This window comes from Muscardinus avellanarius (assembly GCF_963383645.1).
Source record: "Muscardinus avellanarius genome assembly, chromosome: 2".
Classification (NCBI taxonomy): Eukaryota; Metazoa; Chordata; class Mammalia; order Rodentia; family Gliridae; genus Muscardinus; species Muscardinus avellanarius.
The window spans coordinates 6,411,824-6,553,044 of NC_137787.1; the positions used below are offsets into that span (position 1 = coordinate 6,411,824).

The 141,221-nt window shown below is 43.6% G+C and overlaps 2 protein-coding genes across 2 annotated transcripts; both read right to left on the reverse strand.

The window, feature by feature from the left end:
• Window positions 1–5,660: 5,660 nt before the first annotated feature.
• On the reverse strand, window positions 5,661–84,955 carry TRPM8 (transient receptor potential cation channel subfamily M member 8; the record flags this gene model as incomplete). Its single annotated transcript, XM_080690125.1, has 24 exons — window positions 5,661–5,711; window positions 11,601–11,634; window positions 12,633–12,732; window positions 16,788–16,978; window positions 29,896–30,073; window positions 32,337–32,508; window positions 33,419–33,560; window positions 35,177–35,268; window positions 45,815–46,031; window positions 46,772–46,884; window positions 49,306–49,451; window positions 51,166–51,295; window positions 52,184–52,279; window positions 53,842–54,132; window positions 57,357–57,475; window positions 58,065–58,167; window positions 62,258–62,455; window positions 64,648–64,715; window positions 65,752–65,926; window positions 69,172–69,344; window positions 74,628–74,805; window positions 75,773–75,929; window positions 80,462–80,535; window positions 84,839–84,955. 24 exons carry the CDS (start codon window positions 84,953–84,955, stop codon window positions 5,661–5,663), a joined length of 3,315 nt encoding a protein of 1,104 aa, XP_080546251.1.
• A 25,553-nt stretch (window positions 84,956–110,508) lies between these two features.
• Window positions 110,509–111,985, reverse strand: LOC308258608 (glycylpeptide N-tetradecanoyltransferase 1-like; the record flags this gene model as incomplete). The annotated part of the gene is made up of 3 exons (XM_080689295.1): window positions 110,509–111,103; window positions 111,402–111,726; window positions 111,856–111,985. The coding sequence occupies 3 exons, from the start codon at window positions 111,983–111,985 to the stop codon at window positions 110,509–110,511; spliced, it is 1,050 nt and encodes a 349-aa protein (XP_080545421.1).
• Between the last annotated feature and the right edge of the window lie 29,236 nt (window positions 111,986–141,221).

Here is a 141,221-nt window from a genome sequence, read left to right on the forward strand (position 1 = left end):
GAATCAACACCACAGGGGGCTTTCTGGGCCCACATGCCATCGGGATGTTCTTGTCATCTGCCGGAGCCATCAGCACATGTAACTGCAGGAACTAAATCTCTTTAGAAAGGACTCTTACTCAGCTAAGAAATTTTATTATTTTTATCACTCCCAATAGAATAGCAAAGGCAACATGTAATGGTTCCTCCTTTATACAATTCATTAACACATTCATTTAAACCAAACTGAAGGGGTCTCTGGTTGTGCACAAGCACACAGGACATGTTCTGTGGTGTTGGGGGGATGTAGCACCTTTGATTGGAGGAATATTCAATGCATGTGCTATAGTCACGAGCTACTCTAGACAAATGACTTTGCATGAGCAAGAATCACGTAAAGAAACCATGTAGAAGCATCCAGCAGAGAGGGTGAATTGTACACTCTCGACAGTTCCCCACCTAAAACCAGGGAATTCTGAGTATTGTCTAAATCTTCTTCTACTGAGGATCAGTGAAAGCGTATCTTTCGTTAGTGATTCTAAGAGCACAGAGGCCTAATTAAGCCAACAGGAACATGGTCAGTGGAAAAATGAGACCATGGGCGAACTTACTAAAGAGGGGGTGTCATCAAATAGACTGTGCTAACTCCTGTCTTCTGGGGAGTCTTAGGTCTGATTTGCTGATTTGATTCAAATGCCCCACCTGAACTGAGGGTAAGAACTTGAAGACCCGTCTTTCTGCAGTCTGATGTGTTGCTATAGACTCTATTTTTCCCAACCAGTGTGGAGAGGGTGTGGTCTTCCTGCTGGTGGTTTCAGAAATGGCAGGTATCTTGGTTGCCATGGTGAAATGGAAGTGACATTCTCTCACTAACTGAGAACTGTGAACTTTCTATTCACTGGCCATTTTTCTCATTTAAATTTTGTCCCATCTTCTCACTGCACCTGAAACCAGACACCGATGGACCGTGTCAAGTCAGAGTCCCTTTGAGGCCACCTTTTGGGTTCAGTGAAAAGGCATCTTTAACTTGCTCCCTGCAACACATTATGAACAGAGGGGTGTGAAGAGTCATGTTAATGGCTGCCCAGACAAAGTGGAAATACACTTTTTTGGTTGATGTGCTTTTGTCGTTTTTGTAATTAGATGTTCATTTAATAGCTTTGTGCCAAGATTCCCTCATTCAGCCACTGAGTTTATAGCCTATTCAAACCTGAAAAACTAATCAAGAGCAGAGAATATGCCATCCACATTTCTAACGCTTCTCTTTTGAGCTCAGATACCGCCACATCCGGAGAAGTCTAGGAGCAGGAGTGCTCAGTCGGATGATACCTCCAACTCTATGCCAGCACCTTTGCCTTCCAAAGTACTTAAATAAGCGTATTAGCATCTTTCTAAGCTAAGGATTAAATACAATATTTTCATAGTTGTAGTTTTATGTGTCTCATAACTCATGCTCAACTTAACAATTCCTATTTGCTGTACATGTAGGAAAAGCCTTGTAACTGACTTGATAATCAGCAGATATTCCTTGGAATCTATGCCTTGGGAAATTTTCCCAGGTGTAGAGAAAAGAAAAGGATTCACGCACCAAAGATGTTTGTTCATCCCGAGGGCGAATGGACACACCCTTCAATAATCAACATTACCGAAATCGCTACAGGTTGACTATATAATACAATTCTTGATATAATGCTAAAGAATACCATGGATACAGAGAAAACATCCTTGATAACACATTAAGTGAAAAAGCTTATACAAAACTGCGTATGCAGTATGATATTATGAAAAATTTGAAGAGAGAAATAAAACATGCACAGGAAAAAAATAAACCTGGAAAAAGCCCTAGAAATGTGAGCGGGGTTATCTTTAGGTAGGGAGGGGGCCTATGTATGGCTTTCCTATATCTCTAGGTAATATTCATTTTTTTTATAGTGTCCATGTATTTTTAAGTGGGAAAAATAAGAAGACAACGAGGAACACCCAATAACAGCAAGTCAGTCGTGCCTCTCAAGTTCCACTGCAGTGCTGGGAGTGGGGTGATGATGGGGGCTCCTGCAAGGCTGTGAAGGAAGGTCTCTGCTCCAGCCCCTCCCTTGACAGGTGAGCAAGAGAAATAAACAGTGCACATTTTAGTATCTGGCCTGGCTTGAGATTTTTAACAATATGCCAACAAATTAGTCACATAATACAAAAAGAAGAAGTAGGTAGAAAATTGATTGGATAAAGGCAAAATAGTAATATAGGGGTGAGAGCACAACCAGGTTCTATGTGTATGAAAGAGGCTCTTCTGTTAGACACATGAGTCAAAAGTAAGAAAGTTGAAGGGAAAAGGAAGTCGTGAAAACACACTTAGCCACCAGTACTAGGCACTGAGACGCAAGAAGTACCCTTAGGGAGAAGCACACTATTGGAAATGTTCTTCTTCTTCATCCATCTTCGTCTGCAAACAACCACACACTTCATTCTCAGATTTCAGTACACTGGGATGACTAGAAACCATCCGCGTTATACCCAGGGACCTGAAAATTCTCATTGAGTAGCAAACAGCAAAACTTTCCCTCGGTTTTCCATGAATCTCGCAATTCAGAGGACCGATAGGACCTGGGAAAACAAAATGAATCCGGTTAAGACTGGATCTCACATTTCCCTTCTCACGCAGAACCTGCTTTGTCTCAAAGTATCCTGGGAATTTACTGAGAATAGGTCCAAGTATCGCAAAAGTATCTTGTCATATCCTTAAGAAGTTCACTGAAAATCCAGTTTTATAGGCAACCAGCTACAGGCGGCTAGAACGTTCCTCTCCCAGCGCGTCCTGACGCAGCCTTCTCTAGATGGGCATGAGTAATCGCCTCACCCAGGTAGTGTCAAGGGAAGGTAATATCAAGCTCAGGTGTGAGCTGGCTCCCAGGTAGGACAGGAGCTGACCCTGGGGCAGGCCTTTACCAGTTCCTCCAACATCCCCGAGCCAGCCTTTGACCTAGTTACGTGGAATAGAACAGGAAAGAGAAAGTTGAGAGGTGTGTGTGTGTGTGTGTGTGTGTGTGTGTGTGTGTGTGTGTTGCTGGAGATGGAACCCAGAGACATTCTGTCTCTGAACTACACATCCATCCAGCCCCCCCCTTTTTTTGAAGTATCTCTGAAAATGTTCTTCTCTGAAACATGTGTGTTCAGACCAGCTTGCCAGTGTGAACTGTGTGAGAGTGGAATGATCCAGGGTAAACTCATTCAGTCTAGTTTAAGATCCAGAAGTCTCTGGGTACTTTATTGTCTCAGTGGTTTCTGCATAAATCAAGTGAACTAATAGAAAGTTAAAGATCAGAGTAAGTTATCAACCTGCAGTTTTATAATAACTCCCAAAGAAACGTCTTCCGACTCTGTCACTTTCTGAAGGCAAGTGCTGCAAATACAAGAATCCGTGGATGGTTCTGTAGGGACAAAGAATTCTCCCACGGTCCCTGGGAGGCTCTCACTCCTTAAGTGCAAAGGTAGGGGAAAGTAAATGGTGGGCTCAACCACAGTGTAAGAGAGAGATACATACACATACACAAATACCTGTGTATTCCATCCCATGCAACTAGGTCAAAGGCTGACTCAGGGATGCTAAAGACCTGTCCCCAGGGTCAGCTCCTGCTCTCTGGACAGGAGCCAGCTCACACCCACCCGACTTCACATTCCCTTCCCTTGACACTACCCGGGAGAGATGACAACCCCACCCCTCTAGAGAAAGAAGCATCAGTATGCACTGGACGAGTAATATTCTAACAGCCGGTAGCAGGTTGCCTGTAAAATCGAATTTTCAGCAAAATATTTAAGGATATGACAAATAGAGAATACTAAAAATATTATTTATTCATTAAAAAATCAAAACATAGCTGGGTATGGTGGCGCACGCTTGTAATCCCAGTACTTGGGAGGCTGAGACAGGAGGATCACACAGGTTCAAAGCCAGCCTCAGCTCCTGAGTGAGACCCTGTATCCAAATAAAAAATATAAAATAGGTCTGGGAGTATAGCCCGGAGGTAGAAAGCCCCTGAGTTCCACCTGCAGTACCACCAAAAACAAAACAAAACAAAAATCTCCCATACCACACACACACGCACACACAGCAGGGAAGTAACATCCTTCTCCCAGCTCATCACTGTTCACCAGTTCGCTCTCAGTACATTAGCGAAGGCCTAGGGTGGAGCAAAGGGCGGGGCCAGGAAGGAAGCCAGTCTATTCGCCCGCGTACATGTGAAAAAGAACAGGACAGGAGAAGCTCAGAGCTTCCAGAGGTGGATGTGCAGGTTTCAACATGAAACTTTTTTGATTGTTGTAACTCGAATTGCCATTTAATTTTTTATCACTTTGTTTTATCTATGTTCCTGATTGGTTTTTTCTTTCAGTTCATAAATTAAGCAAAATAGCAAGCTTTTCAAAATCAAATTATAATTTCCGATATTTACTATTGCTTTTACTAAACACCATTGTGACACCATTGTGAAATAGCTGCAAAACTTTCTTCCTAATTATGCAAGACTTATATTGTTTCTCCTCCTCCTCCTCTTCTTCTTCTTCTTCTTCTTATAGTGCTGGGGTTTGAACCCAGGACCTTGTGTATGCCAGGCAAGCCTTCTGCCCCTGAGCTACCCTCTCCCAGCCCCCAAGGCTTACATTCCTGAACACATCTGGGAGCTGTACTTGCCTTTCAGATTGCATCAGATATGCATCCATCTTTCTCTACCAAAGTCCTCCACGATCGAGGGCTTTGAAATGTGATCTCTAGCTGTCAGACATCAAGGACAAGAGATGAGTGACCAGAAAATCAAAGAAGCCTGGTGTGCTGTGCTTTTCCCCATAGCACGGGCACTCCGCGTGGAAATGCTGAGTGCTTAATGCACAGTCAATGGCATAAGGGGCAACTGTAGCTCAGTGAATAGAAGTGGAAGGGAGGGAGGGAGGGAGGAAGGAGAGGAAGAGGGAAAGAGGGAATCGTGTTTTCATTCCTTGCCATTTCTTTCTCTAGCCCAATGGAATGTCCTTGCTTTTTTTTTTCCCCAGCACTCCCACGTCTCTACAACATCTTTAACATTCGGTTTCAGGATCTGCACAGGTATTGGGGAAACATAATTAAAGTAAATGGTAAACTCCTGCGGCAAAGCCTGGAGGAAAATTGTGCCTGTTCATTGAACTGTGTTTTCACTGTGCACACGAGCTGTAGGTAAAAACCTCAGATGCCTCGCTGAAACATTTTTGGCTAGTAAAAAGTGATCCGCATGCATTTGTATAGGCCGTAGCAACAAGCATAATAATCAAATGGGAGAATAAAGTATATTTTTAGGTGTTGATATCCTTGCTATAATGTTAAAGAAGAAAGAAAATAGTAAGTCCTAGAAGAGTATGACCTGGTTCTAATTTATGTCAAATAGCTGAATAGGTTGCAAGTGCTTTCAAAAGGCTCTGAAAGCTACTTATGGCCTGTAGCTAGGAGTGTGGAGGGAATGTGGTAAGGGGCTTCCATCTCTACACCCCTAAATATTTCTTTTTTTTGCACAATGAATTTTCAAATATGATACCATATAAAATGAGAAAATTATGATTTTGAATACTCTTAAAACGTACATTTTCAGAGCAAAATAAAAAGCCATTCAAACAACTCACCTTAAAATAATTAGATTTTTCTCCATGAGATTTCTTGCCATTTTATTTGATTTTATTGGCAATTTCTTTCAGGAGACCCTTGAGATCATTAAGCTTGGAAAGGAGGAAAAAAAGAAAACTGGTCTAAGAATAAATTTCCCAACATTCGATTTTAAATGATGCTCATTGGCTTTTCCATGAGAACAGACATACATTAAATAGCAAAACAGCACATCTGGGAAAGGACAGACCAAAACTGGGTGGGAACGTTCAGGATGCTTAGTGCTTATTTTCTGAAATTATATCATTAGTAATTAGTAAACCCATTAATATTAGCTTTAATAAAATGTAAGTCATTAGTGTTTCCCACTTAAAAATCACAGACCTCAATGTCAGAGGCATAATATATAAAAATAATTATATATAGTGCTATACTAAAAAAATAAGAGAGTAAGAAAGTTATGCTTCATAAAGGGATGATACCAACAGAAATAATACGATATAGCCTGGCGTGATGGTGCACACATGTAATCCCAGTACTTGGGAGTCTGAGACAGGAGGATTGTGGGTTTGCAGAGAGCCTCAGCTACTTAGTGGGGCCCTCTGCAACTCAGTGAGACCTTGTTTCAAAATAAAGAATAAAAATGGAGCTGGGGGTGTCGCTCAGAGGTAGATTGCCCCTGGGTTTAATTCTTACTACAACAATAAATAAATAAATAAATAAATAAATAAATAAATAAATAGTATGATATGATACTAGTAACTCAAGTGTTTTAAATGAAAGTTTTCCCCATAAACACACACACACACACACACACACACACACACACACACACACACACACTATATGTATTAATTAAAATAAAATTTAAATAAAATGTATAAAAATTATTACTGATGCATGCATGCTTTACAAGTTTATTCCTGGAGATTCATGAATCCATTTTAAATAGCATGTCATATTGATATATTTGATAAAAGTTCATGGATATAATGTAATTTCTGTATAACTGGTTTCTAATGTTCAAGTTGTCTTTATTTCCACTTATAACCTCTTGCTTTAACTGAATGGCTACCTAAATTAGTGAGACATAATAAAACCCCTAGTAACAGGATAAGGTCAGTTGTGAATAACCTGGTTTGCTGGTATAATGAGATAGACAAATTCTTTATTCCCTACAGGAGATTTTATTAAAAGTAAATTGACTTTAATAAACTGTTTAAAGTAGAACTTAAGACTCCAAGGGCAATGAAATAGAAAAAAAATAACAATGAAAAAGTCAACAAAACTCAGTTACTTTTGCTTTTATTTCTGTTTCTTAAAGATAGATAAAGTTAAGAACCCTGAGCTAGACTAAGGGTTCCTGTGAGGAACCAGAGTCTACCTGCGCCAGGTTCCCACCCTACCTCCAGGCCAGAAAGATCACAAAGTCAGACTCCCAGCCCCAGACTGCTGGCTAGGCAGGCATAAACTGTTCAGGGGTTAGACTAGAGCCACAGGCGTCTGACAGTGTAAGCAAGTTCCCTGCATGAGGGACCCACTGGTCACAGGTCAGACAACTATGCCTGTGGCCAGTACCAGATAAAACAAGTTTTCCATGAAAGGCACGCTGTGGACATGGCTCCCTTCCATGCTCTGCTGGTCCAGGCTGCTAGCCCCTTGGGCACCAGAACCTCGGCTTAGCAGGGAGCTCTCCACATACATGCACCTTCCAAGACTAAATCCAGAAGTAGTACAAAGTCTGAACAAAGCAATAACAAACAAGGAGACTGAATTAGTATAAAAAAATCTTCTAATAAAGAAAAGCCCAGGAACAGATTGCTTCCTTGGTGAACTCTACCAAACATTCAAGGAAGAATAAACACCAATCCTTCTTAAACTCTTCCAAAAATAGGAGAAAGAACACTTCCAAGCTTCTCTTATAAGGCTGACATCACTCTGGTATCAAAGCCAGAGAAAGACAACAAAAGAAAACTGCAAGCCAATATCCCCGGTGGATAGAAAACTCACACTGAATTCAAGAGCACATTAAAAAATCATACACCACAACCCCTAGAATGTGAGGATAATGCAACATATAAAAATCAATCGATTTGATTAATACATCAACAGAATCAAGGCAGAAACACATGCTTAGCTGAATAAATGCAGAAAAAGTAGCTGACAGATCTCAACATTCTTTCATGATAAAAACTCAGCAAAATGGAGGGAGTTCACCGTGACCTAATGAAGGCCATATATGAAAAAATAAGTACCATATTTAATGGGGAGCACTAAAGCTTTTCTTCTAAGATTTGAAATAAGACAAGGATGCCCACTTTCACCACCACTATTCAAAATAGGATTGGAAATACTAGCCAGAGTAATCAGGCAAGAAAAAATTTAAAAGGCACCCAAATCTATTTGTAGATGACCTTACGTGTTTACAGCCCCAAATACTCCACCGAAATAATAAATGAATCTGGTAAAATTTCAGCATGCAAAATCAACCTACAAAAATAAGTGGCATTTTTATCCATCAACAATACGTTGTTCAAAAGGGAAATTAAGAAGATAATCTCATTTACATTAGCAACAAAAGGGATGGCTAGAGAAAATATGGTGCATAGGTACGCTGGGAAACTATTCAGTGAGGCAAGATGGCGCAAGGAAGGGCGGGTTTCCTTTCTGCTCTCTGATCGGTGTTCTATTTTCTTTTGCCCTGAAGCCTTGTACCTATCGTGTTATTCCTCTGCCGGGAGTATTTTCTGGCTTTGTAGAACGCTGTTTTTAAGGCAGTGGAGGTCGGATGTCAGCAGGACTGGTATGTGCTGCTTCTCTGTTACCATCTTCCAGGACATTATGCTAAGTGAGATTAGTGAGTCACAAAAAATAAGAAATCGGATGCTCTCCCTAATATGCGGAAGCTAGGGAGAAAAGGGGTCATAGGAGGAACTCTAGACAAAGAAGGGGATCCTATAGATGAGCAAATATGGCGACCTAACCGAGGGGATGGGAGGGGGAAGAGGGAAACTCTCTAATGCACATGATGTACTTTAACAAACTTTGATCAATGTCAGTCACCAAGCCAAACATGAGAAGAAGGGAGGGAGAGGGAATGGGGTGGGAACTGGGTAAGGGCTAACTGGGTGATGTGTGCATGTATGCCTCCACCATCTTGTATTCCCATTAAGATGTATGACTACAATGCACCAATAAAATGTTTTTTTTAAAAAAAACTAGTCAGCCTTTAAAACAGGAAGAAAATCCTGCCACTTGCCACAGCACAGCTGGAGCTGGAGCTGGCACTGGACTGGAGCTGGAGGACGCTATGCTGAGTGGGCTAAGCAAGGCATGAGATTCGCCCTGCATGATGGAACAGCGGCTGCCTGGGGTGGGGGAGGAGGAAATGGATGCTGCTCACAGGGTACGAAGTCTCAGCTACGCAGGATGAATAGGTCCTGGAGCTCTACTATGACAACACAATGCAATTGGCGACATAGTTCACAGTGCCCATGACATCTGCTAAGAGGAGAGATCTTTAATTAAGCCTCACCACCACACAACACCCAAATGGCGACTATGTCAAGAGGACAGACATGTTAATTAGCTGGACTGGACTCTGATGATCCTTCTACATTTTCACATACATCAAACTTTATAGCTTAAATATATATAATTTCTATGTCAATGATATCTCAATGAAGCTATTTAAAAATGAAGTTAATTAATTAATTTGTGGCACTAGGGACTGAACTCAGGGGCATTCTACCTCAAAACAACACCCAATCTTATTTTACTTTTTTCTGTGGTGCTGGGAATGGGACCCAGGGGTATTCTACCTGAGCTACACCCCCAGCCCTAGTGTTTATTCTTTATTTTAAAACAGGGTCTCACTGAGTTGCAAAGAGCCTCACTAAGTAGCTGAGGCTGTCCACAAACCCAGATCCTCCTGTCTCAGGCTCCCAAATGCTAGAATTACAAGCGTGCACCACCACGCTCGGCTAACCCTGTTTTACTTTTTTATTCTGAAACAGGGTCTCACTAAGTTACCATATACTGGCCTTGAACCTTCAATGCTCCTGTCTCAGCCTCCCGAGTACTGAGATTACAGGTGTTGCCACCATGCCCGACTCTGAAGTTAATTTTAAAAGAAAAAAAAGTCTCTGAAAGCTTGCTCAAGAAACAAAAGATAGAGATGATCCTTGAAATGCTATGAAATGGAAAGAAAGGAGAAGATGTGTTGCACAGGTGGGGAGACAGAGGAGTAAATACATTTTCAAGGAGCCATGAGAAGGGGGAGAGAGGCCCTGAGACGGCTTGGGTGACACAGAAGGCGCTGTGCTGTGCTGTTGAGGTTTTCAAGCCAGCCGACTCCATTCTACCAACACCTACAAAGTGCACAGGATAGATGGTTTCTCGGGAAAACTATGAGGGGGCTGAGCCCTCAGCCAAGTGGGTGCATAGGGCATGGATTGCAAACACTCCTGTGAGGTGTCTGGGAGTGTTAGGTCCTTAGCTTGCATGTGTGTGGGGACAGCTTTCAGCCATGAGTTCCATTCTCAATGACTCCCTCGGCCTCCACCTCTACAAGCCCACTGCTCAGATCCGCCATCACCACTTACTGTCCCTACCCTGACCTCACCGGTCAGAGGTCCAGTTCCATAAGTGACTCAAGTCCTCAAGAGTCTGGCCAGCTTGTCCAGTGTCTGCAGTTCCCTTGACTCTCCTGCCCCTTGGCCAAGTGGGTTGTGCAGGAGGCCCAGGCTCCCACCACGCTCCTTCTAACACCCTCTTGCCATTCTCTGTGTGTCCCAAAGAAGGGTCAGGACCAAGGTGTGGCATGGGGACGCTGTAGCACAATCCCTAAGTTGGCTTTCCATCAGCTCCCTCCTAAGCCATACTACCTGAATCCACAAGGAAAAACAAAACAACTACAATGATCCCTTCCGCAGACTGATGAAACCCTTCCAATATGGCTGCTCCGACCATTCAGACAGACTTTGGAGAAATGCACTAGGCATGGCTTTCCTGGGTGTTAAGTACTCCTGTCTGGGGCCACTCTACCATGGGTGGTTTGTCAGAGGTAATGGAAAATAAAATTGCAACTCAGACCCTGAGTAGTTCCAATGTATGCAGCAGGGGAAGGGAACAAGAATAAACTTGAAGGAAGAGAAGGGCCACACTGGGAGGGGCAGGAAGCCCTAGGCATCAGGGTGATGCAAGGGAGCCGGAAAGACAAGTTCATGAAAACACAGCCTCAAGGTTTGAAAAGGTGACACAAATAACCAGACATGTGAACGGGTAAATTCTTGTCTGAGAGCTTGGTAAAGGCACCCTTTGTTCCTCCACAAACATTCACTGAGACCCTACTATGGACAAGTTGCTGAGTGCTAGAGAATCTATCAAGCCAGATGGGAAAATGTCTAGCCTTAAATGTCCCCATCCAAGATGCCATTCTCAAAAGACCATGACAAAACAACAAATATCATCTCCTCTTCAAAACCTAACAGACATCTAGCACTTACGAGTTGACTCTAATTTCTGCTGCACCGGGTCATCATTTTCGGCTACCCACTTGTGTCTAGCATTTAGATGTGTGTAAAGCCCTCCAAGTTAGGTAGATAAGAAATTAGACAGGCATCTAAGGCTTGCCTAGAAGCTCCCGGGCTCCTTCCAGCTCTTGTGAGCTTTTCTGCTATTTCCCTGTAATTGCAAACATCTTCGCCTACATTCACAGCAGAGAAAAAGAGAGATGGAAAGGATTTTAGAGACCATGAAAGTGGCACTTTGGAACTTTTCCCCATGTGGGCTGGGAACATGAGAGGCAATTCCAGGGTCCTAGCCTCCAACGCTTCAGAGTGATTAAAGAAAGCTGAGCATGGAGCAGAGTCATATCTACTTTTTTTTTTTTTTAACAACTAATTCTTTTGGTTTTCTAACCATAAACACTTGTCTCTAATTGAAAGCAGAAGAATCTTTAAGATTTTTTTTAACTTTCTAAACAACATGTAGAGTCATACCTTGGTATCCAGTTGTTTAAATCGATGCCTCATTCTGCAAAGAAATTAAAAAGAAAAAAGAAAATGAGTGAGAGAGAAAAAGAGACTGAGAAAGGAATCTTTGGCTCCAATTAGTCTTTTAAGAGGCAGAAAACAAATTGTTTTCATTTTTCAGCTCAATCAAGGGTCAGCTGCATTTACCCTTCTGATTTTCTTCCTAATGCCCCTTTGAAGCAGAGTTCCTTCTTGCCCTCACTAGAAGGTTGGTGATTAAGCACTGCCTCTGCCCAGGGTGTGTTGGAAGACGGCTCGTAAGGTCTGTCCCCCAGCCCCATACACAGGATCTCAACCTCCAGGAACATGGCACGGCTTTGTTGTTCAGCAAGAAAGAGTTTCCCAAAGTCCCTTTCAGTAGCTGTGTGGGACTTAATAAAGGGATTAGTTGTGCTTATATTTATTCATACTTCATTAAAGTAAATCTGAGATATGTTTTGAACCCTAGGTAAAAATGACAGCTGTTGTTGACAAATGATAACCTTTGCACCAGGAAAAGCACGCTTCTATAGACTCTATTATATACTACTGTGACTTCTCTGTTTCTATTAGATGGTTTTAGGAACCACTTGTGCATTCATAGCAACTCCATGCAATTCAAAGATGGTGTTTAGGAGTTTTCAGGGATAGCTTATAACAGATCAACTAAACTTGAATCTCTGCGCTTCTGACTACAGAGATAAACAGGCTTGTGGCCCTGCAAGATAATGTCAATTGACCCTGACTGCAGGTCTTCCTGAGACCAGGATGTGCATCCCTTTACTCTACGACCCAAATACCTCTTTTCCCCCAGGGACCTCTGAAGCACAATCAGGAAGGGAATGTGGGATTTTCCTCTTCTTGAAAGGCATTTGTCATCTTCAGTTGCCTGGGTAATATCTTTGTGGGGATACCGCTATACGACAGAGCTTTACAGAGCATGCACAGATAAGCTGCTTACATTCCTCCAACTTATTATGCAAGGGGACTTTGGGACGCAGAAATAAGAGACTGACATACTCCTCTGAGGTGTCATTGGCTTTCGTGTTGATCTTGACAAGGTAATTTTCCTTCATGACACCCTCCCACGCCAAAGTCTCGTTGTCCTCATTTTTGAAACCTTGAATAATGAGAGGAGAAAAACATTCCAATTGTTAACATTTGCTGCTTACTTCCTAAAACATCTGTTCGGCATTTTGTGAAACTCTGGAACTAAGAGAATTAGATCCACCCTGCACCGGCTGAGCTGACTAACGCTACTTACTAGTGACAGCAGCAGAGCGATGGAATATTAATGCATTTGTAGGTAACGAGAGACCTGGGGCTACCTGCATGAAATAAGAATGCAATCTGCATTCTAAAGTACCGTCTCTGTGTTTTGTGACTTAGCAAAATCCACTAATGAATGTGGTTCTCACATCTGAGAAGCACTCCTCTTCCATTTTGATGACATAAAATTGCTACACCATTAAGAAGGATAATTACTCGTGGTTGGCCAACTCTCGACCTTAAACCAGGGTAGAACTTCTGGAGGAGAGAAAATAAAGCTGGTGACATTGTTCCTGTTCTCCTGAAATGTGTGGCCCGGGTGTGAATCTCAAAGAAAATTCTTCCCTCTGTCACTTCATCTAAGCCAGGGTTCATTGTAAAATTGGGCTTGGACATGTTTTGGTAAGATTCTTAGTTCAATTTCTTATAGTGCCTGAGCCTTTCAGATGGCAGGCAAGCAGAAAAAGACAGACCATCTTGTCACCTAGGTTTAAGGTCTCGATGCCGTGGACATCAAACCTCCTCGTGAACTCATGGGGACGTGTGTGTTGGTGCAAGTGGCTGCTGAAACAGATTTATGTGGTTTCTACTTTTTGCTTACCGTTTAATGTATTCATTCTCATGTTAGAGTTAAGAATTATAAATATCTTCCTGGATTTAAAAATGACGGGAGAAGGGTTAAAGATAGAACCAATATGTAAGTGGCCAAATTTAAGCAAGTCTCATATAGCAAGTTCATTTTTAAACGGTGGTTACTCACGTTGCAAAATAATTCTAAACCAAAATTTTTTCAGTTATATTTTTCCTAGAAAAAGTCGTTTCCAATGTCTTTTTTTTTCAACCAAAATACATATAGAAGCCCAAAAGGAGTCCTTGAAAATGAACACAGAAAGGACTGAAGCTCCCAAACACAAATGGGAAGTGAACAGGAATGACAAATATCTATGAAAAACATGACCAAACTCCATAACAGTCAAGGAAATGCTAGTTGACACGAGGAGAGAGAATCCACCGATCACACTGGGAAATCAGCAGGGTTGGAAATACTGATGGGAGTGTGTGTTGGCAAGGATGGGGAAACGGGCTACCCACACGATGGGAAAAATCTGACTATTATTACAGCCTTTGGAGTAATGAGGAGGGAAAGGTGGGGAGGAGGGGACAGGTAACAAAGACTTAAAAATATGCATATTCTTCAGAAATTTCTTTTCTAAAAATGGCTCAAAGGAAAAAATATTGATATATTGAAAGTTCTTTATCATAACATCATATGCTAATATGAGTACAAACAACAAGGGGGTGGTGAAATTAACTCTGGTATATCCATAGGCTGAAATATTCCAGTTAAAATCACTATAACATCGATTTTTTAAAATTATGGATATTGAAAAGGTTTACAACGTATTGTTTGCTAAATGAACAAACTAGGTTATGAATATGAATGTATAGTACAATCTAATTATTACACACCCACACAAAAATAATAAAATAATGCCAGAGTGCTGACGGTATTTATCTCCGGATGGCGGGTAACAATTTGCCCTTGAACTCAATTTGTGTTTTTATGCATTTTACAAATGCTATGTAATGAATATGAATTGCTTTCTGAATCACGAATCACAGAAAATATGTTTTATAAAAATACAATTACTGGGTAGCATAGAATTCATTTCTTGAAGATGTTTCAAAACAAGTACCCAAGGTGAAAGTTTAGATTCTGCTTTTCTGAAAATATCTTGAGTTTTCCTCTAAAGAAAGGCAATTTCAAAATTAAACTCATGACTTCCCCGTTAGCTAGAGGCAAACACATAGTATATGTAAGGATGAACTGCCAGCTAGAGGCTCTGGCCACGGTGGGATGCGATCGTTTCTGGAATTAGTAATCTTCAGAAATGGGCAGGCACACCCAGCAGCCTGGGAGTCTCCAGGTAGCAAGCTGGTCCTGCACCCCCCTCCCATTACGGCACTATCCTTGGGTGGGGAGGAGCCTGACCTTCTGTGAATTCTCCTTACCTCTATTTCTTTGTTCTTTCCTGAAAACAAGAAGGGCTAGAAGAGGGAAATGACAACGGTGCACACTGTTTCTGAAATCGCTGTGTGACAGATTGCCACGTCCCTGGGGGCTCATCGGGGAGGCCGGTCCAGAGTAACCCCGTTCATTTCTGACCCATCATTTTGCTTCCTTGAACCGAACCTCCTTGCCACTCCCTGACCAAATGGGAGGTTTTGTTTCATTCCCATTTTATCTTTCTATCCTGCTTAAACATTAAATTCATAGATGGGAAATTCTGTCTTGTTTTCTCAACCCCATCCTGAATTTGGAGGGCTTACCTGTCTTTTTTTTTTTTTTTTTTTTTTTTTTTGTACTAGGACGGACCCAGGGGCATCCTACCTCCAGGCTATACTCCCAGTCCTTTTTTTATTCTTTGTTTTGAAACAGGGTCTCACTGAGTTGCAAAGGGCCTCACTAAGGAGCTGAGGCTGTCCTCGAACCTGCGATCCTCCTGTCTTAGTGTGCGGCAGCACACTCAGCTTCGATCTGTCTTACACGCAGTGATCCCACTGTCCTGGGCTGAGTGTGGTGGATCTCTGGAGAATAGACCTCTATCCCATGCGGCCCTTCTGTTCACCAACGCCCAACCTGAATCTCAGTACTGACAGGTGACTCAGGGCAATTCATTTCACACTAAGTATTAGACATGGCCTTTTTTACACTGAATCAAAAATCATCCTCACCACAACTTTTATCTATTTCTTTTTTCATTCAGAAAAATATATGTAAAAATATAAAATTTGTTAGCCTTCCTAAGACATTTGTTGGTCCCACCAGTCATCGCCCAGGTCCTACAGACTTCATCTGTGACACCGCTTCCAGACAGAACTAAAGGTTATCCTGGAAGTGTCATCAAGGGCCTCTGCTATTTAGGTGTGGTCTTAGGAATGCTCAGATTCCAATTCTAAACTTTCCACTTCCATTCCTGATTTCCAATTGATTATTTTAATTAGAAATGACTTACTACCCAAGGCAAAATCACAGGAATAAAGGCAGCAATTCACTCAATTGCTGAAACACTTTCTTCAGTGAAAGCAATGGCACTGGTGAAATAATGACATGCCAAACGTGACATTTAATGTCGTGAAATAATGCTCTTAAAGGAGCCGACTATGAGGATTCTTAAAACTGTGACATAAGCCCAGAGTCATCGGTACATTTACATTCTAAAAGCCAGAGAGTCGAGGTCAGAGTGGCACTGTGGGAAGGTTGTGAGGGGACCCAGACCACTGGGAGCACGGTCTTAAAAGGGATGATGGGAATCCAGTCTCTGAATCACTTTCTGATTTCTGGCTCAAATTTTAAGTGATTTATTTTCTTGCCCACGTACTCCCTGTCAGTCCAGTGCCTTCACCAGGCTCAAAACAATGGGGCCACCCAGGCTAAAACCTCCAGAACAGTGAGCTAAATAAATATTTTTTCTTTATAAATTAATCGCCTCAGCTATTTCATTATAGTTATGGAAAGTTGACTAGTACAAGCAACCAGAAAAGTCATGCAATTTGCTGAAACCTGAACATCTCCCAGAAAATAAACTTGCAATAGAAAGCAAAACTGAAGCCAAGATTTGAAACCACCCCATGAATTCTGCTAGTTCAGTGAACTCTTTGCATGATCATTATGTTCATTCAAAAGCCCAAATAAGGCTATCCAGCAGATTGACAGGTCTTTCTCAATCTACTCTTTCTCTCAAGTAATTTATTGGTAGGTCTGATGCCTGATCTTTAGAGATGTACAGATGTGAACAGTGAACCGACTATGGATAATTCCCTCCTGCTAGGATACGGGCCACACCTGCTTCCTTGAAATCAATCACTGCTTTTCAACCCCGCACCCATGAGCGAGCCACTCACAGCAGGCGGACGATTCCATGTTTTTTGCCTTGCAGCAGCACTTGAAACACTTCTTCACCACCATGTAGAAGTAGGCGAAGACAACGAAAGGGAAGGGGATATTGAGGCGGCTGCAGTACTCCTGCACCAGGAAGTACCTCTGGAACTTCCAGACCTGGTCGTTGTTCTCCTGGACAGTGCCCACGGTGTAGCTGGCAGGACACAGAAGGCCACGTCTTAGAGATTCGCACGTGCATCATTCCACCAACAAACACAGTAACATTGGTATTAAGCGGATCCTATCATACTTGGGTCCAGATGGACAGAGAGCCCACACTGACATAAGAGTCGATGACTTGAAGCCAGGCCTTTTCCAGTTCCTGCTGTACCCAAAGTGTGTCTGGGTTTTGCTTTGTTTTGTTTTGTTTCTTGTTAATGACAAAAAAAATGTTCAATTAACTTTGAAATTACTATCATCATCATCATTATCATCATTTTTGGACTAGAATTAAACCTAAGGGCATTCTACCTCTGGGCTACAGTCCCAGCCCTTTTTATTTTTTATTTTGAAACAGAATCTCACTAAGTTGCTGAGGCCAGCCTTAAAACTGCAATCCTACTATCTCAGCCTCCCAAGTACTGAGATTATAGATGCGTGCCACTGCATCCAGCTTGAACTGATTTTTATTCCAAAATCTTTCAAGAATTCCTTTTTCATGTGTTGTTATGTGTTAGCTATAAAGAGGCCCAGAATGTTGACTCTCTTGGGAGTAATCTTCCCCCTCAAACACATTGAATTGTAAGCAGTCTGCAGAAATGGTTTGTGAGTGTTTGTCAAGAGCCTTAAAAACGGTCTTCCCTTTCACCCAGTGGCTTGACTTACCTTGGGGATTTAAGAATGAAGAGATGCTGAGAAAAAAGATACGTAAATGGGTATACACACACGGCTATTAGCCATAGCACTGTAGGTAAAAATTGTTCTTATCCCTTACCCCAGGAGAAAAAGACAACCTCATTTTTCAGTGCTAAGAAAATGTATCACGAGTTACAGTTAACCAGTATGATTTCATTGTGCAACCATAAAAATTTTGTTTATGAATGATTTTTGTACTTTGGAAAAATATTTATATGTTAAGTGAAAATAATTAGCCTCCGACTTGTCCTTTCAATATAATTTCACTATGTAAATCATAACTCATAGGAAGAAATAGATCGATCACTAGTGCTGGTTGTCTCTAGCTTACTATCTTGGTTGTTCTTTATTTTCTTTTCCTTGTGTTTTCCAAGCGTCACACAAAGAGCATGAATTACTGACACAATTATAAAAATGTCTACTCTATGGCACACTCTAAAACTGATTGACCAATGATTTCCCAGTTACAAATTGATCCAAAACTATTAAATAGGTAAAATCTCTTATATACATGACACTATTCTAAGCAATCTACTTACATTCATTGATTTAATTTACAAATAAATTTCTAGGCCATGTTATCATCTATAATTAACAGCTCAGAATCCAGGCACAATAAAGGAAACTGTCTGACTCTTCCAACCAGGGAGTGTTGAGGTCAGGATTTGGACCCAGAAATCCAGCCCAGTGTCTTTTCTGTCTCAGCAGAGTGAAATGAGAAATGTTTTAATAATGATGCTCTTTTTGTTTTTAAAAGGATTTCAGCTATGCTCTATTTCAAAAGGATTGGATGACTTAACATTTTTTGATAACTACAAAGCATTTTACAATTGGTACCAAGTGCCTCTAGAACAGGGTGAGGTGTTCAAGGCTAAAGAATTCATGTTCATGGAACATCTACTGTACATAAATAAGCTCCTCTACTTGGTATGTAAAATGGTTATTTGACTGGTCTCCCTGTCAATCTTTTGTGGTAGATTTTCTAGGTGCAAAACTCCCAAGTCTATGTGACAAGCCCGTGCTCTATTCCAGCACAGAAAATTGGATCTAAGTTATCCTAGCATTCCTTCCAAATGTAGGTCAAGTTGCTCGGAGGCTAATGCCAAGCTCATTATCTGTCTTCTCTAGTCCCAGCTGGTTCTGGTGCCTGCACCACATGAAGGGCACTCCATGTTGCTGCCGCTGCTGCCCCAGTAAAACAAAACAATGGGCACGCCCAGATGAATGCTGGCTAGGCTAGGTTTATCACAGTTGACTACTTTGTGCTGGAACAACTGGTGCAAGTTACTGTCTCTAAAAGCATCCTAAAATTACGCATATCTAGTCCCAAGTGGATTATACCGGCTGCCCAAAACTTGAACACAGAACATTGAATGTTGTTTGCAGAAGTTTTATCCCAAAGAAACCCCTGAGTCCTAATAAAGAGAGAAGCATTTATGATCCAGAGGGGAGAGTCAGCCTCCCAAAGCCAAGTGGGGCTGCAGCCAGGCAGGGACCAGGTGGGAAGAGATTTGCACCTTGGCTTACTGGCCACTCGGAGCCAGTGAAAACCACCTTGCCTTTCTAGATCATCAGAGATTGGCAAACTGCAACCAGGAGCTAAATCTAAACCCCTTGCCCGTCTTTGGGCGGCACTCGAGCTCACAATGGCTAAGATAAGCAGAGAGGTCAGATGTGTGCAAGGTCATTGGACTTTGCTTCCTCGGATGCATCTGGCCACAGCAAAGACCCCGGTGCCCTTACAGAGTAAGTCTGCAAGCCCTGACCTAGGAGGTGTTTGGGCCAGTGCCTGGGAAACGCGGCTTTGTGTTTGTACCGTTCTCCATTCTAAAGCTCCGCACCACATACCACGTTTCACTGTCCCTCGCCCTGGTGACTAGAAGCCCAGCCTGTTGGAAAGGCAGTTTTCCTCTGCAAAGGCAGATCCCATGAGCAGCATTCTTTTTTCAGATAAATGGTAAAAAGCTACATCCAGATGCGAGAGAGCATGAGGGAGCTAGCTCAGCACTGAACATCAATTCCTAAACGTTGCTTTGCACGGACCACGCAGGTCCCAGGCCAGCCACACTGAAGACGGCTTATACACGGAGGCCTCCGTCCCCCATACCACAGCCCTGAGTTCCCAACTTAGCCAACTAGACACGTGTCCCGCAGGGGGATGGTGATGAGCACCGCATCAAACTGCCTTCCCAAAACTATTTTTTATATTCTTGAGCCATTGTTTTCATTTTCTGTCAAGACTGAAATCTGTAGAGAAGGGCTTTCTGGTGCCAGAGTATGCACAGGGCCCTCGGCAACCCAAGCATTGGCGTGGCCTAGGGACCGTCTCTCCTGTCCAGGGTCTCAACCTCCCCAACTCAGTCTTTCTGCCAACCACTGGTCATCTGTGTCCAAACCAATAGAAGCCTGCAATTTCCCCTTCAACACCACTTTGCCAGAAGCATTTTGTGTCCTTAAGAGTCCTGTCCCCGTGGTGGCCCACACTTGTAATCCAGTACTTGGGAAGCTGAAAAAGGAAGATTGTGAGTTTGCAGACAGCCTCAGCTACTGAGTGAGGTCCTCTGCAACTTGGTGAAACCTTATTTCAAAATAAAAATGGGGCTGGGGGTGTAGCTTGGAGGTATAATATCTCTGGGTTCCATTTCCAGTATTGGAAAAATAAAGGGTCCTGTCCCTAGTAACTCTCAGATGACTGGAGATGAGGCGGAGACATTGGTAGTAGACACCTAAAACTAAAACTAGCTGCATATCCTCAGTTGAGCAGGGAAAGAAGAGGAGACAGAAGCCCTCAACAAGGACTAAAATTTCAGAAAGTCACTGAGATTCCCTGTGATTGAAAGTGTTACAGATAACAGACATATAGGACTCAGACAGCCACGTGCATGAATGAATCCCAGAAGTGTGTTAAAAGAATAACCACAGAATGGAAGGGCAATTAAATATTAAGGACATTTATATAATTCATCATTTGTATAATATATCATAATACCAGCTTAAAAGGAAAACCTGATTTTAATAGTTGCTACAGTGTCTTTGGAAACATCCATCATCCTTTTCTGATGAGAGGGAGAGGGAGGGGGAGAGGAAGAGGAGGAGGAGGAGGAGGAGGAGGAAAGAAGGAAGGAAGGAAGAGGCAGAAGAAGAGGAGGGAAGGAAAGAGGAGAGGGTGATGGAGGTGAGGGAGAGAGAAGACAAAACAGGAGGGGAGAGGAGAGAAGAGAGGGGAGAAGGGAAAGAGGAGAGAGCGGGGAAGAAAGTGAGCAGAGAGAGGAAGAAGGAGGAGGAGGAGGGAAAGGAGGAAGAGGAGATGAAGGAGAAAACTTAGTACATAAGGAAAAGGAGGAACCTCCACAATGTGAGAAAAAGGAAAGAAAAGAGATAATTTGGCAAAAAGACTTTTTCCAAAATAAATAAGCAAAACTTCAGTAGCCTTCCTACATATCAAAAGGTAGTCCTTGGAAAGCATAATAGAAAAAAATGTCTCTCTCACAATCATAAACGGCTGGAAAAAAATTAGCAAAAATTCTGCCAAACCCATATGAAAAAATAAACGCATTACAACTCTACTGAGAACTATATGTGTCTTAATAAATGGAGAGCATGCCACATTTTGTGGATCGTGAGACGTCAAGTGATGCTAAGTAATTCTGTAAAATGAACAGCTTCACAATAAAATTCACAAGATTTTTTCTGGGGCGTGGGGGAGAAAAAGAAGACTCACAAGATGGGGCTTGAGTTTCTCCACATAATTAAATATACAAGGAAAGCCAGGAAAGTTTTAATAAGAATGATGAGGGGAATTGTACAACAGATGTTAAAATGATAAAAAAAATAAAACTTCAGTAATGAAAGCCACTTGGTTGTAAAAAGAAAAACCAAAATAGAAAGACAGATCAAGCCAAAATGCAAAGTTTGCAAAAATTCACAAAGAAAAGTAGATGCTAAAACAACAGCAGAATTCAAGAAAAACTGAAATACAGGAGACTCGTTAGCAAGGTTCCGATCAGGTGGACCTCTCCCCCCGCCCCGCTCTTCACAACTTCACAGCTTCTCTGATGGCCACTGGTATGGGGGACAGTAGCAATATCCAGCCAGTGCTGCCCCGTGGCTGGTGGTGACCTTGACTTTTGGGATCTCCAGTGGCCTCAACATATATGTCAACACACTTCTGCAGCATCACTATGGTGTGTGTGTGTGTGCGTGTGCGTGCGCGCGCGTGTGTGTGTGTTTTACTGGGGATTGAACCCAGGGGCATTCTCCCTCCACGCTGCACCTTCTACCCTTTTTTAAATGTTTTATTTTGAAACAGGGTCTTGCTATGCGGCTGAGCCTCACTGAGTCGCTGAGGCTGGTTTCAAACCGGCAACCCTCCTGTCTCAGCCTCCCAAGTACTAGGATTGCAGATGTTTGCCACCAGACCCAGCTCCTCTGTTTGAAAATAACTAGGAGAGTGGAGTGTGAAGTTTCCAAGCACAGAGACAAATGAATACCCGAAAAGGTAGAAATACTAATTGCCCCGATTTGGCCACCACACATTGTATGCATGTGTGGCGATATCCCATCGTGTCCCATAAGCATGCACAAGTACTGCTTGTGAATTTTGAGTAAAAACAATGAGACGTGAGCCGGGCATGGTGGTGCATATTTGTAATCCCAGCATTTGGGAGGATGAGACAGGAAGTTCATGGTTCGCGGACAGCCTCAGCTACTTAGTGAGGCCCTTTGCAACTCAGTGAGACCCATTTTCAACATAAAGAATAAAAAAATAGGACTGGGATGTAGCTTGGAGGTAGAATTGCCCTGGGTTTCATCCCCAGTACCACAAAAACAAACAAACAAACAAAAGAAACTAATAAGACATCTGTTCTTAGAGCTGAAAACAACCTCAGGGAAAAGGCAATGGAGTGGCGACCTGAAGACACAGGAAAGCCCGGCTGGTTTCACTATTTTTTAATTATTATTATTTATTTTATTTTATTTTTTGGTGGTACTGGGGTTGCTGGAAGCCCTTCTACTTCCAGGCTACACTCCTAGACCTATTTTACACTTTTTTATTTTTGGAAACAGGGTCTCTTACGCCAGCGCGGCTGGCTTCGAACCTGCGCGATCCTCCCGCCTCCGCCTCCCAAGCGCGGGGATGACAAGCGTGCCCACCACGCCCGGCTGGTTTCACTATTTTTAAGATGAAAGGATTTGACAAGAGGGACGGGGAAGTGTGGATGGACTTGAAATGGGTGGTTTAAGATCTCAGAGGACGTGGTAGGCAAAACAAAAGAAAATAAATGGAATTGTCCCCGGCTATACTGAGGAAGGGGGCACAGACAACATAAAGAGATGACCCATGATTTCATCTTCCTGTGACAGGATAACTCAACCTAGTATTCACTGCTTGGATCCAAGCAGTGACACCAAAATGTGCTACATTTCCTTGTGAAGGCCCAGGGAGCCTCTCTTCAGCTTCAGGAAGAGCCTAGATTATTTAAAACGCCATAAGAGAGTCTCTACAAGCCCTGCCTGCCTCTCCACACTCCTCCTCAGAGTAACACATCTGCCCACTTCCCCTCCCTGCCAGCACTCGGCTCCCAGCTACAGGTCCTCTGTGAAAACCTCTCCTCCACTGGGTAGCTGGGGAGCTAACACTCTCTGCTGCCAATATTCTATCTCAGGACAGACTTCCTTCTTTGCAAATAGCTTTCCCATGCTGGTTGTATTGTATTGTATTGTATTACGCTATATTACATTATAGCATATCGTATTATAGGTTTACATGTCAAGTTTTGCAGCAGCAGCAGCAGCAGCAGCAGCAGAGACTCCAAACACTCTGACTCGATTCTTATAAAAAGGAATAAGGTAGCACCTACACAAAGACGATTAAAAATTAAAGGAGACAGTATATGCAGTGCACTCAGCCCTGGGCCTAGCATGGGCAAGTTTCAATAAATATGAGCTTTTGTAATTATAATTAAATGCTCCTTTTTAGTGTGTGTGTGTGTGTGTGTGTGTGTGTGTGTGTGTTGGACTAGGGATTAAACCCAGGGCATTCTACCTCCAAGCTACATCCCTAGCCCTATTTTGTTTTTTATTTCAAAATAGGGTCTCACTAAGTTGCAGAGGGCCTCACTAAGTTGGTGAGGCTGGCTCCGAACCTGTGATCCTCCTGTCTTAGCCTCATAAGTACTGGGATTTCAGGCATTCTCCACTAATATCCAGCCTTTTTTGATAGACTTCTACCCCAAGTCCATAGTCCCCCTCAAATCACTGAAATAGCATCAAATCTGTAGTTTGTGCCAGGTGGTTATTTTCTGACACTTTCTGCACATTCATTATAAATGTATACCATTTCTAAGACTTAAGAATAATTGAGCTGGGTATGGTGGCGCATGCTTGTAACCCCAGAGTTTGGGAGGCTGAGACAGGAAGATTCTGGTTTGTGGACAGCCTTAACTACTTAGTGAGGCCCTTTGCAATTCATTGAGATCCTGTTTCAAAATAAAGAATAATAAACCATCCTGGGAGTGTAGCTTGGAGGTAGAATGCTCCTGGGTTCCATCTCCAGTACCACACACACAAAAAAAAAGAATGATTCTCCTTGGAAATACTTGTCAATTACATGGTTATAGTCTTTGTGAGAAGAGCACTGGGTGAATTCCTCTTCAGGATGAGCCAGGGCACCTGGTGGGGCCATCAGAGTCTCACCAATCAGGTACCACTTGGTGCCTCCGATGAGCACACAGGCCTGGGGTCAATCACTTTTATCTAGAACAATCCCAGATGTCCACCCCACTTCCTTTCCCTGTTGACACCATCTAGTCAGTACTGGGATGCCTCTTACAGTCCCGGGGGACATTTACAGGGTGGGTAGCAAGGTTGCCATTGTGTAGGGCTAAGCTTGGAAATGAATATTTTGATGTGGTGACAGGAGGGAGTCATCTGGGGCCTGGTGAGCAGAAACAGTGCTCTGAGGATTTATTCATTTATTTGTACATATTTTTTGGTACTGGGGATTGAACCCAGTACCCAGGTGTATTCTACCTCCAAGGTATACCCCCAGGCCTTTGGAAATAGGGTCTTACTAAGTTGATGAGGGTCTCAATAAGCTGTTGAGGCCAGCTTTGAACCTGTGATCCTCCTATCTCAGCCTCCCAAGTACTGGGATTTCAGATGTACACCACCACACCTATCTGTGCTGAGGATTTAATCCCAGCATTCATCATTCCTTACCCAGGAATTAGCAAAGAAAAGGCTGCTGGCTTAAACCAGGACCGCTCCTGGAGGCTCCCCAAGCGAAGGGGTGCTCCCAAACTATCACACGCAAGCACGGATGGGGCAAGATTGGGGTGCAGTATAATGGCTGGGGGATGCTGATACATGACCTTTGAGCCAGACAGCAGGGGCCAGAATTCAGACCCTGAGCTTTTAGACTCCCGTCTCCTTTACCAAACTGTCAGGCTGGGCTTCTGTCCCTCTGACCTCTGAAGTCTACGCCTCAGGATCATGCTGCAGATCATGGGCTGCAAGAGTTGTGCCAGTATTGGAAAACTGCTCCGGCATTAATTTCCAAAGTGTAAAAAGCAGTCACAGCCTGGGTGCTGTGTAGGCGCTCAGTCGGGGAGGGCGGCAGCTGTTACACTGCAGAGCTCCCTCCGCTCTCTCTCTTTGCCCTTTGTTCTAATGACTAACCTATAGTAAGAATGAAAACGGGAAAAAATAATGCAAAGAAATGAAGGCGTCTAGCCTTAGAATCCCTAGAGACTATTGAAGCCTTTGGCCCTAAAACCTTATGTAGAGGCCATCAGTGCCTCTTTTTACCTCCCTTCTCTGTGACCCAGGCGGGGTATAGGAATAGTAAACTCTGTGTGTTGCTTCAAAGCACCCATAGTTGATGAGCAACCAATACTGCCTAATACAATAGAGGAAGAAGCCAGATCACTGACCCCTGCACTTAGTAAACGCCCTGCCCGGAGACAAGAGGCACCACCTGGAAGAATAATCCTAATAATAAGTTACTAGTCCATTGCCTTAGTAATGCTGATGAGAACCTATCAACACAAAATCTACTGAAAGGCCGGGGAGGTAGAGGGGGAGAGCGCTACTTTCAGGCATGATGCTTTTCTTCTCTTCCCTTTTATTTTCTACTGATTTTGTAATAAAGATTTGTTGAAGCTGCACCAAGCTATTAGTTTTAATTTCCATATTCAACAAATTCTAGTTGAATAAAGCAAAAAGAGCCCACAGCACCATTACGGCCATAACAGGAGAGGTGAGTGACTTTGGGAACAATTTGCAAAGAGAAATTCTGGGGTTCGCTGAACTCTAGGGTGTTGGCGCTGGTAGCTGGGGCCTTTGGGTTAATTTCTGTGGATATATTTAGTTGTCAGTTCTTATCAGAACTATCCAGAGTTTGATGTAAAGGTTGATGGGATGTATTGTCCTGTTAAACAAGACCCCAAGCAACCCCATTTCCTCCCCACTAACTTCAAGTTTGGAAATAGATTTTTCTCCCCATATGTGGCTACAGACACCTGTTAACCTGTCACGTTCCTCTGCCAGCTCAAACTTTGGGCCCCTCTCACATATGGTACACATGTGGACACTGTGACAATGTCTGGCCACCCATAAGTGAGAAGCTTCTGGGTTCCTGAGTCCCTCCAGGCCACCAGTTATGTACAGTAAGAGAGAGGCTGGCACATCCCTCTTAAAGGACTTATGATAAGCCAGGCAGGGTGGCACATGTCTGTAATCCTAGTACTTGGGAGGCTGAGGTAGGAAGATGGCAGATTCAAGGCCAGCCTCAGCAACTTAATGAGACCCTGTTTTAAAATAAAATAAAACCAAACTGGAAGTATAATTAACTCAGAGGTAGAACACCCCTGTGTTTAATCTGCAGTACAAAAATCAAAACAAAAAACACAAACAAGAAAACAAAAAATGAGACCCTGTTTTAAAATAAAATAAAACCAAACTGGAAGTATAATTAACTCAGAGGTAGAACACCCCTGTGTTTAATCCGCAGTACAAAAATCAAAACAAAAAACACAAACAAGAAAACAACAACCAAAACAACAACAACAACAACAACAACATAATCTTTTGACACTACTGGCCATGTGGCCCTCAGGACCCAGGCCTCTGGCACAGAAGAGATGCTGTACCTTTCTGCAGTGAGTCTCTTGCTGGTCTGTTATACACCACGGAAACTTCTCAGTAAAGAACTCACCAGGAAGCTGACTTCATAACCACCCACTGGATCATGAAGTAGACATAGGAAAGAACCTGTTCTCTTCACTCCTCAAACAAACCCACAGAGCGCCGAGCGCTGAGGCCGCAGGCGCAATCCCCAGCCTCGGGGCACACGGCCCCGAAGGAGCAGAGATTGGAACTGTTGAAGAGGACGATGCTTTGGGGTCTCCACATGGGCAGGGGCATCAGGGACACTCCGGGAAGTTGAAGCCAGAACTGGCAGGAGAAGGTGAGGATGGACCAGGGAAGAGTGCATCATGGGAGACAGGCCACCCCTCTGGACGGATGTGGCCTCCTGGGCAAGCACTGCACTGCTGAGCTAAACCCTCAGCCCCATCTTCAGAACTAAAGTGGAGCACAGGCTCCCTGCCAGGTGTGCACAGAAGCCAAAGCTCTGGCAGCCATGGGGGGGGGGGGGGCAGTTTGCAAAGAGAATGTTGGATCAACAGGCAAGAAGGCCAGGCGCTAGGGGAAACTTATGCAAACAGGTGGTAGAAATGAGATGGGAAAGAAGAAATAAAGGAGAGGTAGGAAAGAGGCAGATCTCAGTTTACCCTGAAAGACTGTGCTAAGGCTCCTCATACCCTCTCTCTCTCTCTGGCCAGGCTTTCTATCAGACCTGTCACCCCACGCCCGTCAGCACCACTGTTTGAGGTACTGGTGGGTGTGATACCTGCCGGGGGCAGAGCCCGTAAGGGTTCCCAGGGGTGATCCGTGGGGGAGCTGACACTTTAGAATCCTCATTTTGGCCACAGAGTTGAGAGTCCGGAGAAGGAAGTGGGACAGTGGGGATCAGAGGGCCACTCACTGCTCAGCTGTGACATCCTCGGAGGGGCGTGTCCCCACCCAGGCCTGCCTGAAGCCGAGGCCACTGACCAGCAAAGCGGGTGAGCTTGTCTGGGGTCCCTGTGCATCACGCAGTCTCAGGGCTCTAGGCGACAAGTGCTTATTCTCATTCACTTTTCTAAGTTTAAAAGAAATATGTGGTCGCCGGGCGTGGCGGCGCACGCTTGTAATCTCTGCGCTTGGGAAGTGAAGACAGGAGGATTGCTCAGGTTCGAAGCCTGCTGCGCTGGCTTAAGAGACCCTGTTTCCACAAAAAAAAAAAAATTATATTTATATATATCAGTCTGGGAGTGTAGCCCAGAGGTAGAAGAGTTTCCAGGAACCCCAGTACCACCAAAAAAAATAAAAAAAATAAAAAAACCAAAAAGTAATATGTGGTCATTATAAGGAATGGAATATATATTTGATTTTTTTAGTTACTGGCTTTTGTTGTTAGGAAATGAGATTATACCATAACACTAGTCTGTAATTTGTTTCTTTACATTAAATTATTATCTTTTGAAGTCAATAATAAAGATATACTTTTGTCTTTTAAGAGTTGTATAGCCAGGTGTGGTGGTACACGCTTGTAATCCCCCCGCTTGGGAGGCAGAGACAGGAGGATCGTGCAGGTTCAAAGTCAGCTGCGCTGGCTTAAGAGACCCTGTTTCCAAATAAAATATAAAATAGGTCTGGGAGTGTTGCCCGGAGGTAGAAGGGCTTCCAGGAACCCCAGTACCACCAAAAAAAAAAAAAAAAAAAAAAAGAGTTTTATATATTCCATAGTATGAATATAACAAACTTCACTCAGCCTTTCTCCTATTTATGGGCATCACACAATAACCCAATAAGCGTCTTTGTTCGTACATCTGTTGGATAGAGTCCCAGATGTGAAAGTTTTTATGCATTGTGCCCTATAATAGATACTGCCAAATTATTTTCCAAAGAGTTAGTGACAATTCATGTTTCAGCAGGAATACTCACTTCCCAGCCTCTTCCCCCAAACCAGAGACTTTTTAACATCTGTCGGATCTCAGCCTTTCCATCAGAACTTTACCACTCACCAGTTAAGCACCTTTTCATGTTTTCGGGTTACTGGAATTCTTCTTTATTGGTTTTTCTCTGTAGTTATCTTTCTCTTATAAATTTTCAAAAGCACTTTCTTTACTAGGAGTTTAAAGTCTGTTCATCATATGCATTTAAATATTTCCCCTTATCTATTTCCTGCCACTTTGCAATACCTTTTATCTTAAAAAAATGTCTTATGAAACTAGATGTGTTGATCTTGCCAGTGATAGCCTCTGGGCTGCTAGTGTGGACTAAAAAGTCCTCTTCCACACAAGCTTTCGTAAATAATTTGTTAAATTCACGCATTTGGTTGTAAATGGTTTGCCTGTGCCTGAATTAGTGTAAAGTGAAATTGACCCAATTATGTTATATGGATGTATAAATATGTAACAACAAATCCCACCATTAGGTAGAATCACAATGAATCAATGAAGCAAAGAAATAGCTATTACCATAGGAGAAAGTATAAAGCAAATTGTTCCATTAAAACTACCATGTAGGACTCTTTCAAACCCTTCAAAGAAAGATGAAGCAGAATTTTTTTTTTTTAAAAAGCATCATGTTCTCAATATATTAAGGAGGACTGGCAAAGCCAATAGAAATATTTTAGAGTCTTAGTATTTACCCCTCTCAAACTCATGAGACATGAGCTCCAAAGGAGAGTCGCTACCTAAACTCTACTCCTTGTAAATTAATTTACACTGAAATATTTAAAGCAGCAACTGCCTGACGTCCTTTAGATGTTGGAATCGACACCAGTGAGTCTCATAAAAACAAGGAACCTGGCAGGTGAGCCGAACTGCACTGCGGTCACCACCCTGACAGCATCAGGGCGCTCTGGGGACGCTGCTGAAGAGGTGCTCGGCACACGACTTGGCTTACTAGAGCTGGCTGCAGGAATTGGCCATTGCTATTAAATAAACTTGAGGCACGACTTACAGGGTCACCTTGCATTTTTAATGCGGCCACCTTAAGGCCCTCACCCTCTGTAGACCACCAGTCCCCTAAAGACCTGGACCCTCGTTTCCTTTGCTGCCCTGCCCAGGGTCCCCTCTGTCCCGCTGGGCGCGGCTGAGCACGTACCCAAACATGGCGACCAGCAGGTTGACCAGCAGGATGTTGGTGGACAGCATGTAGATGCACACCAGGGGGATGGTGATCCACTCGGGGAAGCGGGGCAGGCTGTGCTCGTCCAGCTCCACGCACAGGGGCTTGGACTCATTCCCGGTGAAGGTGCAGTGGGAGAAGTCATACGTGGTACCTGCGAGTGGAGAACCAAGAGAATCCTTGAGTTTCCCTGGAGGGGTCACGAGACGTGGCCATGGAAGGCCTCCTGTACTGTTTAAGGCACTATCCTTAGCATCAGCAGGGTCTCCATTCAGCATGTGCAGCAGCTAGCATGACCCAGGACTTCACTGAGATCAAGGTGGAAGAGTAGATGTGCTCTGTGCCCCCGGGAGCTTACAGCCTCCTGGGTCTGCAGGTGACAAAGCACACAGACTTGAAGCTTCACCTGTGAGATAATGCACCAGGTACTCTGAGGGGAGGGATGGAGGTGGTTCATCCAGGAAGACCCAAGAAGGAATGGTCTCTAAACCAAAAGCTGAAGGCTCAGCAGCAGCCAGGCATGGTAGTACACACCTGTAATCCCATTACTTGGGAGGCTGAGACAGGAGGATTGCAGGTTTATCAGCCTCAGCAACATAGTGAGACCCTGTTTCAAAATAAAAAGTTAAGTGGGCTGGGGGTATAGCTTGGAGGTAGTATGCCCCTGAGTTCAATCCCCAGGACCCAAAAGTAAATAAATGCCTAAGGATGAGCGGAAGCAACCATGTGAAGAAATGGAAAGGAGCAGGTGTCCGGCACATCTGGAAGCCCCCACAAGAGAGAAGGTACACAGTGACCAAGCCTGTTGATTTTTACTTTTTGTACTAAAAACAGTGGGAGGCCATAGACTGTCTAAGGCAAAGAAATGACACATGAGGTTCTCTTTACCAAAGGATCTCCCTGGCTGTGGCATAGGCCTGAAGGAGCCAGAGAGGGACGCGGGGAGGTTGGGATTAAGACGCAGGCAGACAGGCGATGGGGTGGCTCATGGGCAGAGGAGAGAAACAGCTGGATTTCAAAGACATTTTTGAGAAAAGGTAAAAAGCTAGCCGATGCCCTGGATCTAGGGATGAAATCAAGGCTCTGAGGTGCATAACCATGGGAAGAGGTCCCAGCTCGTAGGACTTGACAGAAGTATAGTTCCCAAAGGGTGATGGATACCTGTCATTTGGACATGCTGAGCTGTGTTTGAGCAGCCTCTTGGAAGGCAGGAGATATGAAGGTCTGTCTCCAGAGCGTGGGTGGGAGGTGGTCAGGGAGGGGCCCTGCAGGGAGACTGTGCGCTGCCAGGTTGACCCATAATAGATCAGAGAGACAGAAAGATGGCAGCACTTCCCCAGGGCACAGAGCACCTCAGGGGCTGGTGGAGATTGCAATCAGCCTAGCGCTGGATCTTAGAACCCTTTGCGGGACTAACCCTACCCACACGCGGGCTGTTCTGAACACAGAATGCAAACACTTATGGAAAATGTCAAGTACAGCACGCCGATTCGGGATTTTAACCACCAGGCACATCATGGGAAAGGAGCTGCTTCAAAGGTATGGGAAGAGGCTTCCACAGAGAGGCCAGAAAGACCAAAGCAACTGAGGCAGGCAACTCAAGGAAACCATCTGGGTCATTGTCACCATCGGATGGGAAAATGAGAAGCCGAGGCTGTGGCCAGCATCATGACCACGCTTCCCACAGTTTGTTCAAAATGTGAACTCATCCACCTATACCCCATCCTTTCTGTGTGAGCCGGGTGTGGGCAGGTTAGAGCCACCAGCCTGCTCCAAACACGGGCCGGCAAAGAGGGAGTGCTGAAGTTTAAAAGCCAGGCTTCTGGCCGGGCGTGGTGGCACACACTTGTAATCCCCTTGCTTGGGAGGCGGAGACAGGAGGGTCGCGCAGGTTCGAAGCCAGCCACGCTGGCATAAGAGACCCTGTTTCAAAAATATAAAATAGGTCTGGGAGTGTAGCCCGGAGGTAGAAGGGCTTCCAGGAACCCCAGTAACACCAAAAAAAAAAAAAAAAAGTCAGGCTTCAAGATGAATATTTTCTTTCTTTCTTTCTTTCTTTCTCTCATTTTTCCTTTCCTTTTTCTTTTTCTTTTCTTTCGTTCTCTCTCTCTCTCTCTCTCTCTCTCTCTCTCTCTCTCTCTCTCTTTTTTTTTTTGCAGTACTGGGGATTGAACCTAGGGCATTCTCCCACCTCCAGCCCTGTCCTACTTTTTTTATTTTGTCAACAGGGTTTCACTAAATTGCTGAGGCTGGCCTCCAACCCGCAATCCCTATCCTCATGTCTCAGCCTCTCAAGTACTGGGATTATAGGTGTGTCCCACCTAAGACAAGGTCTTGAGGGAGTCAAACCCTCAAATCCTCTCGGGGAGAACCACCTCCTCCCAGCCCTGCGTCCACCTGAGCCACGTCAGCCTTACCATCCACGTCGCTGGGCACCTGGCCGAACATGGCCAGGTAGGGCTCATAGATGACCGAGCGGAAGATCCACCGCCAGCGCTGCTCGTTTTGCCTCAGGATGCCCTGCCTGGCCACGCCGAAAGCCACCATCCACACGGCAAAGAGGAACAGGAAGAAGAAGACATCGATCAGCTGCCGGGGGACAGAGAGCAGAGTCAGGACCGTGTCGGCGGTGCCTGGTCCACAGCTCGGCCACGAGTGGTAGGCTGTGAGGGACTCCAGGGCCTCCCAGGTCCAGGTCAGACAGGATTTTAAAGAATGGCCGTGACCATGTTTGTAATCCCGGCATTCGGGAGGCTGAGACAAGGGGATTGCGGTTCACAGACAGCCTCAGCTACTTAGGGAGGCCCTTCGCAACTCACTGAGACCCTGTTTCAAAAAAAGAATAAAAAATAGGGCTGAAAGTGTAGCTTGGAGGTAGAATGCCCCTAGGTTCCATCGCCAGTGCTGAAAAAAATTAAATAAAAAATGGCCACCATCACCAGAATAAATCCTGACGGATGGAATTTCGCTCATTTGTCTCCAAACCAGTTCAGCACCCCCAGCTGAGGGAGAACCCAGCTCAGGAACAAAGGAGAAGCCACCTGGGGAGGCACCTCCTGTACTTGCATTTTTTTAAACCCATAAATTATTTCTGTACGGGTTTTCTTCTTTTTTTTTCTTTCTTTTTTATTTTCTTAGGGAAACAAGAGCAGTCCTTACTAGACAAAAATGGAAAGTTTTTTAAAAACTTTTTTTGCACACAAAGCCTGACTTCATGGTGACTACTTGCCGCAGATATGCTTTGAGTTTAACCCACAGGCTCAGCCTCAGCACTGGAAAGACCCCTCCAGATGAGCTCACGGGACACCCGCTGAGCCCCAGCCCCTCCCACCTGTCCCGGAATTTAACCTGGGGGTGGGGCAGTAACTGGGGGAAAGTAAGTCTCACTGACAGCAACAGGCAACCGCAATTCCAGGGACCGAATCCTGCCGCCCATCGGTGGAACCCTCGGTGGAGCGGAGCAGGAGAAGCCACGGCGGCAAGAACGCTGCTCTCTTACCATCCTCTGCAACATGATGATCTTGGGTCCCAAATTCCTGCTCACGGTGAAAATGTGGATCAGCCTGAGCGTGAATATGATATAATCCAGGCAGAAAATCACTCGGCCAGAGTACAGAGAGCTTTTATTGGAGGAGTGGAGCCTGCAGGGAGAAGAACACGACTTGGGAGATATCGGCAAAATATTTCAAAGTGTAGGTCTTTTTGTGTGTGTGTTGTGTGGCAGTGGAGATTGAACCCAGGGACATGCTACCTCCAAGCTACACCCCCAGCCGTTGTTTTAGTTTTTGTTTTGAAACAGGACCTCTCACCAGGTTGCTGGGAGTATCCCCAAGTTGCTGAGGTTGTCCTCCAACCTGTGATCCTCCTGTCTCAGCCTCCCAAGTCCTGGAATTACAGGTGCGAACCACCACACCCAGCAGCAAGTTTGGATCTTTTGAAAATTATTTTACTAGCACACTGCAATTATACATCTACCGCACTGCCTCCCCCGGGCCACACAAGTTGTGGATTGGCAGTGATACTTTCTCACGTTGCCACAGTATCGTGTGAACGCTTTCCTTCTTCAGTTCCTCTTTTTCCTTCCCAAATCCCTTCCCACTACTCTACAGGTCTCTCTCTGCTTTGTCTACAGTTCCTTACGTTTTCTATTTCCTCTCTGGCTTCCACAGACGAGGGAAAACATATGACCCTTGACTTTGTGAGACTGGCTGATCTCAGCGTAATATCCTCTAGTTCCATCCATTTCCCTAAAATATGACGTGATTTTGGGGATCTGAGCGAGGGGCGCGGGCCAGGAACACCCCGACCAGCCCAGTCTTGTGCCTTTTTTTCTTGGTGAAAGGCCCAACCCTGAGCTCTCGGAGTTCCCGCCTCCTCAGAACTCAGGACATTCTCCCCAACTCCCCGGCTCACGGGACTTCCACAGAGATGCAGACCAGCCCCTTGAGACTTGACCGTGCCGGCCATGTGACTGCTAACCACCCCTAATGCGTGATTCGAAGCCGCATGTGCTTTCCAACTGGAATGACCTAGGGGTCATGATCAACCCACTGGGGCCCAAATGCTGGGATCTTCACCCCGAGTGTAGAGGAGAGTTGTCTGAGGAAGGAGTTGAGTCTCACCCCCTTCAAATTGGGGGTGCGCACTGGCTCTTTGTGGCTGTAAATATGAACAGGTGAGGCTACTCGGATGTAGCTGTTTGCCTTATCTTGAAGCTGTCTGGGGAAGGTGTCTGCAAGGATGGAGCCCGGGTACTGGGAGTCGTGGCTTGAGTACACCCAGGCCTGTCCTGGGCTTGGCCCTCAGTGGTAAGTTTGGATTTGCTTGTATGATCACACAGCTGGCTGTGGGATGGGGCAACCTGCTGGTAACGGGAAGGGCAGGCTCTGTGGCCAGCTCCCAAGTCAAGATCAAATAAATGCATCTTGGAAGATGATGTGGCCCCTTGAACCAACCTGTAAGACGCTTAGCACCCTCACCCTCCTCTGCCTGCCTCGATTCTCTCCCCAGAGCCTATGAGGACAAAGAGAAAAACTACAGAGAACGCTTGAGAAGCACAGATCACCGCAAGATAGGAGACAATACTTCACACCAACCAAGCTGTGCCTCAAAAAAGCAGAGACAACAGCCTTTTCTGAAAATCTCTACTAGGTAGGCAAAGCAGTTGACCTCCCGTGGCCTTGAAATGTCCAAAGAGCCTTCCCCACTATGTGTCCAAAACGCATGAAAGGGGGGAAGGGCCGTGAGGACTACTTACCGGAACACAATCCCAGCAATGAAGTAAAAGAGCCCCAGTGTGTCCATGACGTTCCACAGGTCGGTAAAGTAATTCACCCCGTTCATGTACCACTGCAGCACAGAGAGAGGGACAGACGGGGCGTCAGCAGCCTGGAAACATCATCTGCTTCCAGCTTTCCTAATTTCTACTCATTTTTTCCAGGTTTGTTTTGAGCCAATAATGTGCCAAGTACACGCTAACACAGCCTCACGCTGTTCTGGGGGACCGGAGAGTGGGTCGGATGTTAGCTGTCCTGCTGTCATGTGTTGCTGGCAAAGGCAAGAAAAAGGATTCATTCATCCTTTCAAGAGGAGCCCGCAGAGGCGCAGTACAACCTAGATGCGCTAATGCAAAACATCTGGGCTACCGTGGACAGTGGTGTAGACTGCACAGTGTACAATTACAGAAGTGGGTTCGCCAGACCTTTGGCATCATAGATTTGTGAACTTATTGTAAATTTTTTCTGGCACATGGTAGGAAAGCATCCCGATTAATGAGAGGATTATCTACTGGAAGAAGGGCCTCCCCAGCAATCCATAAACTGGATTGGGGAAATTCCAGAGTGATCGTAGAACTCTTCTATTTATCCATCCATTCAAAATATATTTACTGAGAGCTGGGCATGATGGCACATACTTGTAATCCCAATACTTGGAAAGCTGAGACAGGATGATCGCAGGTTTGCAGCCAGCTTCAGCAACTTAGTGAGGCCCTCCGCAACTTGGTGAGACCCTGTTTCCAGATTAAAAAAAATAAAAAAGGCTGCAAGTACACCTTGGATAATGCTCCCAAGTTCAATCCCCAGTACCACAAAAATAAATAAATAATATGTGTCATTACTGAGAGCCCACAAGATTCCAAACACTGGAGCCAGGCAGCTGGGACACAAAGGTACTGATTAGATTCAATGTTGATTCTCCAGAATTCACAGTTCCATGGAAAGACAGACATTAAATATGCTTAGAAAGAAATGCAAAGAGGCTTGGAGCAAAGCTAAGATGGAATCCCCGATCAAGCTAAAATACAGAAGCACCAGATTGACCTGTGCCAGCAAGAAACCAACAGCAAAGAAACGCCACCAAACGAACGTGACACATCCTAATCTCCCTGCAGGAACGTGCCTGCCTGAGTCTGTTATTCAGAATCACGTTTCCAACTTTGCCACTGACGCCAAGGCCTGGAGAGGCCAAGGCGCTTGCGGTTCCAAATCTCCATCAGCCACTTCTTCAGACTGGCAGAGGTCCCTGGAGCTCCTATGTGGAGCCACCAGTGCACATGGCCGACTTTCCCAGCATCCCCTAAGGATGGTAAGCAGACAAACAGGGAGTGAAGTCAACTGCCCATGAAGCCAGTGGACACCCGCAGATCGGGGACCGGGTGGGCCATGTGACTAGGGCTCAGAGCTCAGTCAGGAACCCTGGGGAGCGACAGGGGCAGGTGCATGCGCCCTGCCGGGCAGCGCTGATTCCCACCCACAGCTGTGTGTTCTCCCTGTGCCTGGTAAGAAGAGGTGGCTCCACTGGCCGTCCCGGCTGCCTGCTTCTCTTCCCAGTTGGAGGCCGTTAGAAACCCAAGAATCTGCACAACCCAAGCCCAACCTCTCCTGGGACACATCCTGAATCCTGGTCTGAGATAGGTCAGTTCTAGGGCTCCACACACCAGTATAGGGGAAATTTTTTTCTTAAAAAACAAAACAAAACAAAACAGAGGCCTCTTTTCTGAGCAGACTGGCAGATAAGCTGTATGTAAAACACCAGGCCTGTCCTTCAGGGTCTCTCTAAAGATCCAGGGATGCAGTGTGCCTCGGAGTGGAAGGGTGCCTCTGTGAAGGACCAGCACAACTTACCCTATCTTAAATAGACCCCTGCAATGTCTGTTTAGCAGAGCCATGGTGATTTATCAATTCTAATTATACTATTGACTGTCTTAGTTAAAAATCCAAAATTAGCATATTCGCTTCAGCTTCCAGGCAAAGAGACACTGAAGAGCACTGTTTTTTGAGTCCTAGATACAACCTAAGACCAGAAGCTTCCTGTTTTGATTTGTTTCAGAGAAAACGAGATTAAGTCAGCAGCAGGCCTGCCTAACCTATTCTTGGAGGAAACCAATCCATCCAGTCCAAACACAGAGCCTGCGAACAGAAAGGGAAACAGTGACCCCAAGTGTCAGAGTTTTTAACGACAGGCCTCTTCACAGCTCTGCCTGCAGGCTGGCTCAGGGACCACAGAATCAGAGCTGCCCAACACCCCAACAGTAGCACCGGGCTTGAACCCATGCTGCTGGCAATAACACAAGGCACTTTTTTTTTTTTGCAGTAGGGGCTAGAATCCAGGCGCATTATACCTCTGAGTTATACCCCCAGAATTAAAAAAAAGAATTTTTTAATTCTTTCTTTTTATATTTATTTATTTATTTATTTATTTATTTATTTATTTATTTACTTACTTACTTATTTTGCAGTACTGGGGATAGAACCCAGGGCATTCTACCTCCAAGCTACACCCCCAGCCCTATTTTTTATTCTTCATTTTGGAACAGGGTCTCACTGAGTTGCAGAGGTCCTCACTAAGTAGCTGAGGCTGGCTTCAAACCTGCGATCCTCCTGTCTCAGCTTCCCAAGTACTGGGATTACAAGCATGCGCCACCACACACAGTTACACAGGGCACTTTTTTAGGCAGGATTTCTGAATTATTCAAAGTGTTAGTTCAGAGAAACACTGGATTCAACATGGCAACTGTGGGATACAGCGCATCTCAGTAGCCATAACAAATAAAATTCAACTACCAAGAAGACATCATCTTGACAAAAAAGAAAAGGAAGATACTAATAAACAGCTTAACAAAAGCACAAAAAAAAAGAGAACCACGCTGGAAGAAAATCCCATACTCTGAATGTGAGATCCACTTCAAAGAGCCTGAGTGCATGACTGACCTGGTGTGGCAGCCGGCGACATCACGGGCCTCTAGCTCGAACCACGATTGCCAGCTCTGGCTCCAGCTCCATACCCCCAAGAAATCCAGACAAGTAATCCAAGAACTTGAGTGCAGAGAGTGGGGGCAGTGTTCCAGCATCTTAAGCAACCAGCACCGTGCTTTGGGGATGCAGAAAAAGATCCAAAAGCCCGTGCATTCTCCAGAGGCGACACCTGCAGTGGCGCACTGTGCTCTCCAGAGACCCAACCCACAGGACAGCAAGGTAAGTGTTGCTGTACTAAGCCAACCATCCAGAGGAGCCACAGGGACCCCAGCAGGCAAAGATCTGGCAGCTCATCCCGAAAGTAGTCTAGTTAGAACCTCCAGAGACACAGGAAAAGCCCATAGTGCTCAGGGCACGGTGCCTGCACAGGGTCACAGGTGGTCACTCCAAGACTACACTGGATGCCCTCTGCCAGTGCAAGTAGGGAGGTGCAGGCCCAGGGCCAAAAGGCACAGAGCCCAGGGTCGGAAGGCGCAGAGCTAAGAGCCTGAAAGCACAGAGCTGAGGGGCTGAAAGCGCAAAGCACAGGGGCTGAGATTGCAGAGCCCAAGGTGGAGAGCACAGAGCCAGGGCTGGAGGGTGCGGAGCCCAGGGTCAAAGAGAATAGAGCCTAGGGCCATAGAGAGCAGAGCCCAGGGCTGGAAAGTGCAGAGCCCAGGGTGGGAAAACACAGAACCCTGAGCTTAAATGGACTCATTAACAGTGACACCAACACCCTGACACCTGAGCACAAAGCTGTCAAAGGCTAGAAAGGGGCATAAACATTCATAAAGTGGGTCCAAAAGCTGACAATAGGTTACAGAGCAAATGAGAGACATTGGAATATACTCCAGAATCTACCAGTGAACAGACACAGATATTATATGGGATGTGCCCTATATATGTAAATTATCAGGACTGCTGTTTTTTTTCTTTCACACTGTCTGTTTTTTCTTCTTTTTCTTTTGGTGTTTTTTTTATAATTGTTAGTTTTTGTAACTTGTCTTACTTTATGCAAGTTTGTTCCCTCCCTCTTTGCTTTTACAAGCTTCCTCCCTCTAGTCTATCTACTCTCTTCTCTCAAAACATTTTTTTCTTCCTGTATCTCCCTGTTTTATATTCAAGCTATTTCATATCTCCATGCCTGAATACTCTGTACTAATTATAAGAATCCTACTATCTAACCTTCTCTCATTCTCAACCGGATACTACCTTATTATACTTAATTTCTTACTTAACTTAATCATATCCTCTATTTTACCCAACTCTTATACTCATCACCCCAGCTCCTCCCCCCTTACCAACCCTCACCATTAAAAAAAAGCACTGCTTACCCATGTACAAACCTGCTGACAACTCTAAATCCCTACTGCTAAGATTGGATCAGACAGATTATCCACAGAGTCACACACAAAAAGAAGATGCCAAGACATCAGAAAAATAAACCCGGGAGCCCTGAAAATATGAGAACTAGGAACAATGAGGAAATAAGGGAAATCACAAATACTGACCTACAAGAAATGCAAGAAGGAGAATTCCAAATCCTGATCTTCAATATGAGGAAAGGCCTCACAGAAAGTGTACAGAAAATGAAAGAGGAAATTGAGACATTAAGAAAGAAGCAGAAAAAGGCCTGGAATGAAATAAAAGAGTCAAGAAATGAAATGAAGACAGCAATAGGAAGAAATTCTGGAAGATTAGATGGAAAACAGAATATCGCTGTTAGAAGACAGTTCACTTAGAACTGAAAGTACAGTCAATAGCATACAGAAGACATTTCAACAACAAAACCTAAACATCCAACAACTATGGGACAACATGAAATGTCCTAATTTATGGATAAAAGGCTTTGAAGAAGGGATAGAGGCACAGAACAAGGGTATTCATAATCTCTTCAGAGAGATAATTTCAGAGAATTTCCCAAACATGGAAAGAGACTTGGACATACATGTATAGGAGACACACAGAACACCATTAAGACAAGATAAAAGGACCTCCCCACACCATGTAATAATCCAAATGGCCAACATAGAGGCTAAGGAAAGAATCTTAAAAGAAGTGAGAATAAAAAATAGGTGACATACAGGGAAAAAACAATAAAAATCACTCCAGTCTTTAAAACCCAAGCCATGAATGCCAGGAGAGACTGGGATGACGTAATACAGACCTTGGAAGAAAACAACTTCCATCCAAACTTTTATATCCAGCAAGGTTATTATTAAAATTTGATGGAGAAACAAAAGTGTTTCAAGATAAGCAGAATCTCAAAAAAATTATGACTATAAAGCCAACACTGAAAAAAATACTTAAAGAAATAAAGAATAAAAAAGAAACAAATTTCAGGACCAGAGAAGAGATGAATTTGATCAGCAGGGCAACTAAGCAAAGAAGAAATAATAATTTTATCAAACAGAAGATAGAACACAAAATGGCAGAAAATAAAAATCATATTTCAATAATAACTCTGAATGTCAAAGGACTTAATTCACCAATTTAAAGACAAAGACTAGCAATATGGATTAGAAAACATTATCCAAATATATGCAGCATGCAAGAAACTCACCTTACAGCCTAAGACATTCATAAGCTGAAAGTAAAAGGATGGAAAAAGATATATCATGCCAATGGAGAGCAAAAACAAGCAACGGTAGCAACGCGGTTATCCAACAAAATAGACTTTACGCTAAAACACATCAGAAGAGACAAATGAGGGCACTTCATTTTATTAAAAGGAACAATTCACCAAGAAGATATAATAATAGTAAATGTTTATGCCCCAAATGTGGGTGCACCCACATTTGTAAAACAAACCCTTCAGGACATCAGATCTCAAATTGACCCAAATACCATAATATCGGGAGACTTCAACACACCACTAATGCCACTAGATTGATCATCAAGGCAAAATATGAGTAAAGACTCTTCAGAACTAAAGAAAACTATAAACCAAATGGACTTAATAGACATATACAGAATATTGCAATCAGGAACAGCAGAATACACATTCTTCTCAGCAGCCCATGGAACCTTCTCCAAAATAGGTCACATCCTGGGCCACAAAGCAAGCACCAGCAAATTCAAAATATGTAATATAATTCTCTGTATCTTTTCAGACCACAATGGAAGGAAAGTAGAAATCAACAGCAGGAAGACCAAAAGAAACTATTTAAATACAGAGATATTGAATGATATACTATTGAATGATGAGTGGGTAAGATCAGAAATAAGGGGAGAAATAAAGAAATTCCTGGAAATAGGTGAAAATAGACATACAACATACTAAAATCTATTGGGCACTTTGAATGCAGTGTTAAAAGGAAAGTTCATAGCATCAAGTGCTCACATAAGAAGAACAGAGAGTTGCCAAGTAAACAATCTAATGACACATCTCAAGGACCTAGGAAAAACTGCAACAGTAAAATCCCAAAGCCAGCAGAAGGCAGGAAATTATTAAAATCAGAACAGAAGTAAATTAAATAAAGAATAAAAAAAACAATTCAAAGAATCAACAAAACACAAAGCTGGTTCTTTGAAAAGATTAATAATATTGACAAACCCCTGGCTAACCCCAAAAAAGAGAATCAACTCAAATCATTAAAATCAGAAATGAAAAAGGAGAGATCACCACAGACAGTAGGGAAATTCAAAGGATTATCAGAAACTATTTTGAAAACTTATACTCCAATAGAATGGAAAACATGGAAGAAATCGATAGGTTTCTAAGCACATATAACCTACCTAAACTGAACCAAGAGGACATAGCAAGCCTAAACCAACCAATAGCAAACAATAAAAAATAAATAGAAACAGCAATAAAAGGTTTGCCATCAAAGAAAAGCCCAGGCCCAGATGGGTTTTTAGCTGAATTCTACAAAACTTTCAGAGAAGAACTAATCCCAATACTTCACAACTTGTTCCAGGAAATCAAAAAAATTGGAATTCTCCCACTTTTTCTATGAGGCCAGTATCACATTAATAACAAAACCAAATAAAGATACCTCAAGAAAAGAAAATTAAAGACCAATATCCTTGATGAACATAGATACAAAAATTCTAAAAAAAATACTAGCTATACACATTCAAAACCATATAAAGAGAATTGTACACCAAGACCAAATTGGTTTCATCCCAGAAAAGCAAGGGTGGTTCCACATACACAAATCAATACATGTTATTCACCACATAAATAGAACTGAGAACAAAAACCACATTGTCATATCAAGAGATGCTGAATGTCCATCATCTCTAACTGGCAGAAAGCTCCATTGGTACAGATATTTGTCTTTTTGTCTCATTGCTATATCTCCAGGGTCTAGGACAGTGCCTGGGACACAGCAGGTGTACAGTAAACACTTGTTGAAAGACAGCATGGTTGAATAAAATGTTTGCCGTTAGCTAAGATGTGTCTCCTACATCCTCCATCCAGGCCAAGCTCTGCCTTCCAAAGCCACCTAGAATAAGTCCTTTCTCATGGCTTCATGGTTTCTTTAGATGCCCAAGGGAACCAAATGACCCTTGGCCTTGCCTGGAAGCTTCTGTCTCTTGATGAGTTAAGAGGCAGGATCAAGGAGAAGACTGGCAAAGAAACATGGAAGAGGATGAAGGGTAAAAAAAAGCAGAAAAAGGCCTTCAGATTTTTTTTACCAACTATTCTAAGAAGAGGCACCAGGGTCGTCTCTGCTCAGAAAGATGCTGCTGAGCCTCTTCTGCTCCCCAGTTCTGGTCCCTGGAGCCTTACCATGGCTACCCAAAGGATGCACAACTCTTAGGTAATTTAGGAAGTGCCTGCTGTATCGTCCCTTTATTAAACACACGCTTACACAGTGAGGACACCATCCCCTGCAAACCCCTGAGGATCAGATGTAAAACGTCCAAACCAACTCTCACTAAAACAGCACATGTCAGCAACTGCAGGAGCTCAGAGGAAGTACCCCCGTGGAGTTGACAGATAAGGAATTGACTCAGGTCCCTGTGAACAGCATCTCCCTGCTAGGCTCGGTGACCGCCTACAGCAGAAAATGTACCCTCAAAGTATCATGAACCAGAGGTTGGAGAAATCAAGTGATTTCCTGTATGCTACTTTGACTTGCAAGTCCAGCTGCGTTTTCTCCTCCCTCCATCCCTCTCTTCATGACTCCCTCATCCCCGGCCTGCGCAGTCCTGTTTAGCTGTGGAGTCTCCTGCAGCTCAGCTCCGCTTCTCCAACAGGATGTCCCTCCCTCTAGGGCTGCCTCGCAGTAAGTCAGAGAATGGCCAGGAATGAAGGACAGTGGCTGAGAGAGCCTTGGGGAAGGTGTGGATGGTTGCTGTGGAATTGCTGCCCCAGCCTGGAGTCCTACCCCCAGTACCTACATTGTGACCTTTGTGGGCCCGGTCATTGCAGGTGTCACAGAGTCAAGATGAAGTCACACTGAAGCAGAATGAACTGATCCAATATGACCAGTGTCCTTAGGAAACAGGGAAACTGGGACACAGAGAGACGGGGAGGGCACCGTGAGGAAATGAGGCCAGACGTCAGTGTTGTGTCAACAGAATGGGGGCTGGCAAAGATTGACCTAGGGCTGTCAGACGCTCTGAAGAGACACAGGACCATCTTCTTCTCCTTCACAGCCTCAGAAAAAACCATCCCACCCACACCCTCGTCTGGACCCCAGCCTCCAGCGCAGTGAACTTGTGATATGTAAGTCAAAGCCTGCTGCTCTGTTACAGGAGTGTGGCCTTGCCAGGCAGTGCATGGGGCTGCCACAAGACTGGCCCGAAATTACAGAGATGCCCTAGTGCACAGCAGCAGTGCCCCATCCTGGAGAGGGCTGCCACTAGACAGAACGCCTGATCTGACAGGTAAGGCCTGGGCTCAGGTTTTGGATTCTGTGGTAGAGAGAGGGCACTATAAACTATAGAGTCCAAGAAACTGAAAAAAGCCTGACGAATAATTCACATAACTTCTCTGAAATCCACAAGGAATATAGTACTGGGATTGTAAGCATGCACCACCACACCTGACTAATATAAGGCTTTAAAACAGGGTCATCTGGGCACAATGATGCATACCCATAACCCCAGAACTTGGGAGACTGAACAAGAGGACCCCAGATTCAAAGCCAGCTTCAGCAACTTAATGAGAACCTGTTTCAAACTATAAAGGGCAGGGTGTCGCACCTTCTTCCCATTCTAAAATTGACCAAGGCTCGTTTTAGCAGGAATGCTGCATGGCAGACATTCCCAGGAAACGGCACGTGACATCTCCTTCTGGGGAATAGTATTACACATGGGTATTTTGGAATTTTTTGAAATTGACCTTGTTACCAAAGAGGTGCCTGACACTTACGTTATTAATGACCCCAAATTGTTTAAAATAATTCAAGATTTACCCCATGAAGCTTTAACATTTATGTACAGGTTTCACTTAAATTTCCAAATGACCAACCTAACAAAAATTCTATAAAGACTCAGACAATCACAAGCAAAACAAGCCTTAAAGGCAACTGATCCTCCCCAGGCTTTTCCCAAGCAAATATTAACAATAAACCTAAAACAGAGCCAAGGCAAGTTGTTCCCACCGTCATGAGTTCTGGGCGGCCAGCATATGTAATCAGAGGTAGCCTATGGCAGAGTGCCTACTGACCCCCAGTAACCCTACCCCCTTGGTCATACACTGGGTACATGGACAGCTGCAGAATAGATGGGTACCAGGCACAGCCTTGGGACATGGGAAAGTATGAAACGTTCCTCTCCTCAGTAGTGCCTATTGATTAAAAAACAATGATGTACATCAATCAGAGATTTTAATGCTTATTATAGGACAGTATTATGATATTACATTAGTAGTTAATAATAAACTTCTGATCTTTTCCTTAGTTGCTTGTAAGAGGAAATGTTCCCTTAAAAAAGAAACTGGCCGTCTGTCACCTTGCCTTGATGTATTAGTTCTTTGTATATTTACTGATGTATTAATTCTGAAAAAAATTGTAGGAGTAGAATGTAGCCAAAAAAGAAAGTATAAAATGCTTGCCAAAACTGAAAGTAAGGAGAGCAAAAATAGAAAATAAAGAGAGCAGCTTCACTCTCCATTGAGTCTGTGTGCTGTTTCTACACCGAACTTCGCTGACTCCTCACCCCACCACTCGCGGGCCCCAACTCCTGCTAGGGCTGGACCCCAGAAGCAGGGGGCATAGGTCAGTGGTAGAGCATCCCCGGGCTCAGTCCTCAGTTATACACACAGAGAAGCAAAACAACATCAACAACAACAAAAGCAGTGTCACTGTGACATGCTGGTCACTAGAACGTTCTTCCCTGGCACGTTGTCCCAGCTACCCTGCCCCTCGGGAGTGGTAACAGAAGGTACACGAGGTCTCCTGATGATAGTACCTGCTTTGTGGACCTCGACCTCTCTCTCTCTCTTGAACACTTTTCCACTCCTGACTAATCCATCTCCCTGAATCAACATTAGGCAGAGAGCCAGAACGCATCGCCGAGAGACCTCACCAATTACCAACACTGAAAACGCATGCCCAGGGTCATGGGCTACCACGCAAGGAGAACTCTTATTTGGGGGAAAATACTGGCATTTGAACTCCAGAAATGGCTCTGCTCCTCTTGGTATTTGGAAGGCACCACCCAATGAACACAGGAGGAGCCTGGCGCCCAACATGCGGCCTCACCTGTCTCACTTCATCGCAGAACAGGACGAAGACCAGGGCATAGAGGATGAGCTCGGGCGTGTGTGGCACAGAATGGAAGTCCATGAGCAGCACGTAGGCAAAGAGCAGCAGGAAGGCGATGTAGAAGACCACGTTCCAGGAGAAGACCACGAACGGGGAGGTGAAGAAGGCCACGTAATACCACAGGAGCCTCTTGTGCTTGTCCACGGGCTTCTTCCTGGATGGAAAAGCAAGGGAAGCATCAGCATCCTGGCAATGCCCCCGGGCTCCAGCCCTCCCTCCAAACACAGGTGCGGAGCCAGGACTGTGTTCTAAGACTGATGGAATTTTACGTGGCCATAGAGACAAACTAAATTATGTCATTTCCAGGAAAATGGATGGAACTAGAGAATATTATGCTACGTGAGATCAGCCAGTTTTCAGAAAGTCAAAGGTTGTATGTTTTATCTCATGTGTGGGAAATGGTGAAAAATAATAAACAAAAGGGATTTCAGATAAATGGGGAAAGAGACCAGTGGAATAGTGGAAGGAGATTGTAAAGAGAGCGATGGGGAGGGGAAAACCAAAGAGTGAGGGAGGAAACAGTTCAAATAATGCTGCGTCCATACATAAAGTCCTCACTACCAATCTCACTAACACGGACAATGGGCAGAGGTGAATCGGAGGGAAATACACCAAGTCTGTGGGCATGTAAAAGTGTATTTTTAAAAAGTTGACCTGGCCCAAATCTAACCTTTGACAATTGGAGATTAACCCCTGTATTAAAGACATGCCCTCACATCTACCTGTAGAAATCAACCCCAGGAAAAGCTGGGAAGACGTCTGACCAAGTGCACAGGTGCCACACTGAAGGTCCTATGTTCTAAGTCTTACAATCTTTAACATGAGAGCTCAAATGTGTGGGTGCGCAGACACGCAAACACATGCTCACACACAGTCGTGTGCCTGGGCTCATACCTAAATGACACAAAGCCACAGCCCACCAAGGGTATGATAAACAGACACAGGATAATCTTCCAGTTCTTGGTGTCTCGGGAAATCTCTCCATACCATTGCTTGGAAAGAAAATTCTACATGGGAGAAAAAAAAAAAAAAAAAAAAAGAAGAAGAAGGCAAAGCCCAGAGGCCTCATTAATGCAATTGTATGGGGGATAGTAGGTGCCCTTTCTTTCTAGCCCCCACATCCTCCCCAAAGTATGTAACACTCTGAATTAATGACCTTATTCTTATTCATGTAAGACACCTGGATCCTGAGGGTCTCTGAAGAAACATTGTAAAATTCTGCTTGATTTTAAGTCTTTTCTAAATTGAGTGATATGAGCTTCGAAATAAAGATTGGGTGAGCGCTAATTCAATAAACATTAATTTTTAACCAACTCTGACTCCCACTACGTAAGCTTAAACAAGTATCCTTTTAGCTCTTTTCTCTTTAATGATGACAAATTTTCAGGCATGACCAAGCTTCTCTGTAGGGTCCCCAAGGATTCCTTTCTGGAGGCAGATGGGTCAGGCTCCTGTCGGAAAACTAAAGGGAAGTCAGGAAGGGAGGGCCAGGGTCAATTCAAGCTGAAATGCCACTAAAAAGCTTTCCCCAGAATGCACCAGCCACTGAAGGTAGGGCGGGAGGAGTGTCAGGAAGGTGAGAATTAGAAAACCCACTGTGCCTCTAAGAGCCAAGGGTTAGCGCAGCCCTGAGCACTTCAAAGGAACCACGGCACTCACAAAACAGCCGGACGATCAGCAGGGCCTGGTGTGTCTGGGGCGCAGAGCAAAGTGAGAGCCGGGGCCCTCGGTGCTGCCTGGAGGGACTGGGGCTGGCCTACCATACCCACAGCTCTGGTGGGGGAAGCATCTCCTGAGAGCCCCCCGCTCAGGTGGGCAGGCTGGACTAGAACAGACCCAGCAAGCAATGGGTGGTGGGCAAATACCACTGGGATGGCGACACTGATGCAGGTTCTTGGGGTCTCTGGGGTGGGTCCCCAGCAGGATGGGGGCCCAGTAGCACACAGCATCTGCTTCCTCCCTTCCCCATGTGGCTGCCTTCACAGGGACTTCTGGGCTCACCTCTGGAACACAACACCTGCATTCAAATTCTCTAGGGCCTACATCAGTGATGGAGGGGGCAGGGTGGGCAAAGAGATAGGTAACACCCAGCCTCCCTCACCAGCATGCCAGGCCATCACCCAGTGGCCCCACTGCCCCCCCCAGTCCCAGGAAGTAGCAGCCCTGTTTGTGCTCCACCCTAGGCAGCAACCCAACTATAGGAAGCACCCACCCCCACCCCAATCCAGCCAACAGGGGCTCCTGTGGGCCTTGCTATGAGATCCTCAGTGAACATTAGTGACCTGGCATCTATCATACCCAAACCCTCAGGACTTGTGAGCTTGGACAGGAGACCCAGCTGGCCTCCTCAGGGCCCCGAGATCTGAGACACCAGCAAGATGGGCCAAGGCAGGGCAGTGTGGCCTGCCAGGACAGTCAAATGGGCCGCCTAGGTTCATCACAACTCCCTACACTTCAGCAGAGGCCAGAACAGAATAGCAATGTCTGCATGCCCTCGTCATAGCTCAGCGCTCCCACTGAGTCCAGGTCCCTCACAGTAGCAAGCAGATATGTTAATCAGCTTTCGTTACTATCACAAAATACCTGAGAAAATCAACTTGTTCCTAAACTCCTTGCTACTTGTTGGCTGCCTGGAATGTCTGCGAAGAAAGAGACAACCCACACAAAGTCAAATCCCAGTGCCACTACTTCCTAGCGGTGCGAGCAGGGGGAACCTTCCAGAACCTCTGTGAGCCCTGAGCCCCCATCAATGAGATGGAATGACACTTCCTCCACCAGCCCTGGCACAGAGTCTCTCATCAAACCCTCCTGACAACTCTTCCCTAGGACCACTCCTCTGTTCTTTTTGCACAGGGAAAACTAAAGCCAATCATCGCACACCTAGTCAGAGTACGGTGAATTGAGATCCAGAGATCCAGCCCATAAATTCAGTGCTACACCCTTTGTGTTGTGGAAACTCAAAGAAAATTCTTCCTCGCCCCCATGGTTTGGATCTTGAATATTCACTGAGGGCCACGTGTTAAAGGCTTGGTCCCCAGCTTGGTGCTAATGGGAGGAGCTGGAGCTTTGTGGGAAGAAGGATGTCAGTAGAGGTGTGCCCCCATCCTGCCACACTGTCACACCTCACCACAGGCCTGAAAGGGACAACTCGCCATCGACTGGGAGCCAAAACATTTCTCTTTACAAGTTGATTTTCTCAGGTATTGAGTTACAGTAACGAAAGCTGATTAACACACCCCCATATCATCGCTTGAAGCAAGGATCTCTGCCTACATCCTGCCATTGTGTGTTTTGTCACCCAATCACCCTTGCTAAGACTATGGGACTGGAGCAGAAGGTTTGTTTTCAATGTTAATTTTAATGCTACTAGTGGTATCTGACGTCAGGACCTATTTCTGAGCATGTGGTTCGGTGGCAGCATTGCTTACCTGGACCCCAGGCTGGGCGATGAAGTGCTGGTCGGTGGCCTCCACGGCCAGCTCCAAGCAGTTGCTTCCACCCCAGGCTTCACAAGAGTAGACCAGCAGCTGCTCGGCCAGGTCTTCATCGCTGCTGTAACACTCCGTGAACAGCTCTGTGTTGTCACCAGAGAAGGAGGCTAGAGGCAGGGCTGGCCCACAGGGGAGCTGGCCTCTTCCGCCCCAGTCACCCCTGAAGCCATGCACAGCTTGACATGAGAATCAAGACTCATGAAGATAAAGCCATCAGGACATAACTTTACTGAACAAACACTTTCCTTGGGTACACTGTAGCCAGCCGAGCTCGGCTTGACAGTGGGTAACAACTGATATTCATGCCTTGGACACAGGGAGCCTCCCTCAGTGGGTAGCTCAGTCTGGGTGCAGGCAGGAGAACTGGAGACCCTTTGCCTCACCCACTTTTAACCAGGACAGCCCCCACCCCCTTCATCCTATTTTCTGGGTTTTCTTGATAAGATTATTTGCAGATAAGTCTGTGTGAAAATAATACCACTGCCATAACAAAAGTAAAAAAAAAAATGTAAGCACACTTGAAGATGCTTACATATTATACTTACATATTATTAAGATGCCTACATTTATAATGTAGGCATCTTAATAGTGTGCTTGAATTTCAAAACTTACTGGCAAAGAGACTGGAGCACAGAACCTCAGAGGTAATGTGTGTGTGTGTGTGTGTGTATGTGTGTGTGTGTGTGTGTGTGTGTGTGTGTGTGTGTGTGTGAGTGACTGGGGATTGAACTCAGGGGCATTTTACCTCTGAGCTATACCCCTAGCCCTTTTTATTTTTCACTTGAAATAGGGTCTAAGTTGCCCAACCTGACCTTGGATTTGTGATCCTCCCAAGTGTTGAGATTATAGACTTCTGCCATTGTGCCTGGCTCTCAGAGGAGATTTTAAAGTCAAAATATTAGGAACCATGGCCTACCTGAACTCACCCCCAAATGACCACTCTACCTTTGAGATGTTAATTTGTTCAAATAACTAATTGCACATCTCCTTTCTAATACAAAGCTAAACTCATAAGCATTTTTACATGAGATAAGACAGTAGAAGAGGGTGTAATGCAAACATCACATGGCAAGATCACAGAAAGGGAAGACATGAGCGGCCCCAGGTCTCTGCTGTCCAGTGACAATCACATTGTGGCTGATTTCTCACACTGATGAGTGGTTCTGTCCCCTCAAGAAGGACACTGGCAGCCTTAATTAGATTGTATACCAGGGACAGTGAATGGCCCCTCCAGAGTCATCCCAGCAATGCCTCCTGCCTCTTCTGTTCCAGATAATGAGTGGCCTCACCCACAGCCCTGACAGAAGCTCTGAGTCTCCCAACTTCAGGAAGCTGCAGGGCAGCAATGCCAGCCCCCACTGGAGTGGCCCCATGGGGCACCGAGGCATGGGAACCTGGCTGCCTCCTTTGCATTACTAGCAAGCCAACTCTGCATCCAACCCAGGGGTCTGTCTGAAGCCTTCTGGTAGCGTATATGTACATATGAAACCAGCAGGCTAACTTGTTAGTTAGCAAGTCAAGGAAAGTCTTAAGACTTGTTACAGTGTCTTAACAGCATCAAAAAAAAAAAAAAAATTACACCAAAGTCCCCTGAGATGCCGGGTTACTTAGACCAAGCCTGGGTGTGACCCTGGGTAGCTGCAGAATCAGAGAGCCCAGGACTCCCACATGCATTCTTGGAAAGTAAGAAAGTGCCCAGAGTCCGAGGCCTGTGTACAGCGTCAGCCTGTATAGCCCGAGTACACCTCTCACCTCAGCTCCCTGCACACCCCTGGCATCCCCGTACGGGAGACTCACCCACTGCGCGGGTCTCGTATTCATTGGCCAGCTCCTCTGACTCTCCAGCGGCATTGATGTCGTTCTTCACTTTGGCCAGGGTCTTCAGAAGCTTGCTGGCTCCCAGGGCTGCAAGAGTGCAGCCCCTGGTCTTTCCAGGAGGTAGAAATTTTTAGTTAAATTTATAACCCCTTGCAGTAGTCCAGTCAACATTAACAACAGACAATAAACTCAGAGCAAGAGCAAGAAGCGACCAAGTCTCATCTCTGTGGTGTTTCAAAGGGGAACTAGTGATGGGCACAAAAATGGCCTTGAACCCGAATTTGTTCACTTGTGGACAGGAAGCACCCTGAACCTCAATATACTCACAGTCTCTAGGAGCAGGATTGTCATTCAAAGAGGAGCGATCAAGGTAGACACCATGAGAAAATCACAGTAGGACCAGGGAGCAAAGGCCTCACTAACCCACTGTCACAGAGTTATCATCTTGTCACAAAGAGCTCAAAATCAAGAAAAGTGGATAAGGACATAGGGGGCCTGAACAGTGTCGCTGGTGAGTCTCTGCATGTGAATGTAATATTCAACCTGCAATTTTACACTCTAAAGAGATGTAGTGCAAGTGTCCGTAAACAAATTTACAAAAGAGCCTGTTATAGGCTACATCACAAATGGAATTCCCAACACATTGTCCAGGGCAGAACTTTTACAATCCCTACTTCCACTCCATAGTTCAATGAAGTTAGAAAAAAAATTAAGTAAAATTGAAATCCTCATCCACTTGAGAACCAATCACACACTTACACACACCTGAGAAGCAGGCACCAGGAGGACTACCCTGTCCCCCACCCAAGCATGATCACCCCTCTCACACACACCTCCATCAACAAGCTAGCAGAAGTGCCGCCATGCTCAGCTGACACGAGCATCCCATCTTACTGATGATGCTGGAGATTCGACAAGAGAGCCTGGGGTGGCCGGAGCTGCGCTAACAAAGCATGCATTCGCTGTTCATTCAGCATGGGCCTGGGCATGTATTTACCTGTTCCCAAATGACTTTGGAGAGTTCCTTCTTGTTCTGGAGAATAGCCCAGATGAAGAGAGCTTGCAGGGGGTGCCGGGTAATGAAAGACACGTCCTAGGAGAGGTCAGAGCGTGTGGTCACTGGGTGCAAATGGAAATCGCTCTAAGACTGCCACTCTCACAATGAAAGCAGGGGGCCAGGAAGCCCACGGAGAGCGCCCGCGTTTGGAGGGCTCTGTGGCTTTGTGGATGAGTCCATTTTCACAGCAGAGGGATGTGGTTTTCATCTCTGCAACTCACCAGGTGGTATAATTTGACATAAAATCTTTCATCTCTCATAAAAGACACGCTACTACTAGATGGAAAGGAATAAAGACTGAAAGTATGTGCTGAGAGCAATTTTAAAACTGAATGCCTTCTGACAGGCAAAAGAGAAAGCAATTCCTTCTCATTATATGAATCTATTTCTCATATAGGAAAAAGATCGTTTCAATTAAATTCTAACGTTTCTGTAGTTGAGGTTCAATTATCACAACATAAAATGGGCTGGTTTCTTTGCTCTTGTATTCAAAGATTCGAGTCCTAATACATCAGTTAGAATCCCAGCTTGTATTCAGGATTCTATAACTCCCAAAGGAACATTTTCAGATAGACAACAACTAAATGAATGTATTTCTTTTCTACTTCCCATCAGGTTTCACCAAGGTCTAAAATGCGTGAGGTACTGTGCTCCAGCGGGCTTTAACATAAATAGTGTCAAACAGAAGCTCTCTAAACATGTCCAGTTCCTGCAAACACCTAGCTTGTTCAGATTTTTTTTAACTTATATATGTTAAATGTCCCCAAATTATAAAAGATAATGGCCTATTCTGGGCTTTCCTAGAAGCAATCCTGAGATAAGAATTTAAGGCAATAGTTTATTTGGGAAGTGATCCCCAAAATACCAATAGGAAAGCGGGAAAATGAGGTCCAAAACGCAAGCAAGCAACGGAAGGCACATTATCAAACAAGTTGTCATGGTAGGTTACCAGAGATGAACTCCACCAGGAAATTCTAGGTGCCAGATTACATGCTTCAGGCACACGTCTGAGTAGAGAAAATGGGTATTTATATACAGCAACCTCTGAGGGTCGCTGGGCTCTAGTCAGAGCAAATATTTTGCAAATAGTTGCTGGCAGCTGAAACCAAGCAAGCCAGCCTACATTTAAATTGAAAGACCCAAAGAAATACTGGTGGTAAATCTTCATTATACTCTCAAACAGATACCTGATTATGCCTTTAGAAATAGTAATTGCCCTTTTTATTTGCAGTAGAACAGTTCTCAAGTCCTTTACACAGGCAGCAGGGAGATATTTTAATTAGATAATGTACAGTAGGCTAAATTATGAGCAGACAGTTATGTGCTTGTCTCTGTTCCCTGTTAATTAAATGCTACACCAAGCTTCACAATGAGTAAAAACTGCAACTACCTTTAAATATGGTATGGAGCATAGGCCAAGACATCAGAAAACTCCTTAAGTAGTTTAAAATAAAAGCAGTAGAAAAAAAGTTACTATCAACCCATTTGCCACTTTCTGTATGGAAATGAGGGAGGGAGTGGGAAAAAAATGAAAGTAGAGAGTGTTTTGTTGGGTTTTTTCCCCAAAAGATCAGAGAATTAAAACTGACAATACATACGTGGAGCTCCACGTCCATGTCGTCCCTGCTATTTCTGTCTTCTTTCCAGAAGCCTCTTCGGAAGTTTGCAACCAGCTTCCAGACGAACGTGAGAAGGGCGTCATTGTAGGAGTTCTTGGCAATCTGCAGGTTCCGGTACACCAGGGTGCTGAAGTGGCTGGAGAAGAGCTCTGTGAGGACATCATTGGTGAGAAACTTCTGCAGGTTCAGGCCATTCTCCAGGAAGAGGCGGACGAATTTGGGTCTGTCCTTTATGAGAGCCGTGAACATGACTTCTTGAAGGTCAGAAGACTAAGGAGGAAGGGAAGAAAAAGAAAACACAAAGCAGTTTTCTTCCTCGATCACATCATATTCCCAGCCACAGAGTAAGAATATCTTCAACTTCTCTTTCTGTCCTGTTTTGAGAATAAAATTTACCTTCTTGATTTGAACTCAACCTTGGGTTATAGTTTGAGCACCTACGTGGGAAAACTGATGGTGGAGTCATTGCAATGGGCCAGACGAGGGCGGGGTGTGACTTGGGTCTTTGTTTATGTAAAGTGCAGATGGAAACACATGTGTAAGGACGATGGTAATCAGGAACTTATCCTGGTGTCTAGCAGAGAGAACGCACTTGGTTAGGAGGTGGGGGCCATTATAGGCAGAACCCTTTCCCTGGAGTCTACAGTAGACATTTGATTGTAAGCCATCTCCGGCGTGCACCCCCACCCTGGGCCATAGGATCTGATGGACTGCACACAAGCCCGTGAATCTTCATGTGCAGAAAGATTTCTCAAACATAGCCAGCAAATGGCCACTCAGCCACTTCATTCATTCATGTCTCTTGCCTGACCCCTGTACCAGTGACATCATTGATGGATTTTGTTTCTGGCAAGTTTTGGTCTACAGCTGATTGCACTGCTTAGACAGGGAATCGTCAAGGGTCGCACCAGGTTGAACAGAGAGAAAGCTCCCCTGGGGAAGGCGGTAACTATACCTTGTCCACAAGACAAGCGTTCACCAAGCCCAGTACTTCCTATTTTCTCTTAAATACACTTGCCTTTCCATTGGTCATACGCTCAGAAGCATGGGCAGTGGTTCTGAAACCCAAGGGATTTGTTAAAACATACACTGCTGGGACTCAACCGTGCAATTTCCGATCCAGCGAGTCTAAGGTGCTGCCTAGTGTCTGGCCGGGTTGACAACTTCCCGGGTTATGACAGGTTAGACTGTTGCCAGTCTAAGGATCACACTCTGAGGACCACTGGTGCATAGGGAAGGGAAAAGACACATCTTTGTTTCCAAACCTTTATTCTACCATTTTCTAGCTATGTGACCTGGAACGAGATTGCATCTCTGCGCCCCAGTTTCCTTTCCTCTGACACAATTGGTCAGGAAGAGGATGCAATAACCCAGGTAAAGCTCCTTTCAGAGATTCAAGTTAAGATTAGACCTTCAGAAAGCCATCCACGCTTTCCCTCCTGCAATATCCCTGCAGCTCTGGTTTATTATTTAACAAAATGAAATCACCTCTGCTGTGGATTGAGGGAGGCACAAGGACATGGCTTTGTGCATCATGAACGGTTGCACAAATATTATCATATTTCAAAGGTTTTTATCTACTTTTAAACAAATATAGTACCAGTGACAGTATTAATGTTTGTTTGTTTGTTTGTTTGTTGACAGTGTTCTAAGTTCCTTCAGAAATATTTTCTGATTTAGTCGTTGTAACAACACAGTGAATTGCTGTTATCTGTTTTCAGATGAACAATGGCACATTGCTAAATACTTAAGAATCAGCTCTCAAAAGAAAACATAGGATCTGTTTTATAGTGTTTACTGATTCCTGTGGTATAAATTCTCCCACCATGGCCACATTTGACTACTGGTGTGATATCACTGGAGAAGAATTGGGAGAAGGTGTGGAGTTGCACACCACATTCAGAACACAGATAATAAATCCAGTGAAAGAACTGGGGAGTGTTGAGTTTTGATTATTTCTTACCTTTCTTTTTAGTGAAATGTATTTAATGCTGAGCTTGCCTAACTTGATTTTTAATAATCACTATATTTAACAACCAACTCAAAAAATCCCTAAAACTTTAGCACCAGCTCTTGCAAGTCAGATCAGGCTGACTCTAACACACACTGCAGAAGGAAATTAGGACATGGAGTGGGTAAGGACCTTGCCCAATGGCGTGTGGATGAACCAGCTCCAGGGCATGTATTTTTAGCTATTATACCCTACCCCTTTAACAATATTCTTCTGAGTTAATAAAATTAAATGTACAATTCAATATGTGCCAGCATTTGTTTATTTGTACCATCTGACCTTACTTACAACATGGCGCACACAGGGATTCATTTGTGAAACAATTAATCAATCTATTTATACTTCTCCTCCACTAACTAAAGGCTTGCAATGTGTAATAGAGTTCGAGGACCAGATCCAATATAAGGGTTGCTAAGGGTACAAATAACTTAAAATATCATGAGCCATTAATTTATTTGCATCGCTATCATTAAAATTGATGACATGTTAACATAAATCAAGTCTTAGGCTTCGATCCTACAGCTGTAGAGCTCAAAGTGCTCTCTGAACCTGGCCGCTAAAGACCAAGGCTATCAGACATATGCACCTTCAAATCTGTGCATACATGTATAAAAGTAAATATATTTTCACTGGCAATGCAGAGCTAAAAATAAGGTGGCTTTATAAATGTACTGTGACCGTCTGTAACTGTCCTACTGAACACAACTGCTAACACCAATTGACCTGTAGGGGTATATGAGAGGACACCACTGGAAGATATGATCCTAAAACACTATTCAAATTAAAAAGTCTTTTCCAATCTGCTGGAAAAAAATACAGTTTTTTCTTGGTGAATTCCCCCACCAGATCCCATCCCACTCCCTTCTACCACTCTGGACCTCCTTAATGTAAAATTACAGTGCACCCATAAAAGTGCATTTTAGAAACAATACAGTTTCTACTGCATGCGCAGCTTTCTTATTGAAGGTGCCGATGTGGCTCTGGGGGTCCCCAGTTCCTAGCTCTCAGACATTCATGGGATATTTTCAGTCAATCTTCATGCATCTCACCACTGACAAATCTTTGAGCATAATTTAACTAGTTAAGTAGAGAAAGGAGCAAGAAAAATTACTGCTGTCTTGATTTTAGTCAAGATATTTTCCATAATCCTGCACTGATTTTCCCCATCCATTCCCAAGAGCAGTTCTGCAGCTCTACGTCAGACAATCACCTCTCGCCTCCTGGCTGAAGGGCTGTAAACTGGGTGGCGTTTGTGGGTGCATAATATCTTACATTAGAGTCCTTATCTTTATCATCTCTTCACAACATGCCTTCTAAGTCAATGTTATTGCCTCCTACCAGGTATGAGGTAGGACCAGGTATGACATGCATGCCAGGACAGAACAGTCCCCTCCAGGATTCAGCACTGAAGCCTCTGTATGAAATGGACCAGCCACTGGGGACACAGGAAGAGCCCAGAGCGCAGGAGGGCTCCGGTGGTTACCTCCCAGCGGCGATCGTTGGTGAAGATCTCATCACTGGCCAGGTCCAGCTGGTTCCATTCCAGCAGAAGCTTCAGCTGCCCGTTCCAGTTGTCCTTGTCTTGCTCGTTGGTGCTGAAGGCTGTAAAAGGTGGGGGAAAGAAGGAACAAAGCAAAGGCCCGAAAATAAGAGAGCCAGACCACTCCTCATGGCCAGTGCTCAGGGACCCTTGTCAAAGGAGATCTTAAGCATGTTCTCTCAGAATCAGACACTCAGGGCTGTAAATTCCCCTTGTTGTCCCTTGTTCTTGCCCATGTTCTGTATGTCCTGAAACACAGTGAGGATCGACTCAGGCTCTGATCTTTCCATCACACATCCTAACTGTGCATGACGGCATATGGACACTATTCCATAGACTCAGATGCTGTAAGTGTTCTAAGGGTCACATCTAACTTACACACACTTGTAATCCCAGGACTTGGGAGAATGAAACAGGAAGAATGCAGGTTCAAGCTGAAGCAATTTAGAGGGACACTTAGCAACTTCAGGAGACCCTGTTTCTTTTTTTTTTTAATTAAGAAGGGCTGGGCATGTAGCTCAGAGGTGGGATGCCCCTAGGTTTAATACTCAGTAGCAAAAAGAAAAGGAAGGAAGAAGTGAAAAAATATAAGCCACAAAAAAACACTTTAGCAGTAAAGCTACAACCTCTAAAGAAGCTCCTTTCACTCACCTTTGTACAGAGCATAGGAAATGGCATTGCTCACAATTTCATCCCCAGCTTCTTCCATCTTAATGACTGTCAATAGGTGAGGACATTCGAGAATTTCTTTGAGCTGGAATCATTTAAAGAACAGAGTGGTCAGCCAACATATTTCAAGCATGAGTAGCATAAGCTTCTCTCTTCTGGTAGGACATGTTTTAGCTCATCTTTTAAGAACCTATAAGGGAGGACTGGATCTCCTGTCCTTACCTACAACACCCAAATTCCTAAATTGTAATAAAGAGTCCTTGACCACATGATAATAAAGTACTGGTTACACAAGAGTAGAAATATAACAAATAAAAAGCTATCCAAGAGTTGGTGTTCTCATTTGACCAAGTGTGTGTGTGTGTGTGTGTGTGTGTGTGTGTGTGTGTGTGTGAGAGAGAGAGAGAGAGAAAGAGAGGGGGGGGACGGACCCTGGCATATCATAGATACTCAGTTGTCAAATGAGTAATTAAATGAATAAAGGGCAAGCAAGATCATAGAAACCATCCTAGCATAGTCATAATGACTTGTGTAATGGGAAGAAAAAGTTCAAGTACAAACAAGAACCCAGAGGAACTGATAACCAGATAAATAGAATAATCAGTTTCTATATATTTTAATCCTTTGTAATTTTTCTGTATTTTTATTTAAAATTGTTTTTAATGGGAGAGCCTTTAATTCCCAGGTTTAGGGTACCAGCAAGCCAGGTTGGAACTTGACAAGGAAGAGCTCCTTCTGAAGGAGGAGGGGAGTCTGGCTTCAGTTAGAGTGGGCCCGAAGCAATGGTAGAATTTGGGGGTGACATTTGGAGATGAGGACCTGGAACTGCACTGGACAAGAGAGGGATGTTTCCGGTCTGGGTCTTGAAAAGTGGAAAGATAGGAACTGAGAAGGGCCACATCTTTGAATTTGGGCATCATGGGGTGAGCTTTTAAGGCCTCTGTTTCTTGGGAAGGGTAGCAATGGGGGCCTTGGCTCAGAAGACACAGAAGTGATGAGGAAATAAATGAAAACTGCAGGAAAATATAAACCATGGGGACTGACGGGAGAGAGTGTTGGTGGGGCAGTGAGAGCCGGGGGAAGGCCATCTGCACCATGTTTGTGGTCCTTGGTCAGTCTGAAAGGGGCTCCACTAAAAATAGCAGGTGAGGAGGAGGGATCCAGGTCCCAGGATTATGGAGCATAAGTCAGGAATACCAAAGGCTAAGTCATATTTTTTTAAAACTAAAAAGAAAATTGATGGAACAAACTGATGAGAGCGAGACAGAGCTTCAGAAGCCTCCCAACCACCCTACTCCTCCTCATACACTCTCCTCCTAAGGTGCAACCCACTGGGGCCTACTGAGTTTTCCTGCACACAGCTCTGATCGCGTTTTCTCCCTCCTCCAAGGTTTTCAGTGCCATGTCATTACACTTGAACAAGACCAAAAGCCCAAGAGAGTCTTCAGGCAGCTGCCTGCTCTGGCCCCTCAGAAGCTCTTCTAGTCACAAATCTATCCTTTCAGCTCCTTGGCTAGACCACAGCAGCCTCTCACCTCAGGACCTTTGCACCCACTGCTCCCACCATTACAATCCCAACCCTCGCCTCACTCACTCATCCTCCAGACACTGGCTCCCACCTCCCTTCTTCTGCAAGCCCTCCACAAAGCACCACAGCAGGATAGTCTCCCTTGGCACGGGTCCTACAGTATCCTTTTTTTTTTTTTCTTCAGAATACTGATTGCAATAAAATTACACAACCCATTTGCTGCAATTGCTCAGTGTGAAGGTTTTCAACTCCTGTTCCCTCTCTGAGGACACAGACTGTTCTTTTCTATGATGTCTGACCCCCAAGTTATGGGAGAGCAAGTTATTAAGAACTTCAGGAGCAGGTGTGGGGGATCACTATGTGAGACCTATCAGAGATGTTCTCCCAGAGGGAGAAGTATATGGGGTCAGAGAGATTGTCAATGAACCATGGGTTCAGGCTTGGAGAGTGACCATCCACATGGTCAGTAAAATCACCCAGGATTCTCTTGGAAGGCTGCTTATATATTTTACTGAATGTAGACTTTCATTAATTAAAATCTGCCCTCTTAAGCTTGGTCTTTTGGGAAACATGTACCAACTGCAAGACCTCATATAAGTGCATAACTAACACCATACTAATTTTCATTTTTAATGCATATCTTCTAATTGACAGGCTTTTTCAATATGATATTTTGTTAGATATAAATTTGAATCAGATGGGAATCCCAGAAAGGATAATATAACCGCAGAGGCAAAAAATGTCTCACCCTTGTTTGTTTAAGGTGAATTACCTAGAGTAGTTTTCTTTCTTTAAGTAGAAATAAAAATTATAAAGGGTTGGAGGACCCATTAGGTGGCCTCTGTTCTTTGAACATGACATGATACGGGCAGCCTGCCACAGGCCTAGCCTGGAGCGGAGGCCAGCAGGTGTCTGGTACTGCCCATGCTGGGCGGGCTCATCTCTCCAAATCTGGGACTTGGATAAGGAGGTTCAAGGTGGTGAAACCTCAAAGCCTCACCTTTCAACTTTACCTTCAGCACCCATAAAACTGCTACTTTTATCTGTATCTCCCTGATGTTCGTGTCTGTCTCTCAGCTGGACTTGGAAAAGACGCAAGAAAATCCCAATGAGAACTTTCAAATAAAACCACCAGTTTTACCTTTCTTAGTAAACCAAACACATAGCAAATCAAGTAGAAATGATCACATAAGCAAACATTAGACAGGGATGGCTCAGCACCTGCGCTGTCTCCCAACTGTGAAAGGAAGATTCATCTGTTGTTGTTTTTTTTTTAATGTCAGAATTGTAGACAAAGAGGCTTAATCCAGAAGGGACTTGTACCCTGACCATTTCAAGGTCCACTGCTCCATAAGGCTTATTGGCTAACAGCCCTCTCCTATGAAATTAAAGAAGACCGTTGGTGTCCTGTTTTATGCAACTCACTAAAGGATACCTAGGGGCTGGGCAGACTGGATTGACTTTTCTCATTATTTTCCCAGGACTGGCTTAAGTCATGCCAAAGGCTACCATGGTCTTTCCTATTACAGGATTTGTTTTGCTGTATCTGATGTTTCAGCACTCCTCCACAGTCATACCCAACTAAACACTATTGGGATGGCCAGACGTGGTGGTGCACGCTTGTAATCCCAGCATTCGGGAGGCAGAGACAGGAGGATCATGGTTCATGGACAGCCTCAGCTACTTAGTGAGGCCCTTCACAACTCAGTGAGACCCTGCTCAAAAATAAAAGGACTAAAAAATAGGGCCGGGATGTAGCTTGGTACAATACCCCTGGGTTCAATTCCCAGTACCGAAAAAAAAAATTCTATTGGGATGGCAATCTAGTTAAAGATTCTTTATTATTATTTATACTAAATACGGCCTTCTTTTTCATGACACAGTAGGCTCTATGAGGAAAATAACTCTTATATCTGAGCCTTTAATTACTGTTATGAAAAAAAATTCCAATTTTCACATGTCCCTAAAACTATCTGAATATCTAAGGCCATTTTTGAAGGGGCTGATGTAAATGTATCTATTAATATTAATGAGGATCCAACAAAGTGAGAATTCAGGAAAATAAAAGTCATTATAGAAATAAATAGCATTCAAGAAACTAAGAAAAATGAGAAATCAGAGCATTAATATGAAACCGCTTTATAAGCATAACAATAAAGAGCATAAATATTCCAAAAGTCCGCCTCGCTTATGTCACCTAATAAGAAGGATAGACTGTGAACAGGATGGCAGGCCGGTCACTGGGACAGTCAGTTATTCAGGAGTGTCAAGTTTCTCCTATAGATGGATGCTCAAGTCAGAGTCTATATTTCTAAAATATCACTCCCAAGGATTTCTTTTCTCTTCATCACCAATATATACAAAACACAAAAGCAAATCTGTTGGCATCATGGCATCAAAGAAACATAACAAGCTTTGCAAACGAACCTGAATTTAAACCCTTTACGAGGAATAGACACTGGGAGAATCACTCAGCTCATCTGAGTTTTTATTTCCAGCAAGACACCTGGTGCAGGCCAAAGTCAAGTCTCAAAGTCACAGAGAGAGAATCAGATGCCTGAAGCTCCTGGTGAGCCGGCATGTGAGACGCTCTCTCTTCCCACAGACTTGGCTTTCTTTCCTCAGCTAAGTCTGCCCCTGAACTCACCCACTTGATCCAGACTTCTGTCTCCTCCTCTTGCAGCCGGGATATGGTGCGGGGTAAGAAGCGTACCAGCTTCTCCTTGACCATGGAAGATGTCAGGGCGTCCTCCTCCTCCACCAAACTGGCAATCACGTCAGCAATCTGCCCTGAGCCTTCCACCACTACACAAGGAATCTTACTTTTGATGGAGGTGTTGATGGCCTGGGGGAGGGGAGAGAGATTTGGACAGATGGAAGAAACGCTAATTACAGAGAAAACTCAGAGAAAGACTGAGGTCCCAGATCAAGTTCGTGAACAAAACCCACTGACACCTCCCCAGGCTCTTTTTATTTGAGACTTATCTTACATGAGAAACAAGCCAAATGTTTACAATTATTTTGTGAATGAAAAGGTAAGCCTGCATACTGTATGAATACCAAATTCCATAACAAGGACACCTGTGATAGTTTACGTCTTTCATAAACAAGTGCCTCAAAATATGTTTGTATGCTAAATTTATTGTTCTAAATATTGACATAATCTTTAAATGACAACTGTTAAGACTATTCAACATTATTATTGGTAGCTTATTAGATAGAAGTTACCAATACTTGTGTGTGTGTGTGTGTGTGTGTGTGTGTGTGTGTGTGTATCGTACTGGGGATTGAATGCAGAGATATTCGACCTCTGAGCTACAGCCCCCATCCTATTTATTTTTCTCTTTTTATGTTTTATTTTGAAACAGGATCTTGCTAAGTTGATGAGGCTGGCCTTGAACCTGCAGAGGTCAGTATAGGGGAATCAGAATTTTAATCACTTGGCGGCAGAATAAAATTATTTATGTGCATGGACACAGAAAAAGTCCCCCCCCCTTTTTTTTTTTTACAACTGAATGCTTTCATTAGAAAAAACATGGCAGATGAGAGGAAGTGTATGGTGCCAGGCTGAGGGCAGAGGGAGCAAGCTGGGCTCTCTGGTGCACTGGAGGTGGCTGCAGACGTACGTTGGGATAAGGAGTGAGAGACACTATCTTGCCATCTCCCTCTCTGTCTCCTGTCCCTCTTTTGTGCGCTGTGCACAGTCTGGGAAGCCCTTTGTGGGTGAGGCTGAAGAAACATTGGGCCCTAGACTGCAGCAATTCTCTGGTCTTCCTATGCATCCCAGGCCAAGAAATCTTCATCCTAAGTCTAAAACTTGCTAGAAAGACCATACATGCCACCATCTTTCAATTGCTATCTCTCCTCTTTACTATTTACCTCTCTCTCAACATTCATTGAGTGACCTCTTCACATTGGAAAAAATCTCTGTGTTTTAATTACTCCCTGAAAAAATCTCCCCCTGAACGATATTTTTACAACAATGGTTTCAATAGCATATCTCATAACAGGTATTTGATGAGTATCTATTGAATGAATAAAGGAAAAGACTATTGTTCCACAAAAGAACAAACAATAAATTAAAATGTTCAGCTGTGATTAGTACTCAGAGCTCTAGGGAAGTGCCCTAGTCGAGGGAGAGGACAGAGTCAAGGTACTGCAGTCATCTACTCTGTTGCTTCACATCCTCCTCCAAGCCTTCCCTGCTGGGGAACAACCTAAGGAACTGTGTGTGATGGAAGACACAGCCAACCTGCTGCAGTCGAAGAAACCAGGAGAGATCAGATTGATCCCACAGCCCTGATAAGGCAAATGTGTGGGGTAGAATGGGGGGAGGGCTAATGAAAATGACCACGGAAGTTAACTAGAAAAGGGAGTCAAACATCACTTTCTTATAATATCATATTCCTAGAAAAATGTTGTCTTCCAACTCCACCACACCGATGCTCTGCTTTAAAACATGCAACAGAAGCCTGACTACAGCAAGATGCGCTGAGCAGCAGCGGAGCGTGCCCAGAGGGCGGAAAGCCAAGCTCCCGCTCAGTTACCTGGGCTGCAGGTGCAGAGACAGCCAAGAACCTTCGCTTGGAACCTTCACACCTGGAGCTTGGCATTCCTTCCTATGGAACCTTTGTGTCTGCAGGAGACACGGAGGTGGTCTGGGGATACCTCACCTGAGGGCAGTGTGTGCGTCATGGCTCAGCTCCATGCACAGGGGTGAGGGGCCAGTTCATACGCTAGTCTCAATTCTTAGGGTTTGTGAATGAATATCAACTCTTCTCTTTGGTAGCTTGATGGTCATTGATGAAACTAAACACACAAGCTATTCATGATGATTCAGTCCTCCTCCCAAATATTCTCTGCTGAAGGACAGCCAAAGTCTGTTGATAAAACTCCTTGTGGTGGGAGGACACTGCCTACTTGCTGCAGTAGAAGGAATTAGTCAGGAGAGATTACATTAACCTCAAAGCCCTAAAAATACAAACTTATTGGGTAAGCTTGTTAAGTGATCTTTTCAAAAACTAAACCAGGACTCACTTTTAAAGTCTCTCTTCCACCTCCTTGGGCAAAACACACAATGGGGATCTTGCCACCATAGTTGGAATCTGTAAAATATAAAAGAAAAGTTGATTTTGGACTCAACAACCTACCCGAGGAACAGGTGTACCGGGGGCTTCTTCCGTTCGAGCCCGGGGTGTGGGATAAAAGCTTCTCAGCTCATGGACTTGACCTTGAGTTCTATCCATTGCGCACCATAGGTGTTATTTCTTTGCAACAAACTAGTAATAGTATGACTTGTGGATATTGCAATTTTAAATGTCACTAACATTTAACATTCTAAAGTCTGTGCTTATTTACTTTTGTTAATATAATTAGATGAGGTGCAACTTTATCCTTACAATGATTCTCATTCATTAGCCTAAGCCCATGCTTTTTTGAATGGATGAGAAATTTGCATAATTAGGTATTCTTTCAATGGACTATATAGTACATCTATAAATATCTTCCTTCATGTATATCGTATTGTGAAAGGAAAACAATTGAGAACATCTTCAAAAATTCCCTGCAATGAATTCTATCACTAAATCAAAAGATAATCTGGTTATATGGCAGGACACATCTCAACACCTCATCCACAGGGAGAGAGCGTGTGCGTAATTTACCACGTCAAAGAGACTTTCACGCAATTGCTGCATTTCCCCCCTGAAACCATTGCCGTAGGTGGTTCTATTCCACACAAAAAGCCAAGATTCAAAACAAAAAAAGAACCATCCAACTGTTAAACTAATGGGTCATTTATCATTCTTATCCTAGCTAATTTCTTCTTATATTCATATTTGCTAGATTTTGTTTGTATCTGTTTATCAGAAGACAAGACAGCAGACTTTCTATACTAACAAATGCACATGGGAGAAGACAATGCTGGTCACTGCCTTCGAGATGTTGCAGGGTGCATCACAGCGGCCCCAACACTGTGAGCCCTCCTAGTGAGTTGAAGAAGACACGTGGCAGATCTTATTTGGCGATGAAGATGCCGACACAGGAGGGCTTATCATATGTCACTCAACAACTGGCAGATGCCATTACTAGCGCTGCCACTGTTATTATCCAGGTCTAGCACTGCGCTCCCTAAATACTGACCTTGACTTGTGCGTTCGGAGATGTACTTCTCCAGCTGATTCCGGAGCTTGGCCTCGACTGTGGGGTGTCCGTGGCATCCATTGTCCACAAGCAGCAAGTGAGTATGATTGTTGTCCAGGATATACAGAGGGTCTCTCGTGAAGTCATCCATGATGTACTGGGCTGAAAAACAGCCCTGAAAAGGACAGGGAAATCTGCCTTGGAGATTTTGTTTGTTCACCAAGATGCGTGATGCCATTTTTATGATTGTATTAACACTAATCCTCTGGGTTCAACTATACTGATGACTTCCCCACACACTCACCCAGATTCCTCAGTTTAGAAGGGTTTTAGAGATCTGATAGAGCAGGCCTCCTCTTAAATACAAAACAAAGGCTCAAATGGTTGGCTCAAGCCTTCCATCGTTACATACATGGCCAGTGACAGTATGAGAATCAGACTCCCAATCTAGTTCTTGGTCCGTTGCCCTGTGCTCTTTCGTATAAGTTCACCGTCATGGAGACATTCAAGAAAGTGTGTGTGTGTGTGTGTGTGTGTGTGTGTGTGTGTGTGTGTGTGTGTGAATACACAAGTACAGGTGGATACATACATGTTTGTCTGCAATCTATCCCATGCCAAGACCTGTGCCAAGGTCCAGGACTAGAAAATGACTAGATGGCAGCGCACATCTGTAACCCCAGTACTTGGGAGTCTGAGACATGAAGATTATACTTCATGCAAAAATAATATTACAATATTGTTAAAGTATAATATGGACTCAAGAAAAAGAAGACGATAAAAGAGGAGGGGAAAGAGTTCTGAAAGACATCCTGAAAACAGTGTAAAGTTCCAGTGTTTGTGAAATGTTGTATTGCTTCCGGTCTGCTAAGCCTTGGTCCTTTCATGTCCCCAACTACCAGCGTGAGTTTTGCACTGAAACCTGTGGTGGAAACTCTATAGGAGATAACTAGCAAAGTTATTGGGAACAACTGGTTTCAACTCCCACAAAAGATCCAACACTGCTCTTTAGGGTAACAGTAAAGAAGCCAGGAACCAACCACGAAGTTATGGGAGTTTGCTATGAAACTGCACGAAATCACAAAAAGTTACCATTAACTGAAATATAAAAGGAATTAAAAAGGAGCAGTATAATTCAACTCTCTAAAAATAATACACATGTGCTTGAGAAATAAAAAATTACTGAAAGTATGAGGAAAATTAAAATTATATCTTAATTCCACAACCTAGTGATAGTCATCATCAAAATTTTAGTACATTTAGTTCTTTTCCAGGTATGTATATCATAATTGTATTCTGTTTATTTTTTTTTGCAGGTCTGGGGATGGAACCCAGGGACATTTGACCTTCTAGGTACACCCCCTGCCCTATTTTTTAATTCTTTATTTTGAAACAGGGTCTCACTAAGTTGCCGGGGGTGTCACTAAGTAGCTGAGGCTGTCCACAAACCATGATCCACCAGTCTCAGCCTCTCAGATGCTGGGGTTACAAGCGTGAGCCACCACGCCTGGCTCATAATTGTATTCTTAAAATTATAAGTATCTTCCGTTCTATTTGAACATCTTTGGAAATAGTATAGAGCTGTTGCTCTATAATTTTCCTTCATGCAGATAGAATAATCTACCTGAAGATTCCTCTATCTAGTAATAAATTAATCAGATAATAAATGTCTATAATACATAGCTAGTAATAAGTATTACTAGATATTTAGGCTTATGTCAACTTTGTGCTGTTATAGGAACCACTTTACTAAACATATATGCTTAAATACTAAATTATACAGTGGTGTATTTGTAAGTATGAGTGCTAGGCCTGCTATATGAGCAGTTTTTATGCTCTTGATACATATTTTCAAATGATTTTCTAAGGGCTCAGGATATAAATGCTCAGTGGTAGAGCTCTTGCCTAACATATGCAAGGCCCTGGGTTCACCCCCCAATAACCATAAAAAATTATTTAAATAGTTTTCTAGAAAAAAACACAAATTTTCTCTCTCTCCGGAAGTTTATAAACTTTCTATGCTTCTGTATGTGATGGAAAGCTATACACATTTTTCAAATTAGCAAAGAATCGACCTTTATATTTACTTGCTATGTTGGCCCATCTGACTCTGAACAATTTGGAAGGCATTTTTTCATTTCCTTTACCTGTCATTCAATGATATTTATTTTATTCAAATATCTAGTTCTTTTTGCATCAATTTTGGGAAAAAATTGTGGAAAAATATCAATTCTCATGAGATTTTCAGCTTTATTGATATACAACTCTATGTGGTATCCTTAGAATTTTTCTCAGTATCTATTATTATATTTAATTTCTCAGTTCTATTAGTCCTTAAATTATATTCTTGAAAGTAAGTTCTTGACCCAATATTTATTGGCCAATGGTTGGTTGTCTCTTAATTTTCACTTGAGACTGACATCTTTTGTTTAATCTTTACATATTCATTTCAAGTTTAAGAAGGTGCTCAACTCACTAGAAATGCTGTCTGCAAAATCCCACGCTGGTACAAAATACCATACAGAAAATGTACATGGATTATTCTCCAAATGCATTCACAGGAAACATTTTCTGGGGTAGGACTCACAGACTTCTTAATGCCAAATTAAGTAGAAAGCACAGTAACTGATTTGAATTTCTGGGAGAGTTGCCTAGCAACAAAGGCATTGTATCAGCACATGAACTCTTTGGGATGGATTCAGGTCCTGGTCAAAAAGAATGAAGGACCCATTTGGGAATGGTGGTGCCAGTCTTTAATCCCAGTACTTAGGAAGCTGAGACAGGAGTGTCACAGATTAGAGGTCAACCTCAGCAATTTAGAAAGGACCTCAGCAATTTAACAAGCCCCTCAGCAACTTAGTGAGACACTGTTTCAAATTTAAAAAAATAAAAAGGGCTGGGAGTGTAGCTAGGAGGTAGAATGCCCCTGGGTTCAATCCCCAATTTTTTTTTTTTTTTTTTTTTTTTTTTTTTTTTGCGGTACTGGGGTTCCTGGAAGCCCTTCTATCTCCGTGCTACACTCCCAGACCTATTTTATATTTTTTATTTGGAAACTGGGTCTCTTAAGCCAGCGAGGCTGGCTCCAAACCAGCGCGATCCTCCTGTCTCCGCCTCCCAAGCGCGGGGATTACAGGCGTGCGCCACCACGCCCGGCCTCAATCCCCAATTTCAAAAACAAAAAGAGTGAAGGACCCTGCTCTAAATGAGACTGCTGGGAACAAATGTGAATGAATGATACACGTTCATTGCTAACCTCCCTAAGAGTTAAGTATGCCATCTTTGCTTTTAATTCCTGAAACCCAAAGGCTGTCCATTTTGCCATGAAGCTATCTCCACCGTCCAGCCCCAGTGTTCAGACCAGACACAGCCCCTGCCCTCATCTTCCTCCCACGTGACCCTGTAGACCTCCCTAACCCCCTGTACCTCAGTATCGTGTTTCCGGACCAGGGTGTCCCTGTTGGAGACCATGCCCCAAGCCGCTATGCCAATAGCCACGATGTTTTCTTCTGAATTTCTGCTGATGGTGTTGTCTCTCACCACCTCGCCGATGTACTTCATCAGGCCATAGTGGGTTCCCCCTGTGAGGATCCAAGCTCCTGTGGACACGGGGAAAGCAAACATCATTTGGTGCTAGGTGAGGTGTCCGTGCCACATGTATAATCAGCTGCTTGTGTGGGGAGCCGCCCCGAGGGGTCATCACTGGTTTTGGATTAGCTCTAGCCCAGAAGCCTCAAGAGTCACAAGGTGACCTGTCCTCTGGTTGTCAGGAAAATGTTTTTCTTTAGAATGTGTCTCCATTAGCTGGGCGTGGTAGTGCACACTTGTAATCCCCATGCTTGGGAGGCAGAGACAGGAGGATTGTGCAGGTTCAAAGCCAGCCTCACTGGCTTAAGAGACTCTGTTTCCAAATAAAATATAAAATAGGTCTGGGAGAATAGCCCGGAGGTAGAAGGCCCCTGGGTTCCATCCCTAGTACCACCAAAAAAAAAATAATAAGAAGAAGAAGAAGAATGTGTCCCCATTAGCATTATTCACTGTTGGTGGGTATTAGTACAGCCACTGTGGAGACCAGCATGGAGGGGCCTCAAAAGACTCAGAAGGAACCAGCCTGTGACCCAGCCATCAAACTCCTCTGCATCTTTTTTTCTTGTTTTTGTTAGTGCTTTTTAATTGTACATCATACTGAGGAATAAAGTGCTAGGACTACACATGAGCACAATTCATGGAACACTTTCCTCCAGGTCCCATCCCTTATTATTTCCCGTCACTATTAGTTTAATGTAGCTACACAGCATTATTTTTGTCTATAACCTCCCTCTTCCATCCCCAAACCCCCTCCATCCCTCCACTGGAGTCTCTGCTTCTCTGAGGTTACCATTGTCTCTCAATTTCTATCATCTGCCTTCCACATATGAAAGAAACATACAACTATTTGATTTTTGAGACTGGATAATCTCAGAATAATATTCTCAATTTCCATCTGTTTTTCCTGTAAATGACTTGATTTTGCCCTTCTTTATGGCTGAGTAAAATTTTGTTGCGAGTATACGCCACAGTTTTGTGATCCATTATTCTATTGATAGACACCTAGCCTGGTTCCGGAATTTAGCTACTGTGAATTGTGTTGCTACAAACATAGACATGCATGTGTCACTATAATATTCCGAATTCATTTGCAAGATGGGCAGGATGGGTGTCTCTGGGTCATATGGTGGTTCCATTCCCAATCTTCTGAGAAAACTCCACACTGATTTTGATAGTGGCTGTTTTAACATTATTTCAAATGAAAAACATAATTCAAAATGACAGGAAATAAAAGTTACCTCTTCATAATAACAATGGCTGTCAGTGGTCTCAACTCCCCAATTAAAAGACAGACTGACAAATCGGATTAAAACTTATAGTCCAACTACATGCTGCCTTCAAGAAACACACCTGATAGGCAGAGATATTCACAAGCTGAAAGTGAAACGATAGAAAAGATATCCCATACAAATCAAGGCCAAAAGCAAATAGAGATAGCCAAGCTCATATTACATATAGCAGACTTTAACTTATTAGAAGAGGCAGAGAGGGTAACTTATTACTGATAAAGAGAAACAGAGAGTATCACTTCTTACTGATGAAAAGAACTATCCAACATGAAGATATACCCGCAGTAAATATTTAAGCCCCAAATATTGGCACATGTACCCATGTAAAACCCACAGTTCTTGACTTGAAGGCTCAGACAGACACCAACATAGTAATTCTGGGAGACTTCAGTGCACCTCTCACACCATTAGATCAGTCTTCCAGGCATAAAATTAGTAAAGACACTTCAGACCTAAAGAATACTGCAAACCAATTGGACCTAACAGATATTTACAGAATACCCAATCCAATAACAGCTGAATACATATTCTTCTCAGGTAATCATGGAAGATTCTCCAAAATAGACAATATTTTAAGCCACAAAACAAGCACCAGAAAATTTAAAATACTGACATAATTCTGCAAGGAATCCTTTCAGATTACAACAGACTGAAAGTAAAGGTCAACAACACAAAGATTCAGAAGAATCACACAAAACATGGAGATTGAATGATACACTGCTATGTGAAAACAGGATCAGAGGAGAAATAAAGGAAAAGTGTAAAAAAATTCTAGAAACAAGTAAAAATAGAGATATGGCCTACCAAAATCTAAAAGACAACTCGAGGGTGGTGTTAAGAGGAAAATTTATAGCATTGAGTGTCCACATAAGAAAAACAAAAAGACTCCAAATAAACCATCGAATGACATACCTTAAGACCCTTGAAAAACAGGAATAAACTAACTCTAAAGCCAGCAGAAGGCAGAAAATACTCAAAATCAAAGCAGAGGTTAATGAAATAGGAAGAAATCCAAATTATCAATAAAACAAAAAGCTGATTTTTGAAGACATAAGTAAGATTGACAAACCCTTAGCAAACCTAACCAAAAAAAAAGAGATAATAGACCCATATTTCTATGATCAGAGATGAAAAAGGAGATGTCACCTCAGATAAGGTAAAAATTAATTAGAGACTTACTAGAAACTTTCAAAATGTTATACTCCAATAAACTCAAAAACCAAGAAATAAACGACAAATTTGTAGACACCTGAAACCTATCTAAACTGAAGCAAGAGGATTGATAAAACTTAAACATACCAATAGCAAGCAAAGAGATTGAAACTGTCATTTTAAAAAATTCTCTCCAAAGCCAGGCGTGGTGGTACACGCTTGTAATCCCAGCATTCAGGAAGCTGAGACCGGAGGATCGTGGTTCGCGGACAGCCTCAGCTACTTAGTGAGGCCCTCTGCAACTTAGTGAGACCCGGTTTCAAAGTAAAGAATAAAAAGTAGGGCAAGGGGTGTAGCTCGGAGGTCGAATACCCCTGGGTTTCATCCCCAGACCCGCAAAATAAATAAATAAATAAATAAATAAATAAATAAATAAATAAGAATTTCTCTCCAAAAGAACTGAAGTTGGAATACTATAGTATTGCTTGCATACCCATGGTTATCGCAACACAATTCACAATAGCCAGATTATGGAACCAACCGATGTGTCCATCAGCAGATGAATGGACCAAAAAAATCTAGTATATACAACCATGTAATTTTACTCAACCATAAAGAAGAACAAAATTATGTCCTTTGCAAGAAAATTGATGGAATTAGAGAAGATTATAAATGAGATGAGCCAGCCCAGAAGATCAAGAGTTTTATGTTTTTTCTCATATGCAGAAGCAGGAGAGAAAATGGGAAATGGAAGGGACTTCAATTTAAATGAGGAGAGATCAGTAGAGGAGGGACTAGGGAAGAGAGGTAGGGATGGGGAAAGGAGGTTTGAGGAACAAAGCAGTTCAAATAAGGTTATGTTCGTGATGAGGTATCGCTACCAATCTCTGACAGGTACGGGGAGGGATGAGAGGGGTGGCATATGGAAGGAAATATACCACGTGATGCGTGCATGTGTGAACGGCTCACTTTGAATCTCACTGTGATGTATAATTAAAATGCACAAGCAAGAGTATTAAGAAATTAGTCTTTATTGTCTAATCTGACTATTGTCTTCAACAGTCAATCCCAGATCCAATTGTTGGATCAATCATCCTCCACATCAAAGTCCTGCCATTATTTGGGGATGACTTCGTTGTGGCCTATACAAGTTTCATGTCCTTCTCCTTCGCCCAGTTCTCACGGGGTCAATGTCCCTCCTTTAAGATGACGCAGCCTGATGTGATTGACACGGAGGACGATGGGAATGTCCCTGCTCTGGCCACCTCGCTAACCTATGGAGAAACACACACTCTTCCGGGTTAGGGTCTTCTGTCTGTATTCTTCTGCTGTATCCCCGGCTCCAAAAACAATTGTAAGCGCACAGTAGGCACTTAGTATGTGTTCAATGAGTCCATGAATGGATGGATCGATGGTATCTGTTCAGGATTCAGTAGCAAGGAAAACTGCTTGATTCCTTAACAAAGTAAGTACCCCCCCCCCAGTGAACCCTCTGATTGATACAAAAACTGAGAAGAATAAGTGGTGGGAGGGATGCTGATTTTTTTTTTCTTAAAATTAAGGAAAAACTAGTATCAAAAATAAGACACGTATTTCCGTAGTTCTGTCAGTCAACTAATCTTCATAAGAAAGACGGAAAAGAATGTCAGGCTCGAATAAACTGAGCCAAAGTATGAGAAAAACACCAGTCCAACCTAACCTGAAGGGCAAGCCACAAAGCCATTGGCATGTGCTCTTCAGAATGTGAAGGAGACAGAAAGGGGTTGGACAGTGACCGATGCGAGAAAACTGGAGAGATACAAAGATCTGGAGTGCACATGGAGACAAGGGAACTTTTGCTCTAAAAGACATCGTAGGCCGGGCGTGGTGGGCACGCTTGTCATCCCCACGCTGGGGAGGCGGAGACAGGAGGATCGGGCAGGTTCAAAGCCAGTCGCGCTGGCTTAAGAGACCCTGTTTCCAAAAATATATATAAAAAATAGGTCTGGGAGTGTAGCCCGGAGGTAGAAGGGCTTCCGGGAACCCCAGTACCACCAAAATAAATAAATAAATAAATAAATAAATAAATAAATAAATAAATAAATGACATTGTAGGGATACAACACACCGTCACATATAACTGTGTATAACTGTGTAGTCAACATTAACTCCCCGTTTGAAAACTGCATTGGTATGTGTCAGAGAAAGCCCCTGCTCTCAGGAGATGCAGGCTGGCAACTCTGGGTTCTAAGGATCATGATGCCTGCAATTTATTTCAAACCCTTCTCCTTTTCCTCCTCAAAAAACACAATATGGAGATATTTGTGGAATAAGAACAGATGAATGTGGGGAAATGTCAACAATTGGTGAATATAGAAGAAACACGAGCAGACGTTCCTTGTATTATTCTTGCAACTTTTCTGTAGACTTCAAATTTGTCTCAAAAGAAGTTAAAAAGAAAAAAAATGCCAAGCTATATCTTTGAAGTAACAAAGTCGCCATTGTTTGTTTGTATCACGGATGCTTGCATGGTGCTTATAATTTTCCAGGCACTGTCTCTACTTCCAAAAATATATGGTTCATCTAAAAAACTTAGTGGCCCAGCACATTGCTTTCTCCTTTGATTCATCAGAATATTATGGGTATAATTTTATATGTATAAATAATAAACTGGAAAATCCTAGATTAAAAAAAAATATGATTACCCCTAAGACATTAGCACCTTTAGGTTGGGCAAAAGTTAACTTTGTGAACCATCTGCCAGTTCCCTGTAGCGCCACCCACTTGAGAATATTGCTTGCAATTAAATAAAATGACTAATCGTATAGTTCTAGGAGCCTCTGGACCCCGCGGGGACCCCCACGCAGGCCGCACCTTTGGACTGAGCTATGTAGATGAGCCGGCTGAAGATCTTGCGCATGCGCGGCTTCAGGGCGAAGTTCTTGGCGCCGCCAGTCACAGAGATGACCAGGTTGGGGGTTTTCAGGTGCCAGTGCTGGGTCAGCAGCTCATAGAGGGTTTCCGAGTCCGTGTCGCAGGACAAACGGATGTACTGAGGGGGAGAAAGAAGCATCAGAGTGGGTCCTCCTGGGAAGGAGCATCCCCGCGGGGCCGCATTAGAGGGAGATGCAGGTTACCCTGCAGGTCCCACAAGCCAATGGGGGCACTTGGGGCTCCGCCTGCAGCCTTGGAGGTGTTTGAAGCAGAATAGAAATGAGATGCGTTTATATTTGGGGGTTGTGGACAGGCAAGAGGAGGTGCTGGACCATCCTGAGGCAGAGGCCGGGGAAGAGACCGTAATGGATGGAGCTGAGTGGCCATCGACCCCCCATGGACAGGGCTTGGGAGGTGAGGGATGAGACCCAGCAGGGGCAGCCTGGGCACAGTGGTGCCATTGAGACCCGTGCATGGAGGATGGAGGAGAATCTTCTTCTAACTGGTGAGCAGCTCAGCCAAACCTAAATGAGAGCTGCCATGTGGGGGTACAGAGGGGGGATGTCACCGTGTTCGGGTCATAAGTACTCTCAGCAATACCACCCGCCAAACTTCAAAGGGCCAGTTCGCAAAAGCATTCGCCGGCCTTTTGAGGCAGTGAAGCTCAACAGAGATGGCACTTAAATACAGCACTGTGCTCAACAAAGGCAAATTCACCATTCTTTTTTTTTTTTTTTTTTTTGGTGGGGGGTGTCTGGGAATTGAACTCACTACATCCCCAGCCCTGTTTTATTTTTTTATTTTGAAGCAGATCTCATTAACTTGCTGAGGGTCTTCCTAAATTGCTGAGACTAGCCTTGAACCTGCCATCTTCTTGTCTCAGCCTCTCAAGTACTGAGATAACAGGTGTGTGCCACCACATCCAGCTCTATTTTTTTACTTTACTAAGTCCTCCCCCGCCCCCGGGGCTCTTAGACAATTAGTGGCCATTCAAGGTAGCCCGAGTTGTTTCAGCATATAAACTAGCTGGCTGAAGTAAATTTAAGAAACAAAAAATTAAAAAACAAACAGCCAACACTGCTTACCTTGCCTTTCTTCCCCAGTGTCTCAAACTGAATATCCCCAAAGGCATCGGTGGGGAACTCCTTGGTGTGTTTCTTGTAATTCCATTTCTCACTTTGGTTGACCTGGGTGCCTTCGATATGATGGCTCTGGGAATAGCCACATTTGCACACGTTTTCCCTGAGCCAAGTGATGTGGAGGGATAGGAAGAGATCACATTCAATCCGCTTAAAGAATTAATTGCATGTCTTAGAATAAACCATGCATGATCAACTTCACACAGACACAAAAGTCTACCATCATATTTTATTTCAGACTGTTTTCCTCAACTTGGTTGGAAGGGGCCCAAAGTGTCCCAGAGTTTAGAGAAACCATCCTTTCTAGACATTAGATGCTTGGGAGATTTTCAAATCTTTGGGCTAGACAAGAACAAACTGGGCAATAAGCAAACACTAACTCTTCCCATTAAAAGTACAATACGATTAATTCTAATTGTGCATTAGATGACACATGTGCACAAAAGGAAACTGGAAGAGGGTGAGATACATGGTGAGTGGTAAAACCTCTTCCTCTCCTCCTTCTGCAATCTACTGTAACCATTCAACAAATATCGATTGAAGATCCATCTGAGTCAGTCCCAGACTGAGCATCACGACGTCCCGAGATGTGATTCCTGCCCTCAAGTTGCTCATGTCCTCTAGGGAGCAGCTGAGTACAGCCCTGGCAGAGTGCATTGAGGAACAAGCAAAACACTTCCTTTTGCCCTGGCACAGTCCCTCTCCTGCCAGGCTTGCTGTGAGGTCTGGAAATGATGCTGGGTGTCTGGCTGGCTTGGCTCATGGGGCATGCTGTGTGAAGCAGCCTTCTGCTGATGGTGGGGTCATGCATACATGCCAAGGAACCAGAAGGCCAAGGCAGCATCCACCAGAAAGAAGCAAAGGTACAGGGGAAATAAAAATCTCAAACACATTCCATGGTTGTTTGAGCCTTCTCCATCCAGGGCTCCATTACATCCTGAGAGCTGGATTTCCAAAGAGATAAAGAAACAATAACAACAAAATGTTCTAATTTGGGGGGAAGAACCCTCTCTTCTCCAGAGGTCCTGTCTACCCTTTTCTCCACTTCGTTCTGCTTTTCCAATCCATTTAATTCTTCCTTTCTCCTATTCTATCTCCAGTCAACCTTTGGACAAGATTCAGAAAGGCACTAGAAATTCAAGGAAGGGTCTTGCCCATGATAACTACCAAAGCCACCCCATACTGAGATCCTCTGGTTGGGAACAAATGTATCTCAAGCCTGGCTGTGCTGAAGATTACTCATTTGATATGAACCTCATTGAGACTGAAATGGTCTCTACACAACATCATCTACACATGTGGATCAAGATTAACCTGCGCATGTACCTGAATTCTGTGGGCCTGTCTACAGATGATAGGCCCAGGGACAGGAAAATAATCCAAGATTAACATTGACGCTTCTTTCTTGGGAATTTTGGGCAACTTTGGAATTAGAACCAAAAGAACGGTTCCTATCTCCCTCCAGGAAAATCCAGGCACTACCACATAATCCTACTAATGCTGAGATGAAAGGAAGTAGATGTTCAGGAAGAGCTAGAAAGGAGAGGTGGGCAGAGAGGACCTAAGGAGTCCCCACATGTCCAGCCTGGCTCCTGACCATTCTAGAGTTCAGCCACTCTCTGCTCTTAGATGGCATTGCTTTCCTTAAAGCAAATCCCTCTTTTAAGTTAAACTGGTTGAGTTCATTACAATTGAAACTCCTAATTACTATAGAGTATGACATTATCCTTATTTAAAGTACTTGCAAAACATTCAGTATTCTCTAGAGCTATTAAAAATTGAGGTAGAGACCAGATCCCAAATCACCTCTCTAGCAGCATTCTTTTTATTCCAATCAGAACAGCTCCCGGAGGTAACACTCAGCTTAGCCAAGAAAAAAAAAAAATCTCACAGAATTGAGCACAGTTTGCTCAGCTCTCCTCTTAAGTTGCCTGGGACTTCCCAAGCTATGGCTGGCTCTTAAAGCTTCTCTCTCCATCACTGCTACAGTACCACTAAGCTCACTGCAGGATGGGAAGGGGATTCCCCACCAAGCCTATCCTTGCTACAACTAAAGGCAGACAGCAGTCCTTTTTCCCTATTCAGCATAGAGGTGAGTCTGGGGGCACCTGAACCAAGAAAGTAATCTGGCTCCATCTTAATTGAACTGGTTTACACATGGAGAAGAGAGTTTGCCAGAGAGGCGTTAAGAGCACAGATGCCTGAAAGAGAGCTCGGGATGACAGAGCTGAGCAGGAGAAACAGGAAAGCATGGAGACCTAATTCTAGCTGCCAGATCAGAATGTCTGGTCCTAGAGCACTGCACTGTACAATATGGTTGCTACTAGCCACGTGTGGCTGTTTAATGTTATATTTAAATTAAGTAAAAGTAGAGACGAGAACTCAGCTCCTTCGTTGTACTGGCCACATTTTAGAATGATCAGTAGCTACATGTGACCAGATACCACATTGGGCGGCACAGCTATAGAATATCGCCATTGTGGTAGAAGGTTCTATTGCACAATGTTGCAAACATAGCATCCTGTGTCTACCTGGAACTCGGCATGGCTGAGGTAGTGACAACTGAAGGGAACACTTCCAGATGCAGGGCATCAAGACCTCTTAGCTAGGCAGCATGCCAGAAGGCACCCAGCAGGAGCAGTGGTTAAGTGTCACCTCTAGTGACCTTTCAACAAAGCAGGCACGCACAGGGGATGAGAGTGGGGAGTCATCTGAGCTTAGCACATAGGTGGCAACCTCGAGAGCTCTCAGGCCAAACTTTGGACAACTTGTCAGCTCTGTGGCAAGCAGCAGCAAAAGAGAGGCATCCATACTAATTATCATTTTATTTGATTTACTTTTCTGATGGGTAATTTAGATTGCATGGCACATTCTTACCACCAAGGGAGACACAGGGGTAATGGATATGGGTAAAATGAAAGCTTATAGAGTCTTGCCCCTGGCCGACAACTTTGTATGCCTTCTGAGATGAAAACTGGAAGGCTCCAAGATGCCCTCTGCTTGTGCTGCTGAGGTCCTCAACTGCTTGGCCCAGACTTGTATAATAAAGTGCTGTTTCTCTTATTTGCATCCATTTCCCTTTTTGCTATTAAGTGCACCCTGATTACCCTTCTAGGAAGCACCCCTTTCCACACTGAGTCATCGAGGACATATCACCCAAGCTGGGGCAATCAATATATTCCATCCTCTAGCCCCAGGGGGTAGCTGAAAGATGGGCACAGGGCCCAAGTCCATCCAGTAAGAGCCATGAACCTCACCCCAAGACTTTTTATTAGAAGAGACAAGACTCTTTCCCCACAACTGGTAAAATGGTAAGCTGATAACCAAAAATAGAGACCATTTATCTACCATGTGCAAAGAAAGAACCTGCCAACCACAGAAGGAAAGAAACAATGGGTAGAGAGAAAGAGGGACTGAGCAACAGCATTTGAGCCCTGGATTGGGATTTGCTTTTCAGCCACAAGAGACTAGTGTCAACCCCAAAGATCCACCACTTTCACATCAGCCAATGAGATTAGACATCTGTAACCAAGGATGTATGATGAATTTGGCCTGCCTGGAGCACTGTCATTATTAGAAATGGAGGAAGCTGGGGTGGGGGCTGGAAGGAGAAAAGGGTACTACCTTGGCATTAGAGAGCCTGGGTTCAGAACCCTATTTCTCTTCCATATGACCTTGGGTCTGTTCTTCATATTCTAATTCACACAAAGTCAGAAAACACAGATACTGAAAACCTGTCAAGTCCTGAGGCATAATGATGGGTATTTTATATGCTATCTCTTTGAAGCCTTACCACAACCAATGAGGTATCCACCTGCTAGGTTTTTTAGGGTAAGAGACTATACAGTGAGGGGCAGCCAAGCAAAGTTAGAAGCCCAGCAGATTCTAAAGCTCCTCTCCATTCTCACACCCCTGCTTTGTTATTGTTCAAAGGTCAACCCTAAATGGCAAATGACAGCAGCAACCTCCTATCAATTAACAGCTACATTCTTTCCTCCAAAAGGCAAGGGAGAAGTGCGGAGAGGACCAAGAAGAGCAGGAGGTAGGCTTAAAATTGTTTAATGGGTTCCAGTACATCTTTTACAAGCAGTATTCACCTCATCCATTCACCTGCTTGCTTATTAACACTTCCCCACAACCTCCTCTGTGTTGGCCTGGTGGGAAATACCTTCTGTAACTCAGTCTTGATGTGCCCAGACACAGAGATACCGAGGCAATGAACACCCAATTAGAAGGGAAAACCCAAAGATCACAGCTGAGAAGAAGGACCTGATAGGAACCTCTCGATGCAATGCGTGCACATGCATGATGTTGCCTGGCAACTGCTATAAAACAAGGTCATTGCCAGGGCTACCAGGCTGGGCTCCCAGGTTCCTGGGAGTACTAAAGGGAGTGATAGCCCCTCTCAGTGACTGTAGGAGCTACTGAATGGCCAAAGCAAAAATATACCGGAAATGGTAGAATCAGGAAACAACCCAGGTGCTTGCCAACTCCTGCTTGATCACACACCATTTCTGGGAATTATAGAATGAAACGACTTTCATAACAAATGAATGGACATTTGTTTGTTTGTAATGTAGCTAATAATTGATTTTTAAACATGAAAGCAAAAAATGGAGGGAAACAGTAGCTTACGTGGCTTTGGAATCTTTGGTAAAGAAGACACATTCCCGTTTCTTAAAATTTGCTTGAATAAAATTCACCAAGTCCTTTGGGGAGAGGGAAGAAAGAGACATTGAATAACATATTACTACTTTATTCACACCCCCTGTTGATACTAATGAATAATGAATGTGTCCTAATCCTACTTCAGAAGTTTTAATAACTTACCATATGCTTATGGCATATAGCATTTGTTCATGCTAGTACAGTGCCCAAAATTTTTTAAGGGGAATACATTTAAATTTTTATAACCAAATGCAAATTTTTCCAAAGTTATTCTAAAGTTATCTTGTATGTAGAAGTTATAGGGGTTTTTTTTTTTTGTCACTTAGGCTACCAAGGAGAATATAAACATTGGATGATAGTTTAGCATTAAAAAAAAGAATTAACGCAGATTTCCATTTCTTTCTGCTTGCTTAAATAAAGCCTCCTTCCACTGTTGTATTTGTCTTCCTGGGGCACATCCAGAGGTTAATTCTAACATACAACCAAAGGCTTTAGAAACCAAAGACTTCCCGCAAGTTGAAGGAAGCAAGCTATTTGAAAACAAATGAAAAACAATTTGAAAGTATCTCCACTCCTCAAAATGAGAGAAGATACTTGCAACATATATTAATCATCATAATACTGATGACAAGAATATATGAGGATTATAAGTCAGTAAGAATAAGGCGGAAGTGGGGGAGAGCTAAATGAGTGATGTGTGCATGGACGCCTCCACCATCTTGCACCTCATTAGGATGTAGGACTACAATGCATCAATAAAAATTAAAATTCCATATTTTATATGTGAAAAATAATAAAATAGATAACCCAGTGGGAAAAATGGCAAGAGACAAGATCTGACAAAATGGCAGGAGACAAGATCCGATGTCAAGTCACAGAGAACACGCAGACAGCACATGAGGACATGAAGGGAAGCGTCACCTCAATGGCAATGGCTTAAACAAGTGGGAAGTAAAACCACAGTGGGATCCCGCCAAGATGGTGAAAATTAAAAAGACAGTACCCAGTGGGGGAGGGGGATATTGGTGCAGCCACTGTAGAAAGTTGCCTACTATTGCCAGTGGCCATGCCTCTTAGGAATACTCCCTGTGGACAGAGGGGCAGGGCTTTCCCTGAGCGACCTGCACTCTCGGGATGCCTGGCAGTGAGTTTCAGCTTTGGGGCACATCTTGCCCTGGAAGAGAGGATCCGCTAGTGACTTCCATTCCTCAGCAGTCCAAAGCCATTCCCTTCAGGTCCACAGGTGCTGGCAACTGGCGTGCTCAGACCACTTCCTGCACAGCCGGCCTCACAACACAGGCTGGCACTCAGGCCAGCCCTGATTTTATATTCCGCAGCAAGGCCACCACCAGCCACACGCTATCAAAGGAGGGTTCCCTCTCCTGGGATGAAGCCCACAGTGCTCCAGCTCCCACCCTACTCCCTGCCCTGGCAAGTCCCTAGGAACCAGAGATGGGGACCATGTGTCTCCTCTTCCCATCCTTTGAATGTAAGAGTCTCCACAAATACTATTTCTTTCTTCCTTTCTTTTTTCCTCTTCCTCCTCTTCTTCTTCCTCCTCTTCTACTTCTCTTCTTTTTCTTCATTAACATCATCATCATCATCACCATCACCATCACCATCATCATCATCACCACCACCACCACCACCATCATCACCATCAACATCACCATCATCATCGCCACCATCATCATTATCATCATCATCATTTTTGTCTTTCTTTGGTACTGAGGATGGAACCCAGGGATATTCTACTTCTGAGCTACATTCCCAGCACTATTTGAAACAAGGTCTCACTAAGTTGCTGAAGCTAACCTTGAACCTGCAATCCTCTCCTCTCAGTATTAAAATTACAACATGTACCACCACACCCAGCTTCCAGAAAACCTATTTTTTAAACACAGACCCTGTTAAGGAGAGACATATGCATCTGGCCTCCCAAAGAACATTTTTCAGGGAGATCGACTTACATACCCAAGAATGTTAAGAGTGGTGTTGCTCCTGATAGCAAAAGCCAAAAACTGAAATGTCCATCCCCTTAAACTGGATAAATACAAGCACAGAAAGGAGCTCTGCACAGACCTGAAATGAATTAGCAACTACATGTACCAAGATGGATGAATCTCAACATGTGTTGAGCAAGACGTGTAAAGAACTCACAAAAAAACACTTCTAATATATACAATTCCACGTATATACAAAATGGACAAAGCTAGACACCATGTTGTATAGGAATACAAATATATTCAACTCATAAAGTCATCAATAAAAGCAAGGAAAGGGTGAGAAAAAATTCAGGATAGTGGTTATGACCTCTGACAGAGACAGGACACTCCACAGGGAGGTCACACGGGGGATTCTCAGACACCGGTGACATTCTGTTTCTCAACATGGTGCTGGGTGCCAAGAGAGCCATGGAAGTCTTCTTGCAGCTGGAAATTCACTCCTTTATATCCTTTTCTCTATATATTTCACAACATAAATTGAGAAAGCAAAAAAAATGTTTTTGGTGGTCACCTCTATGCAAACATTTTAAATATACATATGTATTCCACAACATAAATTTAAAAAACAAAAGTGTTTTCTGCGCTTATCTCTATGCAAACATTTTGAAAATCTTTGATGCCCATGTTCTTGTAGTTTTCATTCACTTTGAGTCTACTTCACATGGATGAAGAAAGATCGATGGCTGTGTGAGCTGTGGAATCGGTTCATCCTGGCAGAGGGGCAATGACAAAACATGGCTTCATTGCTAAGAATTCCCTGTGAAAATGGACTTTACAGCAGTGTGTGTGTGTGTGTGTGTGTGTGTGTGTGTACGCACATGCACAGGGGAAAACAGGAACCCCAGAACTGAGAGGCCCTTGGGTGGTCTTGGCTGTCCTTCCCAGGAAGGCTGCCTGCACTGGGCAGTGGCCATCTTCATGGCCAAGGGACAGAGCTATGGTGGGGGAATAGGAGCCATAGGAGTGCATCAAGAGGAAGCAGCAGCCTGTCTATCTCCCAGGGCTCCAGTGTCTGAGGCGGGTGGCCCACGCACAAGGCCCCACCCAGAGATGCCTCACTACTTGGGGTCCGAAGAGAGGAGCAAGAGGCGGAAGCATTGGAGACCCCCCCCCCCCCGTGACTTGCACAGTTTCTCACAGAACCAGGGCCAAGATGAGATATGGAAGTAAAACCAAGGTCCTGGGGCCAGCAGCACACGGCCGGGGTCCAAGGGCAGTGGGTCCTTGCACTCTGCACCTGGAGCAGCTCCCTCGCCCAGCCCTGGCCTGGAGAGGCAGGCCTCGCTGCAGGAGGCTGGAGGCTTCCACTTGCTCCTCTGTGTGCCTTTTCTTACAGCCCCATGATGGTTCAAAGGCAGCTCCCCTGTAACCACCAATCAGATCAAAATACTGACAATATCCGCACCGCCATTCCTGCTCCTTCATCCTGACCCTTAACACTAGTCAGGGGGAACCCGATGCCAGACTGGAATGTTGTCTTTGTTTCCTGACAAAGAGAATATGTGGCAGAGGCAGAGCGTATAGAAAACCTGTGGGAGGGACCCGCACTCATTGTCCACCAGGCTCATAGGACATTGTCCCCTGGTGGCCGGGCCACCTGAGCCCCGCTCATCCACGAAGCCATGACTGCATGTCTAGTCCTGAAGGCAACATGGACGAGGAGAGACAGGGCCAGAGCTTACCAAGAGGAGGCTGCAAGAAAAAACTGTGGACACCCCCAAACCGAGACCCTGGCCATGCGTGCGCAATGGACTTAGGTTTGAGAATCGGCTCTGAACCCACAAGACCAAGAATGAAAATACCAAACACAAAACAACAGTGGAATGGATATTAAAGATGCCAAATTAAAAGTGTCCCGAAAGAAGTCACTTGCAAAGGCATAACTAAGTGATCATCGAGACGCTTATAACCCTAAGACAGAAACGCTTGAAAACCAACAGGGAAATGCAAATGCTTCTATGTTCAACAAAGATGACTCGCAAAACAAATGCTATATGGTACATTGAGAGAGTAGTGTGTGTGTGTGTGTGTGTGTGTGTGTGTGTGTGTGTGTGTGTTACTGGAGATTGAACCCAGAGACATTCTACCTTCAAGCTACACCCCCAGACCTATTTCATTTTTATTTTGAAACAGAGTCTCACTAGGTCAATGACAGCCTCACTACTTGCTGAGGCTGTTCTTGAACCTGTGATGCTCCTGTCTCAGCATCCAAGCACTGAGATGACAGGCATGCACTATCACGCCTGGTGAGAGCATCTTTTTAAAGAAAGCAGATGGGTCACCAAGTGATCCTTGCTGACAAAGATGGGTTTGTAAATGGCAGTGGGGCTGGACTTACGTTTTCACTGTAGGACATGTCTATGCTCCGAGACACGCTGGAATACAGGGTCCGGGTGCTACCCAAGGTACCATTCTTCCTGCTCCTCATGCTGAGCCTGGCTCCCTCAAAGGACATCTCTGTGGAGATTTAGGGATAAGCGTGGGTTACAAACAGCAAGAAGGCTGCCTTCAAGGGTGCCCCTTCCCTCCACCACTTGTCTCCTCTTTGCCATGCGCAGCGTCCTGTGCTCTCTCCATCCCACCAGGGTGATGGTACCCACACCCTTAAGCCCCTTCATCCTCCAGGCTCAGTTGGTGTTTCTACCCTCCAGCACATCTCCCTTGGCCCCTCACGCCTGGGTGCCGCCTCCCCACAGTGAGAGGTGATGCATGATGCCGTATTTCAACTTCTCTTTGAGATTGAAACCCTGCGGAGACAGGCTGCACCCCTCCCCACCTGGAGCACCTCCAGCTTGCTAAATTGATGGGTTTAGGAGGTGACCAGCTGCTCGTGTGGGCATGACCAGAAGATGAGGAGAAGAATCCTGGTTCGGATTCATTTAAGGAAAGAGGGGAAGGGGCCTTGAATGCCGAGAGCAAGCAGGTCCCGAGGGTCAGTGTGCGCCAGGTCTCCCTGAGACTCTGAACAAGCTGTGCGGGCCCCGGGGGGCCAGCACTCGGCCTGCTCCTGGGTCTAGGGCTGGCAATCGCCTGGGCACTAGGGAGTCTCATCTGTCCTGCACGCTTTCTGTGCGGTTCTCACTCCAACACACTCATCTACACTCAAAAGAGCCCTCCTGTCTTGTCTCCTGAACTCAGTCTGACTGCATCCCAAGCTCCAGATCAAGCCCCCTGGCCAGACCACTTGGCCACCCCCAGGTTGTCCCACAGGTGCCATAAATGGGACATTTCTAGAGCAAAATAATCCTCCCCATACACCTACCCCTGCTTGCCTCCCCTCTGGGAACCACGCCCTTCCCTGCCTCTCTGTTTGCCACAGATCCCATGCACCCCAACTGTTTCCTGACATGCATGCCCCTCCCTCTCCTCTGGGCCCTGACCCTCCTCCACACCCTCCTTCCCCACCTGTGCCCAGAGCCCCTTTCCTCAAACGCTCCCCAGCCTCTGTTGATCTGCCGACCACCCCCAGGTCTCAGCCCACACATCCCTCCTTCAGGGAGATGCCCCCCACCGTGCTGGGCAGGTGCCCGTTGCCCATCCTCAGAGCACCTTCTACCCTGGACCCGGCTGTTAGTATCAAGACTCGTTTAATGAGCCATTTGGCCTCGGTTATCTTGTGGAGACCAAGAGCCGTGTCTACCTTTTTCAGCGGGACCCGGCCCAGTGCATGAAGCAGACTGGTACTTGAATTTACTGTGTAAGTCATTTAAATGAATCAATGCCTCCTGGGAAATCCTCCCTTGGTCCGCAAACTCTCTTCCCGTTTCCTCCCACGATTTCTGGATGCAGAAACATCTAAACCACAGGGCAGAGTCTGCACTCACTCCTGATCCCCTGGTCCAGATTGCCTGACCCAGTCCAGGCACCAAGCTCCTGAGCCTCAAAGACCAGACATTTCTTTAAAACCAGCTCAGAACATGCGGCCCCAACTGTTTAAAATCATGATTTTTTTTTTTTTTTACTTCTCTCCCCAGGCATTTCAAAGAGAGGCTCAGAGTACCAATTGGCATTTTATATACATCACTATAAAACCACAAGCCAATCCTGCAAGGTATTGGTGATGTCTCCAATACAGAAAACTGCTCCTAAGTGGGCCACCGATTTTTAGGACATGATTTTATTGGCCTCACAATAAAAAACTGCTCATTTCTTTGCAAAAAAAAAAAAAAGTATGTTTTCACTTTTGAGTTGTATTTCCACCAAACAAGAAATGGAAGGACTGCTTCTGGCATGAGTTTCTAGCCAGCTCTTGGAAGTCAGCTGATATCCCAGGTGATTTGGAGTCCAGCCACCCTGCGCACGCCTTATACTCGGGGTGTACAGGTGTACAGGTCTAGATACATTCTTCCGGGATTTAAGGCTCTGGTATGAGGAAGCTTGGCCTTTGGAAGAGGAGACAAGAGACACGTGACCCCAGGGTAAATATGGAAAGAGGGCTCCTGGGGAAGGGGGTGGTGTGTGAAGAAGAGCCCCAAGGGAGGCTCCGGAAGCCAGAAGCAGAGTACAGAGGGAGCCGCCCGAAATGAGAGAGAACTGGGAAGGATGGCAGGAGGGAGAAAGCGAGGGAGGGACAGAGAGAGGGAAAGAGAAAGGAAGGAGGACTCTAGCAAAACACCCATGCCAACAGAAGTAAGGAAAACACAGACTGATCAGGTGATCCTTAGCCCTCCAGAGTCCAAATCCACCAATCAACACAAAAGTATTTACCCTCCCTTGAAATATAAATAGTAAGAGTTCAACAGGAATGAAACACCAAGAAGGGGGTGTGAGGGTGGAGGATGTTGGGTGTCAGGAAGAGGGCGTGGGCAGACACGCTCCTATGACAGGGGTTAAGCCTGCAGTGCTACTGGGCAATGGTGGAGGAGACATTAACAATGACTATTATTGACCCAGGGGATCAAATTTGGATAATCTTTTTTTTTTTTTTCAGGTCTGGGGATGGAACCCAGGGATATTCGACCTCCAAGCTACACCTCCTGTCCTAATTTTTATTCTTTATTTTGAAACAAGGTCTCACTAAGTTGCAGAGGGCCTCACTTAGTAGCTGAGGCTGTCCGCGAACCGCGATCCTCCAGTCTCTACCTCCCAAATGCTGAGATTACAAGCGTGCGCCACCACGCCCTGCTCGACTTTGTGGAATCTTGATGAAAGAATCAGAAACACAAAGTTATATTGAGATGTTCACTGCTGCGTTACTTATAATAGGAAGTATTGGGAAAGACCTACATTTTAAATAGAAGAATGGTCCATTTTATAATATAATGTTATAACAGAATATCCTATTTTAAGTAGAAGAGATAAGATGTCGGTGCCTTGGAGGGGGTGTATTTTAATGACATGAAAAAGTTATTATGACTTATTTTGAGTAGGATAAAAACAGGAGAAAGCATGACCCTTGAAAGACCTGGCATTGGAGCTTGGGCCTAGCCACTAACCCCATGACCTTGAGCGAGAGGTTCCTTATACAGGAACAGCTGCTAATGCACAGACATACTGTCCCAGACACGTGGGAAAAAACACAACAGAACCTAGCCATTGCTCTATGGGAAGAATGGGACTATGAGTGGTCTGAATTTTATTCTCTTACTTTTTATATATTTCCAAATTAAATGTATATATATATATATATATGTATATATATATATTTTTTTTTCCCGGTGGTACTAGGGTTCCTGGAAACCCTTCTACCTCCGGGCTACACTCCCAGACCTATTTTATATTTTTATTTGGGAACATGTCTCTTAAACCAGCAAGGTTGGCTTCGAACCTGGGCAATCCTCCTGTCTCCATCTCAGAAGCGTGGGGATTACAAGCGTGTACCACCATGCCCAGCGCTGGAAAATGTATTTAAAGAAGAGGAAAAGTAACTACAGGTGATAGAGGTGGGGTGAAAATAACCAACGACCTTAGCAGAATTCCTCTCAGTGGGTGAAGACGACAGGTAGATGTCCCTTAGTTCCCAGGGCACAGGAGAGAGACGGAGCTGGGGTGGGAAGGGAGAGTTGAATTGAGGCCGATTTGTTTGCTCTAAAGAGATGGCACTGTTTTTAAGTCTTAGGGAAGGAAACTGCAGAGATCAAAGCACAAGGAAATTATTATAATATATGACAGTAAGGACAGAGGGTGGGGTAAACAGAGTTCACAGGGTAGATGGGAATGTGAAGCTATCGGCCCTATGTGAAAATCTGAAGATAGAAGAACAATTGATGAACAATATCATAATAAATACAGAGAAAAAACAATCTTAAGATTTCCTCCATATCATATTCTTTGAAATCTTGCCTGGACCTGGAATTGATTTTCTAATCTGGAAGATCCCACTCTTACTCCAGAGAAGAAACGTAAGTCTGTCCAAGAGCAGAGGCCTGAGGGGACACTGTGCTGGCTCTGGCGGCCCTCCTCACCTGGCCGGGATAGAGGAGAAGTGTAAAAGGGGCTCCTCAGGAGCTCCCTGGGACTGAATAAGGAAAAATGTGATGTTGAGGTATTCATATGAGCATACCAAGAAACATCTACTAAGGTAACAAAACTGAAGGAGAGGGGGTTCTGTGGAGACAGATGCTTCCTCACATCTGTAAAGAAGGCAGCTGTGATGAAGAGGGAGCTCAGAAACAAAACTGAAGGAGAGGGGCTTCTGTGGAGACAGACGCTTCCTCACATCTGTAAAGAAGGCAGCTGTGACGAAGAGGGAGCTCAGAACAGAAGTCTATTGGGTGAGGTGCCCTCCAGGATGGACACTGATCCTTATTTCTGCATGAAACTGGCACCCTCGTCAATGTGGCAAAGACCAGCGGCATCCCGTGGCCCCAGGTCACACCAGACGATGCACATGCGCTTTGCGGTGAGGGCCAGCACTCGGGGCCCTGTGCAGTGCCTGCTGGTTTCACGCTGACTGAGCCAGGCAGAGTACCGGCAGCACCAGGCACGAGTGTCTGGATCTTGCCACCCAACAGAGAGGGAGCTCCTGGTGCCACACCTGCCTGTGACCATCACCTGCAGAATCGTGGGGAGCCAGGGGATTCAGCGTGTCAGGAGCCAGCCTCTCAGAGGAAGAGAATGTTCCACATACAGGAGACACCTTCCCTGAGCTAAACAAAGATTTGTATTTTCACAACCAAAAATCCCCCAGGAAAAAATGTGTGGGCCAGATGTGTCCTAGTGAAATTATTTAATTATTAAAATAAACCTGAATTCCTACAAGCCATGTTGCAGAAGTATTATGAAGGAAGGAAATCAGGCTGGTATCAAACCCCTCATCTCAAAAAACTATTAGCTAGAAGAAGATGGAGCCGTATTTATGTATATTTGTACTGGGGATTGAGCCCAGGGACATTCTGCCTCCAATCCCTCCAGCCCTTTTTCTTTCATGTTTTAAATTTTGAAACAGGGTCTCACAAAATTGCTGGAGTCCTCACTAATTTGATGAGGGTGTCCTCAGACCTGCTAGGCTCCTGTCTCAGTTTCCCAAGTCCTGGGATTATAGGCATGCACCACCATGCCAGCAATATTTATGTTTTTCAAGAGAGAAAAGATTATGATCCAAATATTGCATCCACAGCCAATTCAGCAGGGAGGGCAGCAGAAAAGAAACATTTGGGAATTTAGAAATGAGAAAGGAAACCACCCCAAACCACCGTGTCCAGCTCAGGAAGGGGGCAGGGAGGCTGAGTGAGGTAATAAGTGGAGAAAACATGGTTTTCTCTTTTTCTTCAGCTTTTTTTAACTGCACCTTGGTGCACAAAGATTTGAAGAAACTTACTAAAAGAGTAGGTAATACACAGTAACCACAGAAAAGAAAGTGAGTACCGAGTATAAGAGAAAGAGCCCAGAAAAGTTACAGGCTCTCCAACCACGGGGGCAGCCTCCTTTAAGTCCCTGGGGAGGAGAGGCTGATAGAAGTTGAACCCTAATCTTGCTGGTGGCCGAAGCAGGGAGAAAACATGGTCAGCTGCAAGTTTCAAAGTACCCTTAAGGGAATATGAAACCCGCGTTATCCGACAGTAGAGCCAGCTTAGAAAGAACTCCTGTAGCTGGGGCAGGTGTCGAGGCAGGTGGGGGGTGGGAGAGTGGTTGTCTTATGATGCCCTGGCTTTGGTCTTGTACAATGCTGTCTTACGTGTGGTCTGAGCATCGGGGCAACAGGTGGCTGAGGTGTAGACATGAACTGAGGGCTGGGCTCACAGGCAGATGGCTGGGGAAAGTGCACACACACCCATCCACACCGCAAGGCTTGTGTCCAGTTTGGTTTGACGTAGCAGACTTATTCCAGCAGAACACCTCTGTGGACAACAGCCCCGTCCTCCCAGCTGCTGACCCGCCAAGGAAAGCGCGTAGCCCTCTGACCTGTGACCTGTGGCCCCCTGGGACTGCCCTGCTTCTCATCCAGTATATGTCTCTTTCCTTATAGCTACATTGTTTAAACCTGCAGACCTTTACAAATGGCCCAGTGAGACATAGCAAAAAATACTATACCCTGTTTTAAAAGGAAAAATAGAAACAGACTGCCACTTGCACTATTAATGGCAACTGTTTTGCGTTGAATTTCCATAGCATTTTTTCAACTTCCTGCAAAGCTATGATAAGTTAAAAGAAAAATTTGCCTGTGCCAACATACCTGATCTCATATTGGAAGACAACATTAGCCCAATCATGCAATACCTACGGTATCAAAGTAGGTGTCACTGTTTCTTATAACATCCATGATGCGGGTTGAAGCTGTTTCACTAAAGTGAGTTCAAGGGGTGACTCTCCATGTCAGGCCCAACTGAGAGGAGAAAAGTGTAGCCAATGCCAGGATTTATTTAACTATGGAAAAGCTTTGGTTTGATATTTTCATCAGTATCTCAATTATTTGTAGTCATCATCCTGGCTCTCAAAGATTTCAGACGTTTCTGATTATTTTAATAGAGTCCTAATACCCACCATGAAGGTACCTCGATAAAAATTACAATCAAGATGAGCTCCTGAAACATCACCTGCATTTTTCACCACTTCACAATAGATGGTGAAGATATGCATTATCTTCCCCAGGAGGAGGGAGGGCGGTCCCACACTGAAAACAGCAAACAATCCCTCCAGTCTCCCATCCAGGGTAACAAGGCTTTGCCAGACAGACTCACTCACCCAACTTTTTGAACTCAGACTGCTGGGCGGCCTGCCCCAAGTGCTCTGCGGTCCTGAGCTGGGCCCCAGATTCTGCACCTGTAACACTGTCACAGGAGCTGATGAGGATTCTGGTCTCAGGACCACACTTACAGAACCAGTGGTCCACACCAGGATGCTACAGATAATGCCAGTGACCCCCTCTGTTATAGACTGCAATAACATGTTTTCAGAATGTAGAGTCAAATCTTTTAAAAACATAGGTGTAATTGCTGGGATGCTGCAGAGGAAGACAGATCATGTGGTTTTCAGCTTAGTGGGCTTCCATAATCACACTAGAATTTATAAACTGAGCGTGGTGACACGCTTATAATCCCTGTACTTGGGAGGCTGAGACAAGAGGATCACACAGGTTTGAAGCCAACCTCAGCTACTTAGTGAGGCTCTCAGCAACTTAGTGGGACTCTGTTTCCAAATAAAATATAAAATAGATCTGGGCATGTAGCCCAGAGGGAGAAAGCCCCTGGGTCCCATCCCCAGCACCACACACACAAAAGAAAAAGACTGGTTTTGCCAGCAAAAGAAAGATACATCTCTATCAGGACAGTAAGCCCTCCTCTGAATGTCAGAAATAAATAACAGCTGTGTCTTTTGTGGTGCTCTTCATGTGCCAGGCATAATGATGTGCTTTTGGGGCTTTTTTTTTTTTTTTGCATGTATCAACTCTTTCCATGAGTTATGTGAGTTCCCTCCCCACCTCCTTACATGGATCAGGGAAACAATGCACAGAGAAGATAGGTCGCTTTTCCAGAGTCACAGGCTGATAAGGAAGAGGACAAAGGATCCGAATCCAAGCAGGCTGGTCTGAGAGCCCAACCTTTCAACTTTAACTTTGGCCACTTCAGTACCTCTTTGGGAAGAGGTAGGCTATCATTTTGCTCTAGCAGTATGCTAACAAACTCTCAATAATTAGGAACCTCATTTTGTTCCTTGGAGGAGAACTTGGCCAGTATTGCTTTTATTACTGATGCTCATGAATAATTTTCAGTGATTCAGAAGTCACCATTAACAACAAGATACCCTTGCGTTCTCTGAGCCCAACACAGAGGGCGAAAAGATCAGTCTGGCATATTGTCCTTATACAAGAATGGCCTTTGGCATGTTTTTTAAGATTTTCCTTTTCATATGTCTCTCATGGTGACCCAACCAGTCCCAAAATGGCATTTTTTTTGAGCAACATGAATAGCTTGAAGTCTCTTTCTGGTACAAACAAAAAAGATGTTCTCCTTATGTAACTCTGAATGAAAGAAGAAAACTGCTCATGCTCTGACTGAGAGTGTTCCAAAGGGGCCCTGCACCAAGCCCCAGCCCTCTCCACTCTTCACTCCCATCAATTATTCATTGTAATGGTGAGTGTGACATTTGCAGAGACTCCAGATAGAGATGACACCCTCCGGAGAAATCTTCCCCGTACTCATTCCCACAAGAGCGCTGCAGGGGTGTAAGCACGAGTTACAGGGACCTGCAGGGCTGAGGTCCACCGTGGCTGCACCTCTTATTCCCCCCTGGGAAAGAACTGAGATTTGTTTGCTGTAGACATTTCCCTTTTGACATTGCCTCTGTCTGCTAAATTTTTGAAGTTTGAATAGATGGAAAATTGGGAAAATGGCAAAAAGCCTCCCACGGAGGCTCTTGAAGTCATCGATCCCAACATGGCCTGCTCTGCAGAGAAGAGGTAAGAGACAGCAGGTGCATAGAGGCAGCAGATGATGCCCACAGGTACTGAGAGTCTCCTGGACTAAGGGGAAAGGAAAGGGGTCGCCATGGAGCATGGAGCCCTGTTGTCTTCATGGGGACCACAAATAACATCAGTTCTTAGGAAGGCAAAAAAAAAAAATTAAAAATAATCAATGATAACAACTTTGCTCCAAATTTTAAAGCAAATAAATAAATCCAAAGTTACAACCGTGAAAGGAAGTTCTTTACACTCTCAAGATTGAATGAGCTAAAATTTCTGTCATGGAACATGTGTTTGTAATAGCATGTAGAGAACAGACTTAGAGGATAACTGTTGCCTGACACTTAGCTTAAGAATCTTACCACCAAAAAAAGTCAGCATGGGCAATCGTGGACTTAAATGGAAATAAGTTTTGCAGATTTTACTAACTTCCCCCATAATTATTCATCCAACCCTTAAATACTACAAATAATAAGCATGTTTCGACAAGCTAAAAGAACTAAAGGAACCACAATATGTAAAAGCCAGTTAGGGTTTTCTCCTTTCATTATCGAAGAGTATTTTCTATCTGAATGCCTTCTTTCTTGATGTCAATTCACATTTCACCATAATTTTGATTTAAGAAACACTGTGTCCCAATAGATGTGAGTATATAGGATGGAGTTAGGTGCTCAGTTGCTCAATTAGGATGTCAATGAATCCTGTAATAAGGTTCACTTGAGGAAATTTCTAAACCTATCGGAAAAAGAAACTTTTGATTATATTTAAAAATCATTTAAAAATTCTAGCAAAGATCTATACATTTCTAAATAAATACAAGCAATGAGCAAATGTATCTCCAAACCAGCAGTCTGCTTATGTAGCCATCTCTTTGAGGAATTCAAATTTGTTTCAAATCTTCATAGAAAAACTAAATAATGCCCTTTTCAGAGACACTTGCCTGGCTTCAATCTGACAAGTTACAGCAAGGGCAATGCTTATGAAGAGGGAAAGAATCAAAAGCTGAGAACATACCGTGAGAGGTGATGTATCAGGCAGGATTTTCTTACACCACAAAGAGTCTGCTGGTCTCTCTTCCAGAAGGACGGAGGTTTTTTATAACTGAAGCCTTCTCAGCCCCGCCTTCTTCTCTGAGGTCCTTTTAAGAAAAGGAAAAAAAAAAAAAAAAAAAAAAACTTAACGCACCGAAGGGAAATTCTTAGAGCCAAGGCATACGGTAGTGATTTAGAGATGGGATATGGGAGAGGATGCGTAAACATGGCATTTGAACCCCTTAATGACATAAAATTCCCATTCGTGGCTTGCCAATGGTATAGTATTGAATCATACTAAAGTTTAATTTGGCACATTTTAAAAACCACAAATGAAACAAGAAATGGGAAATATTCATTTCAGAAAGTAACAACAAGATTAATTAACAAATTAAAAGCTCTTAATTGAGATTAGAAAAAAATTCTTAAATAGACGCCATTTAACCAGCATTGCTTTTTTTTTTTTTTTTTGGCAGATTTAATTAACTTCCCCCACACTGACATATATTCAGCTTCAGGCTAGTTAGGCAGGGCTAAAGAGGATATCCTAAAAGCGAAGCAGGTGGAGCCGGCTTTGTTAACTGAGAGTGGTCTTCACCTTCTCTTTAAACTACTTTGTCTTTGTAGAAACTCCGACAGGAGAGAAATAATAGTTGCCAGTGGACAACTTTTAGTCTTAAATGACACACCATGGGTAGAACAGCTTTCTTATGCTCAGTGGTCCTTGAGACCTGGCTATTATTTCTGGTACATGCTTAGATCTGAAGTCCATGCTGCAAACAAGCAGAAACAGGAGAGTGTCACTTAGAGGATGATGACAGGGGAGACGCAAATAAAAAGGGGTTAGAGGTTAAGCAGGATATGTTTCAGAAACTATTTTTGTAAAGACAGATTTGAGCAAAGGCTGATAGCAGGGCTAGGATTTTAGTGACAACTCCTACAGAAAGTATCTTCAGTCTAGGAAAAAAAGAAAAACCTTGATGAAGAGAAACAAAAGACTTAAAAGAGGTCTTCTACTCCAACACTCCAAGGGTCAGATAATGTACATGAATACTGTGGCCAAGGGTAAGGTAATAGGCAAGGGTGGGGGCTGTGGAAAACTGGAAATGATTGGATCCACATTTGAATTAGGAGAGACAGAATCATGGAAATCTCAAAATTTCCCTTCAAGTAGATCCTAGAGCTAAAAATGCCCATGCAACTATGAGTCCCCCCTCTCCTGCCCCTGCACAGGCACATGCAGGCAGAGCCGGCACATCTGCCTTGACCTTCATCTGCAGTGTAGACAGACTCTACTAGATGACTTTGCAGATAGAAAGGAATTGGCAGCAGAACCTAAATCCTGGTTTGGAAACCAGAGGAAAAAATGAACTAGGCATGGCCAGAAGTGAAAAGTACAATCACTGAAGTGAATACTTCAGGGATGAGAAAGAAAAGAGGTAAAAAAGGTTACTATGAAACTGCTCAAGGAACACTCCTGGTGGGAGGAAGAAAAGCAAGGGTCCCCAGGTGGCAGGAGGAGGGATGAGCAGGGGTTGTGAACGAGAGACTCTAGGCAAAGAATGGCACCTGCGTGCGGTGGAGTATCACGGAGCCACCAGACCCTGATTTGGAGAGAGTCATCCATATTTCCACATGATTAGGATGGATACAATTTCATCTCATTTTCTAAAGAGAAAGAAGCATCTAAGAAGGCGGCCAGCTGGGTCCTCGGTCTAGGGCTGCGCTGGGAGGATCCGGGGCTGGGGCTGACGGTATCATGACACTTTGAGTACTAACTGGGGGTCTTGGACGCTATTTGATCCGTGATCCTCTGCAGGTCCTTAGGGAGAGTGAGAGGTACGTGTGCTGACTGTCACTGGCAGGATCAGCTGAAGGGTCTACACTGCAGGATGGGAGAGCCTTTGGGTAGAGGTGTCCCACGGAATGTCAGGCCCTGGAAAGCAAGCACTGTTCAGTGTGAGAAAGACAGGTCTACACCCCAGGTCTGGACTGCACCCGCCTCATGCCTCCTGAAAATGCAGCTCAGCCTCATTGCCTTTCCCAGAATACTGAACATGATCCCCACGTCCCCCTAAATGATATGACGAACACCTAACTCCCAGTACCTTGGACTATGACTGTATTTAGAACTAGTGGTTTTAAAGAAAGGCTATTGTGTGGGGTCCTGATCCAGGATGACTCATATCTTTATAAGAAGAGGAAACTTAGCTGAGCATGGTGGTACACTTCAATCCCAGTGCTTGAAAGACTGAGACAGGATGATCACAGGTTTGAGGCCAGCCTCAGCCACTTAGTGAGACTCTTTTTCAAAATGAAAAATGAAACAGGCCTGGGGGTGTAGAATAAAGGTAGAATACCCACCTTGGGTTCAATACTCAGAATGAAGAAGAAGAAAAGGAGGAAGAGGAGGAGGAAGAGGAGGAAGAGGAGGAGGAGGAGGAGGAGGAGGAGGAGGGGGAGGAGGAGGAGAAAGAAAGTCAGCAGGCTGGGCCAGGACCAGTGTGCTGCCCTGGGGCAACAGTGCAGCAGGCAGGGCCTGGGCAATGACACAGAGAAGCCACTTGTTCCACAGGGGACTCTGATCCTGCCCCAAGGCTCACTGTCTGGGGCTGCCCAAGACAAAGAGGAGAAAAGGGAAACAGAAGGGAAATACAAACCATTTTGTCCAGAGCGTGTTCCTTCTGCACTAGACTGGCTTTGCTACTGAGACACCTGGCTCATAGGAGAGATTCCTTGGCCACTCGCATACCCAAAGAATCCCTCTAGGAAGCAGCAAATGTCCTGTCTACTTTCTAGCAAATGGGCAGTCCTGAGCCTAGTGGCCTCTCTAGCTCTGTGCGGACACAGGCCATTAAAGGAGATTGGGGGGGGCTTCCACCCCAAATTTCCCACTGGATCTCATCTCCCACTCTGGTACCCAGGTTTCTGGGCCTGCTGGAATTCACCTGACTCCCAGGCACTTAGCAGGGCTCTTTCTCCATGGAGATGGTATACCATCTCACACAGCTTCCCACAGCCTTCCTGTCCTCTCTGGATGAGCTGATTGAAAGGGCCTGGTTCTCCACTCCAGTGCTGGAGAGGGCCTCCTGGAGGCTGTGTAGAATCTCCCCTTCACGTGGAGGCCACACTTATGACTGTCCAGGGGCTGGCCTTATTCTAGCCCATGCATGAGGCCTGAGGTCCAGATGGGCCTCCCTTATGCTTCCCAAACTTTCCTCCATGGCTCTGTCAAGGAGAGATTCTCAGATACTAGGAGAATGGGCCCGTGGTCCAGAGGCTGCTTCTGACTGCTAGAAAACCCAGACCCAGCAGTTAGAGACAGGACTGGGCCCACTCTGTTCCTCACACTGGATCTGTGTCCTGGGTAAGTATGGTAGAGAATTTTGCACGCTGGTACCAATTGATGGAGGTAGGCATCTACCCCATGGTGAGAACTCTGTTCTTCAAAGGCATCAGGTGTCTATCATGCTAAGAGGATGAATTCTCATTTCCAGGAAGAACCAGTGAGAATGATGAACACACCTGCTGGGCAGTCCAGTAACCCATGGACTCCCCTTCCCCACAGCACAAGGGTGGAGTGGGTGCTATCCTCTGCTCCCCTCTGCTGCTCCCAGCAGGAGACCCACGGTCCTGCCCTCTCTGGGAGAGTTATCAGGATGCCTTTCACTTCTGTGAGCTTCGTGGTTTCTGCCCACCCTCATCCTCCAACGTTCCCCGACACCAACCCTTTGTGGACTTTGGAGTCATTGTAGCTCCCCAGGAAGGAGAACGGCTAGCGTGACATCAGAAGTGAGAATATGCAGCAGGTGCGGTGCCGAGATCTGAGTCTTCCCAATGAGTGTGTTCATGTTTGCTCTAAACCCAGGGACTGGCTGTGCCATCTCTGGACATTCCCAAAAGCAGAAGATATAGAGCACCTGCTCCCCCAAGACGGGCCGGCTGAGGGAGCCTGAACACACATGCTAGATCATTGACTGGGGGTCATTCAGACAACCCCCAAAGCTTGGATACAGTCCAGAAGGAAGCCAGCAGCATCACACCCACCACAACACCATGATATCCCAAGAGTGCTCTGTGTCCAGTCCCTGAGCTGCTCCCTCCCATGGGAATTGCACCAGCTAGGTCTCGGAGTGATAAGGCGTCTCTTAGCCCTTATTTGTTTTAATCCCCAAGTTGCTGGTCCACGATCTTTTTTGTGGCTTTAAAATCATGTACACTAGATGCCCAGAGGTCTTGCTTTCTGTCCACAGTCCCCAGTTCACTGTCTGGGTCCCAGAAAATACACCATCCTTTTGCTAGCCATGATCCATCCCTACAGCAACAGTTAAAAAGAAACCAGGTGCTTGGTTGTACTTCCAACATAAACACAGCAGTTTCACAGTCTCACCATCTCAGAATTACTTATGACTTAGGGTATCTTCTCCGCCTCAAACACACCATCCCATAGAAGCTTTGGTTTCCATCCCAACTTCTCCTTTGAGATTTTGTACCTGCACAAATCCCTAGCCAGCACAGAGATCCATGGGACCCTCTAGCTTGCCATCAAACAATCCAAAGACCACATTTACATGTTCCAGAAGCTGTGCTCTGATGGGAAGATGCTACCCTCTGGGCCTTCCTACATGCATAACCCTTGAAAACCCTGCAGAACCCTTCTTGGGCCACCAAGTCATCTATCCCTACATAAACAAACCCATGCATCATCTCACATCCCCGGTGGTCCTGCACAGGAGTAATAAACAGTAGTGCTTCTCAAACTCCCACGTATACATGAATCTCTTGAGAATCTGGCTAAATGCAGACCATTGGCTATGGGGTAGGACATAAGGTGCCAAATATTCAACTTCCCACCAGAGTCCTTGCTGCTGATCCAGAGAACACACTTTGAATATAGCAAGGTGGGAAGCCGGGTCCTGGCCAGCACCATGGTCAGCTCCAAGACCAGTAGGAGCAGGAGAAGGGTGGAGCGAAAGTGCTGCCCTTGGGAAGACCACCAGGGGAAGCCAGGACTGCCTCTGCCAAAAGGAAAGGGGGCCCCCTGCTTCTGAGGCTTCTTCAAATGTCCCCAGCCCCAGGAACTCGGCTCGTCCTGAGAATCCAAGTTCAGCCGGCTCCATCAGCTTCTTGCTTCCGGATTCTAGCAAGAAGTTCCTGTTCCAGTCCGGAGCTCGGTGTTCAGTGGCAGATGACCACTGGATGGCACTGGCCAGACTCAGCCTGGATTGACTCTGGCCTTCTGTTTATACTTCACACCTTCCCAAATCCATGGTGGGTGACATCACCAGGGATGATGTCATCTGTGCAGTGTGGCCGCTCTTTGAAGATCAAGGTTATGGTGAGTGATTCGGGAACCTCGAGGGGAAGTATCCTTCTACCCATGCCTCAAAACCAGTGAGTCTGAGAGTGAAAGCTGGCATTTATTGGCACAGGAAGGGGACAGGTCCTTTTATTCTTTCATGTTGGCTGTCATCCTAATGAGCTCTTCACAGTGCTCTTCTTTCAAGTCAGGGCTGTGAAAACATCTTTATAATTCCTGCCTTCTTGCCTAATCTCAACTGATTTGATGTTCTCTTCAGAATGTATCTATAGTCTACTGTGACATTTCTATAAGTGTCTCCATCATCACTGGCCTTTTCATTTAACTAGGAATAGTTCTTGTTCTGCACTTTGTCTTAATGAAATCCTGAGTTTGTTTCATCTCTTCAATAAGTACAAAAAACTGATCTTTCTCTCATCCACTCATTTCTTTCTCTGAATATATATTTATATTATATATATATACATATATATTGCATAAAATACATATTCAGAATAGAATGAATGAGGTCAGGTTGCATGAGCCTTGACAGATCCCTATGAAGATTTTATTTTTATTCTGAATATTGGAGAAACACCTAAAAGGTTTTAACTAGGGAAGGAAGAGGGTATTTTTTTTTTAGTTCTTTAAAAGACCACTCTGAGGGCAGCATGCAAACATGACCCAGGGGGAGGGGAGGGAGAGAGTGCTAGCAGGAGTCTGCGTTGCTGCCGTGGTCCAGGTTTAGGGGTGGTGGCTTGGACTTCCTACGGTGGGCTCAGGTAGGTGAGGAGATGCTATTGGACTCTGGGCTATTGCAAACCTCGAGAGCAGCACGTTTTGCCAAGGGATGTGAAGAGGACTTGTGAAAAGGGTGTGTGGCTCGCTGGTGGGTGGTGGTGCATTCTCACAGGTGGGGAAGCCCAGAAGAGGAATCGTTCAAAAGGACAGAGCTAAGTCCAGGGAAAGAAGTAAGCTTTCAACTCTTTCTGGTCCAGTTCTGCCAGGCACAATGGGGCTAAATAATGTTCCTTGATGATTTTTCTATGCCAGGTTTCCAAATGGCTTTGCATAGGAAGCCACACTGAAACCGAACACAGAAAGAACAGTAGATGATGGAGAGAGATGGAAAGAAGAGAGAAACCAGGTGACAAGACCAAGAATGCCTCATACTCTGCAATCCAAGCACTTGATATCCACGAGTATAAATGTAGTCTCTGGCACTTTGTTGGTTTGCTATAAATGTCTCAGAATAGGGCAAAATATCACAGTCACAAGTGCTGTGTCTCTGGGAGCAAACAGGCCTTGACTGCCGTCCAGGCCCCTTGGCCCCTTGGACAAGTGTCCCTAACCTCTCTGAGCCTCGTGTCTTCATTCCTAATAATAATGCCATTTGGCAGCACCCAGCACAGCTGTTGGCAGAGTGAAGAAGAAGCAGAACGTATGGATACCACTGGCCCGGATCTCAGCTCCACTCCAGGACTGTGCGCACCTGACAGCACCACATTCACGAGCCCCAACTGGCAGGGGACTTGGAACTCCTGACGATGCCCATGAGCAAGAGATTAAAAGGACAGCATGGAGCCTAAGGTGGACCATTGCAGAGACTCTAGTTAAATATCTGCCTTCAGAAAGCCAAAGCCCGCGGGGGAGTAGGCTTTTGAGGAACCGCGTGCCCTGCCTCCATCCCCAGCGCTCTTCAGCTCCCGAGTGTGACGGAAAGCAAAATTACTTCACATATTAAAAATTCACGTTGCAGGCAATTTGGCCTATATGACCTTGCTCTGCCCCACTTTAGAGCTCCGGGCAGTAAGAACCAATTTTTCTTCCCCTTTTATCCAAATTACCGAAACTTTGCTTGGGAAGACAAAGTAAGTTCTGAGTGATTTCTGACCACTTTTATGTGGTGATGGCCTGGGTCTAAAAGCACATTCCAGGCCCAGTCTGGCTAGCAGAGCTGCTCTATCTGCCTTCCGAGTCGAGTTGGGGGATGAGAAGCCCCCCAAGACAGGCAGGATGCTTGAACATAGCTTAAAAGCATGGTGGCCGAGGATGGTGCCGGGTAATGGGCAGGGAACACGAGCAGCTGTGGACAGTTAGAATTATTAGAAGTATTACCATCCCGCAGCGTGGTCCCTGAGTGCAGAGGAGTTCAAATGCCAGAGACTAAAATAGCCAGTGACCCCAGATGATAAGTGAATATCTGCTCCTGAAGTAACCTGCCAGGAAAGACATTCCCTCAGGGGACGCTGGGCATCGCAGCACGCCGGCCCTCGCAGCCCTGTCCCTGTCACCTGTCCAGGATCCACTGGCAGCTTGCTCTGGGCTGGGGGCTGCAAATTCAAACACACTTAAGGCCAACCCCACACACAAGGAATTCAGTCCAGAAAAATAATGTCAGGCAAGGAAAAAAGAGATGCCCACGATTGCAAGATTTGGGTCTGTTCTGATGAGGCATCCCATCCAATGTTCAAGGACAGGCTTTTTCTGTTAAGTTTTATATATGATTTATATATGCAATATGAAATATATTTTATTATAAATACACAAATATAAAGTTATTATAAATATAGATGTTTTATTATATATTATTTATGGGTTTTAATTTTTTGCGGTACTGGAGATAAAACCCAGGGGCATTCTACCTCTTTATTTTGAAACAGGGTCTCACTGAGTTGCAAAGGGCCTCACTAAGTAGCTGAGGCTGTCCATGAACCATGATCCTCCTGTCTCAGCCTCCCAAATGCTAGGATTACAAGCGTGCGCCAACATGCACAGCCTGTTATTTTATATATACATCATACACACACACACACACACACACACACACACACACACACACACAGTGATGTCCCAAGCAAAAACTTCTGTCTTCAACAAGCCTTCAGTCACAACCTCTCTGCTTTTTCGTCATGGTGCACACCATGATAATAACTAAAGTTTCTTCACACCAAGACATTAACTAGTCAAGAAACTCAAATTTCTTGAGTGCCTGGTAAGTGCCAATCAAAGTTTTTTACTCTTTCTTGTACAGTAAAATCCCAATAACCCCAGGAAGGGGGGCTACTGTTAGCATTGCCAGTCCCATTTTACAGAAAGTACAACTGAGGCACAAACCCAGGGTTATAGAACCAGCAGAGGTGGAACCAGGTTTGGAATCCAGGCTGTCAACGTCCTTTTGATCAACCCCTTTGCTAAACTGTCAGTGTGACATGTAATCACACACCAACACACACCCCTACATACACCCCTACACACACACCTACACATGCACACACATGCGTGTACACACACACATATGCATGTGTGTGCACGCGGGGTTATTGAGAATAAGGCACGCCAAGCCAGTTGGTCCTGATGAAACTCAAGCAAGGCCAAGGCTGTTCCAGCTGCCCTTGGTGGCTGCGTTCCAGGATCTTCAAGGATTGTCCTACTGCCTCCATCTTTGTGTCTAATAAGCACCCCCCATGTCACCCCCTGACACCATTGATGGCAGCCCTTCTCAGGCTGGCCCCTGGAGTCGTCCTCTGTTCTTTTCCCCCATGACACAACCCATCCACTGTTCTTGCTGAGACTGTGCGCCCCAGGTCTGGCCAACTCTCCAGTCGCTGCCACCACCTTCACAGTCCCAGGGACCCTTATATCTATCCTAGAAGGGGCCTTGCTCCCCGATGGGATGCAGGCATCCACCCTTGCTCACAGGAGCCCTCCTCTGCCCTCTCCACAGTGGTCTCTTGAAAGTTCTGGACAGATCACACCAGGCTCTCTTTTAGAGCCTCCAGGCAGCTTCCCACTGCATTCAGAACAGAAGCTCAAACATACAGCAGTCTTCAACAACCTGAGGACCATGCCCCCAGCACCACCACCTTGATCTCTCTTCAGGGTCTCAGCACTTTCCATGTTTCATCTTGAACTCCCCCCCCAAATTTCTAGTAAATTTGCCTGTTTCAAGACTTGGAAGGCAGAGATTAAAAGCTCAGACCCCAAGACTGGACTGTCTGCATGGAAACTTCAACTTCCCTGTTTCATCTGTGTGAGCTTGAGCAAATTTCTTAACCCCTCTGAGCCTGCTCCTTTGGCTAGAAAATAGCAAATGCAATAATAAGATCTGTCTCGGGTTCTGTGAGAATGAAATGACTCAATCTCTTTGAGCTCCTACAACAATGCCCTCCTTAAGAAATATTTGCTGTGAGCCAGATGTGGTGACACATGCTTGAAATCCTACTGCTTGGGAAGCTGAGATAGGAGGATTGCAGGTTCAAAGCCAGCCTCTGCAAGTAGTGAAACTCTCAGCAACCTAGAGATACCCTGTTTCAAAAATAAAAATAAAATAGGGCTGGGGATATATGCCCCTGGTTCAATTCCCAGTACAAAAAGAAAGAAGAAAGAAAAGAAAGAGAAAGAAGGGAGGAAAGGAAGAAAGGGGGAGGGACGGAAGGAAGGTATTTTCTGTAACTCTCTGACAGTAGCCATCATCAGCATCTGCATCATTGGTATTAGCAGCAAAATGGTCATGAACTTGGATTCTGGGGATCACACCACCATTCACTACTGCTCTGTGACCCTGGACAAGTTCCATGACCTCTGTGCCCAGTTTCCCCATTTATAAAATGGAGATAATTTCTACCATTCTCATAGGTAGGTTGTGACGATTTCCTTGGTTGATACATGCAAAGCACTCTTGGCTCCCAACGAGCATTGGAAACAGCCCTCAGCCGAGTACCACCCTCAGTGTCATCCCCCACCCCAGCCTGTCACTCCGTGTTGGTCACTACTGACATTTGCACCTTTGCTGAGGTGCCCATCTAGACTCTCCAGGAATGTCTCCCCAGTGCCCACGGCAGAGCCTGGCAGGCAGAGTCAATAAGGGTCAACTAAATATGGTCACATTTTTCACAGGAGGAAATGCCCTGTGCAAAGCGTCTCTTTGCTCCATGGGTTGTTTTTCTGCTGCACAAGTTCGTGGCCACATATCCCTACACACCAAAGCTTCGTGAGAGGTGTCGGTGTCTTTTTCCTAAGTTCACTTTGCTGTTGTCAAGTGGCTGCCGTTGGAGCGGCTGTCTCCACAACAGAGCAGTTCCGTGGCGGTTCTCCCTTGGCACACCCTCTCATACTTGCCTTCTCTCTTCCTTCACTGGTTCTCCCTTAGTTCATCATTCAGTCCATTCATGAACCCAACACTAATTGGGTGCCAACCATGGCCAGGGCTGAGGCAGAGCACTGAAGTCACAAAGACATTAACATGACTCGGTACCTACTTATAAGAAGTTGCCAAATGGCCCAGGAAGAAGATTCAGAAATGAGGATGTGCATGCAGTGGGATGTGCTGCTGGCTGTATGCACTGCCCCTCAGGAGCCCCTGAACGGTGGCATCGCAGCCTAGGAACATGAGGGAAGATGCCCCGTGGTCCTGAAGAGGCAGAAACAAAAAACAGGACAAGTGCCAGCAACCAGATGGTGTGGCTGGAGCTAGAAGTAAGTACTGAGGGGTTGGGGGATTGAGTAGGCAGCCAGGGGACTTCTGAGAACCCGGTAGAGAAGGTTGAATTTATCTTGTGAGCAGCATACAGGCACTGAAGGACCTCTCACAGGATCAAGGCCAGAATGTATTTAGGAGGGCATCCTCCTGTCTCCCTGGTGACCAGATCCAGCATTTGATTAGCATGGGCAAGGCCATGGATAGGAAGGTAGGAAGGTAGGAAGATGGAAGGAGAGGAAAAAGGGAGAGAAAAATAATATGTTTTCAACAAGAAATGAGAGTGATAGTGATGATGGAGAGATGTTTTTAAAATAATGAAGATCAGGAGATGGGAGGAGAGGAGGGAGCTGGGCTGTTGGCTCCTGCTTGGGGACGGCTTGCTGTGACTTCTCATTTGCTGTTACTGCGCTTGGTGGGATCACAGTAGAAATCCTTCCCAGAACCAGGAGGACCTGCAGTAGCTGACTTCTTTGAAGAGCAGTGAGAAGTAAAGATTCTTGGAAAGCATTGTTTAGATTGCTGTCATTAACAGAACAGAGCCCCTCCCTGTGATTATGTCAGGATGCCTGGTAAAGGGGGATGAAGAGAACTTTTATGGGATTAAAGTGACAGGTAGAATTAAGGCTGCTAATCAGATGGTCTTAAAAGTGGGAGGTTATCCTGAGTTCTCTGGGTTGGTCCAAAAGAATCACAATTAAAAAGGGAGGCGTAAGGAGCCGGGCATGGTGGTGCACACATGTATCCCAGCACTTGGGAGGCTGAGAGAGGAGGCTCGCAGCCAGCCTCAGCTACTTAGTGAGGCTTTCAGCAACTAAGTGAAACCCTGTTTCCAAATAAAATATGAAATAGGTCTGGGAGTGTAGCCCAGAGGTAGAAAAGCCCCTGAGTTCCACCCCCTCAGTACCACACACACACACACACACACACACACACACACACACACACACACGAGGCAGAAGACAGAGCCACAGGAGATGTGACCCTAGAGATGCTACATGGCTGCTTTGGGGATAAGAAAACATCCATGAACCAAGGAACACAGGCAGACTCTAGAAGCTGGAAAGGATGTGGACTCTCCCCCTGCCAGCTCCTTGATTTGAGCCCAGTGAGATCCACGCTGGAATCCTAACATAGAACTGTAAAAGAAGAAATGTGTGCTGAATCAATTTCGAGGTTATGGAATACCTTATTTTACAGTTGATGAAGCATTCCCTACATGCTCTCTGCATGAGTCAGCCTCATGTCACTACAACAAACCACCTGAGGCAGGCTACTTAAGAAGAAAGGTAAATGACTAGCTCTGGAGGCTCTAGTCCTAGATGAGAGAGCCCCACTGTTTCACTCCTCTGGTGAGGACAGCGGGGCAACAGCAAGAGGTCGTGTCACGTGTCAGTTAGAGAGGAGAGGCAGGGATCCATCCCATAGTCTCTTCTGAGGGAACATCCCATGACCTCCCATAGGACCTCACATTTAGAAGGTCCACAGCGCCTCCCAGTAGAGCCACGCTGAGCCCCTAGTGGACCTTTCAGGAACAGTAGCCATATTCAAACCAGAGCACTAGTTCATGTTGGCTTTACAACTCTGGAAGACAGGTTTTATGATTTCTCTTTTACAGGTGAGAAAATTAAGGACTTTGCTCAAAACCTGTGTGTGTGTGTGTGTGTGTGTGTGTGTGTGTGTGTGTGTGTTACTGGGGATGGAACCCAGGGACGTTCTACGTCTGGGCTACACTCCCAGACCTATTTTTATATTTTATTTGGAAAGAGAGTCTCACTAAGTTGCAGAGGACCTCATTAAATTCACTGGCCATGAACCTGCAATCCTCCTGTCTCAGCCTCCCAAGTACTGTAATTACAAGTGTGTGCCACCACACCCAGCTTCCTCCAAACCTTTTAATGATTATGTGGTAAAGCAGGGAATGACTCCTGGATTTGCACAGTGCCCTTCATTTTTCCTCTATTGCCTCTTCTCTTTTCTGTTTCCTTTCTTCCCTCTCTCTCTTTCTTTCTTTCTTCCTTTCTTCCTTCCTTCCTTTCTTTCTTTCTTTCTACGGGTATATCATCCTGGGGCTCCTCAGCCCCTCTTTTTTAAATTTTATTTTATTTTTTTAATATTTATAGGAGAAAAGTGGAGCTTACGAGCCCCACTAACAACCAATCTCTAACACCACAAAATCAGTGCCTTTCATAGCCAGAAAACACCATCAGCAGAGAAAGAAAAAAATGTAATTACAAGGGACAGAAAAAAGAGAGCTGGAAAAACGAGACACCAGAAAGATACCAGACCGCAGTGCTGCAGCCAGAGTTGCAGCGTGGAGCAGCCACACCATCTTCCCTTGCAGCACCAGGCCCCAGAGAGGAGAGGGACTCAGAACAGAGCTCAGAGCTACAGAGGAGATACGCCGGCCTCACGGCTGAGGACGTGGCAGCAGCGCCATACTGCCGGTGGCAGCGGTAAGTTCACCGGACGGCTCCAGACCAATGCACTCAACAGCCCACCAGGCTCTCAGAGAGGAGCGGCAGACAGCGAGCCGAGGTGAGCCGCTGCGGATCAGCTAGGCGGAATTCGGCAGATTTTTCGGCACAGGGAGTATCTAAAACTCCCAGTGGCTGGGCTCAGCACACCCTGCAGGGACTCAGAGCGGAGCTCAAAACCAGAGAAGAAATACGCCGAGGGCATAGCAACGGCGCCATATTGCCACCAGCGGCAGCAGCAGCGGATTCACCAAGTCCACTACAGCTCCATCAGCGCACTCAACAACAATGAGTCAAATTGCCGCCCCTAGAGGAGAAATCCCAGTACTGCACTCCCAGGGACTTGACCCAGTGGGGAGTGGTGGTGGCACAGATATCACACCATAGGAGAATGCCCAACCTGGCACCCCCCATGGTATAAAGCAGCGTCAATTGACTCCCTGGATCTGAGACTGTGACACAACCCAGTAAAGGAGTAGTGGTGACTGAGATACCACAGACTCAAGATCCAGAGCACCTTAAGTGAAGTCATAGTGACCCAAGGGAAGAACCCAGAGAAGGCACAAACTTCCAAAATCATGGGAAAGAGGAATAAAAATGGAGCAATGAATTCCCACAACCCCACAACATCAGAACCTGATAAAACAGAAATTCAGAGATTTCTAGAAGATCTAATCAGGAAAATAACTGTAGAAATAATAGAGGTGTTTCGAAAAGAATTCAGAGAGAGCCAAAAAGAGATAAAGGATGCAATTAATGAAGTAAAGGCCTCAATTCAAAGCACAAACAACCGATTAGAACACATGGAGAACAGAATCTCGCTCTTAGAAGATGAGCAATCCAAAAATGAACTCATAGTTTCTAATCTAGAAAAAAATATCCGACAGCAGGAATCTGATATTGAAGAAATATGGGCCCATTTTAAGAGAGCTAACCTAAGAATAATTGGAATAGAGGAGGGAAAAGAAGGGGAAACCAAAGGGATCAACAATCTCTTCAAGGAAGTAATAGCAGAAAATTTTCCACACATAGAGCAAGAGGTCAATACACAGGTCCAGGAAACTTATAGAACTCCCTTTAGACAGGATCAGAGAAGAGGATCCCCACGCCACATAATTGTCAAAATGACCAATGTGGAAGCCAAGCAGAGAATCTTAAAGGCAACAAAAACTAAGGGCCAAGTGACATTCAGAGGCAAACCAATTAGAATCACTCCAGACTTCCCAAGCCAAGTCATGAGAGCCAGAAGGGCTTGGAGTAACATATTCCAAACTCTGAAAGAAAACAACTTCCAGCCAAAAATTTCCTACCCAGCAAAACTTTCTATCAAATTAGATGGAAAAATAAGAAGCTTCCATGACAAACAGAAACTGAAGGAATTTATGTCTTCAAAAGCAGCACTAGAGAAAATACTCAAAGAGATTAACTACAAAGAAGAAATAGGTAACACACACCAGAACCAGAGAAACAAATGTTTCCATCCAACAGACAACTAAGATTGGTTATCTGTGGAGATTCATTATTTATGTTAGTCTTTTACATATCTCTAAATTGTATTGTATGCTTTTATTGTTGCTAATTTTTAGGGTTTCTAGTTGGAATATTAATATATCTTCAGATATAGCATTTGGAAATATTTTATCCCATTCTATCAGTAACTTTTAACTCTGTTTACATTGTCTTTGGATATACAATATTTTTTAGGGAGTTTGTTTGCCCTTCTGCTGCCTGTGCCATTGAAATCATATCCAAGAAATCACTGCCAATTTCAATGTTGTGAGGTTTTATGACCCAGATTTTCTTCTAAAAGTTTATAGTCTTAAGATTTATATTTAGGTCTTTTACCTAATTTGAGTTAATATTTGTATATGGTGTTAGGTAAGGGTCCAATTGTATTCTTTTCCATGTAATTATTATTTTTCAACAATATTTAGTTAAAAGATTAGTATTTCCTCTACCAAATGTTTGTGGAAACCTTGTCAAAAATAACTTGACAATATAGGGAAGAATTTATCTCTAGGCTTTTATTTAACTTCAATGGTTTATATATCTGCCTTTATAACAGTACTACACTGTTCCAATTATTGTAGCTTTATATGGTTTGAAATCAGAAAATATACATCTTCTAGCTTTGTTCTGTTCGAGATCATTTTGGGTATCTAGAGTCCATATTCCATATTAGGATAGATTTTTTCTGGAAAATAAATAAATAAATGTATGATAGTTTCACCTAAAAAAAAGAAAAGAAAAAAATATTCTCTGGTAAGAAAAAAAGGAAAAAGAAATATTAAAATGTTATCTTTAAGCCATCAAAAGCTTGGTATCAGACAAATGAAACTGTTATGTGAGATTATCATTGTTAATTTTGGATACATTGCTATAATACTAGATGTCAACCACTAAGCCAAGCATGGGAAGGAGGGATGGGGAGGGAACGGGGTGGGGATCGGGTAGGGGCTAACTGGGCGATGTGTGCATGTATGTCTACAAAAGTTTTTTTTATCCCATTATGATGTATGAATACAGTGCACCAATAAAAAATAAAAATATATATATTTATATATAATATATATACTTTTATTATTCACCCATTAACTCCATAATATGCCAATCACGAGCTAGTTTTCAGCAGTTACATTCCCTTGATCACAGCTGCATGAGAATCTGATTAATTGGAAAACAGGGAAACCAGAGACATGGCCAGAGGTGACCTCACGCAGCCTATGCCATTGCAATACAATCGTCAAGTTCGCTGGCGGTTTGGTAAAGCCAGTTCAGTTCTGTTCCCTTTGCCAGGGATTCTCACATTAGTGAAAATTGGACCAACAAGTGATAAAGCCACCAAATTCAGTGGCTTTATCCAGAATTTCACCTGTGACTGATTACTGTAACACCAGCCCGACCTTCTCAGCCCCTATCCTGGGGCACTTCCAATTGTACAGGTAATACTGCAGGTTGCCATCCCCTATGCCAAACTTGAGCTTTTCCAGGAAAGTCTTGTTCTCCATGAGATCCAGTGCATTGAACACATCGAACCCCTTCATTTTGGCAAGAAGAAGGGCGTCGCTCATGAGGTCTAGAAGAGGGGTCTGGGTGTGAACGTTGTAGAAAGAATAAGCAGCTTTTAGACTCTTGTGGGTTGGATGGTTCATGATGGTGGAGGGAAGTGTATAAAAGCTCAAGAAGTCTGTCACCTCACCGTTTGCCTTCTCCACCACGAAAGTGTCCTGGGGGTAGAACCAATGCTCCACCTCCTCCTGGCTCATGACTGGCGTGAGGTGAAACTGCTTCAAGTACCTGGTGAGGAGCTGGTGCACTACTGCAATGTCCTTCTTTTCCCCTGGTCGCAGCCCAGCTGTCTTGGGAGTCTCTGGCAGTCGGTAGAGCTTCATGGTGCGCTGCATGGTCATGTTTCTGCTCAGGTGGAAGAACTTCACTTCAATGAGCTTCCGTGGGTTTAGGGACCGATGCCAGTACCTGCAAGTGCCAACAGGCTTTGGCAACACTACCCCGGCAGTATAAACAGCTTGGAAAATACCCTCTAGGTGAACCCGCCGGGTTATCTCTCAGTCAGAACTGGAGCCACTCTCTTGGAGCGCATCTTCTTGTGGACACACAGGAAGTGATCTCTACCATCTTCTTCTCTGTGTCATAGATGTGGATGTTTGCTGGGATGGCACTAATGAACCCAACCAGTTTCCGACTTGAGACCACTCGAACCCCACAGTGCCACTGAGGAAGCCAGCCCGGTGGCCGGAGAGCCCATAAAAGAAACTCTGGGGAATAATCAAATCGGGACATGTTGTCATCATCTTCCATATAGTTCTCATTCAGGAGAGTGTATAGTTCTTTTAGCACACCGCAGTCCCCCAGGTCCAAGGCATCCCACGTGAAGCCCTGGGGCAAGGTAAAGGGCTCCTGGCGAATGTTGTCTTTGTCAGGTTCCACGGGGTCATGGGTGTTCACCACTTCACCGAGTTTAGGCACAGGCTGTGTGTCCCAGAACTGGTAGCTCCGCTTGCTGGCCTCCTCCATGGTTTTGGCAGGTCCCTGGCCCACTGAGAACAGCTCGATGGCCTTCTGTATTTCCTGGATCCTCTCTGCTGGCAAAGAGTTCATCTTCACAGGCTGATCCTAGGTCGAGTCTGTCTCATTGCCTTTTTCTTTCTTCTTCTTTTGTTTCTTTTTCTTCTTTTTAGTTCCAGTATCATTGGCTGGACTCAAGCCACCTCGGTTGTAGCTGTTGTCCTCCTCGTTCTCACAGTCGCTGCAGTGCTCGTGGCCATTGCCGTTCCCTTCCATCATCTGCGGCTGCTGAGGTGCCGGCAGCTTCACTGCTGTCTCACTCTCGTCTGCCATCTTGGGTTGTGAGAGCTGGGCTCTGCTCTTTTTTAAATTTTAAAATGCAGTATCCCTAAGTTGCTGAGGGTTATGTTAAATTGCTGAGATGCCTCGAATCTGTGATCATCCTGTTTCAGCCTCCAAGTACTGGAATTCCAGGCACGTGTCACCAAGCCTGGCTATTGTCTCTCCTATTATCAGTGATGTTTTCACGCTGAAAGCCACTTCCAGGGATCACAAAGTTGACAATGCAACATGAGGTTTTTCTTTCATTTTAATTCTGAATTTAACAAGTAAAAATATTAATAGACATTCCACTGCTGGCAAGAGTATTTACCTAAGTGTTTTCTAAGCCCCTTTCTTCCTTCCTCCCTCCCCTCTTTCCTTCTTTCCTCTATTCCTTCCTTCCTTTTCTCCCTCCTTCCTTCCTTCCTTCCTTCTACAAACACCCATCAAGGGGCCACCACATGGACGTGTGGTGTTAGGCCATGTGGAAGTTGCGAAGATCAGTGAGACTTAGATTCTTCACTCTGAGGTTTTATTTTTATTTTATTTTATTTGTGGTACTGAGGGTGGAACCCAGGGCCTTTTCTACCTCTGGGCTACACTCCCAGACCTGTTTTATACTTTATTTGGAAACAGGGTCTCACTAAGTTTCTGAGAGCCTCACTAAGTACCTGAGGTTGGCTTCAAACCCACACAATCCTCCTGTCTCATCCTCCCAAGCGCTGGGATTACAAGTGTGCGCCACCACTCCCTGCTCACCTTTAGGTGTTAAAGGCAGTATTAAATCACAAATAGGCATGTTCAAATGGACTGTATACTAAAGGATAAATTGCAGCATATACTATTCTTGTTGGTTGTTTCTCTTCCGTTACCCACCAAGAGCAAGCTCTTTGTGAGCAGGAGTTCATCCCTTTTGTTCAACTTAGCCAAATATCAACCACAGGCTGTCCAAGACTTTGTGCCTTGGAAGGATACAGTAAGGATAGAACAGGTTTGTGTAAATACCAGTGCCTGTCAGCCATTTCTTTAACAGTCGGGGAAGGGTAGTTGCCATAACAAGCAGTCCTTGTTTCTGAGGAGTAATGCATAAGAAGCTTGCTTCCTGCGCATGTCCAAGCTGAATATGAGTGCCCCCAGCAGGATGCTCTCCTCATGGTATTCAAGGGCCCAGTCTCCTCTGTTCTATAACTCAGGAATCCTTAGGACCTTAGAGCACCATGGAAGGTCATAGGAGAGTGGGAAACTGAGAGGCTGGGCCAGCAAGTGGCAAGCCTCACGTCCAACTGTAGTACACTGGCCACCCAACTTGAGGAGAACCTGGAAAATGCTGTCCACCTGTGTGACCAGAAAAAAAGAAAGCGGGTTCATATGCAACCAACTGGTCTCTATGAAAGCCGCAGGTGAAGGGCTTCCTTCACCTCTGACCCCAGGCTCCACATTTGTATCCTGATAACCTCACTATGACATCTAATGCTTCATAGCAAATAAAAATAAGAAAAAATGTCCCTTTATCGTTCTTAAGATACAAAAGATATACCAGGTACAATGGCACATGCCTATAATCCTAGTACTTGACACAGGAGGATCACATTTGAGGCCAGCCTTGAAAACTTAGTGAGACTCTCGACAACTTAATGAGACCCTGTTTCAAAATAAAAAATAAAATAGGGCTGCAGGTACAGCTCAGAGGTAGAATATCCTTGGGTTCAATCTCTAGCACCAAAACAAACAAACAAAACCAAAGGATTCAATATCTCAGGCCAATCACAAAGAAGGAGCAGCACCGAGTGGGAAGAAGAAATTAAAAGAGAAGAAATAAATACAAGTTAATGTATTCGTCAAGCACTTACTCCACAACTGTGTTTACATCAACAATAGCCAAATCCCCAGGATAAGATGCTAATGTTGGATATTGCCTGGAAAGCATCTTCATTGATGGGAAATCATTCTTAATGGCAGAAAATAGAAACTTCTAGTATATGATATACTGTAGTTTGGATTTTGAATGTCCCCCAAAGGCCCATGTGCTAGAGGCTTGGTCACCAGCCTATGGGGCCACTGGGAAGCGGTGGAAGTTTTAGGAGGTGGGACCTGGTGGGAGGCTACTGGGCAGCTGTGAGCATGCCCTTGAAGGGATGTTGAGATCCCAGCCTCTTCCTGTCTCTCTCTTTGCTTCTTGGCCTCCATGAGGTGTGCAGGCCTCTTCTGCCACCACTCCCACCAGGCTATACCATGTCTCCACGGGGCCAAGTTCTGAAACCAAAAGCCAAACTAAACCTTTCTTCCCGGTAAATTGTTTACCTTGGGTGTTTTGTCACAGTGGCAGAAACTTAACACATAATATGTAGCAGAATAAATGTCAAAATGGCATGTATATACTCCAATACTAGTTCTCTGCTGGTAAGTTTGCTTTTCAAAGCATCCATGGTCTTTCGATGACATTCTCGGCGTTCCAGGGGGATGCTGCTCATCATTATTCTCCTCATATGATGCATATGACCCAAGGCACAGAAAGCACATCTTGGGGACAGCTCGCTCCTCTTATTACCAATTTAGGTTGCCCCAATTAAAGTTCTCATGCCCTTAGCAACCGAACCAAAGCTTTACACTTTATTTAATTATCCACATCATCGTGTGGAGGAGTTTCCAATTTTCTCCTACATAGATGAGGAAATCAAGACTCAAACACACAAAGTAACTTGTTTAAGTTTCCACTTGCTAACCAGTATCGGGTCCAAACCCTGACCCATAGTTCCGCTGACAATACAGAACCCAGGCTCTGGTACCCAAACCCAGCCACTCGATCGGGACCGGGCGGTGGCTGCAGTGGTGACTGAATCATCATTTGATTCCTTGTTGCTGCTCTTTGTCTATTTGGGTGAAGCTGGTCCAGTCCTGGCTCACAGGTCTCCTTTCATCCCAGCGTCACATGTCTAGACTGTACCCAGGGGATTCATCAATCCTTGGGCTACAAACTTGCTCCTGTGTCAACCCAGACCTGGCTTCTGCTCCTGCAGACTTCAGAAGCAAGCATGTCTCTCTGAGGCTGGGTGGGAGCGGCTCAGATCCAGGCTGCAGCAGTGCTCCCACGGGGCTCCCTGGACATCCCCATCTCCTTCTTTGGTGTCACTGTTCCAAGTCAAGTAGTCAAGCAAAACTAGAGGATGAGAAGGGAGCATCAGATCCCAGGCGTCTCAGATGCCCACGGTGACAGACATGATCCACTCTGAAAGCAGTTGAAAGCAATTATTGAAAGCAATTTGAATTCTAAATACACTAAATTTTAGAAGAAAAATGCAATGAAATGACACTTTTATGAAAAATATATGAGGTTGCTTCCAGTAATTATAGATCAGTGTGGATGTGTTTCTTTCATTGGCCATTAATTTATATCAATTATTCATCAATTCCTGTGATGCTGTGTGCTTAGAACCACTTAGGACTGGGTGCTGAAATCTGTTCTGTAAAGGGACAGATTATAGGTTCCGCTTGGAGAATTTTTTTCTCCTATGAATGACATAGAAAGAAAGAATCTGCAGTTGAGATTTGTCATTAGCTTCTCTGATTTTTATAGGCAATGTTATTAAGAATATCTTGGTGGTCCAAAGTAATGGGCATTATAGGAACTATCTGACTCAGATACACAGCTGATTCAGTAACTCTTTGTGTGTTCTAGCCAAACCTTAGTGATAAGATCATCTTTTTCACATTTCTTATGATATCTGATCACAAAAGCATGTGTGTGTCTGGAGGAGAGGATCCTCAGTCCCTGGACAACATGAAAATTCACAACTCTGATCCAGCTGGTGAGACCAGAACACACTGCTGTGTCCTCTTTTTACTTTTGTGCTGTTTTCTGTTTTTAGGTCTTTAATGATAACAAAAGCCAGCACTCTATATGGAATAAAAACTTCCTATATAGAATAAAAACTTCCTGAGTTGCAGGAACAAGGAATTATGAAGAAAAAAATGGCAAAGGTTACTCAAAGATAGAAATAACAGCATTAACATCATTAGTGATGGTTGTTTTAACTTCAAGGTTGCAGAGGCCCTGCGAGTTAACAGAATTATCCACCACACTGGCTCAACATACTCAATTCCAACCCACATTACAAACTCCTGTCAGCCTCACAATTTTATTTGGCCCCAAGCTAACTAGTGTCTCTCTCTCTCTCTCTCTCTCTCTCTCTCTCTCTCTCTCTCTCTCTCTCTCTCTCTCTCTCTCTCCTCTCTCTCAGTATCTCTCTCTTTCTGTGTGTGTGTCTCTGTCTCTCTCTCCCTCCCTCTCTCTCTCTCTCTCTCTCTCTCTCTCTCTCTCTCTCTCTCTCTCTCCCTCCCTCTCTCTCTCTCCTCTCTCTCAGTATCTCTCTTTCTGTGTGTGTCTCTGTCTCTCTCTCTCTCTGTCTCTGTCTCTCTGTCTCTCCCTCCCTCTCTCTCACCTGATACAACAGGCTGTGTTCCCATCATCCTACATCACCCACTCATCCTAGCATCTTCTCTCATCTTTGCCTGGCTGATTCTTACTCAGCCTTGAAGGGTCCATCTGGGGCACTTCCTATCTCGAGAGCCTTTCTCAGGGCCTCTAACTCTTCCCATCCTTTGCTTCCTTGGGTCCTGTATCCTGGCGACTATAACTGCTACATAATTTGTGAAAGTACTCACTGTGCTGTGACCCCTAGTAGGATGGAAACCATGTCTCCTGCATCCTGGTACTCCTTGGGCACACAGAGAGAGTGTGAGCATGATAGTATAATTAGTGAACATCACCAAAAGCTGGCAAATGAACATGTCCTGGTTTTACCAATGGGAAAACTCCTCAGGAGCAGCTTAGAAATACTTTTGCTTTTGAATCTCAGGAATCAATTTTTTTTCTTATACTAGACTCTTTTCCTCAAATTTTCTAACAAGTACAGTTTTATTTCAAATTTAGATTGATGATAAAAATAATAACCTGGAAAAATAGTACTGTAGATCTGATTCATAAAAAATAAGAAATAAAGCACATATTGGTCAGGCATAGATTTCCATCCATAAGAGCATAAGATTGGGACATAATAAATCTAGAATAATTTCTCATTTAAATAGTTTCTTATTGCTGGATATGATGGTGTACACCTGTAATCCCAGGATTTTGGAGGCTGAGACAGAAGGATGGAGGGGGGTTCGAGGGAAGCCTAAGTAACTTAGCAAGAGCTTCAGCAACCTATCCTGTTTCAAAATAAAAAATAAAATAGGGCTGGGGGTGTAGCTCAGACATAGAATACCCATGGGTTCAATCCCCAGTATAAACAAATAGTAGTTCACTGTGAGTCATAAAGTACTTTTGAATATAGGATGCCCGTCTATTTACCTATATTTTAGTAAACACTAGACTAGGTAAAATCAAACCTAAGCATCTAGCATGGCACGGGATGCACAGGTCCATACTGATCTTGCTGAGGAGGGTCAGCCTTAGCCAGACTCCCCGTGTTCGCATGATATGATGCTCATCATGAACTATAGCTACGGGACTCCAGGCAAGTTGTTCGGCCTCCCTGTCTCAGTACCCTCACTGTTGATGCTGTGATTCTTAATCTGAGATTCATAGTGCAGTCACTTGGGAGCTTAGAAAACAACAATACTAATATTCAAGCCACCTATGGTAGTTGATTTTAGGTGTCAGCAGGATTAGCTCAAGGAAGACTCAGAAACCAGATAGATCATTCCTTCTGGCTGTGACTGTCAGGGTGTTTCCAGAGGAAGCTGGTGTGTGAGTCAATGCGCTGAGGGGGGAAGATTCACCATCACCGTGGGCAGGCACCATCCAATATGTCAACAAAACAAAAGAGGAGAGAAAAGGAGACTTTGGGGTGCTCTCTCTCTACCCTCTCCTCTCACTCCCTCTCTCTACTGGAGCTGTTTTGGCTTAATAATGACTCCAAGTTGCAAGAATAGAAATTCTGGCCATTCAGATACGCCAGAGAGAACCTGTCTCGTGTTTCCTCTATGTGAAAAGGTGAGAGTTCTGGTTTTCATAAGAAAATAATGAAATCCTATGCTGATGTTGCTAAGATCTACAGCAAGAACAAAGCCTTACCCAAGAAATTGTAAAGAAGAAACAAAAAATTCAGGAGAGTATTACTATCACATCTCAAACTGCAAAATTTATGGCTACAGAGTATGATGCATTTGACATTAAGATGGAAAACGCATTAATTTTCAGGGTTCAATTCTGCTTGTGATTTCAGCCATCCATTAAGTGTCTTGGAACATATTTTCCCAGGAGAAGCGGGAACTACTGGATTAACATGCTCTTTATATGTTTGGATTTTTTTTAAACATGCACAAATTCCCAAACCAGATTGGTCAAGACATGCTATTTTATGACCTGCATCTTCCACTTTAATTTTTCGTGAATATTTCTATGTCAAATATATGTCTATAATATATTTAACGATGCTTCCTCTTTTTTAAGCAACTAGATTATTTCCAGTGTCTCTATATAATACGTACCACAGTGATAAAAATTAATTTCTTTCTACATTCTTTCATTGAACAAATAGGTATGTGACTGCCCCTGGTCCAGAACTATTTAAAGCAGAAGCACAAAGAGAAGGAAGTTCCCTGACATTCTTCCCAAAGGTGGGAGAACGGCCATGCGCAAATAGATGAGCATGAAATATGCTGGGGCTGACTCCAAGGGAGTGGAATGAGGGCGGGGAGAGGCCCGGGTTGATTGAACAGGTGTGGAGTTGACACGGGGTAGAGAAGTGAGTGAGGTGAGGGACTGAGCCAAGCTGACTCCTAGGAAGAGCAGCTGTGCAGACGTCTTGACCTATTCAAGTCACAGTTGGGGGCCAGTTGCCTGGAGTAGAGTCATGATGGGACAGAGGACCCAGGGCACCAGGAACATGCCCAGCACTGAACAGAGGGAGGATGTGGCCTGATTTGTGCTCTATAAGAGAAACTCAGGTACTCATGGAGAATGGACAGTGGGAAGTCAAGGACAGGCAGAGGACTTGCAGAAAGAGAGAGAGCCCAGGGAACAATGGTGGTTTAGACAAAGGTAGGGAAATGGAGGGTTTTTTTTGAATAATTATTTGAAGCCAGGAGTGGTAGCCCACACTTGTAATTCTGGTACTTGGGAGGTTGAGACAAGAGGATCACAGATTCAAGGCCAGCCTCAACAACTTTGAAGCAACCTAGCAAGACCCTATTTCAAAATAAAAAGGTCAGGGGTATAGCTCAGAGGTAGAATGTGCCTGGGTTTAATCCCAGAACCAGGAATAAAAGAGAAAGAAACCTTTTTTCCACATCTTTCATCACCCCATATTATGGGTCAAATTGTGTCCCCCACCCCCAAAATCCACATGTTGAAGTCCTAACTCCCAGTCCCTCAGAATGTGACCTGATTTAGAACTAGTGTCTTTGCAGATATAATTGGTTAAGATAGGACCATGTACTAGTAAGGTGGGCCCTAATCTAATATGACTGGCATCTTTATGGGAAGGAAAAATTGGAGGACAGACAAGGACACTGGAGAAAAGCCATGCTCTGGTAAAGGAGAACTTGGGTGCTGCTTCTAAAGCCACGTAGTGACAAAGGTCACCAGCCAACCACCAGGAGCTGGAAGACAGGCATGGGACAGATCGCCCCTCACAAACCTGCTAAGGAATCACCCCTACCAACACCCCAGCCTTGGACTCCCCCCCTACCTTCCATAGTAAATTGCTAGTCCAACCTTCCCCATTATGGTGCTCTGTTGCCCTGACAAACTAACACACCTCCCTACGATATTTCCTGCAAGTAAAATTTCTCCTTCAAAGGAAAATATGTATTAGGGGTTTTGGTATCTCTTTCGAACCAGAAGAGTTATGTCTTTATAGGTTCCCAATGACAGTATACGAAAGAATCCACTTCATCACGCTCTTTCTTACAAAGATGGGAACTTAGGACTTGTTTTGTTAACAGTTCCCAATTTAATAGGTACCTATTTTAATGATTAGTATTTAGACACTTTTTTTTTTTTTTTTGCAGTACTGGGGCTAAAACCCAGGGACATTCTACCTCCGAGTTACACTCCCAGCCCTATTCTTTATAGGTCTCACTGAGTTGCAGAGGGCCTCATTAAGTAGCTGAGACTGTCCACAAACTGCGGCCCTCCTGTCTCCGCTTCCCAAATGCTGGGATTACAAGGGTGCACCACCACACCCGGCTGGTAGTCAGACAATTTTATACTTATTTATTTCCTTTGTGAATTTTCTAGTCTCATCCTTTACTCATATTCATACTGTTGTTACCCATATTCATATCACTGTTAATTCTTAGAATTATTTATATACTGAAGATATAAACCCCGCTCACAAAGGGGTACAAATACGCACAAAGTAAATATCTTTACAATTTTTCCTTTGGTGCTTTTTCTGTATCGGGGATTGAATCCAAGGGCATTCTACATCTGAGCTACAGCCCTATCCCTTCTTATTTTTATTTTAAAACAAGAGCCTGCTAAATCGCTAAGGTTAATCCCAAACCTGAAACCCTTCTGTCTCAGTCTCCCAAGTACTGGAATTACAGGTGTTTATTGTGTCTCACAATAACTAAGGAAAATAAAATCTGGTAGCATAAAAAAGTACAAAGTACTTTGACCAAATCAGTTATTCCAGGATTGCTTAACATTGAGGAAATTGGGAAGAGAATTCATAATACTAGACAGGAGAAGGTAAAAATGGTAATGGACACATTGAGAGATGCCGTAGTAGAAGTTGCCATATTAAATATCAAAAGGTTTAGTAAAATATGAAGAAAATTTATTATTTTTTGCAGTACTGGGGATTGATCCAGGGACCTTTGCCACTGAGCTTCATCCCAGCCTTTTTCATATTTTACTTTGAGACAGGGTCTCACTAAGTTACCATGGCTTGAAACTGATTCTCCTGCCTCCGCATAGGAATCTTCTTAACAGAATAAAAAGAATAACCTGATGCTAAAAGAAAATGCCGCACTCAATGATCTCTCATGAGGAATACTGATTATTCATGGTGGCCTTGCTGGAGCTACATTAGGACTTTCATGAACCCCGGCTACTTTTGCTTTTAAGGGCCCTTTCCTCCATAAAAAGATACAGATGCATAAAAATTATAATCTCATGCTTATAGAAAAGACAATATAATCCAGGCTGGGATATATCTGTTTTTTCTCATTTCAGACAAAAATTTAAATATTTTCATGACTTCTAGAAAGCATGGGGGATCCTGATACTGCCTTTCACACAGATGAAGAGGCGCACCTGGACAGGAAGCATCTCCCAGCTGCTGAGATGCAGGTGCCCTCAGCGGCTGCTCCTTTGGGCATTGCTTCAGCTGAAGAGATGCCCTGGCCCAAGGTGGTGCCCCTTCCTGAGCTGCTCCAAATCCAACAACTGATCTATGTAGACCTTCAATCACTAGCCTTTTTTGTTCCAACAAGACAACCCTGAAGAACCACTGGGCTCCTGAGCCCTTGGTTGGGCCAGACTGTTGTTAAGTCTGCATCAGCCCAAATTCTCCCTCTGCCTACTCCATTTTCATCCCTTCCCTTCTTCAGGAATGGACCCTAGTTGCAGCCCCCCCCCATATAAACATCCTGTATGAAATTTTATCTCAGAATTTCCCTCTCTAGAGGAACCAACCCAAGACAGCAGCATGCGGCCACAGAAACATGAAGCAGAAGGACCATCCGTTCAGTTATCCCAGTAATCATAGACTCTGAGGGCCATGGGGAGCTGGAGCTACAGACCAATGATGTTCTCAAACTTTCCCATTCGCATTTCCCAAGATAGCGTAGATAAGATCAAAGAGGTACGGAGTAACAAGGTCTCCTTCAGATTATCTAAGAAAGTGACAAAGAAGTTCAAAGTCTCCCTCTGAACCCGCAGCAGGTCCAATAGCTTCCTCAAATGATGAAATGAGGTCCCTGCTCTTCCCAGCAATGGGATTCATGAGCCCAACATCAGTAGACACTTTCCCCTCCCCCAAGACTTGTATTCAAATTAAAGAACAAGTAGACATCAGAATGGATGAATAACTCCCCAATGAGAGCGGGATTCAGAGCTAAGCCTCTGTTTTCCAAAAGATGAGCAGTTCAAGGGTGCTCAGCACAAGGAAGCACAGTGGTTTAGAAATGCCTTCACCCTGATCCTCAAAGCCATTGGAAAGGTTAGTAAAAGCCTCACACTTCAGTAGAGAGAAAAGCCACAGACTTCAAGGCAATATCCCCTGCACTGGCCATTTAAAAATTGTGGCCAAGAAGTGTGATGCTGTCAGGCCCCTCTGGGCAAAATGCTCCATTAGACTACATCTGGGACACAGTAGGTGTGCTGTAAAAGCCGAGGAGAGCACAAAGCGGCACCTGGAGATGCCAGGGTATTGCTCTTCAGAAAAGGAGAAGAGCAAAGTAATTTACCTAAAGTCTCCGTTTCCACCACCATTTAGAAATCTGCCCTCAAATTAGCATGAACACTGCCTGGGTTTCTGTTTGGCTCTCTACAACCATAAAGCTAGACTCAAGAGTCGTTCTCTGAAAGGGGTTGGTAATTCTCTCCAGACCTTAGAAAAAACAAAAACATGAGACTTGGGGTATTAAATGAAAAATGGCACCTGTGCCCGGCCTCTTCTTCCATGCTCTAGACAGGCATGCTCCTGTATGGTCAGACTCTCATGCACGCCGTCTCAGTGTGAGTTAGAAGTAGCCCCTCTGCTCTGCCTGTTCTGCAGCCCCATACATGCACGGTCAGGAAACCAACATCCCTTACCTCCAAAGTCTTCTGTTAACGGCTTGGTCCCCGGCCAGTGGTGGTAAAACCTACTCGTAGTAGTCTTGTAGTCATTGGGAATGAGCCCTTGAAGGGTATTGTGGGATGCTGAGCTGTTCCTCTCAGTCTTTTCACATTCTGGTCACCGTGAGATAATAACTTGGCCCAGCCACATGCCCCCTGACATGATGCCTTGTCCCAGAACCCGCCAGAAGGGCCACTTGCTCATGGACTGGAGCAAACCGAGTGGCACCCAAAACCATGAGCCAAAATAACTGCTTCCTCCTTTCAGGTTGATTTGTCTCAGGTATTTGATATAGTCATGGAGAGCTGACTAAAATGCCCTGGAAATATAGCTCAGTGGTAGAGCAATTGCCCCGCAAATGTAAGGTCCTGGGTTCAATCCCCAGTGCCACTAAAGAAAATAAAAAAGGAAAGAAAGGAAGCTGCTTATCACAGCGAGCAAAGGACAAAAGAGATTGCCTAATGCCCCATCATCAGCATTGATTATGATTGTATTATAGGTGATGGAAGCTCAGTATAATCTTAATTTGCATTTCACTGACTGCAAATGATGTTTAATGTTTTTCATATATTTGTTGGCTATTTGTATGTCTTCTTTTGAGAAGTGTCTATTCAGCTCAAGTGCCATTATTTAATTGAGTTTTTTAAGTGTTAAGTTTTTTCAATGTCTTATGTATTCTAGATATTAGTCCTCTATATGCATACCAGTGTTAATTGAGGCACAACTCACAATAGCTGAATTATGGAACCAACCTAGGAGTCTGTCAATAGATAAATGGATAAATAAAAGGTGGTATTTACACACAATAAAATTTTACATCATGAGGAAGAACAAAATTGTGTAATTTGCAGGAAAAAGGTTGAAACTTGAGAATTTTATGCTAAGTGAGGTCCGCTCATCTCAGAAAGTCAAATGTCATATTTTTTCTCTCATATTGGAAGCTAGAGAAAAATAGGAGATAAATGAGGCTTCCTGATAAATGAGGAGAGAGACCTGTTGAACAGTGGAAGGGAACCAGAGCAGGAAAGGAGCTTGAGGAAGAAAACATAGATGCCATGTCCATATATAAAGGTATCACTAATAGGTACAGGGATGGAGGAGGAGGTTGGCATGGTGAGAGAAATACACCAAGTGATGTGTGCATGTACATCTGCGTCACTTTGAATCTCACCATGACCGATAATTATAATGCACCAATAAAAGTGTAAAAAAAGAAAAGAAAAGTGCTAGCATAATTTATTAAGTTTGAGGGAGGAAAAATACCTCAGTTCTAAATCTTGCCTATCAACATTTACATAAATACATTCCAGGTTAAGAAATTATGGGGAAAATTGAATAATTTTTTAAAGAAATCATATAAGTGAATGCATCTTGGTGGAGAAATGCAGAAATATGTTTAGGTTTCAAAACAATAAAGAGCTGGGCACAGTGGCACACACCTGTAATCCCAGGACTTGGGAGGCTGAAACAGATTGTAGGTTTGCTGCCAGTCTTGGAAATCCTGTTTCAAAATAAATAAACAAAATAGGGCTCAGAGGTAGAATGCCCCTGGGTTTAATTTCCAGTACCACAAAAAGAAAAAAAAAATAATGATATTACAAATAAAAAGATTGACAGATTTTCTTATAGTTTAAATATTTTGCCCATTTTAAAATTCACAAGCAATTTAAAAGAAGCAATAAGGTACCAAAAACAGTAATATAACAAAGATATATGTATTTTGAATATAAAAATAGTATGCAAGCAAGTATGAAAACAAGACTTACAATGGACAGCAAAGTCTAAATGTATGAAAAGTGTTCAGCCAAAACAGATTTCAAGAAATGAAAGTCACACTCAGTATAACATGCGAAGAAGTGGTTTTTTTTTTTTTTTGCATTTGGCAAATGATTATGTTCAATGCTGATTAAAAGAAGAAGAAAAAGGAACACTGGAATGTTTGGACATCAGGAAAGATGACAACACAAAGTGGACCACGTTTCCTGGAAAGCAACTGGGCAACTGGAAGCCAGGGATTTCAAATGGTCATACATCTTGATAGTTCTCCTTCTAGGAATACCTGATGGAAAAATTATCTGATTTAAACAAAATCTATGTATGTGCAAGTATGTCCTTTCTGAACTGTGAAAATGAAATCTGAAGAGCCTGCCATGGTGAAGTAAGCCATCAGAAAGGCCTGTTTCTCTGAAATGCCTGCTTATATCTTTTGCCATTTATGTTCCTATTGATTTATTTCCTTATTAGTTTGAAGACATCCTTTATTCTACATATTAAATTAATTACAGAAGGATAAAGCTGCTGACTCACCAATAATCCATGACAACCCTAACTGTGGATGGCAATAGAGTTTCAAAAAACATGAAGCGCCGGGCGTGGTGGCGCACGCTTGTAATCCCCGCGCTTGGGAGGCAGAGACAGGAGGATCGCGCAGGTTCGAAGCCAGCCGCGCGCGCTGGTTTAGGAGACCCTGTTTCCAAATAAAAATGTAAAAATAGGTCTGGGAGTGTAGCCCAGAGGTAGAAGCGCTTTCAAAAACCTCAGTACCACCAAAAAAAAAAAACCATGAATAAGAAATTATTTTTAAAAAACAGTTTCAGTGGAAAAACATATAACTCTTCCCTCTGTCAGTGATCAATGAAACGAGTATACAGAAAATCAGCAAACACATGGGAGACCTGAACAGCACTGTCAAATAACTAGCCTGAATTGACACATGAAAAATGGAATCATGTATGTTTCAAGTGCGTGGTTACCCAGGCTGGCCAGATTTGGGACCATAAAAAATCCTTAACAGATTTAAAAGAACTGAAATCACACAAAGTAGAATCTCTGACCATAACAGAATTAAGCTTGAAATCAACAACTATAGAGTGCTTACCTGGGCCAGGATATAAGGAAGGGTTTAACAACAAAAAGCTCAAGGGAATTTTGGAGGGTGATAAAGCTGTTCTGTGTCTTGATTTGGGAATGATTATTCAACTCTCTGCATTTGTCAAAGTTCAGAGAAACATATAATTAAAAAATAATGCTATTACATATAAATGATATCTAAATATACCTAAGTTTTTAAGTAAAAAAAAATTGAAGATAAGCTTCGGTAGTTTTAAATGAAATGGAATAAAAATTATAATATTTTATATGAAACCAAAGATGTTAAAATGAGTGGAAAAGCTAAAACCAACTTTTGAATATTAATACATAAACTCTTGGATATGTTTTTTTTTCTAATTCTTAATATCATTCTGTACATTCATAATTTTCAGAAACAACACAAAAATCATTATACAACAATTACATCAGATGATTTGAAACAAGTAATGTCCCATTTGTAGTACATGATTATCATCTCCAGAGGCAAATCATCAGAGAACAGGTATCTAATTAGCCTGGGCCAGAAAACCATGGGGAAACCCTGCTTTATGGGTGTGCTGGTCAGCTCTTCCTTGATGTGACCAAAATATCTGGTAACTTAGAGGAGGAATGATATCGAATATATGAAGTTTCTCTCTGTTAACTTTGGAATAATAAAAAGACAAATGTTGGTGGGTTTTGTTTTAATTTCAGAGGATAGAATGTCCTGGCTCTGTTAGTCCTGTACTAAACATAAGGACCAAAGAACTAAGATGTTAAGTGGGGCCAGCATCCCTAACTTTGAGAATTCCAATCTCCATGTCTAGATATGCATGCCTTAAAAGGCAGAAAAGCACAGAAACTGGATGTATCCAGAGCACACTCACAGGTTGTGTCTATGTGAGCCCCAGTGCCCATTATTTAGTTGCAAACTCCAGCTCTACTAGTTATTCAGAAACACTGGAAAAGTTATATCTCCTTCGCCATCTCCCTGTCCCCAGCCTTACTTTCCACTATGTAAAACATGAATCATAAGTGTCCACTCACAGAACTGTGGTAAGGATGAGCAGGAGGACATCATGCCACTTGCCTGGCCAACTGTAAACCCTCGGGCACATTCGCTTGATCATCATGGGAGGGGAAGCTGTATCCATTGCCACTCCCAAGACTCACACTGGCTTGGCTTTAGTATGCATGTAAATATTGTTCTTGACCACAGAAACGTCAGCTCCAGGACCCTTCAGCTCACGGTTCCTTGTAGACTAGGAATCAGACTCAGTGGTCCTTGCTCAAAGGACAACTGGTTGTTCCAGATAGAGGAGACATTTTCCATTGGTTTCTGTAATTTCCTCTCCGCAGAGCACTAGCAAGTTATACTACTAATTTAAGAGGGATGATTGCAAACAGAAACCATGACATTTCACAATAAATTTTAGGTATGTGGTCAAAGAAAAATACTACTTTGAGAGCAGAGAAAAAAATAGATATGAAGATACAGTTAATCATTTTTTTCTGTCATATACTTCTAAAACTATAGAATTAAGGAAAATTCGGGAAGAGTTCTAAATATATATTCTACTCAGCAACAAAAAAAATGACTTGGGAATAAGGAAAATATTTAAAATACGAAAGAAAAGAAAATGTGATAATTTCCAAAGAATACAAATTCTCTGCATTTTATAACATTAACACAATCTTGATAAATGGAAAAATGCAATAATTTTTTTATTTCTAACTAGAAATAAGAACATTAGAGGCAATAGTGAAAGTAGCTGAGTACAGAAAGATAATATAGTTAGAGAAGTTTTAACATTATTAACTTAAAAGCAAAATTTTTTAAATTGTTTTATTGGTGCATTGTAGTCATACATCTTAATGGAATACAAGATGGTAGAAACATAAATGCACACATCACTCATTTAGTCCAACCCCAATTCCCTTCCCCCTCCCTCCTTCTCATGTTTGGCTTAGTGATTTGCATTGATATGTTTGTGAATGTACATCATGTACATTAGGGAATTTCCCCCTTCTCCCCTCCCACTCCCCTCAGTTAGGCCACCTTATTTGTTCATCTATAGATTCTCCTCCTTCATCAAAAGTTCTTCTTATGACCCATTTTCTCCCTAGCTTCCACATATTAGGGAGAGCATCCAATTTCTTACTTTTTGGTTTTGTATCTCACTTAAGATAATGTTTCCAGTTCTATTCATTTCCCTATAAATGGCATAATTTTGTTCTTTTTAATGGCTGAGTAAAATTTCATTGTGTACATATCCCATAGTTTTGTAATCCATTCATCTGTTGAGAGACATCTTGGCTGGTTCCATACTTTGGCAATTGTGAACTGTGCAGCTTTGAACATAGATGTGCATGCATTAGTTTGGTAGTTTGGTTTCCATTGGGGGGGGGTTATACAAAAAAGTGGTATTGCTGGATCATATGGTAGGTTCATTCCCATTCTTCTGAAGATCATCCATACTGTTTTCCAGAGTGGTTTCATTAATTTGCAACCCCACCAATATATTAGAGTTCCCACTTCTCCACATCCTCACTAGCATTTGTTGTTGTTTGTGTTTTGACTGCTTGTCATTTTAGTTGGAGTTAGGTGTAATCTCAAGGTAGTTTTGAGTTGCATCCCTCTGATTGCTAATGATGTTGAGCATTTTCCATACATTTATTGGTCATTTGAATTTCTCCTTTTGCAAAGTGTCTATTTAGTTCACTTACCCATATTTTTAAATTGGGTTATTTGTTTTCTTAGTGCTAGTTTTCTCCTATTCTGTTGGCTCTCTGTTTAAAGTTCATGATAGTTTTCTTTGCTTTACAGAAGCTCTTCAGTTCAATGCAGTCCCACGTATTGATCCACCTTTTAGTTCCTTGTGTCTTTGGGGTCTAGTTGAGAAAGTTTTTACCTGTGCCTATGTGTTGCAGTGTTGAACCTATGCCCTCTTCAAGGAGCTGCAAGGTCTCTGGTCTAATTTTCATGTCTTTGATCTATCTTAAATTAACTTTTGTGCAGGGTGAGAAAGTGGGATTTATTTCTATTTTTCTGCATATTGCTAACCAGTTTTGCCAGCACCATTTGTTGAAGAGGTTATCTTTCTTCCAGTGTATATTTTTAACCACTTTGTCAAAAATCAATTGACCATAAGTATGCGTATTTGTTACTGAGTCTTCTATTCTGCTCCATTGGTCTATGTATCTGTTTTCATGCCAGTACCATGCTGTTTTTATTACTATGACTTTGAAGTTAGGTATTGTGATGCCTCCTATATGGTTTTTGTTGTTGAGAAATACTTTGACTATTTTGGTTTTTTTATTATTCCAAATTAGTTTAAGGAATAATTTTTCTATATCTGTGAGGAAAGACCTTGGCATTTAATGAGTATTGTGTTGAATCCATAGATCACTTTTGGAAGAATGGCCATTTTGATATTTATTCTGCCTATCCATGAACATAGAATATTTTTCCATCTTCTAAGGTCTCTTTCTATTCCTTTTCTCAGTGTTTTATAATTTTCTTTGTAGATGTCTTTTACCTCCTTGGTTAGGTTTATTCCTAAGTTTGTGTGTGGGGGGGGATATCCTGAGTGGAATAATTTTCTGGATTTCTTTTTTAGTGAATTTATGGTTGGCATACAGGGAAGAATCTCATTTTATAAAATTGATTTTGTATCCAGACCCTTTGCTGAATTTGTTGATCAGCTGTATAAGCCTTTTGGTTGAGTTAGTTGGTTCTTTTAAGTATAGTATAATTTCATCTGCAAATAACTATAGTTTTAGTTCTTTTTTTTTTATTTGTACTCCTTTGATTTCCTTTTCTTGCCTATTGCTCTGGCTAGAGTCTCAAGTACTATATTGAAAAGAAGTGGTGATAGCCAGGCATGGTGGCACACACTTGTAATCCCAGCACTTGGGAGGCTGAGACAAGAGGATCAAGGTTCAGACAGCCTCAGCTACTTAGTGAGACCCGTTGCAATTCAATGAGACCCTGTTTCAAAATAAAGAATATCCAGGCATAGTGGCACACGCTTGTAATCCCCACATTTGGGAGGCTGAGACAGGAGGATCACACAGGTTTGAAGCCAGACTCAACTACTTAGTGAGACTCTTGGTAACTTAGTAAGACCCTGTTTCCAAATAAAATATAAAATAGGTCTGGGAGGATAGCCTAGAGGTAGAAAGCCCCTGGGTTTCACCCCCAGTACCACCAAAAAAATTTAAAAATTAAAAATTAAAACAATAGTGTTGGGGTGTAGCTCAAAGGTAGAATGCCCCCTGCAATCCATCCTCATTACTGCAAAAAGAAAGAAAGAAAGAAAAAGTGGTGGTAATGGACATCCTTGTCTTGTTCTTGTTTTTAGGGGAATTGTCACAGTTTTTTCTACTTAATATGATGTTGGCTGTGGGTCTATTGTAGATTGCTGTTATGATGTTGAGGTATGTTTCTTATATTCCAGTTCTCTGCAGTGCTTTTAGCATAAATGGGTGTTGAATTTTGTCAAATGCTTTTTCAGCATTTATTAAAATGATCGTGTTATTTTTGTCTTTGGTTCTGTTTATGTGATGAATTACATAGATTGATTTTTGTATTTTGAACAAGCCTTGCATTCCTGGGATGAACTCTACTTGGTCATGGTGTATGATTTTTCTGATTTGATTTTGAATGCATCTTGTTAGTATTTTGTTTAGCAGTTTTGCATCTAAATTCATCAATGATATAGGCCTGGGGTTTTTTTCCCTTGACCTGTATTTATTTGGTTTGGGTATTAATGTGATGTTGGCTTCATAGAATGTATTTGGGAGAGTCCTGTTTCTTTCTGTTTCATGAAGTAGATTGAGGAGTATTGGGATTAGCTCTTCTGCAAAGGTTTTATAAAATTCACTTGGGAAACCATCTGGTCTTGGGCTTTTGTTTGATGGTAGACTCTTAATTGCTGCTTCAGTCTCTTTGATTGCTATTGGTTGGTTTAAATTTATATATCTTCTTGACTCAGTTCAGGAAGGTTGTATTTAACTAGAAAGTTGTCAATTTTTTTCAGATTTTCTATTTTGTTGGAGTATAATTTTTCAAAGTACTTTCTGATAATCCTCTAGATTTCTGCACTGTTGGTGATAATATCCTGTTTTTTTATCTTTTATCTTTATAATTTGTCATTTATTTATTTATTTATTTATTTATTTATTTATTTATTTATTTATTTATTGGTGGTGCTGGGGTTCCTGGAAGCTCTTCTACCTCCGGGCTACACTCCCAGACCTATTTTATACTTTTTCATTTTTGGCAACAGGGTCTCTTAAGCCAGCGTGGATGGCTTCAAACATGTGAGATTCTACTGTCTCCACCTCCCAAGCGCGGGAATTACAAGTGTGCACCACCACGCCTGGCTTATCTTTATAATTTGGATTGATTCTCTCTTTCTTTGGTTAAGTCAGCTAGTGATTTATCTATCTTGTTAATTTTTTTTAAACCAGCTTTTGGTTTCCTTGATTTTTTTGTGGGTTCTTTTTTATTCTTTACTTTATTGATTTCTGCTCTGATTTTAATAATTTCCTGTCTTATACTTGCTTTGAGATTAGATTATTTCTGTTTTTCAAGGGCCTTGAGGTGTGTCATTAGGTTATTTATTTGGTGATTTTCTATTTTTCTTTTGTGGGCACTTAATGTTAGGAATTTTTCTATTAATACACTCTTCAAGGTGTTCCAGAGGTTTTGATATGTTGTATCTCTATTTTTTGTTTGTTTCTAGGAATTTCTTTATTTCATCTATTACGTCTTCTATGACCCATTCTTCATTCAGAAGTGTGGTGCTCAGTCTCCAAATGTTTATGTGGTTTCTCTGGGTCTTCTTATAGTTGATTTCTAGTTTCATTTCACTGTGATCTGAAAATACACAGGGGAGTATGTCATATTTTTTAATTTGCCAGTGCTCATTTTGTGGCCCAGGAAGTGATCTATTTTGGAGAAGGTTCCATGAAAGCTGAGGAATATGTGAACTTTGCTGTAGTTGGGTGGACTATTCTATATGTATATGTGTCTAATAGATCCATTTGATTTATTGTATTCTTTAGATCTGAGACAAGTTTACTGACCTTTTTTCTAGAAGATGGGTCTAGCTGTATGAGAGGGGTATTGAAGTCTCCCAGTATTATTGTATTGAGATTTATATGTGACTTAATGTCACAAAGATTTTGTTTTATGAAAGCAGTTGCACCTATGTTTGGGGCATAAATATTGACTATTGTTATTTCCCCTTGCTGGATTGTTCCTTTTACCAGTAAAAAAAAAAAAAAAAAAAAAAAAAAAAGACCTGCCTTGTCTCATAATAGACTTGGGCTTGATGAAGTCTAACTTTCCTGATATCATAGATGCTACTCTTGATTGTCCTCAAGTTCCTTTGGCATGGATTACCTTGCTCCAGCCCTTCACGTTTAGTTTGTGACTATCTTTACTTGTAAAGTGTGTTTCTTGCAAGCAGCCAATAGATGGAATCTGGTTTTTAATCCATTTTACCATATTATGCCTTTTTATTGGTAGTTAGTCCATTTATGGTTAGCATGTTTATTGAGAGATGATTTTTAATTCCTAACATTTTGAGTTTTAGCTTCTATTTGAGGTAGTGCTTGTTCTTTTGTGCTTAGTTGTTTGTTTGATGGAAATTATTGTTTCTCTGGTTCTGGCATATATTACTCATTTCTTCTTTGCAGTTAATATCTTTGAGTATTTTCTCTAGTGCTGGTTTGAAAGACATAAATTTTTTCAGCTTTTGTTTGTCATGGAATATTTTTATTCCCTTGTCCAATTTGAAAGATAGTTTTGCTGGGTAGGAAATTTGGGACTGCAAGTTGTTTTCTTTCAGAGTTTGAAAGAACTCACACCCTTCTGGCATAAGTTGGTTTGGGAAGTCTGGAGTGAGTCTAATTGGTTTGCCCCTGAATGTCACTTGGTCTTTTGTTTTTGTTGCCTTTAAGATTCTCTCCTTGGCGTTTTTTTATTTTATTTATTTATTTATTTATTTATTTATTTATTTATTTGGTGGTACTGGGGTTCCTGGAAGCCCTTCTACCTCCGGGCTACACTCCCAGACCTATTTTTACATTTTTATTTGGAAACAGGGTCTCCTAAGCCAGCGCGCGCGGCTGGCTTCGAACCTGCACGATCCTCCTGTCTCTGCCTCCCAAGCGCGGGGATTACAAGCGTGCGCCACCACGCCCAGCCTTCTCCTTGGCGTTTACATTGGTCTGTCTGACTATTATGTGGTATGGTTAACCTTTTCGCTGATCTTGTATAAAGGGACTTCTATAAGTTTCCTTTACCTGTGTATCAACCTCTTTTACTATGTTTGGAGGTTTTTTTTATATTACTTCTTTGAAAAAAATGTTGATCCCTTTGGTTTCACCTTTTATTCCCTCTTCTATACCTATCATTCTTAGGTTAGCTCTTTTAATATGGGCCCATATTTATTCAATGTCCAATTCATGCTGTAAAATTGTTTTTGCTAAATTTTATCCTCTGCATTCATTTTTGGCGTGATGATCTTCTAAGAGCAAGATTCTATTTCTATATAGTTTGTATTGATGCTTTTTACTTCAATGATTGCATACCTTTATTTCTTTCAGGCTCTCTCTAAATTTTTTGGAAATTTTGTATCATTTCTACTGTTAAATTTCTGATTTGTCCTTCTAGCAATTTCTGTAATTCTGTGTTATCAGGTTTTATTATTATGGGGCTGTGGGAACCCATTGCTTCCTTGTTATTCCTCTTTCTCATGATTTTAGAAGTTTGTATTTGTTGCTTTTGATGGATTTCTCTCAGTCTGTAGGTGACAGCTGATATATATAAGGTCAAGTTGTGTTGTATTGAAAGTTGAAGGTTGAGTGAGGAGGAAAGTGAAGTCATAAATGCAAGAGTAAAGTCACAGATAGGAATGAACAAAATGAGAGTATGAGTTTGATGAGTTAGTGTATAGTAGAGATTAGAGACTGTGACTATGTGGTAGGATTCTGGTAACCAATGTAGAGTATTTTGTATGATGATATGAAGTGGATTTAGTATAAGACAAAGACAAGAAAATAAAAGAAAAGAGACGAAGAGAAGAGAGTAGTTATGTACAAGGGAAAGGGCTTGTGAAAGGGGTGGGGAAAAGAGCAAACAAGCATGCACACACACAAAAACCAAACAAAATAATGCATTCTATAAATATATGAATACTCAGCAAACTTGGCCTCTGCAGTCTCTCTCTGTGCAGATGCTGAGTGCCACCAGCACTTTTCCTGCTGCAAGCCCGGTTCACTGAGTCTCTCTCAGCCTAAACAGATGGTCAGTGTCAATGGGGATGGATCTAGTGTTAAACATAGGTCTCCCTCCATGCTTTCCACCGATGCTGAGCACGGGTCTCTGCTATGTCCAACAGCAGACTCCACCCGCACCTTCACCAGGTTGAACTGCAAAGTCTCAGACCCAGCAAGTTTAATATAGCTGCACACATCCCTATGGGCACCATGCCAGGCATTCACTCTTGAGGAAGGCAGGTTCACTTGCAGTGTTGTTGAGTAATGCTCTGGATCTCTGGAGGACACTGTGAGTCACTGCTGCAAGCTGTAGCCGGTATTTGTGCAGGAGGGATTGAGCTGCAGGTGCTTACTTCATTTCAAGTTGTTGTTGTTGTTGTTGTTGTTGTTGTTGTTGTTGTTGTTTTCCCCTGTGGGTCTCTGGCAGCCCTGCACAGTGAGGCAAGATGTCACCACCATGGCACCCATGGCCATAGCCATTAGAAATGGGCAGGATCCTTTTCTGCTCTCTAATCTTCCTTCTAGCTTTTCTTTTCTGCCACCTTTACTTGTGCTCTTTTTAAATTTATGCTGTCTTCTCTTTTGTATCAGAATGCTTTTTTCATGGCAATAGAGATCGAGTGTCTGCAGGACTGATATGTGCTGCTGTCCTTGTTCTCCATCTTCCCCTATATGCACCAAAAACTTTGCAAAAATCAAAACAAAGTATACACTGTACATTTCTAACTCACCTCAGTAAGCCATGGAAGAAGGAACCTCAGTAGACTGGGAAAGAAGAAAAGAGGAAAGAGAAAACCTAGAACATTTCTAAAACAGACAATTTTAAAAAAATCTAAAACAGACTTGGCACTGGGGCTCACACTTGTGATCCCAGGACTTAGGAGGCTGAGACAGGAGGGTTGCACATTCTAGGCCAGTCATTGCAACTTAGTGAGACGCTGTCTCAAAATAGGGCTGGAGATACAGCTCAGGGGTAAGAGGCCTATGGATTCAATCCTCAATACAAAAAAAAAAAAAAAAAGATTCAATCAACCTGCTGCTTCCTATCTTAAAATTATTCACATAAAATAGCAGAAAAGACTGATCCTTGAACACTCCAGAGAAAAATGTCCTGAGAGTTTTCAGATCCATAAATAATGGGGTTGATTAAAAATAGGTCATCCAAATCATTCTAATTGCCTTCTATTTTTAATGTAAATTCTTTTCATTGATTTTTAAAATGGGTAGCCCATTAAAACACATTAATTGTGACCCTAGAAGGGCATTTGTATTGCAAAAAGCCTAAGGTGCAGAATAAAAAGCAATTTCTCACCACATGAAACTGGAGCAGAAACATCACCAAAGACAGATGTAACCCTGCTTTTCCTAGGAAAAAAACATTTCTGGGTAAAAGCTGGGAAGGAAAGCATCTTGTGATAAAATGTGGTCCAGCCACATAGCAGGAACATGTCCAGAGCTGTGTATGTTTTATTTGGATAAGAGGTCCCTAAATTGGTAGAGCTGAGGTAAAAACACATGATTGGATCATCTGTGCTGTGAGAGGAGTAATGCACTCTGATAATTGCACGATAGATGCTCTTTCTGGAAAATGCAGTTAAGAAAACTAAGATAATAATGTCCCATTATAACATCATCCAGAGAGAATCCTGGAAACGTTCTGTTACATACAAGCTTAAACTTTTAAATCATATAATTTATGTTTTTATAACATAGGTATATAACATATATGTATATATAAGTACAAAGTCTTCTTTATACTAAAAAATTATGTACATTTTAGATGCCAATAAATTCAGTCCTTCCAATTTGTTAAAGGAATGCAAAAGGGCATCTGTCCCTGTTTCCTCAACTACTCTTCTAGGATTGGACGTTGGGAGCAGTGCTTCACTGGACTTCCTCCAGCTAAATCCTTGCCAACACCCTAATTACTTAGGATAGATTTCAAAAGCAGACCCATTAAATCAAAGAATAAACACATATTTTGAAGGCTTTGTCGTGCATACCACGAAATTGACCTCCAGAAACAGTGTACAAATTAATGTTCCCCTGAAGTGTTAAAAAACGCTCCCTCACACCCTCACTGCATTTGTTATTGTTCTTAATCTTTACCAATTTGATGGGTTTTAAGTGATGATAATTTCTTTCAAGTTACTTTTGGAGGCAGTAAACATAAATGCTTATGGGCCATTTGTATTCTACCTCTTGTGGCCACTAATTTATAAACTTTGCTCTTTGCCCTTTTGGGACTTTTATGTCCCTTTTTCAATGCTAACTTAGATGGTATTAAAAACTACTTGTAGCCGGGTGTGGTGGTGCACACTTGCAATCCCCGCGTTTGGGAGGCGGAGACAGGAGGATAGCGCTTGGGAGGCGGAGACAGGTCTCTTGCTGGCTTAAGAGACCCTGTTTCCAAATAAAAATATAAAATAGGTCTGAGTATGTAGCCCGGAGTTAGAAGGGTTCCATCCCCAGTACCACCACCAAAAAAAAAAAAAAAAAAAAAAAAAAAAAAAAAAAAAAAAAAAAAAAACCTACTTGTAATCCCAGCATTTGGAAAGCTTGTGACAGGAGGATTGCACAGGTTCAAAGTCAGCCTCAGCGACTTAGTGAAGCTCTTTGCAACTCAGTGAGACCCTGTTTCAAAATATAGAATAAAAAAATAGGGCTGGGGTGTAGCTCAGAGGTAGAATGCCCCTGAGTTCCATCCCCCGTACCGAAAAAAAAAATCTATATAATGGAATAAAGTCAAATCAGGTTGAGTAAATTAACCCAAAGATCAACCCACATTTCTAAGAAGAATTCCCTGAGTTCCTAAACAATGATTTGGAGACCAAACTTGACTTCACCTAATTCTGGAAACTTTTGGTTCCAAGTCAGATTGTCATATCTATTGTGTTAGAAAGAAGCAGAGTGAGCTGGTTACATCACTCAGCTCCACAGTGAGCTGAAACCGACTTCAGAGTAGGAATCGGTTATTATATAATGAGATGAACCAATTACACATGTCTCAGAACAAATTCGAGACTGGAGCTCAAATATTATTATATTGTGGAGACACACACACACACACACACACACACACACACGGACCTCAACTTCAATAACTTAAATAATTTTATCAGAATTACTTTCATCAGCTGTAAAATTCTCACTCATCTTTGGTTTTTTAAAAAATTTGGGGAGGGTACTTGAAATTGAACCCAGGGGCATTCTACCTCTGAGCTACACCCCCCCTCCAGGCCTATTTTATTTTTTTATTTTGAAACAGGATTTCACTAAATTGCAGAAGGCCTCACTCCATTGCTGAGGCTAGCTGCAAAGCTAAGCTCCTCCTGTCCCCACCACACCTGGCAAGGAATTCTTTTGTAAATGGTACTGATTTAAAGTTTTATTTTCTTAGTGTTAATATTAAGAAATGCAATAACTGCTTTTAGTTGAGATTTCTATTAAAATAGTTATTGATTCACATGTAATTATAAAAAATAATGCTAGTCGGGCATGGTGGCACACACTTATAATCCCAGGATTTGGAAGCTGACAGGAAGATCTAGGTTGGTGGCCGGCCTCAGCTACTTAGTGAGGCCTTCCACAACTTAGTGAGACCTTGTTTCAAAATAAAGAATAAAAAATATGGCTGAGAGTGTAGCTCAGAGGTAGAATACCCCCGGGTCAATCCCCAGTAGAAAGAAAGAAAGAAAGAAAGGGAAAGAAAGAAAGAAAGAGAAAGAAGAAAGAAAGCAGAGATCGCTTAACATTTTGAATAGTTTCTGAAAGGTAACATTTTGTTTGTGTTGACTTCAATTTGGTCTACTTTTCTAATTTTTTAAATTTTATTTATTTTATTTTATAATGTTATTGGTACATTATAATTAGACAGCACAGTGACATTCAAAGTGGTGTGTGTGTGTATGTGTGTGTATGTGTGTATGTGTGTATGTGTGTATGTGTGTGTATGTATGTGTGTATGTGTGTATGTGTGTGTATGTGTGTATGTGTGTGTGTATGTGTGTATGTGTGTGTGTATGTGTGTATGTGTGTATGTGTATGTGTGTGTGTGTATGTGTGTGTGTGTGTGTGTGTGTGTGTGTGTGTGTGCGCGTGATGCTAGGGATTGAGCTCAGGGACATTCTACCTCCGAGTTACACCCTCGGCTCTTTTCACTTTGTTATTTTGAAACAAGGTCTGATTAAATTGCTGACGGCCACAGTAAATTGCTGAGGCTGGCTGCGAACCTGTGTCCCACCTGTCTCAGCCACTTGAGTACTGGGATTCCAGGTGTACGCCACCATGCCTAGCCAAAGTGATACATTTATCTGTGCACACGTCACATGGTGTGTTGCGGTCGGATCCCACCCATTCCTCTTTCTCCCTCCCTGTACATGTTAGTGAGATTGGCAGTGACGCCTTCTTACATGAACACAATATTATTAGTCTGTTTCCTTCCTCAAGCCTCCTTTCCACCCCTTTCCCTCCACCACCCCTTTCCTCTAGTCTACTGCTCTCTCTCTTTTACCTCCAGTCCCTTTTATTTTCTATCTTCTTTCAATTTCTTAAACGAGGATAGTGTCAGTTATTGATTTTTGCCATTCTTAGTGCTGTAGATTTCCCTCAAATTAAAAAGATGCAGCCGGACGTGGTGGCGCACGCTTGTAATCCCCGCACTTGGGAGGCAGAGACAGGAGGATCACGCAGGTTCGAAGCCAGCCGCACTGGCATAAGAGACCCTGTTTCAAAAATATAAAATAGGTCTGGGAGTGTAGCCCGGAGGTAGAAGAGCTTCCAGGAACCCCAGTACCACCAAAAAAAAAAAAAGATGCATCCCACTTATTTGCGGTGTGTTAATTTTTCCCATTCAATTCTATATATTTTTAAAAATCTACATTGAGTCGGGCGTGGTGTTGTACGTTTGTAATCCCCGTGCTTGGGAGGCGGAGACAGGAGGATTGCGCAGGTTCAAAGTCAGCCTCGCTGGCTTAAAAGACCCTGTTTCCAAATAAAAATAATATAAAAAAATAGATCTGGGAGTGGGTTTCCAGGAATCCCAGTACCACCAAAAAAAAAAAAAAAAAATCTACATCGAGGTTTCCTCTTTGTGGATTATTTAGAAATATGCTGTTTGTTTTGTACATGTGTAAATACCTTCCCTTTGGGGGACTGTTATGTTGTTTTTAGTAATGTTATGTTTAAAAAGAAATCAAGAGGAAAATCATAAGCTGGTACTCTGAGAATAGATGGCTTCAGTACATTTGTTAGTAAACGGGCGCAACTAAAAGTAAAGGAAGTAAACTTTCAGTGCAAATTGTAATCATAGAACATACGAAACTAAGTAGAAGAAAGAAATTAATAGAGAAGCCAAGAAATTAGAAAACTTTGAAGAATGTGTAGTTTGATCAAGAAACATAAATCTTAAAATCTTAAAAAATGGATGGTTATTTGGGAAAAATATAGACATATAAACTGGCTCTCCCCCACACAAAAAATAAATTATAGATGGGCATGGTGGCCCACACTTGTAATCCCAGAACTTGGGAACAGGTTCACGGCTAGCCTCAGATACTTAGTGAGGCCCTCCATAACTTAGTGAAACTCTGTTCCAAAGGAAAGAATTTTAAAAAAGAAGACTGGGAGTGTAGCTTGGAGGTAGAATGCCCCTGGGTTCAATCCCCAGTACTGCAAAAAACTAAATAAATAAATTATAAATGCCTTATTGTGACAACTCAAAGTCTTGAGGGAAGTAATAAGACCAACCCACAAAACCCTGACTATACAGAGTTTTGAGGAAGTGTGGAGTTTATGAGTGTTAAGAAAAAAAAATAGGGAAAGATATTTTAGTAACATATTTTTTTCTTTCTTTCTCTCTTTCTTTCTTTCTTTCTTTATTTATTTATTTATTTATTTATTTTTGCAGTACTGGGGATGGAACCCAGGGGCAGTGTACCTCCAAGCTACATCCCAGCCCTATTTTTTCTTTTTTTTAGTCTTTTTATTTTTGAAACAGGATTTCACTGAGTTGTGAAGGGCCTTGCTAAGTAGCTAAAACCTAATATGATAAAGGATCTATCAGCCCATCATTCAGCAATAACAACCCTGGAAACACACACACACACATACACACACACATACATACATACACACATACATACACACATGCACACACACACATACATGCACACACATACATACATACACACATACACACACATACATGCACATACACACACTCCAAATATTTAAATACATAATGTATGTGATTATAATCTCTTATTTATAAATATATCTTTTAGATGCCAATAATTACAGTACTTTAACACTGTTAATAGAACACAGACAGGTACCTACCATCATTTATTCAAATACCCTTCTAGATTTGAACATTAAAAGTTGTTTCACTCAATGTCCTCCAGCCAAATCCTTGCCAATATCTCTAATTACTTTGATAGATTTAGAAAAACAAAATAAACATGTTTCGCGAGCTTTGGCTGACACCTCGTGGACAGTCAACTGTTTCCAGCTATTTTGCAGCTACTTGGTTTCTTTCCATCAGCTGGGGCCTGATGTTTGTGGCTGATAACTCATCTCAAACTGGGGTTCTCACTTTTACCTAGCAACTTCTTTTTCTTTTCTTTTCCTTTCTTTTCTTTTCTTTTCTTTCTTTTTTTTTTTTTTTTTTTGTACTGGGGATGGAACCCAGGGGCAAGACCTATTTTATATTTCCTTTAGAAACATGATCTTACTAAGAAACTGAGAGCCTCACTAAGTAGCTGAGGCTGGCTTTGAACCTGTGTGATCCTCCTGTCTCTGCCTCCCAAGTACTGGGATTCCAAGCGTGCGCCACCACGCCCAGCACCTAGCAATTTCTATGTCAAAGCCGGAATCAACCAAAAGTTGTGCTTCTCCAACCACAGACTGGGGGTGACATTTCCACACTTGTCCAACAAAAAATTATTTACATGGCAACTTTATGCAAAATAAGTCTCCATCTGTTCCCTGTGAAGCAAAGTGCAAGCCCACTTTATGAGAGCAGCCATAAAATCATTCTAGTGAGAGCTGTTTTCTAGGCACAGTTTTTGAACATGGCCTTTGGGGTTTGGGAATTCTGGCATGGCTGGCAGGGAGCTCTGCGTGGCAGCAGCAGTGGAGATTCTGCGGCTGGAGCACTGTGCCCTCGGCTCTGCTGCCCATGGACACCCAGGAGGCCCCGTGGCACTTCCTTCAGGAACTTGTGCCCCTGGGCAAAGAACAGACTTGTGATACTTCCCTGTTACATGGGAGTAGAAAGTCAGGAGAGGAGTCTGCTTAGCCCACCCAGG